The sequence below is a fragment of the Schistocerca americana genome, chromosome 7 (assembly GCF_021461395.2).
Source record: "Schistocerca americana isolate TAMUIC-IGC-003095 chromosome 7, iqSchAmer2.1, whole genome shotgun sequence".
In the NCBI taxonomy this organism is placed as follows: domain Eukaryota; kingdom Metazoa; phylum Arthropoda; class Insecta; order Orthoptera; family Acrididae; genus Schistocerca; species Schistocerca americana.
The window spans coordinates 203,557,306-203,701,484 of NC_060125.1; the positions used below are offsets into that span (position 1 = coordinate 203,557,306).

Genomic DNA, 144,179 nt, shown 5'->3' on the forward strand with positions numbered 1-144,179 from the left:
CCTCGGCATCTGAACGTGGTTTCGATACGTACTGAAGACACTCATCAGAGTACGACTTGAACATCTGGCAAGTATTTAATCTGCATAAATATGGGTCGTGTTGTTTCTGTGATTCATTCGAAATTTCTTCAATACGTTGTCTAAATGAAAATTAATTTCCTGAGTCTTGACTGGAGATATCCATAGACCATAAATCTTTTTCCGGATGGACAACTTGGCAGATGTGATGAACACTTGTGACTTCAGATCAAACTATTTTTGAGAATAAATTTATTCTGTGTACGAGTTATGCATTCGTACCTTCCTCCTACTGTGTTTTATTAACCTTTATATTCGGTTCGCACTTGTTCATCATTGTGCTGCCTAAACACACCAGTCTCATTATTAAATTATTATGTCCCAGGAACTAGTACCAGATGATATGCAAACGAATGTACGTAAGTTTTTACGGGGCCTCGATCCAGACCAAATTCGTCCACGATGTATAGCACAGCAGCGCTTTCAAAAAAAAAAAAATTAAAAAAAATGGTTCAAATGGCTCTGAGCACTATGGGACTTAGCTTCTCAGGTCATCAGTCCCCTAGAACTTAGAACTACTTAAACTCAACTAACCTATGGACATCACACACATCCAAGCCCGTGGCATGATTCGAACCTGCGAGCGTAGCGGTCGCACGGTTCCAGATTGTAGCGCCTAGAACCGTTCGGCCTCCCCGGCTGGCGCAGTGCTTTCCTTCAGCTTTTTAGTCCGTTATGCAGGGCGTTGCAGTCGGGATCAGAAAGTGGAGTTGCCTCCTAACTTCACGGGGCATTTTCAATGTTAAAAGTGTGGTTAAATTCAGTAAATTAATTCTGTTACTTTTAGATATTCATTATAGTCAGATGCATTTGCGTTTGTGATGCATAACGAAGCTGGCAACCCAACGCAGGCGCTAAGACATTAATAATTTCTATTGTATTTCTGTCTCGTTAAGCTGTTCCACTAAGTGCCCAGTCGTTCTAGGTAGCTACACGTGCTGCTGTATGCGTGCTGAATCGATGGACCAAAGTCTAAATGCAGTACTGAGCCCGGACTAACACACAGCACAGCCCAGCATCCTTATAACAATCACAAGGCGGAGGGGAGACGCCATGTGACACTCAGCAATCTTTTTACAGAGAGATACTGCTGAATCTGTGTCTGAGATCTCGCACTCGCCTGACGGCTTCATGCAGTCTGCCTCTGTGACTCTAGTATTTTGCTTTGCCACTACTGTATTGTGTTTTAGCTCTCAGAAAGAGCATTTTCTCCCATCTTTCTCTCTCGCGCGCGTTTTTGTCTGCGTATGTCTATTCTGTAACATGCATCTGCCTTTCTCTGTTCTTCGGCATTAGGGCCTGTAATGTTACGGCCCTTTCTAATATCTCAAGTTCTGGCCACCAAACCTCGTAGTGTACTCGATAGTATATAGAATAACTGTCTCCATATTAACCTGTCCAAATATATGCCCTATTCAATAATAAAAGCTGCTACTTCTTTTCCTACGTGTAACTTTCATTCCTCCCCTGATATTCACATGTCTTCCATTCCACCCACACTTGTCGTTTTGTAACGGTACATTATTTATCAGTCAGTTGCGGTTTTATATTCGACATCAGTCACATGTGCTAACATATCAGTCTTAAGCAGTTACAATAGCAGTTCAGTCTCTTAATCTTTTCAACAATTCTAATTAAAATGGCTTTCACACCGATAGTAGAAGTGTTACAAAATACATCATTTCAGACAGCCATTGCTGCAACCGTCTGCTCTCAGTCACTGTTCCGTTCTTCTTCGCAGCTGTATGCATTTGCGCTTCATAGGGTTTTAAGGGTTATTCATCGTCTCAGGAATCACAAACGTAATCAAGTTTCCACAATGTTACAATTTGAAGCAGCCATGAATCCATCTCTATGGTACAGTCCGTTTGTGGTAGTTAGCTTTGATGTAGGTCGGTGGGAATGTGTAGATTCATTTTATAGACATTACTCAGCAATTCACACACACTAGCTAGCGGCAAAGCCAAGAGAGCCGTCAAGGTGCTAATGTCACCCGGCTGCAACTTATACATATGCAACTACTCTATTACTCTGCAGTTCACACTGAAGTGTTTGACAGTGTGTTCAGAGCTCCACTTTCAGACTATATTCATGTCTCCCCACTCTCGACAAGCACACTGAGAAAATGAAAATCTAACTCCTTCCATGAGGGTTTTCATTTCTCTTCTTTCATCAGGCTCTTCTTATGAGGGTGAGGGTCAAAAAAAAGTTTTGGCATTCGCACGGGATTGTTAGTTATTTTAATGTCTTGATAAGATCTCGTTGTGACGAAAAACGGCTTTATTTTAATGAGTAGCACACAGCTTGCTTATCAATACCGTGAAAGTCTCTCCCCTATCTCGTGACAACACAAAGCGCCTGTTCTTATTTGAACTTTTTCGATGTTCCCCGAGAGCCGTACGTGGTAAGAATCCAATTCTACGAAGACGTGCTCCGGAAGAGGAAGGACAGGTGTGGTATAATAGGTTTCAATAGATGATCCGCTGCGTCTTGTACAAGCAGTATTGGGTTCTCCTTCCGAAAAACAATTCCTACGCGATGGTTCCCATTTCAGATGTTCACAACTGTAATCACTTAGTTGAAATGACAGTCTTCGAGTCTGAGTGATTTATTTTGTGAACGATTTTTAACGGAATGTTTTTTTACTGATGTGTAAATCTTCAATCCTACTGTTGTTCAGATTCAGTTGCCACCTTCGAATCAAATATGTATCTTTTATAAATCGTTTAGTAATTCGTTTTGTCTTTCTGATGGCTTCACTAGAAGGTAACTGACAGTATCATTTGTATACGATCTAAGAGTGCTGCTCAGTATGTCTTCTAAGTCATTCACATAAAATATGTACAGCAGCCTGTTTCTGCGGGGCCCCCAGACGTAATTTCGCTTTCTCGCCAAATATTGCGATGTTTAATCTTCCTGAAAGGACATCCCAAACCCAGTCACACAACAGTGAAATGATACTCCATAACCAAGAAATTTTATGAGAGGTTCTTTGTAAGGAGTTATGTCAAAAGGCTATAGAAAACATAGAAATATGGAATCAACTGTATGGCCTGTCGACAGCACCCATTATGTCGTGTGAACAAAGAATCATTTGTATGTCCCGATATCGATATTTATTGCATGCGTGTGGATTACACACTCTGAGGCAAAAGAAAAGGACGCGCCACGAAGGATATCGGCAGCTTTGATATTCCTGTACAGACAAACATATGAAAACACTTTCAGAAAAATTGGGTGATTTATTCAAGAAAAGAAGCTTCACGAACTGAACAAGTCAACAAAGCAGTAAACAACTGTGCTGCTTGGTATCGGTCGATGGAGTTGTACGACTCCGTGAAGGAATCACGCAAAATTCTGTCGAGTTTCCCCGTTAGACAGTCAAATTCAAGAAATGGTAGGAGGGACATGCCCGTAACGCTCAGCACTGTCTCAACTGCGTAGAGATCCGGCGAGCTTGCTGAAAAAAGTAGGGTTTGGCAAGCACGAAGACAAAGGTACAAACGCTTGCCGTATTTTTGGGGCATTATCTTGCTGAAATGTAAACCCAGGATGGCTTGCCTTGAAGGGCAACAAAACAGAGTGTAAAATGTCGGCGACGCACCGCTGTGCTAGAATGATGCCAAGATTTATAACCAAATGGGTCTTGCTATGAAAAGAAATAGCATCACAGACCGTCAATACTGGCTGTCGGGACGTATGGCTGGCGATAGTCAGGTTGGTATCCTACAGCTGGCCTGGGCGTCTCCAGACAGTGGCCTAGAATCTAATTGGCTGTAGTAGACTTGTCTTCAGTAATTAGTCCAGCTTGGAGTTGAGCCTCGATGACCACCGATGCGGCAGTACTGGGATGCCCACCTGATTGTTGCCCGCCACGCGGCCTGGCAAACTGGATTCATGGTCAGGGGCGTCATTCCTTTTCATAGCAGAACATGTTTGGTTGTCGCCCGTTACAGGCATGCATCACAGCTGTTCGTCGACGATATTCTACGGTTCGCTTTGTTGTCCTTCATGGCAAGCCCTTTCAGCACGATAATACTAACCCGCTCACGGCGAGAGATTGTACTGCTTTTCTTCGTGTATGCTTAACACTACGACGGCCAGCAAGCTCTCCGAATCTCTCCGCAATTGAGAACAATTGGATCATTATGGGCAGGACGCTGCAGCCCTCTCGAGATTCTGATGATCTAAAACACCAATTGGACACAATTTGGCATGATGCTCCTCAACAGGAGCTCCAACAACACTATCAATCAGCGCAAAGAAGAATACCAACTTGCATAAGGACCTGAACTGGACCAATGCGTCTCTGGCTTGCTCATTTGTGAAGGTATTTCTCTTGAAAAAAATCATTCGGCAATTTGAATTTGTAAGCATTTGTTTGTCAGTACTTGTACACTTGACAGCAAAAAAGTGGGTCGCTGCCAAATACAACCAACAACACGTAGCTGTGTTGCCGGTCCTCTAAACACCAAAACCCCGTGGGGTACAGTCGTTTGACTCACACAATGGGTACTGCAAGAGACTACCAGAGACCAAAGGTCTTTATGGCGGTCAATCTAAGCGTCAACTAATATCGTCATACAAAACATGTTAGAAAACACGCTCTTAGCGATGAGACACCCCACAGCACTCATAAACTAACCTTAATTACAACAAGTGATATTTCAAATGTTCTGAGAAAACGGATTATTTTACATATATCATACAGTAATCCTTAGTCAAAATTAGATACTTGAAACAATATATGAAGTTACAAAGCTGTACGGCTATTGGAAAAAAGTTTTTCGCTCTTGAAAAGGTTTTCCATCCACGCGCTGAACGTCGCTCAATGGCGAGTGCAGAAGTGCAGAAGTGCAAAATATAAGCGTGAAATGCTTGCAAAGTGTTGCTTACTTAGATGTGTGCCACAGTTCGTTTTATCTTAGGACCGAGAGATAAGGAAGGACTGTTTTCAGAACGAAGAATGGGTTATAGGAAAGGGGAGATCAAAGAATACGGTTTCATAGGTGTTGAGAGAAATGATAGAGAATAAAGACAGCAGCAATTAAAGAAGAAAATGTAGCGTCAACGGAAACCTCTAGATTTGTTTATAAAGTTTTGGGGGAATGGAATAGAAGGGCACTAGCGGCGATAATGTCAGAGAGAGAGTGTGTGAGAGAGAATAGAGGAAATATTAACAACGAGTGAACAAAATATGAAATCGTTTGCGTATTGTGTGGATGACGGAGGGTGTATTCACGGATGGAGGGGAAGAGAGAGATGTATTTGAAAAAATAAAAACTACTGTGACAGAGTCCATCTACGCTGATTAGTTTGTAAGTATCTAGACAGGGTATAATTGAAATCAAAATAGAATATTTAACAAACTATATATTCAAAGGAAACCCACTTGAATTAAAAAGGCAACTCAAACCAACCCATATTGTATCTTTTCTGTTGCCACGCGATCTTTCACTAGCTCCCAATGAGGAAAAATGACGAAAAAGAAGACATAACATAACATTTTAAGGACTAATATTTTATCCAGACTCCTTCATTATTTTGTACTTCTATCATGCGTCTTGGCATAGAATTATAAACCGTCGGGCGTAACAGCCTGAAGAAGCAACTTCCTCCCAGGCTTCCAGGACGCAGTCCCAAAGAGCGGCCGTAGTAGTTGGTTGGTTTCGTGGTCAGTTCTCTGTTAATGTTCTGGTGACCTCAGCCCAAATGTTTTCCACGAGGTTCATATCAGCCGCCCGTGGCGGCCAGTCCATGACGTTGACGCCAGTCGTGGAGAGCCGCTGCTGAACAAATGCAGACTTGTGAATTGGAGAATGGTCCTCTTGCAATGTGACGTCACCTTCTGCGTACAGCATTCGCACTGACGGAAGCATGACATTTTCCAATATGTGGGCATACTGCACGCTGTCCAGAGTTCATTCTATCCTGTGAAGAATTCCCGCCCCTCTCGCAGAAATCCAACCCCAGCAGGTAACAGATAGCCGGCCACTTCTTCTCGTTGTGGTTACATCCTCGTGTCGATGGCGAGTACCTTGCGGCCTGTAAACGATTCGTGGACCGTAGTTATTGATGGAAGACACCTTCTCATCAGTGAAATTGACGTTGTCCCACGACGCCCTCAGATTGAGCTCCGCAAATGCTAGCCAGTATAAAACGTTGTCTTCGCTGAGCTCTTGTTTCACGTCGGATAGTCGTGCATGTAGTCCAGCGGCCCTCAACCTTCGGCGAATCGTGTACTGGAGCCGGGGAAGTTGGTCTCCCGCCGCAACTGCTTCTTCGCGTTCAGAGGGATTTTCTCTGCTCCTAGACACTAGGTCCCTGTCTTCCTGCTGTGAGCTCAGTCTCCTCCTGCCTGATCCAGGAGCCCTGTTGGTGGTGCCTCTTTCAAGGCAGATTCTCCACCATCTCGTTGCAGTGCTATGAGGTACGCCATACCGTCTCCCAGCTTCTCTGATGGAACATCCTCCTTCTTCAATGAGAGCGACGATCTCGAATAAACCTCTCCCAGTGAGCTTTTACGGCAGACAGCCTGATGCGTATTTCTGCTTGTCGCTCTTATACTGATTCCAGGAGAGGAGGTAAACGTATTTACGTCAAACGGAGCGGCAGAGGCAGAGGCATACGGCGCAGCCGTGCTGGCTCGACCCAGGCTGTTGGCCCAACAACGCCACCGCCATCTCGCTCACTTCCGTCTTGCCTCGGCCAGCCTAGCTGGACCGTAGTTCGCAAGCCGCGACTAGTACAGACCCGGGCCGCACGACCACGATTACCCCTTGAAGGATCAAAAGTTACACCTAACTTACCCAAGTCTGTAGTATAAACTAAAGCAGCTACAGCTATTATGCTATAACATGTGCAGGCACACCTACAGTTGACGATTCATTCAAATATTTGACGAACAATACGTTCAAAAATACATTCATTTTAAACATAGATACCACAAAAAATTTCACCTATCTAGCAATAGCATGGTTCAAAAAAATATTCTATCTTGTAAGCGCTCTGCATTGGATGTAGCCTTAAGAAAACGTGTATTCAACCATGACAACTAAGCGGAATGTACAAGTTAACAGGTTTGGCGGCAGCTTCTCCAAATAATAGTATATACTTAGTATATAATGCACGTTTTGTGCACTTACAATATGTACTCAGTGTATCTGAGACAATACCTGCTGCACGACGGAAATTACTTTCTGCTGAGGCACTTCATTTACATCTCTATTATACACGACTATTAGAGAACATTGCTCTTTACGGCAGTCAACCCACTTCTAAATTAACACCAAGATATCGCAGATATTAGGCAACACGTTACTAGGGATGAGAAAGGCCTTAAGGTTAGCAACTAAGCAAGCTACTCCTAGCTACTACGGAATAAGAATTTGATTATTGACGCGTCTTCATAAGCATGTGTGCGGCGTTCGACTCTCAGTCAGCATAGACGTTTTCGTCACCTTATTTCTAGTTAAACGTGCGCACATCTCGCTAATGGTGGACCAACACTGGACATTTCTAGCCTGTTCCTGGTTAGACAACGTCAGCGGTAGGGGCCGGGTTCGAATTCCGGTCAGGCAATACAACTTCAGTTGTCATTTAAGGTTCAAACCTCACTACTGGTGACAAACTGTGATATCTACAGTCTAATTTTACGTACTGATTCAACAATCCGATTAGGTGCTGGGTTCGCATCCTTGTCTCCAGCATTAAATGATGGCATTTTAATTTCAAACATGTGCATCCTTTGTTCCTTGACAATGCAACAATACACCACGTCTTTCGAGGTTAATTACCAAGAAGGTAATTATCATGTTAGTTGTGGTGTCACCGCCAGACACCACACTTGCTAGGTGGTAGCCTTAAATCGGCCGCGGTCCGGTAGTATCCGTCGGACCCACGTGTCGCCACTATCAGTGATTGCAGACCGAGCGCCGCCTCACGGGCAGGTCTAGAGAGAAGTCCTAGCACTCGCCCCAGTTGTACAGCCGACTTTGCTAGCGATGCTACACTGACAATTACGCTCTCATTTATCGAGACGATAGTTAGCATAGCCTTCAGCTACGTCATTTGCAACGACCTAGCAAGGCGCCATTACCAGTTTATATTGAGATTGTAAATCATGTATCAACAAGAGCGATGTTCTCCAATTGTGGATTAAAGTTAAGTATTCAAGCAACTCTGTACTTTATTTATTAGACTCAACTCCTTAAATTGTTCCAGACCTCACCCCAGTCTGCGTGAGCTTAAACGCGTGCATTTCGGCCTCCTCTAGTAACACGGTGTTGGCTCTTCTGCCAACACATCATTAGTGTTCCTGGTTTCGTACAAACATTATCGTCATTTACGCTCAAGTTGAGAACTGATAACTGATACTGGTGCAAACGTTAATATTTTAAGTCTCTTTCTGCCTTGTGATCGAGTCTCGATAAGGCACAAAGCTTTGCTTGGCTAACAATGGTTTTACGTTCTGAGTTTGCATCCGGATCCACAACGAAGACGTTGGTCATGTCATTCAAAGTACAGCTTTGTGTACAAGTAACTGGTGATGAGTAATGTGAACAATGATATTACTTTTGATTCGCTGTTAATGTTGGGAGTTCCGTAGAGTGCTTTCAGCCGTTAATTACGTTTTCTTTTAACTGCTTAGTATTACATAAAGTTGATGCGAAACCACTCCCCATTGAACGTTGAACGACGTTCAGCATGTATTGGGTAAACCTTTTAGACATAGAACTGTATAAATCCATATACTGTCTCAAATATTTAATTGTGCCTAAGGATTATTAAACGATTTATGTGTCCCACAACGTTTGAATTGTCACTTATTGTAATTAAGTATAGTTTACAAACGTTAAGGACTGCCTGATCACTTCTGTACTACCGTGGTGTTACTTTACATCTGGACGGACTGTCATAAAGACCAGTGTTCTCTAGTAGTCTCTAGTGGTACAAATTGTGTATCTTACAACAACTGCGGAACCATGCTGTTTAGCGCCCGAAAACCTCAAACCACACCCACAAACTGTACTGTGGAGGTTTGCGACGATGTGCAACACAAATATGCTATGTTGGTTGCATACATTCAGGTGCAGCCTACACGATGGAATTCAGGTGTGACCCACTTTTTTTGCTGTCGAGTGTACATCTTATATACCGATTTCCGTCCCATTCGGATAATTCATTCATGGTGTGTAGCCTTATTATATTCTAGCGTATGACAACAGATAGTTTCTGTGACGAATTTCCCTTTGTTGGAACACTTTATATGTAAAAATCCTGCTGCAAGATATGTCATTGTTACGGGTCTATAGTTCCACGTAGTACTTCTTTTTACTTTGATTTGAGCTGAAGTGACATCTACATCTACATTTATACTCAGCAAGCCACCCAACGGTGTGTGGTGGAGGGTAATTTACGTGCCACTGTCATTAACTCCCTTTCCTGTTCCAGCCGCGGGAAGAACGACTGTCTGAAAGCCTCCGCGCGCGCTCTAATCTCTCTAATTTTACATTCGTGATCTCCTCTGGAGGTATAACTAGGAGGAAGCAATATATTCCATACCTCATCCAGAAACGCACCCTCTCGAAACCTGGCGAGCAAGCTACACCGCGATGCAGAGCGTCTCTCTCGCAGAGTCTGCTACTTGAGTTTGTTAAACATTTCCATAACGTTATCATGGTTACCAAATAACCCTGTGACGAAACGCGCCGCTCTTCTTTGGATCTTCTCTATTTCCTCCGTCAACCCGATCTGGTACGGATCCCACACTGACGAGCAATACTCAAGGACAGGTCGAACGAGTGTTTTGTAAGTAACCTCCTTTGTTGATGGACTACATTTTCTAAGGACTCTCTCAATGAATCTCAACCTGGTACCCGCACGCATACTCCCAGATATTTTACAGAGGTAACTGCTACCAGTGTTTGTTCCGCTATCATATAATAATACAATAAAGGATCCTTCTTTCTATGTATTCGCAATACATTACATTAGTCTACGTTAAGGGTCAGTTGCCACTCCCTGCACCAAGTGCCTATCCGCTGCAGATCTTCCTGCATTTCGCTACAATTTTCTAATGCTGCAACTTCTCTGTATACTACAGCATCATCCGTGAAAAGCCGCATGGAACTTCCGACACTGTCTGCTAGGTCATTTATATATATTGTGAAAAGCAATGGTCCAATAACACTCCCCTGCGGCACGCCAGAGGTTACTTTAACGTCTGTAGACATCTCTTCATTGATAAGAACATGCTGTGTTCTGTTTGCTCTTCAATCCAGCCACACAGCTGGTCTGGTATTCCGTAGGCTCTTACATTGTTTGTCAGGCGACAATGCGGAACTGTATCGAACGCCTTCCGGAAGTCAAGAAAAATAGCATCTACCTGGGAGCTTGTATCTAATAATTTCTGGGTCTCATGAACAAATGAAGCGAGTTGGGTTTCACACGATCCCTGTTTCCGGAATCCATGTTCATTCCTACATAGTTGATTCTGGGTTTCCAAAATCGACATGATACTCGAGCAAAAAACATGTTCTAAAATTCTACAACAGATTGACGTCAGAGATACAGGTCTATAGTTTTGCGCATCTGCTCGACGACCCTTCTTGAAGACTGGGACTACCTGTGCTCTTTTCCAATCATTTGGAACCTTCCATTCCTGTAGAGACTTGCAGTACACGACTGTTAGATGGTGGGCAAGTTCTTGCGCGTACTCTCTGTAGAATCGAATTGGTATCCCATCAGGTCCAGTGGACTTTCCTCTGTTGAGTGATTCCAGTTGCTTTTCTATTCCTTGGACACTTATTTCGATGTCAGCCATTTTTTCGTTTGTGCGAGGATTTAGAGAAGGAACTGCAGTGCGGTCTTCCTCTGTGAAACAGCTTTGGAAAAAGGTGTTTAGTATTTCAGCTTTACGCGTGTCATCCTCTGTTTCAATGCCATCATCATCCCGGATTGTCTGGATACGCTGTTTCGAGCCACTCACTGATTTAACGTAAGACCAGAACTTCCTAGGATTTTCTGTCAAGTCGGTACATAGAATTTTACTTTCGAATTCACTCAACGCTTCACGCATAGCCCTCCTTACGCTAACTTTGAGATCGTTTCGCTTCTGTTTGTCTGAGAGGTTTTGGCTGCGTTTAAACTTGGAGTGAAGCTCTCTTTGCACTCGCAGTAGTTTCCTAACTTTGTTATTGTACCACGGTGGGTTCTTCCCGTCCCTCACAGTTTTACTCGGCACGTACCTGTCTAAAACGCATTTTACGATTGCCTTGAACTTTTTCCATAAACTCTCAATATTGTCGGTGTCGGAACAGAAATTTTCGTTTTGATCTGTTAAGTAGTCTGAAATCTGCCTTCTATTACTCATGCTAAACAGATAAACCTTCCTCCCTTTTTTTATATTACTATTAACTTCCATATTCATGGATGTTGCAACGGCCTTATGATCACTGATTCCCTGTTCTGCACATACAGAGTCGAAAATTTCGGGTCTGTTTGTTATCAGTAGGTCCAAGATGTTATCTCCACGAGTCGGTTCTCTGTTTAATTGGTCGAGGTAATTTTCGGATAGTGCACTCCGTATAATGTCACTCGATGCTCTGTCCCTACCACCCGTCCTAAACATCTGAGTGTCCCAGTCTATATCTGGTAAATTGAAATCTCTACCTAAGACTATAACATGCTGAGAAAATTTATGTGAAATGTGTTCCAAATTTTCTCTCAGTTGTTCTGCCACTAATGCTGCTGAGTCGGTAGGTCGGTAAAAGTAGCCAATTATTAACCTGACTCGGTTGTTGAATGTAACCTCCACCCATAATAATTCACAGGAACTATCCACTTCTACTTCACTACAGGATAAACTACTACTAACAGCGACGAACACTCCACAACCGGTTGCATGCAATCTATCCTTTCTAAACACCGTCTGTACCTTTGTAAAATTACGGCAGAATTTATCTCTGGCTTCAGCCAGATTTCTGTACCTATAACGATTTCAGCTTCGGTGCTTTCTATCAGCGCTTGAAGTTCCGGTACCTTACCAACGCAGCTTCGACAGTTTACAATTACAATACCGATTACTGCTTGGTCCCCGCTTGCCCTGACTTTGCCCCGCACCCGTTGAGGCTGTTGCCCTTTCTGCACTTGCCCAAGGCCATCTAACCTAAAAAAAACCGCCCAGCCCACGCCACACAACCCCTGCTACCCGTGTAGCCGCTTGTTGCGTGTAGTGGACTCCTGACCTATCCAGCGGAACCCGAAACCCCACCACCCTATGGCGCAAGTCGAGAAATCTGCAGTCCACACGGTCGCAGAACCGTCTCAGCCTCTTATTCAGACCCTCCACTCAGCTCTGTACCAAAGGTCCACAGTCAGTCCTGTCGACGATGCTGCAGATGGTGAGCTCTGCTTTCATCCCGCTAGCGAGACAGAATTAATGAATCGACTTTGGGTTGTAAGAGGTGCTGACGATTAAAAGCTGCAGCTGCAGGTTCGATATCCGACGAGGATAAATGCTTCCTAATCTAAACCCATCCACCAGAGTTGGTGCCAGAGTGCAGCATGCCAGCTGGTCCATTCCAGCAGCAGTCAGACGCCTACCAGGAGGCAGCAGGTCACACCCTCTTCACAGCTGCTGTCTCCTGATACCGCATTAGGTGCGCCTCGTGCTTCTTGTCTTTGCTATTTGCATTCATTCATCAAACAGTGACTACAAGATTCCAGTACACACCGCTGACGTCAATGGTGAGGCTCACGCAGCATTGCTGCAGTCCCAGAGGAGAGGGTAGACGTCCAAAAAGCAGGATGCCAGCATGTGGTGCAGGCAGCTGGAAGGATGCTAGCTGTCAGCTGACTGACTACAGGCCTACTCCTGTGGGGCTGGAACATGACTGCCTTCCCATTATACCGCAGAACCAGTGTTTAACTTGGAAATAAAGTTTCATTTTGACTCCCACTTACTACTGTGCCATTATACTGCCTCACCCTATGGCCACCAACCCTCCTGACGATGTTGCTGCCTCACGCTACCCTTGGGGTTCGCTATTGCGCTATTGCATAGAGACTTTAAACGCAGTCGTTAAAATGAAGAATGTTCCAAATGACGCACTCCTTTGATCATTTCCTTACCACTGTCTCTGTATCTGTTACACAACGACTATAGCTTCTTAACAGCCAGTGACGTTGTAACGTGACTGCTACATAAAAGAGTGTTTCAGTTATGGTGAAGATCTTTTAAAAGGGACAATTATACTGTTCCAAAAACCACATATTATTTTAACTGAATGGTACAAGATTAGCACGAAGTATGGACGTGAAACGTAACAGATGAGTACCCAGATGACAGGGAGCAAAAGCAGTTCACCTAAAGCAAAATAACAATAAGTTATGCAGATGTTCGCAGCGAGTTCCTAAGTTGTAACACGTTACTGGACATTCAAGGCTAAGGTAATTGTCGCCCTGGTATGATTATTTTGGTATATGTAACGCAATAACGGTATTCAAGTGTCGACTGATTGATTAGTTTAGTTTTACGTTTTGTCTGGCTTTCATCCAGACGAGAAGCTTAAAAGTTTGCCATAAAAGATTAATTTTTTAACGGTTATCGTCAATGAGTTTACAAGAACTCCTCCCCTTAATCTTGAACATTTATAAGAATATACACTCCTGGAAATTGAAATAAGAACACCGTGAATTCATTGTCCCAGGAAGGGGAAACTTTATTGACACATTCCTGGGGTCAGATACATCACATGATCACACTGACAGAACCACAGGCACATAGACACAGGCAACAGAGCATGCACAATGTCGGCACTAGTACAATGTATATCCACCTTTCGCAGCAATGCAGGCTGCTATTCTCCCATGGAGACGATCGTAGATACGCTAGATGTAGTCCTGTGGAACTGCTTGCCATGCCATTTCCACCTGGCGCCTCAGTTGGACCAGCGTTCGTGCTGGACGTGCAGACCGCGTGAGACGACGCTTCATCCAGTCCCAAACATGCTCAATGGGGGACAGATCCGGAGATCTTGCTGGCCAGGGGAGTTGACTTACACCTTCTAGAGCACGTTGGATGGCACGGGATACATGCGGACGTGCATTGTCCTGTTGGAACAGCAAGTTCCCTTGCCGGTCTAGGAATGGTAGAACGATGGGTTCGATGACGGTTTGGATGTACCGTGCACTATTCAGTGTCCCCTCGACGATCACCAGTGGTGTACGGCCAGTGTAGGAGATCGCTCCCCACACCATGATGCCGGGTGTTGGCCCTGTGTGCCTCGGTCGTATGCAGTCCTGATTGTGGCGCTCACCTGAACGGTGCCAAACACGCATACGACCATCATTGGCACCAAGGCTGAAGTGACTCTCATCGCTGAAGACGACACGTCTCCATTCGTCCCTCCATTCATGCCTGTCGCGACACCACTGGAGGTGGGCTGCACGATGTTGGGGCGTGAGCGGAAGACAGCCTAACGGTGTGCGGGACCGTAGCCCAGCTTCATGGAGACGGTTGCGAATGGTCCTCGCCGATACCCCAGGAGCAACAGTGTCCCTAATTTGCTGGGAAGTGGCGGTGCGGTCCCCTACGGCACTGCGTAGGATCCTACGGTCTTGGCGTGCATCCGTGTGTTGCTGCGGTCCGGTCCCAGGTCGACGGGCACGTGCACCTTCCGCCGACCACTGGCGACAACATCGATGTACTGTGGAGACCTCACGCCCCACGTGTTGAGCAATTCGGCGGTACGTCCACCCGGCCTCCCGCATGCCCACTATACGCCCTCGCTCAAAGTCCGTCAACTGCACATACGGTTCACGTCCACGCTGTCGCGGCATGCTACCAGTGTTAAAGACTGCGATGGAGCTCCGTATGCCACGGCAAACTGGCTGACACTGACGGCGGCGGTGCACAAATGCTGCTCAGCTAGCGCCATTCGACGGCCAACACCGCGGTTCCTGGTGTGTCCGCTGTGCCGTGCGTGTGATCATTGCTTGTACAGCCCTCTCGCAGTGTCCGGAGCAAGTACGGTGGGTCTGACACGCCGGTGTCAATGTGTTCTTTTTTCCATTTCCAGGAGTGTAGTTCGCTGAGTTCAGTGTGACGCTAATTTGTTCGCTGAGTTCAGTGTGACGCGAATTTGCATCACTTCAGAAAAGACTCCGCAGAGTCACTTAGTAAACAGAATTCTTGCCTGTGGAATATCCAAAACGACATGCGATTATATTCAAGGCTTCGTAGCACGTAAGTCGCAGTGTGTCGTTTCTGTAGAGGAAACATGATCCGAAGCTCTGTCTGAGTCCGAGGTGACTGAAGGTAATGCGGTATAGCCGCAGCTTTTCACGGCACACGGTAACGACGAGGCGAATATTGCCTGCTCATGCACAACGTTCTTCCGGATCGTCGCATTTGTGTATACGCAGGTAACATTGCTATAAGGTGTTAAAAAATCTAGGGTGAGAAGCAGGCAAACAGTGCATGATGCAAAATGTTACCAGCAGACTAAACATAAACAAATGTAGCGAAAAGCCCAAAAGACACTATGGAGATTGACAAAGAGATTGGTACTCAGACAGTGGAATCAACTGAAGCCTTCCCCAACTACCTTGAGGTACCAAACACACGTTCTATCCTTGTGTTTTAAATTTGACTATGATGCAGCAATTATTTCATATATCTGAATGATGTCACGGCATCTCAATTGGCATAGCGATTCATCTATTCGTGTAACACTTTCTGGCCATCTGAGAATTCGGCGATATACTTCGAATGTGTAAAAACTACTTCTGGATTCTGATAAATTTATGTAATGTGATTTTTACACTTCACGGAGACAATGTCACTACCGGTATTGCTTATATCATCAGAACGCTAGTAAGAGTTCGGTACTTGCAACTCATCCACATAAGAAGTGTGATATATGAAAACATTAGAAATTCATCACATATCATAATAGACAATTGTAGTGAATAGTATAATGTATACAACTGAAAATTATTTTAGGAACTGATACCCCGAAATCTAGCTATATAACTGTAGTCATAACAACATGTGTGACATGTGGATGCAAGATGGATTTCCCTAGCACTTAGAGTTCGCTACTGAATGATGGCTATAATGCAAGAAATTATTGTTACAAAAGTAATAGCTGAAAAACTCTGCGTTGCCCAGGTATTTGTTTATAACCCACACCATGTAGCGTCTGGCTTTATTAAGTCATTTCTTCTCATTTGTTTATCGTACAGTAATATAACTTTCTAGATAGGACATGTGTTGATAGCGTCTGCAAAATGTGTTGCGAATGGAGTTCATAAACCGGAAGTAAAAAATTTAAAGATCGTGCTTGTGCCACAGCTTTCCACGCGGCTCATTCTTTACGACGACATATCTCTTGAACTATGTGTCGCATAATGATATCATTTTGCACTTACATTCACTGGTAGGCCTATATGTGTACACCGTATGTAAAATGCGTCGTGAATACAGTCAGTAGTAAAGAACAAATAATTTGTATCGTCATGCGTCATGCTGTACTTACACTGTGTGAACAAAGGAAAAGTAAGAAGTGACTGTCATTTGTTCCTTCATCATTTTATAGGCGCTGTTATCGAGAAAAGAATTCTGATACTAAAATCCTTTGATAGTGGAAAGCAATAAATCGCTCTGAAGCTAATTTCATAAATAATGACACAATATACTGTAATTTAGCTTACAACGAACAGTTAACCTCAGATAAACTTGCACCTAAATGGAAATAGAAATATGACTTAAGGTGGCATGTAAACAATGATTGCGAACTTTAACAGCTGTCAGATTCAAAGTTTCCTCTAATACGCTAATTGGAACCAATAGCGAATAAACTACTTCTTAGCAATGGTCAGTGTAAATAACTTCAATGGCGAATGCCTCAGCTTACATGTCTGGACACGTTTTACTATACAACACACAAATTATCCTGTCTAAATTATTGTATATACACATCGTTCACATCGAGGCACACCTTTCCAAAATAAATGATGTCAATAACTTGTGTTAGCGGGGGGGGGGGGGGTCAACAGTCTTTGCATACATTACTATTATTTACACAGAGAGACATTAAGCATTAAGAGATAGTCTGTTGCAAGGCAGAAAGAAATTAAATTTGTTACAATTGTGAGTTTCTGGAAAAGAGGAACGGTTTTGAGCCTTGTATGTTCTGAGTCGGCATGATGTAACGATGGTGGTAGAAGCAGATTGAAGTAGCTGACATGAATCTTGTACGTTCATTCAGTCGTGTCTCTGGCATTACTATATCCTCCTTTGATTACATGCTGTTTCGGTTGGCGGTGGTAATAAGTTGCGTAGAATCCGTTTGTCGTAGGCTGGAACCAAGCAATTGTTTATGCTGGACCCGAAGCTCGTATCAGTAAACTAAATTTTCACACACGATGGTTTGGCACAGACCACATGAAGTGCTTAAATTAAGATTTCATGTGCTATAATTTGCTAATTCCAAGTTAGACAGTCCATCTACCGCTGACATTCATGGTTCACGATACACTGTTTCCGCAAAAACAGACACTTGCGTAGCAACGCAGTTTTTACATTGGCTGTCAGTGTTTTAGCATACGTCTTATATCGTTGTCAGGAAAATAAGAAATATTAAATTCACAGTTTATGTAATACAGCTCAATTCTAAACTGCGACTATACTGTCTGTTTACGAGTTCATTGTCACTGTCACAGGGATCATTCTGCAAATACCAACAGCGCTCGCATAATACAACGTCCGTTTATAATGTCCATCATAAAGACAAATTTCAAATCGTGTCTGACACAGAAAAGTCGGGTATCAATATCACGTTAAACGCACATCATTACTACACTCAATACTTCCTTTCGTACCGCCACGCTCACTCGCCATCCGCGATTGTCAGCCACATTGTTCGACCTGACGACTATCGATACCTCTCTCGCCCTACAGTTCTTACAACACTTCTGCCTATTGCATTCCATTTCACACAATACATTTAATAAAACTATTTGAGAGATGTTGTTGTTGTTGTTGTTGTGGTCTTCAGTCCAGAGACTGGTTTTATGCAGCTCTCCATTCTACCCTATCCTGTGCGAGGTTCTTCATCTCCCAGTACCTACGTTTCACTTCCATACATGGCTAACTCCATAGAAATACTTTTAGAAAACACTTCCTGCCATTTAAATATATACTCGATGAAAACACATTTCTCTTCCACAGAAACGCTTTCCTTGTCATTGCTACTCCACATTTTGTATCCTCTCTACTTCGACCATCATCAGTTAGTTTGCTCCCCAAATAGCAAAACTCATGTTTTTCCTACTTGAAGCGTCTCATTTCCTAATCTAATTCCGTCAGCATCACCCGATTTAATTGGACTACATTCCATTATTTTCGTTTTGCTTTTGTTGATGTTCATCTTATATCCTGCTTTTAAGACGCGGTGCATTTCGTTCTGCTGCTCATCCAGGTCTTTTGCCGTCTCTGAGAGAATTACAATGTCGTCGGCGAACCTCAAAGTTTTTATTTCTTCTCCATGGATTTTAATTCCAACTCCGAATTTTTCTTTAGTTTCCTTTACTGCTTGCTCAATATACAGATAGAATAACATCGGGGATAGGCTACAACCCAGTCTTCCTCCCTTCCAAACCACTGCTTCTCTTTCGTGCTCCTCGACTCTGATAACTGCCACCTGGTTTCTGCACAAATTGTAAATAGCCTTTCTCTCACTGTATTTTATCACTGCCACCTTCAGAATTTGAAAGATAACCAGAAAAAACTCCATACATAAGTAATTCGTATAGAAAATAGCACAGTAAACATAGTCAAACTTCATGTTCTACACCATAAAAATGAAGAATATTCTACGACATCAGAACTACATCTATGAAGTCCAAGGTAGTAAAAGAAAGGAAAATAAGTTATATCTCTTTATTAGTCATGGCATCACAATAGACAGGTCTGTTAACTACAAATTCAAGCACTTCATAACGTTTACATATTTACAGTTCTTATAATAATATGGTTATAATCCAAAGCAACTGAAAGCGGTGATTTAACCAGTAGACGATTTTACATCATATGATATGGAAGTATGCTAGTTATTTAAATACCACATGATATGTGATGTATGAAAATATACGCTTTACAGTTTAATTAGTTCCTTCTCTCAATAATTTTCAATTTTACAAGATCTAAATTTTCCATCGCTGGCAGACACTTATTAACCTATGCGGTATTACAGACATTAAGAATGGCTTAATCAGTAAATACGTGAAGCAAATACCCCAGCAAAACCTGACCTTTATTTACGAGTACAGCAGGGTTCTTTTACTTTGTTAGTGATTAACATTTTCCTTCGTAATGTCAATCATCGCCGTTGTTTTACCTTTGTTTATCGTTACCGCAAAGTATTAGCAAAGTATGCTGTGCATTTTATCCAACATATTTCTTCAGACTCATAAACCCAGTTGCGTTCAATGCTTTACATTGATTAACATGTAACAGTTCACTTTTTCTTCCTGATTTATTATTATTTTTCCCAAATAGCATCTTAAATTCCTTCACTGCTGGTTCGGAGTAACGACAAAATAACATTGGGTACTGGTTACGCTTACATCAACTACTTGTTAAGCACTTAGAACTGGAAAATGGTTTCTGTGCTTGTTGGACGTGGGCAGGCCCTTCTCCTATTAAGTGAAAGAGACATGCTGTTTCTTTAGTAAAACTTCACCTTTCTTGCAATGTGGTTCTAACTATATGTTGTTCATTTTTTACTTGTAAGTCCTTTGTTTGTAATTTTAATAAAAGATAGTGTTACAGCTTTTTATGGAAACGCCAACGAATTTCTTCATTTTTACCGCTTTTCTGTAAACTTGTCGCCTTTTAATAACATTTGTCACTAGATTTTGTAAAGCTCTTCGTCGAATAGCGAAAAGTGGTATCGTTCACAGTCCGCCCTCCCCCCCCCCCCCCCCACCCCTACCCTGCCCATATGTGGCGAGGGGAATAAAATAACAATAAATAAGTAAAACAGATCCTGCGTGGGGTGATACCGTTTACAGCTTCCTAGTTCATCTCCGATAGCTAAATAACATTCTGTCAGTGACATTACGTTCGTATCAGCCGTAGGTGGCACATACAGTGTCATGATCCACAACACACCACACTGCGACTTTGAAACAAGCACTGAGTGGGTAAAGTGGAAGCTCTTCGGGAAATATACATAGGTGGACCCATTTAAGTGGAATCAAAAGCTTTATAGAAATGTGCATCACTGAAAACAGAGAAAAACACATTCCACATGATTGACAGTTCCTTATTACATGGGACAATCCCAACTCTACTAGTTGAGACTGTTGGTGGAACAAAGGGCGACTATATGTAATGCTCGATTTGTGTCGTACCTTTATCTCCGATGAAAAATAAATCCTAACCACATAATCTGAGAGATGTTACGACAGAACTTTTGCTGCAGCTGAAACTGTGTGAATCATACTTTCTACTCAGACTTTTGAAATGCTCAGAAAAGCGTTAAAATAACATTTTAAGAAGTCTCAATTTCCAGAACACTTCCTTGAATGTCTCAACACGAGAACATATTATTTTAAAAATCAAGCACTGTACATACATTGTGCGGGGAGGCACAGTCATCGGTTTTGAAGAAGAAACATATACTCGGATATGGGGTTCTGACAGTGTCCCCCTACGTCAACGCAGAGCCTACATCGGCGGTGCTGAGCCTCATACATGTGAGACAATACGTCCGATTGTCATTAGGTAATTCATTCACTATGTGGACTCGAGCAATAATGTTCTCTGTTGGCGTCAAAAGTGTGCCATACCCTCACTCTTCACAACAGCCCACAAGAAATAATCGAGAGGTTCCACACCTGGCGACTGAGCTGACCATCGAACTGGTCCACCCATACCAATCCATCGATTGGGATATGCGATATTTAAATGATTCTGCACATCGATATCAAAGTGTGTTGGAGTTGCGTCATGTTGAAGCCACATGACCATCCGAATATTTAGTGGCACTACATCCTAAAGGGGCAAAATATCTCGAATAAGTGTGAGGTTATTCACGATAAGGGATGACAGCCAAAAACAGTTGCAGGGTAAAAATTTATTAAAATTCTTGACCAAGGTTTCGGTACATATAAATATACCTTCATCAGAAGTAAAAAAATCCTGAACAGGAAGACACTTTCATTACAAAAGCCTTAGTATCGGAAGTAAGATTTTTTTTTTTCTTTACTGTATTTCAATTCCCCATCGGGGCGGGCTGGCAGCAGCATATGCGCTGCTCTTCAGCCGAAAGACATAGAACAAAACAATAGAAGACATTTAAAAACAGCAAAGGAGAGAAGAAGGCGAACAAAGATATAAAAAAGGGAGAACATCATGGAAGGCAATATACAAAAAAACGGGGGTGACAGTAAAACGGAGATAAAAAACTGTTTAAAAGTAGCACACACAAAAAGCCACACACTGCGACGATTAAAAGAACACAAGGCACAGTATGACTGGAGCATAAAGGTGTTGACGGATGGCATAGCCCACAACGTAACACTGACGGCGAACCTCAAGGCAGTACACAATTAAAATCACACCTCTTGACACACACGAGAAACAGCACTAAACACAACACTGACGTGGCACACTGATGATGATCAATACAGAGGATCTGCCAGGTTCAAGGAGATGAGGGAGACCTGAAGAAGGGAGGGAGGGGAAGAGATGGGGGAGGGGAATGGGGGCGCGCAGAAGAGGGCCAGGTAGGGAGGGATGTGGGAAGGAGAGAGGCAAGTATGGGGTGCAGGGTCTCAGGGGAGGGGGGGATGGAGGAAAATCCGCTCTGGGAGAAGGAGGAAAGAGGAGAAGGGGGCCCTGGGGAGGGGGGGGGAACAAGGCCGGGTTATAGTTGGAAGGAAGGGTATATGTCACGGCGAAGTTCGTCATCCGGGAGGGGGAGGCGTCAGAAATTGCCCTGATGAAGGAGATGGAGGGTGTGGAGGTGGAGAGAGGGAGGGATACAGCGATAGAGGCGCGGCAACGGGCAGGGGGTGGAGAGGAAGGAGGAAACCAGAGGGTGGGGGGGATCAACCCTGCGAACAATGTAAAGGATGCGGAGATGTTGGAGGAACAAGAGGAGGTGGGGGAAGGGGATCAGTTCATACAGGAGCCGTGTGGGGGAAGGAAGGCGGATACGGAAGGCAAGGCGGAGCGCATGGCGTTCAAGGATTTGGAGAGCCTTGTAAAAGTGGGTGGGGGCGGAGATCCAGGCGACGCTGGCATAACAGAGGATAGGACGGATGAGGGATTTGTAGGTGTGGAGGATGGTAGAAGGATGCAATCCCCATGTTCGGCCGGACAGGAGTTTCAGCAGGTGGAGGCGGGAATGGGCTTTCTGCTGGATGGTCAGGAGATGAGGGGTCCAGGTGAGGTGTCGGTCAAGGGTGAGGCCAAGGTATTTCAGGGTGGGGGTGAGTTGGATAGGACGACCATAAAGGGTGAGGTAGAAATCGTTGAGGCGAAAGGAGCGAGTGGTGCGGCCTATGATGATTGCCTGGGTTTTGGAGGGGTTGAGACGGAGGAGCCACTGGTTACACCAAGTGGTGAACTGGTTAAGGTGGGTTTGGAGGGTACATTGAGACCGTTTAAGGGTAGGATAGAGAGCCAGGAAGGCGGTGTCATCAGCATATTGGAGAAGGTGGACTGGTGGGGGTGGCTTGGGCATATCAGCTGTATACAAGAGATAAAGGAGAGGGGAGAGGACAGAACCCTGGGGGACGCCAGCCGTGGGATAAAAGATACGGGAGTTGGTGTTGTGGGGGGTGACATAGGAAAGACGGTGCGAGAGGAAGGAAGCGACCAGACGGACAAAATTGATAGGCAGGGCGTAGGTTTGGAGTTTAAAGAGGAGACCGGGATGCCATACACGGTCATAGGCATTTTGGAGGTCAAGGGAAACAAAAATGGCGGAGCGACAGGAGTTGAGCTGCAGGGACAGAAGGTGAACAAGGTTGAGGAGTTGGTCGTCAGCAGAGAAGGAGGGTCGGAAGCCACACTGGGTAAGGGGGAGGAGGTGGTGTTGAGCAAGGTGCCGATGGATACGGTGGGAGAGGATGGATTCAAAGACCTTACTGAAGACGGAGGTGAGGCAGATGGGACGATAGGAAGAGGCGGCAGAAGCGGGTTTGTTGGGTTTGAGGAATAGGAGGACGCGGGAGGTCTTCCACAGGTCAGGGTAGAAGCCAGTAGAGAGGATGACATTATAGAGATGGGCGAGGACTGTTAGGATGGAATAGGGGCTTTCTCGAAGGTGACGGTAGGTGACACAGTCGTGACCAGGGGCCGTGTTCTGTTTGGACTGGAGGAGAAGTTTAATGTCTTGTGCTGTGATGGGAGTGTTGACGTCAGAGGGGGGCAACTGCCCCAAGTACTGGAGACTAGGAGCAATTGGAGCGACTGAGGTATCAGCACGTTCCATGACGGTGGGGAAAAGAGAATAATCGAAGTGGGGATCATCGGGGATGGAGTGGACCTCGGAAAGGTGGGAAGCGAAGTGGTTGGCCTTACTGAGGTTGTCTGGAAGGGGGCGATCGTTATGGAGAAGGGGGTAGTGGGGAGCGGAAAGGGAACCAGTAAGACGAAGGAAGGCGGACCAGTACTTGGAGGAGTTGATAGGGAGGGTGGCATTGAGTCGTGTGCAGGTTTGGCGCCAGTCCCGGCGTTTCGTTGCTGTAGTAAGGTTCCGTACGTGTCGCTGTATTTGCCGGTGGCGTTGGAGTGTATCCCTGTCACGAGTGCGGAGGAAGGAGCGATAGAGGCGGCGGGATTCACGGAGGAGGAGGACAGCCCGCGGAGGGAGAGTGGGACGGTGTGGGTGGATGGTTTTAGTAGGAACATGGGCCTCCACGGCGTCAGCAATTACCGTCTGAAGGAAGGACGAGGCGCGGATGATATCGTCAGGATGGCGATAGGTAAGAGGGAGGCTTTCGACCTGGGTGGAGATGGAGTCTCGGTAGGCATCCCAGTTGGCACGGCGACAGTCATGGACGACCATGGGAGGGGGTGCAGGTTGCGGAGCCGGAGGGGGGCGGTTTGCAGACGTTATGGTGAGAAGGACAGGGAGGTGATCGCTACCTGTGGGGTCAAGGACGGCGACAGTGATACGCCCAAGGCGGTTGGCGGAGGCAATGACAACATCGGGGGTGGTGTTACTTTCGGGTCGGGTGTGCTGGGGAATGGGAACAAGGTCACCCTGGATTGTGAAGAGGAACTGATGCTACCGCCGAAGGGCAGCAGGAGTGCGGCTATGGATGTTGAGGTCGGCGGCAATCACATAGGTGGAGAAGGTGTGGTCAATGTGTGAGATGAAGTCATAAGGAAGAGGAGCAGTGGAGCGGACATAGATGGTGGCACAGGTAATGGTGAGGGAGGGTCTGAAGTTAGACACACAAAAGCTTCAGTAATAGTGAAATTACCAGAGTAATTCAGGCATAAAATCTTTAGTTACTTACTAAAATTACATCATGCAATGGAGGTTAATATAACAATTGTGCCAAAGGCGTCGTCATTAATTAAGACATCTTCTCCATTTGTACAACATGACTATAGGCACAGGGTCAAAGCGAACAGTTTAGCACCATTACTTCGCCTATGAACTATCGAGACAAGAGCGTGAATGCACTAGGGCCGATGGTTTCGCCGAGAGAGGGCACTAGTATGTGCCAGACCCTCACGCATATTAAAATCCATGAATACATACATAAGCGCATCAAATATTAGTGTTAGTTCAAACTTTCTGTCTTAATAAATAAAACATATCAGGCCATTTAAAAACATTTATGTAAAATATAAAATACAGAAATAATTTACCCGTATCCTAGTGTCAAACAGATAAAGCTTGCGCTATGGAACATCTAACGAGAGAGGGCACTAGTGTAATGCGCGAGAATCTCGCGTAAAGTAGGCGGTGAAATACATACTAGCGAAAACAACCAAAATGTTATAATAAAACGAAACCATCTGTCGTTGTGAATAAAAACATACTAGTCGATTAACCACACATACACATCGAAAATCACAAACAACAAACAACAAAAATAGATACCTAAAATCCCAACAAGACAAGAAAAGCGCATTTCGCCAGCATCAACAAGCAAGAAAACTAACTTCTAGTCAGCCAGACTATATTATATTAAGGCAAGGAGGGGTTTGAAACTATCTAAAAAATTTTTTTGTTTCTAAGAAATATTTGTTTCTAAGCTGCACCTGTTCATTAAGAACAAAACCATCTTTTGGAGACAGATGCTTGAAAATCTCTAATTCTTCGAGCAAGTCCAGTTTGTAACCTTTATTAGCTTCATGAAGCAACTCTACGTCGCCCAGTTCACGTGGCGTATGATGTAAGAGCCATAGATGTTCAGCAAACGTGGAATTATGTACGTGTTCCCCATTTTTACCTAACATGTGTTCTTTATGCCTAACCTTAATGGGTCTACCTGTCTGTCCAATGTAATAGTTTGGGCAGTCGTTGCAAGTAATTTTGTATACACCGGACTTAGTGCCGAGTTCTTCCCGTGCTCCAATGCTATGAATTACTCTTTGTTTCAGTCTATTATTTACGGGAAGAACTCGGCACTAAGTCCGGTGTATACAAAATTACTTGCAACGACTGCCCAAACTATTACATTGGACAGACAGGTAGACCCATTAAGGTTAGGTATAAAGAACACATGTTAGGTAAAAATGGGGGAAAACGTACATAATTCCACGTTTGCTGAACATCTATGGCTCTTACAGCATACGCCACGTCAACTGGGCGACGTAGAGTTGCTTCATGAAGCTAATAAAGGTTACAAACTGGACTTGCTCGAAGAATTAGAGATTTTCAAGCATCTGTCTCTAAAAGATGGTTTTGTTCTTGATGAACAGGTGCAGCTTAGAAATAAAATTTTTTTAGATAGTTTCAAACCCCTCCTTGCCTTAATATAATATAGTCTGGCTGACTAGAAGTTAGTTTTCTTGCTTTGTTGATGCTGGTGAAATGCGCTTTTCTTGTCTTGTTGGGATTTTACGTACCTATTTTTGTTGTTTGTTGTTTGTGATTTTCGATGTGTATGTGTGGTTAATCGACTAGTATGCTTTTATTCACAACGACAGATCGTTTCGTTTTATTATAACATTTTGGTTGTTTTCGCTAGTATGTATTTCACCGCCTACTTTACGCGAGATTCTCGCGCATTACACTAGTGCCCTCTCTAGTTAGATGTTCCATAGCGCAAGCTTTTTTTGTTTGACACTAGGACACAGGTAAATTGTTTCTATATATTACATAAATGTTATTAAATGGTCTGATATGTTTTATTTATGAAGACAGAAAGTTTGAATTAACACAACTTTTAATAATTTTTGATGCGCTTATGTATGTATTCATGGATTTTAATATACGTGAGTGTCTGGCACATACAAGTGCCCTCTCTCGGCGAAACCATCGGCTCTAGTGCTTTCACACTCTTGTCCCGATAGTTCATAGGCGAAGTAATGTGCTAAACTGTTCGCTTTGACCCTGTGCCTATGGTCATGTTGTACAAATGGAGAAGGTGTCTTAATTATTGTCGACGCCTTTGGCACAATTGTTTTATTAATCTCCATTGCATGATGTAATTTTAGTAAGTAACTAAAGATTTTATGCCTGTATTACTCTGGTAATTTCACTATTACTTAAGCTTTTGTGATTCTCACTTCCGATGCTAAGGCTTTTCTAATGAAAGTGTCTTCCTGTTCAGGATTTTTTACTTCTGACGAAGGTATATTTATATGTACCGAAACCTTGGTCAAGAATTTTAATAAATTTTTATCCTGCAACTGTTTTCGGCTGTCATCCTTTATCGTGAAGAATTCCAACAGTTGCTGTTGCAGCCATGTTTAAAATCTTAAATGTGAGGTTAGTCTATTTTGTATATTTGGCGGTAGACATGTCGGAATGTAATGGTAAACTGCTATCCACGCCTAGGTGTTAATACCAACGAGGTATCGGTGATTTGGAACAACCTGTGAACAAGGATTTTTGTCCGCCTAAACATGCAAATTGTCTAAATTTCATATGTTGCTTCTAGCAAACGTACATTCATCCTTGAACAGCAACAAATTCAGAAATTGTCGGGGGAGCATTCGTTGATGAAAATATCACTGAATTAACTATACCTGTCGTAGGTAATACTCCTCCCCTGAAGCCTGGAGTTTATACAGGTCGTATGTATAGAGCTGGTGTTCAGGAAAAACACGCCACACGGCACTTTTACACGTGTGCACTGCCTGTGCCACCCGCCGAGGGCTGGTGGCTGGGTTCTCTTCGAACATTGTCAGCATGTCCTCCTCCGGCTGTTCAGTTCGATCCGAGCGTAGACGACCTGCATAATGTTTCGGCACCTACCAGACGACAAGGAGTAGACCGGGGCTAGTATTCACACGTACGAAGCACAAACTGCTTCTATTTCACTATGTAATGCACACAACTCAGGCAGGCAATACCTACGTGCAACTTTCCGGCTTTTCTAATGCGATTCCCGACGGCCACAATCGTGCAGTGGCGTGGGGTAGTTCTGTTAGGAAAACGTTCCGCATACAGCCTAGCAGCAGCTCTCTCACTGAAACCGCTTTGCCGTATGCTAGCACCATGACGTTCATTTCCTCGCCTGTGAACTAGTGCATTTCGCACTGCTGTCAACAATGTATAAGCACTCGCAAATCTCACAAGGTACGAGATAGGATGCACAAGGGCTGTGTGAAGGAATGTTGCGCATCTGTAGGAATGTAATTTGGCTGAGATCTTCCATCCACAATACATAGGTGGTTAAAGGATTGCGTACCTTCCGTATTCACACAACGAAACGAATTGAAATCGTAATCATAGTGCCTCTGACTTTGACGTTCTGGGCGTCTTCTTGAAAACCGATCAGTTTGCCTTCCCGAACAACACACTAAACGTTGTCGGTGTTTCCTTTGGACACCCCGTAAATATATATACATATATATATAGGCTAATTTTAGTGGGAACCCCTAATTGATATTTAATAACAGGAACATGTGCGATGGCATGTATCAAGAACATAAGCCTTTAATGAAACGGAGCGCCCTGTCGAAGAATAAATGCTTTTCGTAGAGATTTTCCACCGTCACTGAAAATCAGCCTATAGTAATTTTTTTTATTCTGGCCGAGTTTGTGGCAACGCTGGTCCGTTATTGTGAAATTTCTTTATTTCTCTATCCCAGTAACAATCGTGTTAGCTGGTTCCTCACAATCAGTCATTTGTGACGGTAGTATTGTAAGTAGGCTGTTTATGTTTTCTTATTGGTAACGCCACGTAGTGCTCTGTGTGAGAACCACTAGCTGTGCTGGGGGCTATGTAAGTAGGCTGTTTAGGTTTTTTTATTGGTAACGCCACCTCTGTATCAAAATCACTGGCTGTGCTGTGTGCAGTCTGTGTCTAGTTTGCATTGTTGTCTGCCATTGTAGTGTTGGGCAGCGGCAGCTGGATGTGAACAGCGCGTAGCGTTGCGCAGTTGGAGGTGAGCCGCCAGCAGTGGTGGATGTGGGGAGAGAGATGGCGGAGTTTTGAAATTTGTCATGAACTGCTGTATATATATTATGACCTTTGAACACTAGTAAGGTAAATACATTGTTTGTTCTCTATTAATATCTTTCATTTGCTAACTATCCCTAACAGTAGTTAGTGCCTTCCGTAGTTTGAATCTTTTATTTAGCTGGCAGTAGTGGCGCTCGCTGTATTGCAGTAGTTCCAGTAACGAAGATTTTTGTGAGGTAAGTGATTTGTGAAAGGTATAGGTTAATGTTAGTCAGGGCAATTCTTTCGTAGGGATTTTTTGAAAGTCAGATTGCGTTGCGCTAAAAGTATAGTGTGTCAGTTTAAGCACAGTCTTGTATAATTGTTCAAAGGGGACGTTTCATATGTCGACCCTTAGCCGAGGATACCTCACTGGAATCTTCTGATTTTTTTCTTGTAGTTTGTGTAATTAGTGTAGTTAGTGTAGCTATTGTTTATTGCTAGCGCGTAATTGTAGAGAGAATCTCCTTTGTAGTTGCAGTCTTTCATTGTTGTACAGTAAAACAGTTGTGGCATGCATGTAGATTTGCAACAAGTATTTCGCAGCTGCGCTTGCAATGAACTAGATATTATTTTCAGTGCTATGTTAATGTGTTCCCTTATTTTTGCTCTTCAAATTGTGTTTTTCTGTGTTGTCGTGTGAAATATTGTGACAATAGTGGCGTGTGAAAAACGTAACACAAGGCTCCAAAGTAAACTGAGAAATGACAGCGAAGACGAAAGCAGTGTGTTAGCGCCACTGCGTAATGAATTAACTAATGTTCAACATAGTAACTTGGTAATTGTGCGTAGGGAAATGGAGCGGGCGGCCAACAATGGCGTAGGCAGTGAAACAATTAGTGAACTGGGAAGCATTATCGATCGATCGGTCGGGAACAGCTCGCCCCAGGAATCGGGAATGACAGAACACAATATTGCAAATACTGCTTGTCAAAATGTGAATGTTGCCGGTGCAACTTCACTGCCGAAAAGCACTGAGGAACATGTTTCAGACACCAGTGCATTGTTATTACAGATAATGCAACAAATGGGACAAAGGCTACAAAAATTAGACACAATGGAACAAAAGCTTCAAAAGTTAGACACATTGGAACAAAATCTTCAAAAGTTAGACACCACGCTTGAACACACACGTGAAGATTTAACTACTGAGTTACATAACATCGAATCGAAATGTCAAAAAGTCTGTAATGACGTAAAAGCACAAATTTGTGAGCATTTCCAACCTATTTTTTTCGCGTCATGAAAATGCATTGCAGAATCACGAAGCAGCCATAAAAGAACTGCAAGCTATTGTTCATGAAAGTCATGAGACCTTGCAAGCTAAAATTGACTCAGTTGCATCTACCGATTCGGTTACGCAACTTGCAAAAACTCAGGAAAACGTAAAGGACACAGTAGAAAGACACATGGAGGAAATTAGTACATTATCAGAGAAAGTAGTTGAACTTTCGGATCAGGTCACTAACTTATCTACAAAGGTAGATGATGATCTGAATGACACAAGACCTGTAGCCTTCACTGACACAGAAGAGTACGAACAAATTAGAAAATTAAAACAAAATCAAAATCAAATCAATACACAGTACAAAAGAGAAATCCGGGAAGTACAAGATCAGTTGGCACAAGTAATACAAAAATCTCATATTTCGGAGGACATTCGCGCTCCAACACGGTAGGAGGGACTTACAAATACGGAACACCCACAAGATAATAACACAGGACACTTCGGAAATTATGAAAGAAATTGGAAAGGTGCACCGAATTTTGAGATGGAACCGCCGACACGACGTAACAATGACAGATATGCTACTCGCCGACACGATGATTTTGACTATAAGCTGTTTACTACTACACGTAAATTCAAAACACTTAAGAATTCTGCCAACGACATTCATCCACAAGCGTGGCTCCATCAATTCTCTCATTGTTTTCCTCCCAACTGGTCATTGGAGCAGAGGTTAGAATTTATGTGTGGCTACTTGGAGAATGAACCATCTGTAAGAATGCGATCGGTCATTCACGATTGTCACAGTGAAGGAGATTTTTATCATGCCTTCCTCTCAGCATATTGGTCTCAAGCTACACAAGACCGAGTAAAATATAGCATCATAATGATGAAACATTTCGAACAATCTGAATTTTCCAGTCTTGTGAAATATTTTGAAGACATGTTGCACAAGAATCAGTACCTGTCAAACCCATACAGCCCCTCAGAACTCATCCGCATCTGCTTAATCAAGTTACCTGAACATTTACGCCATATTATTCTGGCAGGACGTTGCAAAGACGACATTGAAGCTTTTCAGGGACTCTTACAAGAACTAGAAATTGACACTGACAATCGCAGAAAGCGGAAACAGGAACACAACAATTACAGGTCATATCCGTCACAATTCCGTGACGACAGAAACAATTACTGGACACGACAAGTCAATTCTTACAACGCAAATCGTGACCAAAACAGACACCACCCATATGACAACCAGTGGCAGAGTAATAATAGTCACAGAGAAAGATCGCATTTCCGTAGTAATGACTATCACAGAGACAATCAGAGAAACAGACAATATGGGAACCAAAACAATTATTATCAAGGGAGGCAGAATAACTTCAGACGCTACAGTTCGGCGCACAGTTACGATTCAGGGAGAAATTCTCCACCACGTAACGGACAAGGAAGATACTACGGAATCTACCGACATGACGACAGACGATATATTCGTAGCGACAGGCCTGAATTGCATCAGAATTGGCGGGATTCAAACAGGGCAGGGCCTTCTTGTCAGAGTGAATTTGTAGAAGTTAGGTCTCCTAATCCCAATAACGGCGCGCGCCAACAACGAGACAGACAATGACTCGCACAGCAGGCAGCCGCGTGCGCCCGCTGGCCCGAGAAATATGACTGAAGACGCTAGCCATGAGAAAAATTTTAGCATTCTTTACCGATGTATACAACATGATAATTGCTTTGAAACTGACACTCTGTGCACTAGGAAGAGTAAAGGTTTACACCACATTTCAAATGCAAAACCGTTTATTGAAAGGTAATCTGCTTTTTAAGTTTGTCTTTGTTTTTGTGGCGGCGTTCGTAGCGACAAACAATTCGCTGTAGAAACGGCTTACGAAGTCACCGCCACACTTGTAATAGCGGGCCGACCGGTCCGCTGGAACAGTGAACAGAAAGATGAAAACCCAAACACTCTGATTAAATAAAAGTCGGTACTTATCTTTATTAACGAAGATACAGAAATACAGTTGTCAACTCCGTGTCTACAGAAATCTGTCTAGTTCGAGTCGGAGCGGCTAGGTCAGCGTCGGCTGACGACAAACAACAACTCTGCTGCGATGAACACACAACTGACTAGCAAGTACACAATTCGGTGGCGAGTATACAACTGAGCGGCGAATACAGAACTGTCCTAGCGCTCGCGACTCCAGCGCTTAAGAAACCAGAAGCCAGCGGTGGCGCGCGCAGACTTGCGGCGATTTCCTGTCTCGCTGGCGCTGCTTATGCGGACGGCGTCCGGACTTTGATGCTGCCAACCTTTTGGCAGCGGGCTCGGGTGGCATTACTGGCTAGGATATAACACTCCTCCCCCCCCCCCCCCCCCAAATCGCCGCACCGTCGTTGAGTAATGACGTGGCGAGCGTCGACGGCGGGGGAGGGGTCTGGCCGCAGGCGTAGCAGAAGAGACCGGGGCGGAGACTGTTGCCGGTGGCAGTCCCCGGTCCGCACCCCAGCATTAGCTGCGCGGGGCCTCGGGAAACACCGACTGAAAACCGAGGTCAGGGTGCACGCCTGTGACCACGGGCGCAGCTTCTGGTACTGGACGCGACGGGGCGTCGGGACCCACGAAGAGAGGCAGCGTCTCCTGACGCTGCGTCGACGGCTGCTGAGTGGGCGCCGGACAAGGCGCTGCGGTGTCAGACTCCTTGGGGGTGCCCAAGGAAAGCGGCTGCAGGACAGGCTGCACAGCCACCGCTTGGGAAGGCGGCCCGGCTGAGGGGTCGACGTCCATCAGCTCCGAAGGCGGTGGCGACTGAAAAGGGACCGCAGGCGCCGGAGCGACCACCTGGGGCGCTCCCGGATGAAGCTGCGCGGGAGGCATCAACGGGACGGGCTGTCGGCGTGGTAGCGGCGACGGCTGCTGCTGCTGCCCTGGGGGCGGCAGCGAAGTCGGAAGGCGCGGCTGGAACCCGCCGCGGACCAAATCTGTGGACAAAGAACGAGCGGCAGAATCCGGGCGGCCAGCGCGGCGCAACTGGTTCTGATGCCTCCTGTGCACCCCAGTAGCACCTTGAACAGTATAAAAACCGCGACCCTGGACACTTATCACGGTACCACGTTCCCAACGACGGCGACCGTGATAAACTCTGAAAAAAACGGCGTCGTTGCGCTGAAAACGGGTGCGATGCTCTGAAGCGGCGGGTCGATCCGGGGGGTGCAACAACCGTAGTAGGGTGCGATGACGACGGCCGTGGAGAAGCTCCGCAGGCGAAGGGCCGTCGCGTGGCGTGGTCCGGTACGACGACAGGAACGTGATTAGGGCCTGGTGACGAGAGTGCGTAGCACGAACGCGGTCCATATGATCCTTGAATGTGCGTACAAAACGTTCCGCTGCACCATTCGATTGAGGGTGGAACGGCGGAGTAAGAACATGGCGAATGCCATTGGCAGAACAAAAACTTTCAAATTCAGCAGAGGTAAATTGTGGACCATTGTCAGACACTAAAACTTCTGGAAGACCCTCAATACAAAAAATTGAAGTCAACGCCTGTGTAGTTTGTGCAGACGTTGTAGACTGCATGGGCACAACAAACAGAAAATTACTAAATGCATCTATCACGATGAGCCAACGAGAATTCCAATATGGACCAGCGAAATCAATATGTACTCGCTGCCAGGGACCGGCAGGGCGTGCCCACTCAAAATAGCGTTGAGGTGGAGCAGCTTGGTGTTCGGCACACGTCGAACAATCTGTAGACATCTGCGTAATCTGCTTATCAATGCCGATCCATGTACAATGACGGCGGGCAAGCTGCTTGGTGCGGACCACTCCCCAATGACCTTGATGCAACAAGGCGAGGACCTTGGATTAGAGCACCTGGGGAACCACGACACGAAGCTGGTCATTCTCGGTGCGTAACAGCAAAACTCCGTGCGAAACAGACAACAGATGACGTTGCGGATAATAGCGACGAACCACAGGATCCGATACGTCCTTTGCCTTGGACGGCCAACCACGTTGAACAAAACGTAATAGTAAACTCAGATGAGGATCCGTAGCTGTCTCACGTGCCACCTGACGATAATCAATCGGAAAATCCCGGAGGGATTGATGCTCATCGGCGTCAATCTGATGGCAAGAGTCGTCAGAGGAATCGAAGACATCATCCGCAGCAATCGGCAATCTAGAAAGCGCGTCAGCGTTTGCATGCTGAGCTGTAGGGCGATACAGTATCTCATACTGGTATTGTGATAACAAAAGAGCCCAACGTTGTAGTCTCTGAGCTGTCCGCTGAGGAACTGGTCTAGACGGATGAAACAGTGACGTCAGGGGCTTGTGATCTGTTACTAAATAGAATGGTCTACCATAGAGGTAGTGATGGAATTTTGTGACACCGAACACAATAGCCAACGCTTCCTTGTCCAATTGGCTATAATTACACTGAGCTTTGTTTAGCAATTTAGATGCGAACGCAATAGGACGTTCAGTGTTACCGACTCGGTGAGACAACACAGCACCGAGGCCGAAAGAAGAGGCATCACAAGCTAACACCAGAGGCTTGTTAGGAACGTAATGGACCAGACAACGATCATTCAATAAAACCTCTTTAAGCTGCTGAAAGGCTGATTGGCAATCAGCTGACCACACAAACGGAACATTCTTACGGCGGAGACGATGCAACGGTGCAGCAATCTGTGATGCATTAGGTATAAACCTAATATAATACGTCAATTTGCCAAGAACTGCTTGCAATTCATGCAGATTGCGAGGGGCGGGCAAATCACGAATAGCTGCTAAATGTGACTGGGAGGGATGAATGCCTTGAGCATTAATAACATGTCCCAGATACTCCATCTCCGTAAGGAAAAATGAACATTTATCGATGTTGCAACGTAGGCCTGCCTGAGACAACACTTTAAACAAACACTCCAAATTACGGAAATGTTCAGCAGGCGTCCGACCGGACACAACAATATCGTGTAAATAGTTGCAACACGATGGCACATTAGCCAGAAGTTGTGACAAAAAACGCTGAAAAACAGCTGGAGCTGACGCACAACCAAAAGGCAAACGCAGAAAACGGAACAACCCCAACGACGTGTTTATGACAAAATACTGTTGTGATTGCTCGTCGAGGGGCAATTGCAAATATGCTTCACGGAGATCAACTTTGGAAAAGAAACGAGCTTCCCCTAACTTATCCATCAGCTCGTCCGGTCTAGGCAAAGGAAAAGAATCAATGACAGTCTGAGGATTAACTGTCGACTTAAAATCAGCACACAAACGTAACTTGCCAGACGGTTTCTTTATAATAACTAAGGGAGAAGCCCACTGGCTCGCTGAAACGGGTTGAATAACACCGTTGTTTTGCCAACGACGAAGTTCATCTGCTACAGGTGCCCGGAGGGCGTGAGGCACTGGACGAGCACGAACAAATCGAGGCTGAGCATTATCTTTTAACGTAATATGAGCGGCAAAGTTCGCAGCACAACCTAGTTCGTCTTTAAATATGTCACTGTATTGTTTACACAAATCGGTTATGCTGTCTTGAGGAACAACAACAGAATTAATTTGCAACACATTGTCTTGGATAGACAGGCCAAACAAGTCAAAACAGTCTAATCCGAAAATGTTTACACTGTCTGTAGCGCGGAGCACTGTGAATGAAACTGTTTTTGTATTGCCACGGAATGTGGCTGGCACGCTACATACACCTAACACAGGAATTTGTTCTCCACTATAAGTAGCCAAAGAATGTTTTGCCGCTGAAAGTTTAGGGCGGCCGATAGCCGCATACGTAGCTTTATGAGAGTCACAGACGCACCAGTGTCTAATTGAAAATTGAAGGTCTTATCCTGGATGCGTAGCTTCACAAATAGTTTATTACACTGTCTCTGGATCGGTGCAGTGGAGGCGGAAGACACAAAATCAGCGCGTGTAGCGCGTGTTCGCTGCTTACGACAACTCGTGGGTTGGGCGGGTGGAACAACAACTCCCGCTTCACTTGCTGTCTGTACATTACTTTTTACAGCGTTTGAATTACGCTTGGGTCGCATAGCAGAGGGCTGGGTGGGTGGCTTATTGCGAACAAGTTTATTACCCTCACGAACCGTGGAAGAGTCTTTAAACGCGACCTTCTGGGCGGGCTGGCTTTGAAGAACATGAATATCCATGGGCTGGGCAGCACTAGAATTGTTCTTGCGTTTACGCAAACAAACAGTCTGGATGTGTCCTTTCCTTTGACAAAAGTGACAAACCGCTTTTCTTAACGGGCAACGTTCACGAGGATGAGCAAGAACACACTTGGGACAAGACTTAACTCTATCATTTTGCACACGCGGCTGACGAATGTGTTTAACATGACGCGGCCGGCTAGTGTTTACAGTCTGACTCTGCCGGTGGGGCCGCGGGCATGACATAACTTGCTTAGCACAGGCAATTTGAGAAATACATGGCTGATATAACTCACACTCAGCATAGTCAATAGTATCTTGGGCTTCAATGATGTTCATCACAGTCTCTAATGACGGGTCAGGCAATTTTAAGATAGCAGCACGAATACGAGAATCTGCAATGTTTTGAGTAATAGCGTCTCTTAACATGACATCACTGTAGGAAGCTCCACACACACAATTAAATCGGCACTGACTGGTGAGGCCCCGTAAATCTGTTAACCACTGTTTATTAGATTGATGTGGCAGTTTCTTTAACCTGAAGAACTTGAATCTGGCTGCTGCCACATGAACTCGCGACTCAAAATACTCAGCAAGCTTGTTAACAACTACGTCATAGTCTAAAGCTTGTGGCTGGGATTCCGGGAACAACTTACAAAGTAGTCGATAGACTTCCACGCCTGCAGTGGAAATTAAATAAAGCTGCCGCTCAGTACCTGTGATTTTGTAGACTGTCATGTGCGAGTGCAACTGAGCGAAATATTCTCGCCATTCTTCTCTTGATGCATCAAAAGCATGGAAAGGTGGTGCTGCCTGTGCTTGTTCCTCTTGTGTTGGAGGATTAGCCGCTTGTTTGGCGATTGCTTCCACCGGACTTTGTATTTGCTGACTCTGTAACAAGATCAACTGTTGTAATTCGGCAGACATAGTGAACACAAATTAAACCAGCCCCCAAAAGTTTATCGCTATAATTAGTATAACCAGAAACAAGTTGAACCAGCCCTGCACACGAGTTCGGCAGTCCTCGTCGCCAGTTTTGTGGTGGCGTTCGTAGCGACAAACAATTCGCTGTAGAAACGGCTTACGAAGTCACCGCCACACTTGTAATAGCGGGCCGACCGGTCCGCTGGAACAGTGAACAGAAAGATGAAAACCCAAACACTCTGATTAAATAAAAGTCGGTACTTATCTTTATTAACGAAGATACAGAAATACAGTTGTCAACTCCGTGTCTACAGAAATCTGTCTAGTTCGAGTCGGAGCGGCTAGGTCAGCGTCGGCTGACGACAAACAACAACTCTGCTGCGATGAACACACAACTGACTAGCAAGTACACAATTCGGTGGCGAGTATACAACTGAGCGGCGAATACAGAACTGTCCTAGCGCTCGCGACTTCAGCGCTTAAGAAACCAGAAGCCAGCGGTGGCGCGCGCAGACTTGCGGCGATTTCCTGTCTCGCTGGCGCTGCTTATGCGGACTGCGTCCGGACTTTGATGCTGCCAACCTTTTGGCAGCGGGCTCGGGTGGCATTACTGGCTAGGATATAACATTTGTCATATACCTTTCCACTTTACATTGCTAGTATGCTTTGTCAGACTTAGTATCTGTTAACATACAACAATGTTTGAAGTTAAATATCCAGTCTATAACCTAGGGAACATTTTTAAACAGAAATTACGAATGCATTGTTATAGTGAACAGACGATGCAGAGTTGTATTTGTACATTCTTGCTTGTTAGTTGCACGATTACGTAACGACTATAAGGCTTACATACTTAGAACATTCACCGTACTGCTAATGAGATTTTAATGCAACATTTTGGTTTACTTGAAAATACATTCTGTATTTAAAGTACTTTCAGTGAGATACCAGATGACACAGTGGTTAGTTTATGTGACAGCTACACGATTTTATCACGACGCTACTAATGAGTGACAATTTACAATGTTGCTTTTGCGGTGTTTCTGTTTTATGTCTGCACAGTTTTATGTATTATTCTGGAAAGTAAAACATGTTTTAGTAGTAACTTTTGTGGTATAGCTACAATGAGACAGCCTTTTCTGTAGCACAACAATACGTTACATTATAGTACTTTCTTGATTACGGTCAGGTACGTAATAAATACGATATCTATACGCAAAGATTTTCACTTTCGTTTATGATGAGGTAAGTACATTGACTTCTGCAGAACTTAGCTTTCGGAGGATGATAACTACGACACTTCCACAGAGATTATCTTACAACAAGACGCACAGTTTAGCGCTACAGTACACGTATTTGAGTGATTAATTTTGTACTTAAATCATTTATTTTTAAAGATATTTGAAGTACAATGATACAAAGATTTTCCGTAATACATTTCATTCCATTGTTGTAATCTGTAACACCTGAGGGTATAATTTCATTAATCCTCAGGGGGGTACACGCTTACTTTGTGTATCATGTGTTTGGCAAGCACAAGGAGACCTAGCCAATATGGTATTTGCTTATACAACTTTACACATCGGTACCATATTTCTCTAACACAGAATTACACAGCTATCTGATCATTTAACGGAGAAAGAAACTTTTTTTACTTCATCTGTGACACATGTTTACGCTATTACACAGTTGGGTAACTTCACACTTATGAAATTGTATTTTGTCTGTACTTTGTGAACTGTTCATATTTTATTCGGAACCATTGTGATACTATGAGAGCTTTGAATGGTGTATTTGGTAAGGGAGCATGATATTAAAGTACGTTTGAGGTAGATGACACTATTGAAATGAGCAGAGAATTTTCCTTAGGTATTGAAATTATTGCATAAATCTACGACGTTTTTGAGATTTGACTGAGGTGTTTTGAAGTTATTTTTGTGACGACGAATATGTATATGTGTAATAAGGTAAGGAATAATGAGTAGTGGTTAGGGCCTCTGGTTTGTGAAAAAGGATGTTGGAAACCAGGAACCGTACCTTAAGAGTTATGAAATGTATATAAATGCATGAATGTATCACAATGCCGACGAATATTTTTTGGACGTTGTTATATTTACAGAATTTTGTTTCTACACATTTGTAACGCAAATTTTCGACCTGTGAAATTTTTATATGAGACTGTCACTGTAGCGGAAACTGCTGTCGTAAGTATTTCAGTAAGAAAGGTAAGTGACCTTTACTTAATGCGTTTTGGGCGCCCAGCTGAGAGGTTGTCACCTGACAAAAGAAAGCCATTAGGTGGAGAGAAAAAAAAAAAAAGGTGGCCATTATCCTCGCTATTGACATTCCTTTGTAGAAAGCATCGCAAATACGACACGCTCGAACTTGAAAACATATGATTACACTGTGGAGTTCTTAATTTATTATATTTACTGAAATGAAATGATGAGAAACATTTTATGTCTATTGTCTTGCCAGTTGAGAGAATTTTTTACTACTTATGAAATGCCACATGGCTATTGAACGATGTTCTTATGCTTTTCTTTGTACATAGTTGCTTATTTCATTTGATATCTAGTTTCTAGCTGCACTGCAGCATTGGTTAAAATAAAATTTTATAGATGTACTAATATAAATATTTTCTGACTACAGTTCGAGTAATTAATAATTTTTTTTTCAAAAAAAATGAGGGAGCACAAAAAGACATTTCCCTTCACAGGAATTGCATAAATACTATTTTTAATGACTTGGTAATTTCTTTTTCTAGAATAAATTGTGATGCATCACTCTAGTGTTAAGATGTGACATAGGTATTAGACATGGTCATTTTCAGTGTAATATTTTTTCTGCTTGAGCTTTGTCATGATTAGATATAAGCTGCTGTTTGCCAGGCATAGTGCTACTGAATTTTAATTTGTGTTACTCTGCTAAGCCAGATTTATTTTTTTTGTTTGCTGCACGTTGCCTTATATTAGTTGTAATATTGCAATTGCTTTGCCAGTTTGAATTTTTTGTCATTGATGTTTGTGTTCCTTGTTTTGTGCTGCTGCCTTGCCTCGTCCCTTAGTTTAGCTTCTGAGCTCAGTAGATCTAAGTTAGCTTAAGAGGGGGTAGACTATATAAGAGAATGAGTTGCGATGAATTGGAAGAAATGCATTGAGAAAATGGTTTGGCCAAAAAAAAAAAGTAGTGTACAGTGGAGAAAAACTGCTTTGAAAGAGGATGTGAACAGAATACAGAAAGCTGGTATAGATAGCACTTTTTGAAATAATGAAGAACGCAGGGAGAACTCCAAGAAGTCAAGAAAGTTTTGTTTGCAAACTACTGCAGTAAAACACACCCTGTCCTTTCCTTTTGTATTATTCTGCTATATGTTTGTGTACCCTTGTGTATTTGTGTTCATCCTGTCTTTATGTGTTTATCTGATACGATTTATGTTGTAGAATTTTTCTAATACTCAGCTACATTCACTATGATGAATACTGTTTTCCTCAAATATAATTTGCATTAATAATATGTTATTTGCTTTGTAAAGATGTTTAGACATTATTTATCTGTTCTGTTTTGTTGCTCATGTGTGAAGATGATGTTTCAAAAGTTATTCTGATCTTTTATGTAGGTACTTATAATTCCTGTGACACTGATGTATATGTTATTTCGATTTTTTTGTAAAGCCTGTACTACAAATATTATCTGTATTGTTATGTTCTTTAATGATGTATTTTGTACCTTTCTTATTGTATTCTCATGTTATAAAATTGTAATTGACACCAGTTCACCAAATTAAGTAACTTGTAAGTTACATTTCACTGCACACGATTCTGTTGGTCATAGTACATGGACAATATGTGAGAAGTAAGGACTGTTAGTGTTTGCACGTGCGATAATCATTCAGCAAGGGACTGGACAACAGCATTGCAGGTTCTAAGGACATTTCAAACAAATTTTTTGTGAGTGGACAAGTGGTGGTTTATGGACTTGCTATATTCTCCGCAAGACTCTTCGATGGTGATTGTGCACCTGCACAGTCACAACAGATGGCTGCTGGCCATCTCTACAAGGACTACAGTGGGTCTGCATCTTTGATGACCCACCAATACCATTATTTCTACAAGGACTACAGTTGGTCTACACCCTTGCTGACTCACCAATACCATTATTTCTACAAGGACTGCAGTGGGTCTGCACCTCTGGTGGCCCAACAATACCGTAATCTCTGCCAGGACTACAATGGGTATGCTCTGTGACGACATACCTACCAATATTATTCAAAACTTTGACTGACTCTGTGGTGGGTTTGCTCTGTTGTGGCCCATTACCTGTCTGTATGTCAAGAGTCAGCACTCTCTTTCCGTTGGATGGACAACAATACTTCTTCAAGCCTGCATGCAAATCCACTACTTCCGAGTGCGGTTTCTTTTACTGCTCAGACTTTGAGAAAAACACTGCTATTTTACTGTGATGAACGATTAGGACTGTCTTTATGGACTGTGAGAAAATTTTAGCTTTTGCCCAACATTGTATCAATAAGTGTGTGCATTTGATATCTTTGTTATTGTAATTATGAAAAATTTTATCAAATCATTATTGGCCACTGCCCAAAACAATTTGTAAAATTTGATGTGGGGAGCATGGGGGCTACGTAAGTAGGCTGTTTATGTTTTCTTATTGGTAACGCCACGTAGCGCTCTGTGTTAGAATCACTGGCTGTGCTGGGGACTATGTAAGTAGGCTGTTTAGGTTTTTTTATTGGTAACGCCACCTCTGTATAAAAATCACTGGCTGTGCTGTGTGCAATCTGTGTCTAGTTTGCATTGTTGTCTGCCATTGTAGTGTTGGGCAGCGGCAGCTGGATGTGAACAGCGCGTAGCGTTGTGCTGTTGGAGGTGAGCCGCCAGCAGTGGTGGATGTGGGGAGAGAGATGGCGGAGTTTTGAAATTTGTCATGAACTGCTATATATATATATATATATATATATATATATATATATATATATATATATATATATATTATGACCTTTGAACACTAGTAAGGTAAATACATTGTTTGTTCTCTATTAATATCTTTCATTTGCTAACTATCCCTAACAGTAGTTAGTGCCTTCCGTAGTTTGAATCTTTTATTTAGCTGGCACTAGTGGCGCTCGCTGTATTGCAGTAGTTCCAGTAACGAAGATTTTTGTGAGGTAAGTGATTTGTGAAAGGTATAGGTTAATGTTGGTCAGGGCAATTCTTTCGTAGGGATTTTTTGAAAGTCAGATTGCGTTGCGCTAAAAATATTGTGTGTCAGTTTAAGCACAGTCTTGTATAATTGTTCAAAGGGGACGTTTCAGTATGAGTGGCTATTCGTTGGGAACGTTTCACGTCGTGTACACAACTACGAAAAGCACCTAGGAAACATTGACCCATTCAACGCACGTGCGACCTTCACGAATGTGTGCGGCACATGTCGTCTGACACATTTCCCGCCGTTATAAAATGAAATGAACATGCAGACTCGCGCACGTGGGGACCGCTCCTAATCAGTTAAAATTCGAAAATTCTCTCACCTCAATACAGCTTTTAACTAAATGAGAGCTGCCGAAATACCACGCCACAATAAAAGATTTTCTCACGGTGTAAAGTCTAACAACAGCTGCATACGATTTGCCACCGTCATAAACCAATGAGAGTTAATTTGTTGATGAGCCAACATGGAAGTGGTTTCTTTTTTCATTGTTACTCATCAGTCTTCTTACTCGTTTGATGGAATTCCTCTCCTGTGCTAATCTCTTCATCTCAGAGTAGCACTGGAAACCTATATCATCAATGATTCCCTGGATGTATTCCAGTCTCTTTCTTCCTCCACGGTTTATGCCCATTACAGATTCCTCTAATACAATTGAAGTCATTCCCACATGTCTCAACAGATGTCCTATCATCCTGTCTCTTCTCTTTATCAGTGTTTTCCACATATTCCTTCCCTCTCAGATTCTGTGCAGAACCTCCTCATTCCTTATCTTATCATTCCACCTAATTTTCGACATTCGTCTGTAGCACCACATCTCAAATTCTTCGATTCTCCTTTGTTCCGATTTTCCCACAGTCCAAGTTTCACTAACATACAACGCTGTACTCCAGACGTAAATTCCCAGAAATTTCCTCCTCAAATTAAGGCCGATATTTGATATTAGTAGACACTCTTGGCCAGGAACGCCTTTTTGCCTTGGCTAGTCTGCTTTTGATGTCCTCCCTGCTCCATGCGTCATTGGTTACTTTACTGCCTACGTTGCAGAATTCCTTAAGTTCATCTACTTCGTGACCATCATCCTTGATATTAAGTTTCTCGCTGTTTTCACTTCTACTACTTCTCATTACCTTTGTCTTTCGTCGATTTACTCTCAATCCATACTCGGTACTCATTAGACTGTTCATTCCGTAAAGCACATCATGAAATTCTTCTTCACTTTCACTCAGGACACCAATGTCATCAGCGAATCGCATCACTGACATCATTCCATCTTGAATTTTAATTCCACTCCTGAACCTTTCTTTTATTTCCGTCATTGCTTCCTCGATGTACAGATTCAACAGAAGAGGGCGAAAGGTTACGTCCTTGTGTTACACCCTCTTTTATATGAGCACTTCGTTCTTGGCCGTCCACTCTTATTGTTCCCTTTTGGTTGTTGTGCATACTGTATATGACCCGTCTCTCTCTACAGCTTACCCCACTTTTCTCAGAATTTCGCACATCTTGCACCATTTCACATTGTCGAACGCTTCTTCCAGGTCGACAAATCCTATGAACGTGTCTCGATTTTTCTTTAGTCTAGTTTCCATTATTAACCGCAACGTCAGAACTGCCTCCCTCGTGCCTTTATTTTTTCTAAAGCCCAACTGATCGTCTTCTAGCGCTTCCCCAATTTTCTTTTCCATTCTTCTGTATATTATTCTTGTAAGCAACTTGGACACATCAGCTTCAAGCTGATTGTGTGGTAACTCTCGCACTTGTCAGGTCTTGTGTGAATGATGCTTTTCCGAAAGTCAGATTATATGTCGCCAGACTCATAAATTCTACACACCGACGACAATAGTCGTTTTGTTGGCACTTCCCCCAATGATTTTATAAATTCTGATGGAATGTTATCCTCCCCTTCTGCCTGATCTGACCTTCAGTCTTCGAAAGCTATTTTAAATTTTCACTCTAATACTGGATCCCTTATCTCGACTCTTACTTCTTCTTCTGTCACATCAGACAAATCTTTCCCTCATAGAGGCTTTCAGTGTATTCTTTCCACCTATCCACTCTCTCTTCTGCTTTTAACAGTGGAATTCCCCTTGCATTCTAAATGTTATTACCCTTGCTTTAATTTCACCGAAGGCTGTTTTGATTTTCCTGTTTGCATGGTCTTTCCTTCGACAATCGTTTCTTTCTCGATGTCTTCACAATTTTCTGTAGACATTTCGTCCTAGCTTCCCTGCACTTACTATTTATCTCATTCCTCAGCGACTTGTATTTCTCTGTTCATGAGTTTCTCCGAACATTTTGTACTTTCTCCTTTCATCGATCAATTGAACTGTTTCTTCTGGAACCCATGGTTTCTTCGCAATTACCTTCTTTTTACCTGTTTTCCTTCCCAACTTCTGTGATGGCCCTTTTCAGTGATGTCCATTGTTCTTCAACTGTACTGCCTACTGAGCTATTCCTTATTACTGTATCTTTAGCCTTATAGAATCGTATCTCGTCATTCCTAAATACTTCCCGATCCCACTTCTTACTTCCTGAAATTTATTTCAAAACTCAATTAGTCTCTCTTCTCTCTCATTCCTTGTCCCAAGCCCATATTCTCCTGTAACCTTTTCTTCCACTTTTCCCCTATAACTGCATTGCAGTCTCCCATCACTATAAGATTATCATATCCCCTTACATACTGTGTTACCCTTTCAATATCCCTATACACTTTCTCCATCTCTTCATCTTCAGCTTGCGACGTTGGCATCTATACCTGAACCATCGTTGTCGTTGTTGATTTGCTGTCGATTCTGATAAGAATAACCCTGAAATCTTCAAAGTAACACATTCTGTCCCCTTCCTTCCTATTCATAACTAATCCTACTGCCATTAGTGCTTGTGTTGATATTATCCTATAGTCATCTGACTAGAAATGCTAATCTTCTTTATATTTCACTTCTCTGGCCCCTACTACATCTAGATTGAGCCTTTGCATTTCCCTTTCAAGATGTTCTAGCTTCCCAATACATTGAACCTTCTGACATTCCACGCCCCGACTCGTAGAACGTTATCTTTTCGTTGTTGTTCAATCGTTTCCTCGTGGTCACCTCCACCTTGGCAGTCCCCTCCAGATCCGTAGGTATGTCACGTAAAAGATCAGGTACCTTACTGCTGATTAGAGCCAGCAGAACTACCAGAACTACATATAATGAAGCTGGCCCTAGATATTCAAAAATATTCCAGAATAATATTGTGAGATATTACTGAAGTTTTCCCCAGACTGCTCCGTAATATTCTCACACTATTGTGCAACAAAATGGTATCCTGAAAGAAAAAGAATCGCAACTTCAAGAAGGAGTTCTGCAACATATACGAAAGTTGGTAAGCGTGTTTCTACATTTGAGAGTTAATGTATATTTAAATTACGTCTCGTAAGAGTGGCGCGACCAGCGCCACTATGATGAGGCAAATCAGGGTTGCCTTACATACACGCTGTAACAGTCGTGGGCGCTATTTACCTTTCAGGTTCCCCGTGGTGAGTTCACGTTAATCAAAAATGAATTTAAGGTGACAAGAGGCCATAATCAACAGCTCACTGTCCTTGAACGAGGTCGTGTAGTAAGCCTACGAGAAGTTGCATTTCATTTTACTATACTGCCTAAAGACTTGACATAACTATTGGTAGCAGTGGTTACGAAAACTTACGGTCGGAAGAAGACCGGTCCCTTACGACCACGTAGCACTAGCAAGAGGGAAGACCATCGTGTTCGGCATACGGCTGTGGCGCATCGTATTGCTTCCGCAGCAGTAATTTGGGCAGCAGTTGGTGCTATAGTGACACAGTCAAATGCTGCAAATTGGTTACTTTAAGGACAGCTCAGAGCCGGACGCCATGCAGCCTGTATTACAATGACACCAAACCTCTCCATTTGGGACTTCAGCGGTGTCAAGCGAGAGCTCATTATAAGGCAGGTTTGAGGCCAGCTGTGTTTTCTGATGAAAGCTGGTTCTGCCTCGGTGCCAGTGATTGTGTTGATCAGAAGGAGGGGAGTTGAGAGCCTGTAACCAACATGTCTGCGTGGTAGGTACACCGGACCTACACTTGGACTTATGGGAAGGGGTACAATTTTGGGAGACAACAGGAGCGCTCTACTGGTTATCCCATGCATCCAGACGGAGAATTTGTACGTCACTCTCGTTAATCGACTCGTATAGTCATTCATGAACAACATTCCCGGTGGTGGTTTCCAATAGGATAACGCCTTCCAACATATCGCTGTTGTAAGCCAACATGCTCTACACGCTGTCAAGATATTGTTTTGGCCTGCTCGGTCACCAGGTCTATCTCCAGTCGAGCACATGTGAGACATCAACGAACGACAGCTCCAGCGTCAACCACAAACAGAATTAACCATCCCTGTACTGACCGACCCCTTTGCTACAGTCATGGAACTCCATCCCAAAAACTGACATCCGGGCACCACAACGTTATTCATGTACGTTTGCATACTTGTATTCTATATTCTGGCGGCTTCACCGGTTATTAACGTACCAGTATTTCTCATGTATAATGGCTTGTCTCGCGCTTGCGTTATCTCGACTACTAAAATAAATTACCTAAACAAATGTCATCCCGTAATTTCATTTATCTACATTAAATATGTTTTTGGTGTTCCGATGTTTTTCCATCATTGTATGTCGGAATGGTGACGATAAAGATGCTGCTGCTGTGGTAATTACTCTACTCTGATGCGAGCAGAAAGAAAGGTGAATGAAAAATTGGGGCAAGGAGCGGCCGTGATCACTCACGGAAACTTATTGAGAGAAATGCGATTGATGGTCCAACATCTGACACGTTAATGGAAAGAGTTGACAACCTAAATGCGCATGTGAACCCACTCCCCCCCTTCCCCTCTCCACAACCCCCCGCCCCCGTCCGCCACCCTCCGTACCCCTTGTAATCTGGGGCATGGTGTTGTTATTCATTTCAAATATCTTATACACTTCTACAAAGGATTTCCCATGATTCCGTGGCTCGTCGCAGTGAGACAATAGTATGGCCATAACAACTTCTGTTTAACTGTTTACTTGCTATTTTAAGTATGGAAATGATATAAGTGAAACAGATCTTGAGTGGATAACCACAAATTCTTTGACTTGTAATGTTCTTTGTGTCTCCCATAAATTTAGTTCTTGAGGCATGTTATGTCTCAGAACTGACCACCTCGCTTATGTCGACAATTTCAGAGTGTTGTTCACTCCCTCAATAAATTTCTGCAAACGCCCGTAACCCCAAGATCAGAAGGCAAAATAGTAATTTGGGAAAAATAATTTCACCGAGTCAACAGTATCTGTAATGCTACAACTCCTTGTTAGTGCCAGTTCTTTAAAAGATTTTGAATTTATAAGTGTAGTGAGACAGTTATGGAAATTGTTATACAACAATATAGGCACTAAACGATTTTGTTTGGGTAGGTAAGGTATAAACACAAACTTAAATATCTATATATATTGTCATTCATGATTTTTCGTCAATTAGTTTCTCCTAAAACACCTTTCCCGGTATTTTCTGAGCAACAAGCTGTGCGATTGATTCTTAACACTTTTGTTATTCAAGAGAAACGAAGACATCGGCCGCAATTGTGCACTAAAATAAATTGAATGGCAAAATTTTTTCTCAGATCGGGACTCGAACCCGGATTTCCGACTTCCTGCGAAAGGTCGCCTTGTTTGTCTGACCCTTTTCCTTCTGTATTCGTAAGTTCTTGAATTAAATAAACACCTCCTTTGAATTCCGCAGCTCGTGGTCTACTGGTTAGCGTTGCTACCTCTGGTCACGGGGTCCCAGGTTCGATTCCCGGCCGGGTTGTGGATTTTCTCTGCCCGGGGTCTGGGTGTTTGTGTTCTCCTCATCATTCCACTCTAATTCATGAAAGTGGCTACGTTGGACTGTGTACAGTTTGGGAATGTGTACGGGCGCTGATGACCGCACACTTGAGTGCCCCACATACCAAACATCATCATCGTCGTCACCTCCTATGGAAATGATCAAAACTGTACATTTCTTATGAAATTTAACTTAACGGTGAACAGTGCTCTAAACTTTTATTTACTTATTTGGTTCACATGGCTCTGAGGACTATGGGACTTAACATCTGAGGTCATCAGTCCTCTAGAACTTAGAACTACTTAAACCTAACTAACCTAAGAACATCACACACATCCATGCCCGAGGCAGGATTCGAACCTGCGACCGTAGCGGTCGCGCGGTTCCAGACTGAAGCGCCTAGGACCGCTCGGCCACTTCGGCCGGCTATTAACTTTTTTTTTCTTTAAATAACCATAGGAGCTCTTAACGTAGTGGCTTTCAGGCGCGGAACTGGGCGGATGCGATTAAAATAATGATCGTCAACGAAACGTGGTTCTTCTTAAGAAAACTAGTGAAATAAGATATTTTGATTTTTCGTAGTAAGTCTCTTCCAATATTCCTGGAGAGACCAGGCATTACTGAAGTACAACTTTTAAGTATAAGCTTTCCCAAGTCATGGTAAGCCATTCACGTTCTTACGTCACAGTACAAAGAAGCAAGTTTTGAAAACACTGTTCGTGTTTCTGCAATTTCTTTAACTTGAAGTGTTATGCCGTAATAAAAACGTCTAACTTCGGAACATCGTTTCTAATGACACAGTTTGCCAAACATTCCAAGCAGGCGGCCATAACTGTTGTGTTTCGTGTTAGAGTATAAACTGAATTCTGGATAGAGCACCTCCTGTATGCATGTTGCCATTTCCGACGTCCTGTTGGTAATTGCTGGCTTTTTCGTGTCCAGGTCCAGATCTCAGTTCAGTCTCTGCAAGCTAACGCATGTGCTACCATGCCCACCAGATGGCAGTGGTCACAATAAGGGTCAGGATTCAGTTTAATTTTCTACAGCCTTTATCCCGTTACAATTTTACCTTTGACATTATCGTATCAAACACATTTCACGTCTGACGTGAGGGTATTTTTGTTTACGTTCTTCCAGATATTTTTCCAGTTGTAGGTGGGATATTTCATCTCTGCACGGCTTTTTATTTGTTCCCTTGTCAGTGAGACGTAAAATTTGGAAGTGACATAACTGTGTGGCCCTTCTTGTAGATAATTCAGTTCCGTATAATATTTACGAGCATGCACCTGCTGGCTAATAATTTGTCCCACGTTTTCTGACGCCCTCTGATCTTTCATGAATAAGGTAGCGAATACATATTTGGCTATGCCATTGCAGTCTCTTTGCCACATCTTACACGTTTGGTTTCTCGTACATTGCAGTACACTGTGAACAGACATCTCTAACATCTGAATCACCGCTAGTGGGAGTCAGTGTCATTGTAACAAGTGAAAATTCGAATACGATGCCTCTCCATACATACCAGCATAGAGGCTTCAAAATTTGTTGTACGATGTCTGGAGGAATTGGTACCAAAGCTGCCGTGCGGTAGGTCTTATTCAGAATGTAAGTATTGATGAACAGTGCTCTTTTCAAACTTTCCCTCTCATCGTGGCTCGTAGCACATTCAATAGTTTTTGCTCTAAGTTTAACGTAAGTATGTCTAGCGAATCCGCTGTTAAGCTCATTTCTAAGAGGTTCACCTAGTCAGTTCTTTGTAACCATAATGTTTAGATATGATCGCTTATCGGCCCTGTGGACAAAAGTTTGGATCTGTGTTTATTCTGCTCTTTATCGCAGGCCTTGGCGTAAATCGAAATAATTCCTCTTATTGTTTCGATCTCTTGGTTGGTACTGACAACAACGTTTACATTATGCGTGGGAAACGTTGAAAACTGCCTTTTAGATGACATTTAACTTATAAAACTAGTGGCTCCACAGCTACGCTGTGCAGAGTCATGGATAACGAGTAGCCTTGCCGAATTGATTGATTGATCAGGACGAAGTTCGTTCATTGACCAATGATCTTCATTCCGGAATGTGTTCGACGATGCATTTTTGTATCGAATGTGAAACGCGATAAAACCAGTTCTACACATTAACAAAAATTTTCCATTGATCCTGTCAAAACATTTTTAAACTCTAAGAATATCTGTGTAATCTGAAATTTGCATAATTTGTCATTTTTATAACTCTATGAAATATAACATATCTCTATATTCACATAAAACGTCAGTCAATGGCCGTCTTCCGCCAGCTCCGTTAGGTACGCTCCTAGTGTCTTCCCGAGGAGTGGTTTCATTCTGATATTTATCACACGGGTTCAAATTTTGAAGTCCGAGTTAAGCAGAGTAAACGGTCGAAAGTCGTCCATTGTGGTGCTTTGTACCCTTTTTGGAATGAGAAGGACAACGCCTTCAGTGAATTTTACCGGAAAGCTATCAAAAATGGTTCTAATGGCCCTGAGCGCTATGGGATTTAACATCTCAGGTCATCAGTCCCCTAGAACTTAGAACTACTTAAACCTAACTAACCTAAGGACATCACACACATCCATGCCCAAGGCGGAATTCGATCCTGCGACAGTAGCGGTCGCGCAGTTCCAGACTGAAGCGCCTAGAACCGCTCGGCCACAACGGAAAAGCTGTCGCCTGTCAGCATTTCATTACACATTATTATCTATTAGAGGCCACTAACGTTCCAATATTTTGCGCAAAACTCGACTGCTAAGCCATCTGCTCCAACTGCATTCCGTGTAGATTCCGAGGCTTTTTCTAAAAGATCTTTTTCGTCGGGATTTACTGTTGGTGGTACATTGGTGACGAAAACTTCCTCCATAGGCGGGTCTGTCGTTGATTTAATATAGAGATCTATGTAGTATCGTACAATATACTGCATAACTGCACTTCCTTGAACGTAGCTATTTCTTTGCACATCGCGGAGATGTTGAAGGATCTTTTGTTTGACATTTTTGGCTTCCCGTATCGTGTGATCTTGTGGTATATCGAAACACTTTCCTGGCTGATATTAGTCTGAGATGCGCAGGCACATTTTTGCTTTCCAAAGACTGCCGTACCAAGGCAGTAATTTCCGCTACGGTACGTTCTACTTGAAGGCTCTTTGTCACAAAATGCATTGGTTCATTGTGAACGTCCACTAGTGAAAAGAAATAGAATTCCAGCATCTGTTTCCACCAGTAGGCCTCTGTTTGGTTCAATACCGCATTTGCTTCTTTGCGGTTTTGTAGTATGAAACTCCCGGATAATAGCTTAGGGTATTTAGGTTGGTTCCGGAGGCATCGTGTCCATGTTTCAGTGATTGTCTGCTGCAATTCATCGTCGTCGAGGAGCGACAGGGTCGACGCAAAAACTCACAATATCCTCCAAAAGTTACATTTACTCCAATATCCATTAGTAGATTCGTTCTTTTGCCACGACACTAAGCGGTTCTCTCCCGTTCGCCTGTACAGCCACTTGGGGGTAAATATTTACTAACATCAAGTCGTGATTTTTGTTGCAACCCCTGTGGCAGTTTTTACTTAGCATCATACGTCCACCTTAAGCATTATTACTGTCCTGCATTCCTTTCCCTCCACATCAGTTTCATACAAATATTCCCGTAGACATTTCATCTTGAATTTCGATTCGATTCTGTTGATAATAATAGAAACTAGCTTATATGCTTGCATGAATTGCAGGCGTGTATTCTTTGCCGGTATCATGGGACCATGCAGACATGCTGTCAGGAACGTTTGTGTCTCCTGCGTTTGTTCATTCCTGTCTTTCATCTTCCTTGCTTATGTTATCATCGTCGGCACACGTGTGGTGTTGTTCTTTTCTGACATTTTCCATGTGGAAAACTTCTGTGCTCTCTTTTTTTAAGTATTCTCTTTGCGCGCTGCAGTTTACTCACTATTCCTACGTCTCATAGAGCCTCTGCTTCCGTGTCCGTTTGGATTTAGGGTCTGTTGGCTATGATGATTATTTTTCTTTATGATCACTTTGCCAGTATGTTCGGAGGCAGAGCCTATACTAAATGGGATTTCTGCCTCCGATATCGTATGAACATTCAAAGACTGAAAGGTACTGTTGCTCAGCGTGTGATCAAGGTCCGTCTCATCGGATGTCTTCGCAAAGTCTATTGAAAGAACGTCCCCTGAGTCTTGATTGTAAAGTTGCTGTTTGCGGGACTCACCGATATATCTACTTGTATTTTCACTTGAAGCATCCATTTCATGCATTCCTGCTGATTTGTTTACCTTCGCAACGAATGCGGCTGGCCCAGTTGTACGCGGCCCTGGCAGTACTGTGCCCGGAAAAACTGGAAATTTGTGGTAAGGTCCTTTGGGAGCCCTAAGCCTACACACTGCATAATATAACATAAAGTAACTTACGCCATGGACAACACACACACACACACACACACACACGCACACACACACCCATGCCGGAGGGAGGACTCGAACCTCCGACGAGGGGAGCTGCACAGACCGTGACAAGACGCCCAGACTGCGCGGCTACCCCGCGTGGCGTACTGCGCCTGGGAACGTCAAATCTAGTAGCATTAGTGTGTACGTTGCCTCTCCTGCTTCGTGAGTCGGTTATGACGTTGCCGCTGTTACTTGTATAAGGTTGTGTACAGTGACAGTGCCCGTTGAATACATCCGAATTCCTTTTCAAATGTACGATTACATACTGGAACTGGTCGGAAACCTGTTCCAGAGTGGCTGATTGCAACATTCACCACTTCACCTTTATCAGGTTTTCATACACAGAATTACCGAGAAAATGGTAAGCGTAATTGATGACTTCATCATCTGTCAGACCGATGTTATCGTACAACCAGTCAACAGTTTCGAAGACTTTTGGATGATCGTATTTATACGGAAAAGAAAATTGTAAGAAAAACTTCTTGTATTTCGTATCCAAATTATGACTGCAACATCAGTAATCACAAATACCATCTGTCAGCAAGCACCAGCTACAACATGAGGAGCGACCACGGTGATCGACCGCACACCGCCACCGTCAACAGCGTTCTGGGACCGGGACTCGAAACTGGAATTCTCGCTTTAGGCAAGCGGCCGGCACCAGCGCCTCGGCCATCCGGACGCGCTTCCAATCGGAGCCAAAATCTCAAACTGACGCACGCTAGTAGAAGCCACTGTCCGTTAACCCCTTTACTCGCAGTGTTCGAACATTGCGTGCATCCGCAATTAAATTACCGAGAGCCATCTATGGTCATCACTGTATAGGCGAGAGTACCCGAAGGTGGCCCCCCATTTTATTTTTGTTTTTTTCTATATATATAATATCTGAAATTTACGCTTTATGAGCATTATATATATACTTCATTTAGTTGTCAACTTGTTTAAGTGAATTGTTCAACAGTTAGAAATAATGCTCGTACTCTAAAACAATTACAAAGAATGCTTACCTCTTTTCTTTTTGGAAAATTGGTGCCTAATTCGGGCCCCCTTTTAAAATATTCCAAATAGCAATGAAAATGCGTCCCAGAGATGTCTCAGTGAGGTTTAGAAGTATTGCTTTAATGGAACGAAGTAAGTATTTTAAAGTAGGAAAAATTAGAAAATGAAACAAAAGTCGAACAGTTTATGAACACATTGCCTTTAGCGGCAGAGGTCACAAATGTAATTGTCTTTTTTACCCACTGCACACACTGCATGTACCTACGAGCTACACATCAGGCAAATGAACACCAACTCTCTTTTCGTGTCCTCTGAAAACTTCCCAGAACATAAGATGCACTCAGCGTCTTCATTATCATGGGGAGGCGTAACTCCTGGAATGTCTTCTAATTCAGACGTTCCACTAGGGATGCTGGCATGTTCATCTTCATTGCTGTATTTATGGTCTTCTTTCTCTTCTTTATGGAAATGAAGTCGCTTTTTTAATAGTGCTTCTTCTTTTCCTGAAGATCTGACTGATACGGAACGGTGAAGGCGACCACGCCTACCCTTTAGTTCTTGACCACGTCTCTGTTGCTTTGTAGCTTCTTTTTTTCTTTAGCTTTCAGAGTTTCAACCAGTTGTGTTTTGTAGGGCTGGGAAGTGATCGCAGTATAGCTACAATCGTTTCGTCCCCTAGTGGAGATCCGTTTTTTGATATGCGGAAACTAAAATACGTCGAATGGACTGTTTTTGGTAGACGACCTAAATTCTGGTGATGTTCCACATGGTGGTAGAGTCAACCCCTGATCTGCCAAAGATGTTGATGGATTGTTTGGATTGAATTGCTCTTGCTGAACTGCCGAAAATGTCGATGCCTTGTTTAGGTGGAATGGCTCTGCCTGGTTTGCAAAACAGGTTGATGGATTTTCTGATATCAACTGTTGTCTCTTAAAGGTTTCATAAAAAGAGGCTGTTAGCTCTTTCCTGGCTTCTTCAGTGTTTTCTGCATCTGAGAAAAGCGTCTTCTTCAAGGGTTGTATCCCTGTAACTTTAAAACCATTGATAGCAATTTCAGCTGTTAGACATTTGACATAAGGTCTGCCAAATAGCTCCATTATGTCATGAGCACAGAGAGCCCTGTGATTTTTTGTCTCAGCCACTGCCTGACCTTTTCGCTGTAGTAGACTTTCAAAGGATTCATTAACATCGTATCCTACGGCTGCAATTTATGCGAGCTATGAGGAGGCAATGACACTATGGTAACTTGGTTTCCTCTCGCCAGATCAACTAAGTCAATGTTCTGTGTATGGCTAAAGTGTCCATCCAAGATCAGTAGCAGATTTGCCCTTTTAGGATTGATGTTTTTAGTTAAGTATTGGAACAAAAATGGTTCAAATGGCTCTGAGCACTATGGGACTTAACACCAGTGGTCATCAGTCCCATAGAACATAACTACTTAAACCTAACTAACCTAAGGACATCACACACGTCCATGCCCGAGGCAGGATTAGAACCTGCGACCGTAGCGGTCACGCGGATCCAGACTGAAGCGCCTAGAACCGCACGGCCACACCGGCCGGCGAAGTATTGGAACCATTGAGCGAATAGATTGGTTTTGATCGAGCCAGAAGGACGCACTGCAGATATTGTGCCTGGCGAGGGACTTTCTGCAATTAGTCACTCAAATTTTTGGGCGGGAAAATTACCAGAGGAGGTACAAATGCACCAGCAGCATTCATACAGCAGACTAAAGTTGTAAGAGCTCCTCTTTCTGCTGATGTTAAAGTAGCTACTGGTATTTTTCCCCGATTACTTTCGCTATTTTGGATTGTACGACAGTGATTCCGCTTTCCTCCACATTATAGATTTTGTCTGGGGTGAACTTTCCTTTATTGTAAACTTCCTCTAGAAGATTATAGAACTTTTGTGTATTTTCTTTGGTGAAAGAATAGGCCCTACTGTAAGATGTACCTGTAGGTTTCCTTTCTGATAATATACCATGACGACGCTTTAAATAAAGTGTAACCCACTTTCTTACAGCGATGTCATTATTGAAAGGAAGTTCAAGGCCATTGATTTCTGTCATCTGAACAGCCATTCTCTTCGGGTCACTACGAGTAAGCCCGAAAAACGAAGCTACCAATGCAAGACAATAACTGACAAGCTCATCTTCAAGGGCACTGCCTAAAACTGTACGTCTGCCCCTTTTAAAATTCGCCACTTCCTCTGGAGTGCCGTATTTCATGTTAGATAATCATATTAGCGTAGTTTTCGGCACATTATACTGCTTACTTGCTTCTTTCCAGCCCATCATTTTACGTCTAATAGAGCATATATGGCCTCTTTCATTTTGGTTTGACTCCACCCCTTCTGCTTTGTTTCCACCATATTTTTCCCTTGGGTTCTGGAACAGAAATCCAAAAGGATACATTAAAAATAAGGAGTCAGATTTGGGAACCAAAAGGAGGCCCTCATACTATCATATTTATAATTAAAGTAACTTTTTAAATAAACTTAAAAATAGCATAAATTTTATATAAACATGATCCCCAATCCATCTCATTAAAGAATGCGTATAGATACTATTACTCACCTTCCAGTATCCTAACGAAAAGTAGTAATAAGTAACACTGTCTCAAAACTTTGATTTCACGAAAAACACGTGTTGTTATCTGAGCAAGCGGCAGATTGAGTGGATGATTCGAGCGCTCCACTACCTAGTGGCATAAGCCTCAACTAATGTTTAGGAGGATTGCCACCAGAGTTCAGCACAATACAGGCTCTGGAGCCCTATGAGTCCTCTTTGAAGCCGGGGGGGGGGGGGCCGGATTTAGATACGTCCCTCTAGTAATTTCTGTTTCTACTCTCACGTTTGTAAGTATTTAGATGTTACGATGCACTCCAGTAATAATGCTCTTTCATTTATTCTCAACTCATTTTCAACACAACAACAACGAGCAGTGAACAAAATGTTATCCACTGTCTGCAGCAAGCGAGAGACATTGATATTGTGAGTACTGTCCACAGACGGCACAGTATTTACATGCGGCGCAGTATGTTTCAAAAGATACTGATTTTCTCATTACTATTGCTGAGTCCGCTAAACGTTCGCTATTATTACGAATCGGGAAATTATTGTGCCTACCACATGCCATGTAGGTCGCGGTTTAGGAATAGTGTAACTCAGTTTCAGCGGAGTCAAGTTCATGTGATTTAGAGTGACAGTCAAGCAGCGACAGAGCGCATGAATATCTGTCAGATCAGCCTTCTCAACGCTGCTGTTGACGTCATGAAAGACGGGGTTGCCCACAAGATAACCGTCATGTAGGTGTAGAAGAAAAGCCAACAGTTTTTCACCGAGAATGCTGAAATAACCATAGTGGTTCACTTCCTCGGTAAAACGAATACCTGTGCTCAGGCCATGGAACGGAAAATAGCCCAATGAATCGGTTCCAGCTGGTACCACACACCTCACAGAAATCAGTTTTAGTGCTTCATTTGGCCATCGGTTCACTCGACTTTTATCATTTAAAAACAGGCAAAATGACGATTCAATGGATCACAGTACGGTCGTCAGCTACTGTGCATATTCTGCGTTCTTTGTCACCCTGAAGCCGTGTAGCCTTACTGTCGCTGTGAGAAATGGGCATTTGCGAACTATTTGACTCTAAATGCCCTCTGCATGAAGATGTATGAAGTTCGCTCATGAGATACTTAAAATGGGTGTGCATTCATGGAGAAAGTGGATTCCCGCCCTGTTGGTAACATTATTATTGACAGTTTGCGACCCAGTCTCCGGTCATTGCCATTCTTGCAATCTGTTACATGACTGTGACTGACAAATATTTCCTTCAGACATGCTGGGCAGGTCGCTTTGATTATGCGAAAGAACTTGCTGCCCTTCTAGCAGTAATCTATCGTAGATCACTTGAGCAACGAAAGTCATCTAACGACTGGAAAAAAGGTCATTCCCGTTTTAAAGAAAGGCCGTAAGGCAGAGCCACACAATTATGGATCTATATCGTTGACGTCAGTCGGTTTTAGAATTATGGAACATGTTTTATGCTCAAGAATTATGACGTTTTTGGAAAATGAACATCTCCTCTATAAAAACCAACATGGATTCCGCAAACAGAGATCCTAAGAAACTCAGCTCGCTCAGTTCTTCCATGAAATCCACGGCGCTCAGATCGATGCCGTGTTCCTTTATTTCAGTAAGGCATCTGACACCGTCCCGCATTGCCGTTTAATGAGAAAAATACGAGATTACGAAGTGTCGGAGCAGGTCAGCGCTTTGATTCAGAACTTTCTTGCAGACAGAACTCAACATCTCGCTCTTATATATGATCTAGCAGACCGCGTCGGATGCTCTTTAACGCTATTTGCAAGAGATGATAGAGTAGTTTATAACAAAGTAGAAACGCCAGAAGATAGTAAGAATTTGCAAAACGACAGGCAAGAAACAAATGATTGATGCAGACCCTGTCAGTTGACGATGAACGTAAATAAATGTAAAATATTGCGCATACACAGGAAAAGAAATCCAGTACTGTACAGCTACACTATTGATGACAAACAGCTGGAGACAGCCGTAAAATATCTAGGTGTAACTATCCAGAGCGACTTTAGGTGGAATGACCATATAAAACAGATTGTGGGAAAAGCAGATACCAGACTCAAATTCATCAGAAGGATCTTAATGAAATGTAACTCATGCACGGAAGAAGTGGCTTATAAGACGCTTGTTCGCCAGATTCTTGAGTATTGTTCATCTGTCTGGGATCCCTGTACAGTGGTACTGATAGAGGAGATACAGAAGATTAATGAAGAGCAGTGCGTTTCGTCACGGGATGTTTAGCTACCGAGAGAGCGTTACGAAGCTGCTAAACAAACTCCACTGGCAGGCGTTACAAGAGACACCCCAAATCGATTACGGCTTCCCGACCAGTGTTCGGTTTATACTGCGGAGCTTTACGCTGTTCTCCAGGCTGTACAATACATCCGTCGCCATCAGCGGATACAGTATGTTATTGCTCAGCTCTCTCCTCAGTCTCCAAGCCCTCTACCCTGTCCACCCTCTGGTCCACCGGATTCAGGACTGCCTCCACTTGCTCCACTTCGGGGGGCGTCTCTGTGGCCTTCCTCTGGATTCCAGTGCATGTTGGTATCTGTGGAAACGAGGCGGCCGATATAGCGGCCAAGGCGGCAGTCTCTCTTCTTCAGCTAGCTATTCGCATGCTTCTCTTTGCCGATCTACGGAGTGTTTTATGTAGTCGTGTTGCTCTTTTATGGGACGCACATTGGTCGACACTTCCCAATAATAAACTGCGGGACGTGAAAGCTCTTCCTTGTGCTTGGACCTCTTCCTCCCGAACTCCTCGTCGGGAGTAGGTAATTTTAACTAGACTCCGGATAGAGCACTGTCTTTTTAACCATCGACATCTTTTAATTGGCGATCCTCCCCCACTCCGTCCCCACTGCTCTCAACTGTGGCCGGTGAGACACCTTTTATTTGAGTGCCCCTATCTTACACCGTTACGCGCCCGTCTACAGGTGTCGCCTGATATATCTTCCATTTTAGCAGATGACACACGATCGCGTTCTCGAGTTCATTAGTGCCAGTGGGATGACGTCAGTAATTTGAAGCTCTTTTTGGGGACAAACAACAGCTCTTCTATAGTGGTTTTTTAAGCTTTCCTTCTGTTTTTAGCTCCCCCACTTTTTTGAGTTTTGCTCCCATTACTGCTGGTATCGAGTTTAGTTTTTTTAGCTTTTCCTAAGTCACAGACCGGGCACTAATGACCACAGCAGTTTTGCGCCCTAAAACCATAACACAAAAAAAGTCATGGAGAGATTAACTATTGAACTTCTGGGACAGAACTTTTCAGCAGGAGTCGGACAACACATTGCTTCTCCCCCCCCCCCCCACCCCCCTCCCCCTCCCATCACATGCATCACGCGTACTGACCACGAGGAGAAAATTCGACAAATTAGAGCCATACAGTGGCTTACTGACAGCCATTGTTCCCACACACTATTCGCAAGTGGAACAGTGTTGGAGGGATCAGATTGTGGTACCAAAAGTACCCTCCGACACACACCTTTAGGTGGCCTTCGGAGTATGATGTGGATGTAGATACGCAAAGGCTCTCCAAATGCGATATCTCCTCTCTCTTATTCTGTCATGTTTCCTAGTGGACCCATCCGACAGGCACTCACAGGAGACAGGCAGAATAATGCAAACATTTGTTCTTACTTGGGAACGGTTTATTAATGAGTGGTACCCTCATTTGCCGTAATACAGCTGCGAACCTTCTTGGAGTACTGGCATATAATATTGTATAGTCTCCAGTGAAATGTTATGCCACTCTTCGATCAGAACCTCTTCTAACTCATGTTGTAACGAGAGAGGCGGAAATCTGCACCTATCTGGTTGAGAATACTGATCAGCACAAAATATTCATTATTTCATTTCAAGCCCTAGCGTGTGCACTCTGAACTACTAGTGAAAAGTAGTTGCATTTTCAACGTCTCTTAGTGCGTTGTCAGCTGTAACGTGTTCGTCTCAACTCACAGCCACATGATGAGCTTTTTATCACAACATGTTCCCTTACATCTTTTCAAGTTCAAACATTCCTCTCCATCCTACTGGCGAAAACGGATTTGGGTTTGACGTTGTGTTCGTTATGAACACCAACGCCGATATGTTATGGATTCAACTTCTAGCCGGCAGAGTGTTTTCCATCACATCATTGAGAGTACAAACATGCCACTCCTAGCTATTACTGGAAAAGATTTTGATAGTTAGTGTCTTCATGACCACGTGTGCGGTGTTTGAATTCCATTCAGCACAGAACTTTTCGTCGCCTGATGTCTAGTTAAACATGCGCACATTTCGCTACTGGTGAACCACCAATAGCTATCTATCGTCTGTTCCTGGCTATAAAATTACGGCGCTAGATGCTGGGTTCGAATCCCAGTCAGGCAAAAACAATTCTATCATCATTTAAGGTTCAAACATCTCGCTATTGGTGAAAATATTTGATATTAAACTTCTGATTTTACGTACTTCGTTAACAAACCGATTAGGTGCTGGGTTCGGATCCCTGTCACAAGCTTTACATGATGGCATTTCAAATTTAGACATAAGCATACCTTGTTCCTTGTGAATGACGATATATTAAACGTCGTTGGAGGAAGTTCCCAGGAACGTAACTGTTATGACAGGATTTCCAGTTCAGTAGAAACATTTTCGTCATTTATTTTTCAGGATCGGAATTGATAACAGATACTGGTGCAAACGTCTATACTTCACGTCTCTTTATGCCTAGTGATCGGGTCTAAATAAGGCATAAACAAAGCTTAGCTTAGTTAGCAATGGCTATAGGTGCTGGGTTTGAATCCAGGTCCAGAACGAGGAAGTTGGTCATGTCATTTAATTTTCAAATTTATGTACACGCAGCTGTTGATGTGTTACGAGACCAATGATATTACTGGTGATTCGCTGTTAATGTTGAGATTTCCGTAGAGTGCTTATTTCTGTTAATGCGTTTTTTTAATGGTTCGTCCAATATCCAGTTTCCAGAGATACTCGGCGTTGAGTGACGTTCAGCACTTGGATGGAAAACGTTTTCGAGAGCGAAAAACTTTTCTCCAATTGCCGTACAGATTTGTAACTCCATATATTGTCTCAAGTATTTAATTTTGACTAAGGATTACTGTACGATATATGTAAAATAATCCGTTTTCTCAGAACTTTTCGAATGTCACTTGTTGTAATTAAGGTTAGTTTATGAGTGTTATGGGGTGACTCATCACTAAGAACGTGTTTTGTATGACGATATTAGTTGACGCTTAGACTGATTGCCATAAAGACCTTTCGTCTCTAGTAGTCTCTGTGTGTAGCAAAATGACCGTACCCACGGGGTTTTCGTGTTTAGAGGAACTGCAACACAGCTACGTTATGTTGGTTGCGTTCGGCAGTCACCCAAGTTTTTTCTGTCGAGTGTACAAAGTATGTGGAAAAATGGTTATCAGCAAATTGTACGGAACGTAGAATTTAGTTCAAAAATGGTTCAAATGGCTCTGAGCACTATGGGACTTAATATCTTAGGTCATCAGTCCCCTAAAACTTAGAACTACTTAAACCTAACTAACCTAAGGACATCACACACATCCATGTCCGAGGCAGGATTCGAACCTGCGACCGTAGCAGTCCCGTGGTTCCGGACTGCAGCGCCTACAACCGCGTGGCCACCGCGGCTGGCTTAGAATTTAGTAATAAGAATCAAAGACATGAAAGGGAAGCAGGCAGGGTGACGGATTTGTAGCCTACCTATCTGCGATGTTAATGGGTGTATATATTCACCAGCATTGAAGAAATGGGAGGAAAAATTTGATAAGAAAATGAGGGTTCAGCACTAAGAAAGAAAATGTTTGAGGTTTGCCAACGAGCCTGTATTTCTGCCAGTGACGGCAAAGAACATGGAACATAGTGTGAATGGAGTGGATAGTATGTGGGTAAGAGGGTATGAGATGAATGTCAACAAATGTAAAATAAGTCCTGTGATGCGGCTGGAGTGAGATTAGGAAATGAGACATCAAGCAATGTAAAGAGTTATGCTATTTGAGAACGAAAATAATGGACGATGGGCAAAGGACAGAGAATATTGTGTAAAATGAGACTGGCAACAGCATGCAAATCGTTTCTGAAAAAGAGTACTTGATAATATCCGATATAAAATCATGGATTAGGAAGCATCTCCTTTGGGTATTTGTACAAACGTAAATCTCCGACAATAAGTAGCTCTTTTTTTAAATATAGCCGCCATTTGAGTGTGAAACAGGATTTATTCCATCGCAACAGATTAAAGCACAATAAAAGTAGAAGCATCAGGAAAATAGCAGGGTAAACAATTAAATTAAGTTATCAGCAGCATGTTTCGTTCTCTTAGTTGCATATCAGAAATCATTAGACTTCAGTAGAACACGAGTGATGCAAAAAATAGGTATCTTCTTTTATATAAACCAATTTTGTCAAAAGTAAATACGAGAAAATTTGTTTAATCGGCTAATCTACTGTCAATTAACAAGACTTATTTATTGGATGTGGTTGTGGAATAAAATAGATGACAAAATCACGGGTTTTAACTGGGATACACTGCGTCTAAGCAGCCACTGACATAAACATAAGTGAAATAATCGTCGAAGGCCATCGCAAAAGAATCCCATTTGGCACCATGCGATCTGTGCTATGTCATGGGAATAGGTAGTGGGACTCTTCATTACACAAGCTGGTTGCATTATCTTTGAAGTGAGCATCTACTTAATTTACCCTATCTTTCCTCCCCTCCCACGTCAATACCCCTCCACCCCTATTCTATTTAATACCTCTGATCCATTCCTGTTAATCAAATATGCACCATTCCCCCACTTACTAAGAACCTCTTACGCTTCCCCCTCCTGCACTTTTTTCCGAATTTTTGTATCATTGCACGCTTGGTCTTTTATAACGATGACGATTTTATGTAACGGGTTTTAAATTCCAGTGATGTTTGTGACCATTTATTTCATATAACTAACCAGCTCGTGTTGAGTCGCACCATCTATTCCCATGACACGCACTGAGGAATAAAACTTGCTGAACAGCCTAATGGCGGTTATATCTTTCAAAAAATGTTGTATGACTATGTCTCAACATCAATGTAAAATCGTTATAAGTTGTTCAGCCAAGAACCGAATGTAAGTTACTGAAATAAGGCGGTACAAAAGAATTCCGATGATTACGTGTGTAGGCCGATTAATTAATGAAGAACTGGAAAGCAGAATTATTTACCGTGTGGTCTGTTGATGCCTCAAGTGGTCGCCAGTTCGGTAATGCATGGAACGGTGAGGCGTAAGAACCGCAATTCTTTTGTTGTTTTTCAATTCCACGCGTCCAAAGAAGGGTGAGTGGAGGGGGTGAAGGGAGGCGGAAAGCTGACAGCTGTACTATATCTCTCTCTTCAGCGTAGAGCTTTCACTAAAATGGATAAAGAAATGACAACACATATTTATCGACGAAAACATTAAAAGAAGTTTTAAAATACAATATAGAGGTGGTTACAAATATACAGAGTGGTACTTTTCGTTTAAAGTTGAATTACCAAATAAAAAGACTGACACATAAAGATAGAAAAAAATTAAAATGGACATTTAAAACAGCAAATGGAAATGAAGCAACAGAGTACGTTAAAATGAAGCACTGCACTTTCACTATATAGCTGAAACAACTTGACTGGTTGAAAAAGTTGGGTGTGACTTAACTTTTTAATGGCGGTGTGTATAAATTTCTAAGCCGCTGGGGAACCGTAAATGGAGTCTGAGCAGCTATGTTTAGGTTACAGTAATTATACACAAATGGTAGGGCTTTCTTAGAATAGAATGACGAAGGCAATTCCGTCAAATAATTAGTCGGACTAAAACCGACAAAAAAGTAACAAGATGAAAACATGTTACGCAGTATTAGATGTACGAAATTTCTCACGGTTAGTAAAATATTTACGAAAGCGTCCTCTCGATGCCGTTTTACGCGTGTCTATAGGAGCGCTACAGGCGGAGACGTTGACAACTAGCTGAAACTCAGCTCTGCCGTGTCGATAAGGCAGTTCGCTGTACTGTGGTTTGCCTCCGGTATGGTCTGACATCTCGTGGCGGAAACTGCCACTGCGTAGCGTCTCTCTGTGAGTTGTCTGTTACCCAGGAGATGGCACGAGTGAGGCATTCTCACGGCTACTGTTTCTACCAGACGACGTGCGGAAACATTAATTTTTGGCCTACTAACGTCTCACGAACCACATATTGAAGTAATGTCACCTTGTTGCAAGATATTTACAATTTACTGAGGAATAAACACATTTTCAGGATTACTTTTGTTTACCGACAGCTATGTTTCTGTCGGTGCCAAGTCAATTAGTAGGCCACAAGCGACTATTGACGAGAATGATGTATGTGCGACGTTTTGACAGATTTAAAGACAGTCCTTCATCTCCACTAATCGTAACTAGTAAATTTCCTTTATAATTCACTGTTACCGCAACTATAATTGGTACTATCTCTTCTATCACACAGGCCTACGATGGAAAAACGTTTTTGCTGAAAAACCTTATTCTTATGTTTTTAAGGTGGGAAATCCAAATATGTTACTTAAAAGAACTGTATTACCTACCATTTCCTCACGTTTTACAGTTAAATTTATTGAATTAACCCATTTTTAAAGAATTTAACAGCTTTTATACAGTTAAAATATTTTGAAAAGGAGATGCAATGAATGTAGAAGACGTTGGTAGCACTGCTGTAAAAACATTTGCTGGCAAAAAGAGGTCGATTCTATTTTTGCATTAACAGATGGTGTTTTGTTTACTGTCAACCTAACCTCACTTTCCCATTTCCTGTACATGTCTTCAGTACAATGTCTAATCAGGGCTGTAAAAGCTCTGCTGACTGTTGCTGTTACATTTGTGGTGAATCTGTGATTGAAAAACACCAAAGAAACATTACAGACTTTGTAAAGAAGGTTTATCTACGATAATTTGGATCTAGGCTTGGTGATCAAGATAAATCTTTGGCGCCACATAAAGTTTGTTATGTATGTGTCGAAGATCTGAGAAAATTGTCCAAAAAGGAGAAAAAATTCATTACATTAGCTATTCCTATGACGTGGAGGGAGACAAGAAATAATTCCGATGACTTCTGCTTTTGCAGTGTTGATATTACCTAATAATTCGAAAAACAAGAAGGTAATAAGCTCCCATAACATTCAGTCCGCCATCCGACCAGTATGGCGTGGTGTAGATATGCCAGTTCCTGAACCACCAAATGATTTTAATTCTATTCAAACAGAAGCATTTTCTGATGTACAACCTGATTTAGATGAACCAGATGATGATGAATTCCATTGTAATACAGAAAGTCTAGAGCCCAAATTGTTTACTCAGACCGAGCTTAACGATTTGGTTGGAGATATGGTCTTAACATAAGAAAAAGCTGAATTGCTTGGCTCTAGATTAAAAGAAAAGATCTTATTGGCAGTTGGAATAAGCATATACACTCCTGGAAATGGAAAAAAGAACACATTGACACCGGTGTGTCAGACCCACCATACTTGCTCCGGACACTGCGAGAGGGCTGTACAAGCAATGATCACACGCACGGCACATCGGACACACCAGGGACCGCGGTGTTGGCCGTCGAATGGCACTAGCTGCGCAGCATTTGTGCACCGCCCCCGTCAGTGTCTGCCAGTTTGCCGTGGCATACGGAGCTCCATCGCAGTCTTTAACACTGGTAGCATGCCGCGACAGCGTGGACGTGAACCGTATGTGCAGTTGACGGACTTTGAGCGAGGGCGTATAGTGGGCATGCGGGAGGCCGGGTGGACGTACCGCCGAATTGCTCAACACGTGGGGCGTGAGGTCTCCACAGTACATCGATGTTGTCGCCAGTGGTCGGCGGAAGGTGCACGTGCCCGTCGACCTGGGACTGGACCTCAGCGACGCACGGATGCACGCCAAGACCGTAGGATCCTACGCAGTGCCGTAGGAGACCGCACCGCCACTTCCCAGCAAATTAGGGACACTGTTGCTCCTGGGGTATCGGCGAGGACCATTCGCAACCGTCTCCATGAAGCTGGGCTACGGTCCCGCACACCATTAGGCCGTCTTCCGCTCACGCCCCAACATCGTGCAGCCCGCCTCCAGTGGTGTCGCGACAGGCGTGAATGGAGGGACGAATGGAGACGTGTCGTCTTCAGCGATGAGAGTCGCTTCTGCCTTGGTGCCAACGATGGTCGTATGCGTGTTTGGCGCCGTGCAGGTGAGCGCCGCAATCAGGACTGCATACGACCGAGGCACACAGGGCCAACACCCGACATCATGGTGTGGGGAGCGATCTCTTACACTGGCCGTACACCACTGGTGATCGTCGAGGGGACAGTGAATAGTGCACGGTACATCCAAACCGTCATCGAACCCATCGTTCTACCATTCCTAGACCGGCAAGGGAACTTGCTGTTCCAACAGGACAATGCTCGTCCGCATGTATCCCGTGCCACCCAACGGGCTCTAGAAGGTGTAAGTCAACTACCCTGGCCAGCAAGATCTCCGGATCTGTCCCCCATTGAGCATGTTTGGGACTGGATGAAGCGTCGTCTCACGCGGTCTGCACGTCCAGCACGAACGCTGGTCCAACTGAGGCGCCAGGTGGAAATGGCATGGCAAGCTGTTCCACAGGACTACATCCAGCATCTCTACGATCGTCTCCATGGGAGAATAGCAGCCTGCATTGCTGCGAAAGGTGGATATACATTGTACTAGTGCCGACATTGTGCATGCTCTGTTTCCTGTGTCTATGTGCCTGTGGTTCTGTCAGTGTGATCATGTGATGTATCTGACCCCAGGAATGTGTCAATAAAGTTTCCCCTTCCTGGTACAATGAATTCACGGTGTTCTTATTTCAATTTCCAGGAGTGTACATGTATAGTGAGAGAGAGCAGCAAGTTCCCAACTTTTTTCAACAAGAAGGTGATTTAGTGTACTGCTCAGACATTCCCAGTCTGATGAATGAGTTTCGTATTGAATACAAAAAAGAAGACTGGAGGATGTTTATGGATTCATCCAAAACTAGTGACGGAAAAACGCTACCAAGGCCGCTGGAACACCAACATAATGGGGGGTTACAGTTCGTGACCTCACCGAGAAGTTCAACAAGTGACTCATCGTAGAAAAAACTACACAAGAAGCTTCAAAGAAAAAAGAGAAAGAAAATACAAACAAATTCCAGCTGGCAAGTGAAACCTCAGTTAACACATATCATTGTTTTAAGTAGCTTACTGTAAATGCAAACCATACTTATGTTGTAACAAAGCTTTTCATTAATTTCTCCATTTACTGTATAGCGTAGGATATTTATACTATGTAGTAAAAAGCATATTGCACTGAAGCTATGGGTGATACAAAAACTGTAAGGCTAGCTTTGAATTCAGATCACAAAAATCTATAAAGATCAGCTACCAAAGTAGAAAAAAAATTGAAAAATTATATTTCACTGGCCTGTGTTATTTGTGTACCATTTTGTTAATTTATTCGCTGTAAGAAATTAGAAAAGACAGTAAGGCATCGTAGTACCATCCGTAACTATTTCTGTTTCATTAAGTAATGAATATTTAGCAGTGGTGTTATCCACTGTCTTACAGTATCAGTTCCCAATCTAGTGCATGGTCGGTATGTACCTTAAAATAATTCTCTCTGATACATACTGTAGTTCACGACCAAAGTACCTCAAACTCACCCAATTAGAAGTCGCGATACGAAAAAGAAGCTGCGTTTCATTCAGGACACTAAGTCAGATGTGAAAACTTGCTGCTTCTAGCCCATTCATAAGGCTTCGCATTTGGAGTTAGTGGAAATTTCCTTCTGCTTCGCAATAATAACAACACGTCACATCTCAGTTTCTCAGATTTTAGCTCTGCATTAACTAATTTCACATTACATATTCCTATTCTTCTTGTACATAAGCATAATTTTATTACATATAATTTCCAGATATATTTTCGGATTACCATACCACACTTAAGATCTCTAATTCTGTTACTTAATCAATAAAACACCTGTTTGGTCGGCGCATTTCAGGGAGGTATGTTGCTATGTATTCGCTACGTTGCCATCCAGATGTTATAAGCATTTAAACTTTGAAATATTGCCTCTTGACGAAATTGCAAATCTGTGGCTCTCTTTCATACCAAAGTCATTAGGAGAAGGGGAAAGGTCTCACTTAAAATTTTGTGTCTGGTGTGAATATACACTTAATCCTAGTGTAGAGTAACAAGGGAAAGTGACATCCCTATATGGCTAATTGTGACATATCACCGGCAATTGATTTTTACGCTGATGTGCTAACTATTGAAATTTTATTAAATATGTTTAGTACCTCGGAACCACAGAAACAAATGAAAACGATGAGGAATACACTAACTGATCAAAAGTATGTTGAGACGTATTAGTGGACATCAAATGGTGTTTCAATGTGTTCACCTCGGAAGTCTGGACAGGGCAGTCATCTTCAGGAATGTTACTGTCAGCAAATATTGCTTCACAGATGCCGCCTTATGACCATCTTTCTAGTAATTCACTGTTAGCATTATACACTGAAGAGCCAAAGAAACTGGTACACCTGCCTAATATCGTGTAGGGCTCCCGCGAGCACACAGAAATTCCGTAACACGACGCGGCATGGAGTCGACTAATGTCTGAAATAGTGATGGTGAAACTGACACCACGAATCCTACAGGGCTGTCTATAAATCTGTATGAGTATGAGGGGTGGAGATCTCTTTTGAACAACATAATGCAAGGCATCCGAGACGTGCTCAATAATGTTTATGTCTGGGTAGTTTGGTGGCCAGTAGAAGTGTTTACACTCAGAAGAGTGGAGTCACTGTGTAACAGTTCTGGACGTGTGGCGTGTCACTTGTAACGTACGTATCACCCGTCAGAGTCGTATTTAGACGTGTCAGGAGTCCTGTATCACTTCAACTGCAGCGCCCACGCAATTACAGAGCCTCCAACAGCTTGAACATCCCACTGCTGACATGCAGGGTCCATGGATTCACCATACCTGTAGGCGTCCATCGGCTGGATATAATCAAACGAGACTCGTCCGACCAGTCAACATATTTCCACTCATCAACAGTCCATTGCCGGTAAAGAAAGGTGAAGGCGAGACGTAAAGGTTTGTGTCGTGGAGCCGTCAATTTTACGAGGCGGCCTTCGGCGCCGGGAGCCCATATCGATGATGTTCCGTTGAATGGTTTGCACTCTGACACTTGTTGATGACCCAGCATTGAATCTGCAGCAATTTGCGGAAGGGTTGCGCTTCTGTCACGTTGAGCGATTGTGTTCAGTCGTCGTTGGTCGCTTTCCTGGAGACTTTTTTTTCGACCTCAGCGATGTCGGAGATTTGATATTTTATCGGATTCCCGATATTCACGGTACACTCATGAAATGGTCGTACGGGATGCTGTGTTCCATCGGTCGTGCGCCGACTGTAACACCACGTTCAAACTCACTTAAAACTTGACAGTCTGCCATTGTAGCAGAAGTAACCGTTCTAACAACTGCGCCAGACCCTTGTATTCTGCGTGTTAACATACCTATGTATTTCAATACGAGTGTCTATAACATTTTATTTGGCCCTTCAGTGTATATGATGATAGGTAAGGTTCTCCGGGCACTCATCAAACGCAAATGATACTATCGTGTTGCGGCTGGGTATAGCACGGTTCATCACACCAAACCACACGTTTGCTGTGATCCAGTTTCCAGTAGCGTCGCTGTTTACACTACCTCATTCCTCGCTTAGCTTTCACTGCAGAAATGTGTGTCTTATGAGGAGCTAACCTATCATTGTACTCCAATCTCTTTGAGTCACCAGGTATAGTCATTGTACTAGCTGGACTGCTGGTAGCTCTCTGAACTCACGAGTAACCCCCTTAGCATATTTCATGCGATTATTAAATCGTCCTCCGCTATACTCGATGCCATCTGTCCATCACAAATAAACATCTCCCTGATTTTGGTTTACCTTTGGTTTTTCCTTTGGGTTTTCACTTGACGATCACATCATCGACAGTCGACTTACTCAGCAGCAAACGGTCTGAAATGTCTCTGATGGATCTGTTACTCAAGTGCATTCATAGCTAATCCACCAAGTTCAAAGTTGCTGGGCATTCATATTTCACCACTAACAACACACTACTCCCCGCCTCCTCTGATAAAGGCAGTCTAGCAGTCTAGTTACGTCTAGCAGTCAAATTTCGCATTATATAGGCGTGTCCGGATATTTTTCAGTAGTCAGTATACAATAGTCTTCATTCCCGGTGTATTTGTAACCTAGAAATGATCTAACAGCATGTAATATTTCGTTACTATCTGTATTCGTGCTCTGCAGTCTTCTTAGTCTGTAGAAAAAAGTGTTTAGTGTAATTCTATCGTACAGACTACATTCTGAGCCTTTACTCTTGTCCTCTGACGTTTATCATTGTGCAGACCAATAGCAAACGTATTGCTTCACGAAAATATGAAAACACTTCAAAACTCTAGCGTTAACCGGAACGTTATGATGGACAGAAATACGGAATTACAAAAAAAAAAAAAAAAAAAAAAAAACGTCAATAGCATGCTTAATACAGCGTAGTAAACCTGTTGGTACTCAAATTAACTTAGAAGTGTCTCAGAATGGATAAAAAGAGGTCCTCTTTGGTTTGCAATGGAATCTTATACCATTCTTCCTTAAAAATAGTGGCAACTGTAGGTAACGATGACGAAGATGGACTGCGACCGCCTACCTCTCCATTCAGAGTACACCACAAAGGCTCAATATTATTGAGAACCCGTGACCAGGGGCAAAGGAGATCCGACACTGCATCCTAGTGCTCAGTCCAGGACAATGCAAACAGCGTGAACATGGTCCCTGTTGTCATGGATGACAGCAGCACCATTGGTGAAGAAACGTTGTACCATGGGGTGGACCTGATTACATAATCGTTGGCAGTAATATAACGCCTTCCGAAGTGGCCGTGGGGTTAAAGGCGCTGCAGTCTGGAACCGCAAGACCGCTACGGTCGCAGGTTCGAATCCTGCCTCGGGCATGGATGTTTGTGATGTCCTTAGGTTAGTTAGATTTAACTAGTTCGAAGTTCTAGGGGACTTATGACCTCAGCAGTTGAGTCCCATAGTGCTCAGAGAGTAATATAACCTTGCAGAGTAACGGACGGGTCCATCGAATACCACGATATGGCTGCCAAAATTGCAAGGTGGCACTCTACGTACATGGGCCGTGCACTCGGATTCAAGGCCTACATCAATTGTTACTTTGCAGTTTTAAATATCGTAAGTAATGAGGGGAGATACGAGAAGTAGCAGCATTGATGTGAACAAATTTACTGTTTCTCGCACTATGCTAACAGAGATGCCTAACGGATGAGCAATCAGAATGTACTGCATTGTGTTAAGGCAAATAATTTCGCGAACAGAGTTTCGTGCGGGATTTTACGCAGGGAGCCAGCGGTTTGTAGCCAGCCGCACGTTAGTCTGAAGGTCGATTTCTACAACCTGCAGCACCCCAGGAGGTTCTGGCCCCGCCAGGCCGGTCTCCAGCGGCAGAGCCTTGATGCGGCACGACGGGTAGGCGGCGTTCCCAACTGAACACTGCGAGGAAAGCTGAACTTCTTCCCGAATAGTGCTGGGTGGTGCTGTTTCCCTCTTGGTCGTGTCACAGGTGCCATTGTGAATCGTACTTTTATTTTTTTGAGCGCCGGACAGAGGAAAGGAATGTGGCTGTTTAGACGGTGGCTCCAAGAAAGCGTTTGGAAATTTTTCGGATGAGCGGAAGTTTTCAGAGGCGCTTGCGCTTGTTCAAATCGATGTGACTTGAGCAGTGTTCCCCGCGCACCTTCAGCCGGGCGGGAGAGTCGCTCACTGGTCAAAAATTTGTTAAAATCTTACGACTGGGTAGCTGGCAAGCTGCACTAGATTTTGGTAGAAATTAGGACACTCAAGGTTTCGGCGTCCAGCCAATAAGAACGCAGTGCTCTTCACCATGCGATACAGAATAAATGTGGAGTAGTGTCTCTTATCCAGAACTCCGGATAACATCACGGAATTGTGGCGTGTACGCTCGGCGAAGTGGACACAGCGACATCAAACCTGATGTGCATAACAGCATGAGGAGGACAGCTGTCTGCGGTCCCCGTCATTGAGCAGAAGAGCAGAATAGCTAAGACACGCTGCGCTGGCCTTAGCACTGTCTACCTTGCAGTTTACAGAAGTTAAATGGGTGGGCATTGACCCATTGAGCACCGCAGCCCATTCTCATTAATGCTGTGACTAGAATCTGATGGGAAGAACGTGACCCAAAATCCTGTGCTTTTAGCCAGTTAAAGGAAAGTGCCAATCCGCTTTGCTAGGTTTCATAGTTGTTGATTTGAGTTTTTTCTCTTTATTCAGATACTAAATAGGCCACAGTCAAGAGGCATCCTCGTTAATTCGTTTCGTTAATATATACATAAATTGTCAAATATAGTAAATCAGATTATCTTTCCTTGTATTTCAGACTACATATATTGACACTGCAGTCCTTTCATACGACCAAGACATCTATTTTTGAGGGTATACCTTTACTTTTACATCTATAACTATTTCCTATAAGGGTAGCGGCATCAACCGACCCGATTCTTCAACAGAGGCCTGAATTGCATTCTCAGACACCGGTGAGCACTTAGCAATCGCATTGAGGGAATTTATAATATAATTTCGAGTTTATTAAATCAATTGCGTATCGCCTCACGGTAGCAAGGGGAAACTCGGAGGTTGTCTCCCAAAAGCACCACTGAAGGCTCGCCTATATTTGACTCTTGGGACGTTAACACAACTATAAGTTAGAAAAAGTATAAAATAAGATTCGTCTGACAAAATAACATTTTTCCATTGCTCCAGGTTTTATGACCTTGCAACCAAGTTTATCTGTTACGGACATATGCATCACAAGTGAGAGTTTTGTTTTAATTTCCATAAGGGCCCTAGCACGATGGAACGATCATTGGCATTTAGCTCCAGCGTAATGCATTGAAAACTACACAGAAAATTGTTCTGACAAATGCCAATTTGTTGTGAACATTTCACAGCTAAAGCTCGTGATCAAATAAAACACTAAAACCTGCAGGATTAATGTGCAAGCACGCTTTTCTTGTGGTGTTTCCACATTTTGGTCTAATCCCTGTACGTTGTTCTTCGTTCACAAGGAGATGTGTTTTCCAATAATGACACTTAAATACGAGGAGTAATCGCAAATAAGTCTCATCTCGAAAAAATAACTTCAACTGGCGACTGTGAAACTAGGCAATGGTAGTTGCCGTTCAGTACAGATTCATCTTTCTATTGAAGCTTTTTCCTAACGATCGATAATTTGTTGGAGACCCTGGTTGTACAAGTCTGCATTTCAGATTTTCGAGGAACGTACCACCTCGAAACTTCCGTCTTTGTCATTCTGAAATGTCTGCTGCACAATGGTTTATTTATCTGAGGATGCACGAGAAGTAACTGGAACCCATGTTGTCATAAGGATACTTGTCACGAGGGAAATTTTTGGTGCCCAAAGAAGCAGCACTCAGGAGACCGAGATTAGGTACGTCGGTGAAAAACTTAGACGATTTCTCACGATGTTTCGACTTGACAGCACCCATAACCTAATCAGGATACATCGACAGCATGCTCCTGCGCGATTTGTCTCGTATAAACAGAATTTATTAGTACCGTGACAATACCAAAAACCATTATGCATCAGACTGCCCAATGATTGTTTGGTCTTCGCCTTTTTCGGCAGTAGTGAATCCACATGTTTCCACTGCTTGTTTGTTCTTTTGTCTCAGGATCACAGCATTCCTGCTTTGTGATCAGGTGGCTAACGGAGTCATTTGGACTGATCTGACACAGCTGAAACATTTCCTCTGCTGCCTCTGTTCGTCCTGCTTCAGAATGTTTGTGAGCGGTCATGGAGCCTAGTGGTTGGTGGACAATTTTAAAATGTCATGTAAGATGGTGGAAGTTCATTCATAACTGATTGTCATTTATCGTACTATACCCTGGATTGTTATAATAATAAGGTTTTTTGGAACCTGGCTCTACACTTATCTTGCGATGTCTTGATCTATGCAGGAGTCATGTGTGTCATATGCCGCAACTACCACCAACGCAGCATGGACTGCTGCAGCGTTGGTCTTCTGCAAATGCAAAAGGCGAATTACTGGAGGATACTCATCTTTGTGAATGGGTTGCGCCATTTCCTTTTGGCTCCTCTGCCGGTTTTCCACGGTACTGTTGGGCGGGAGTTTCAGTGTGTGTCACGACTGCAGACATGAATGAGCAAACAGACAAAATCCTAATGATGTAGATCAGTATTTTTTTTTTGAGGTCATAATTAAAACTTTATGATTAATGCTCGTTTAGCATTTGTTGCTCCTTTCGTGCATTGTGCATGATATCCGAAGATTCCATGATTAAGGAATGGAGACACAAACGCGTTCGTTTGTGTATATTAGGGTGATACTGTTTATAAAGATGTGCCTCCATAAAGGAAAGTAGACATCTCTCTACAGCTGATGTTCTTTTAGTCAATACATGGTATTTTATTGTGTGTGAAATACACTGTGATATAAGTCATGGAACAGCAATAAGCACATATACAGATGGTGCTAGTACCGCGTACACAACTAAAAAAGGGCATTGCAGTTGGGGAGCTGTCATTTGTAATCAGGTGATTATCATGCGAAAAGGAGTCCGAGGTGATTTTGGGCGCACGACAGGAGTTAACCGACTCTGAACGCGGAATGATTATCACAGTTAGACGCGTGTGACATCCCACTTTAGCTATCGCTTGGGAATTCAGTATTCCGGTATCCACATTCTCAAGAGCATGTCAAGAATACCAAATTTTATGCATTACCTCACAACACACGAAAGGCAGTGGCCGACGGCCTTCACGTAACGACAGAGAGAAGCGGTGTTGGCGTAGAGCTGTCAGTGCTGACGGACTTTATTTATGTGACAAGAAAATATTTTCTCTTAAAGACATGGCCAAGTACTGACACTCATATATCGGTGACAGTGGTTAACGTACAATATAAATGGCTAGCACCTGAGAAAGTAATATGCATTATCTGTGAGTCTGAAAGAGAAAACGGACTACTTGTCGAAAATATTGTGACTTGAGTTACTGCAATTTTTACATTCTGCATTAAATTCTAAAAAAAATTTTAAAAAATTCTCGGAAACTTTGGCTCTGATTTCCTTTTCACCGACTGTAACAAGTACTTTTCCTCCAGACGTGCCACTCTTGTGATGACGAAACCTGTGAGGATCATCGTCTAATCAACAGTTTCAATTGTGGACATTTATCTTGCTATAATACATAAAAGTTGCGTCATCAGTCTACTGCATACCTGTCATGAAGTCCAGTTTTTACTTATAAATCATTTTCTCAGGACAATTCTTGTCAGGAAATCATGTTTGCTTAATGCTTCCTTAAGAAAATGTAAAAAACTACCATTCAGATCCCCAGACGTATTTCTTCTCACATCAAATTCCCGTGCAATTATAGTGCAGAAATATCTTGATTGATACTCGTAGCAGCAAGAATATCTGCATTTGTATTATCTGCAACACGTATTTTTACTCTTATGTTACGATTGTGTGTCAGTTACACTTAGATTATACTGCCAATGCGTGCCTAATCGTCGCAAGGATTTGCCTGACGTTGATGATGTCGATACATTTCTCATAAGCCCTCACTGCTTGTAGGTAATCCTGGAAAAATTCTACCAATGGCATAGGCGTACCTGATACCTCTTGGGCGAACAATCTAGATCAGAACGAACAACATTATTAAAGTGAAGAGTATTCAATGTACCACCAAAATACTTCTAATTAGACCTCAGCAAGTGGTATAAAAGTGAAGAAACACGTATTGCAGCATCTAGGCTGAACAGTTCTCACTTATGACAGCTGAATGACATGGTATGGCGTGGTGCGTGTCTATAAATAATTTTTAAGATAGTAATATACCTGCAAATAGACACCAAAATCGTTAGACAAAAATTATTCAGTTTGGGGACCTCTTTTCCAGTGTACCACTTTCCCCACATGTTTCAAGTCTAATGTTAGTTCGTCTCACACCAACTTCCATGCAAAGTAAGGTTCACCATTTTATTTGGCCTTATTGGATAGCGCAAGGTGAAATTCACCAGAAAAATATTGTAGATTAGATTAGATAAGATTAGCACTTGTTCCATAGATCATGAATACGACACTTCGTAATGATGTGGAACGTGTCAGGTTAATAAAAGGTGTCTATACAAGATATTACATTAGACAAAATATTACAAAACACTCAATATTTTTTTTAATTTTTTTTGTTGTTGTGGAGGTTGGGAAATTACCTACCTACTATACCCAAAAAATCATCTAATGAGTAGTAGGAGTTGCCATTAATAAATTGTTTTTATTTCCTTTTAAATGCTATATGGCTATCTGTCAGACTTTTGATGCTATTAGGTAAGTGACCAAAGACTTTTGTGGCAGCATAATTTACCCATTCTGAGCCAAAGTTAGATTTAACCTTGAGTAGTGAAGATCATCCTTTCTCCTAGTGTTGTAGCCATGTACACTGCTATTACTTTTGAATTTGTTCGGATTGTTAATAACAAATATCATAAGTGAATATGTATATTGTGAGGCTGTAGTGAAGATTTCTAGCTCTTTAAATAAGTGTCTGCAGGATGATCTTGGATGAGCTCCAGCAATTATTCTGATTACACACTTTTGAGCAATGAACACCCTTTTACTCAATGATGAGTTGCCCCAGAATATGATGCCATACGAAAGCAAAGAATCAAAATAGGCGCGGTAAACTAATTCACTCAAATGTATATCGCCAAAATTTACAATGACCCTAATAGCATAAGTAGTTGAACTCAAACGTTTCAGCAGACCCTCAGTGTGTTTTTTCCAGTTCAACCCCTCATCAATGCATACAACTAGAAATTTTGAATATTATACCTTAGCTATCGATTTCTGATCGAAGTCTATATTTATTAATGGGGTCATTCCATTTACTGTGTGGAACTGTATATACTGTGTTTAGTCAAAGTTTAATGAGACAGACTGTCTCACAAAAACGTTGCAGTAGAAGAGATCGGAATAACCAAATACAATCAGTATAATACACAAATGAAACATTCTCATTTGTGAGCATTTTAGACGCTTGCATTATCTTTCCTTCGGGGTATGAGGCGTGGAATGCGTGTCGGGTGTCGCTAAGGTGGTGTCATGTCCGAGCGCACAGTTTCGTTACGTCTACTAGACGGTGAATCTGTTCAAATGTGGCACACTGAGTTTCAGTCCGTCGGGAATCGATAAACAAACACTGAGCAACCGCGTGGAAAACGGATCCACAAGTGAGACAAGACATCGTGGAATCTGGCTTCCGAATTTCTCCCTCTCCAGCGCAACTAGTGGCAGGGCTCTCATTCAACTTAAGCAGACCCTCCGCCAAGATCAGAGCTCGGCGTTGTTTGCCCTGTGTACATGAATAGCGCAGTACGCCCATGGCAGAGCGCTAGGTTGGACTTGCTGCTTATCCAGGCCACATTATAATTCTCAGTCAGTACACCCTCTTGCCAGACAATGCAGGTGAATACTCCGATAAATTCCTTGCTGAGCTGCTGGAAAAGGCTCCGTCATCACTCCGAAAACTGCAGAGTATCAGATGAACCCCTTATAGTTGTGACCAGTAAACGATTTTGTAGTTCGAGATCAGAAGTGTTAAATGTCAGATTGTACCACTGGCAGCAGCGAAATGTTGATGTATCTCGAAAGGATGATATTTTGTGCACTATAAAAAAAATCACACAAATAAAACTGATGTTGTTCGTTAGATTTGGTGGAAAAGATTTTCTAAATAACATAATCATATTGCTTCCATATAGCTGGAATGTAAACAGGCCAATTCTTTATTATGAAGATAAAACTATTATTTTCCTTACGTTATTATACCCTGAGCAGCAAGAACATGATGACCACTGACCTACTATCGATATAAACACGTCCAGACAATAGCGGCGTCACCTAGCAAGGAATGACTGCTTGTCAGACACACGCACTGTGCAAGTAGTAACAGTGAGCGTACTATGTGTGTATAGTATGGGGAAGGTGAGTTTGACCGAAGGCAGATTGTGACGGCCTGGAGGCTCGGCGCGAGCATTTCGGAAGCTGTACTGCTTGTCGGGTGTTCGAGGAATGCTGTGGTGAGTGTCTTGAACACGTGACGAAACCAAGTTCAAAACTCGTCGAGACGTCGTGCATTTGGCCGGCCACATCTCATTCCAGTTGTCTAGCGTCGTAGGCTTGGTAGACTAGCGTCGAACTGTGGCGGAACTAACATCAGACTTTAATGTTACGCCGAGTACAAGTGTTTCTGGACACACAGTGCACTGAACACTTCAAAAGATGGGCCTCCGCAGCCGACGACTCATGCATGTGACAATATTAACAGAACGAAATCGGCAACTGCGACTGAATGGGCACTTGACCACAGGCAATAGTGGCAAAACATTGAATCTGGATACTTTCTACGTCATGCTGATGGCAGAGAATGAAATCCTCGTCTTCCAGGGGAGCAGCTCCTTGACACCTGTACTGCTGGACGGAGTCAAGCTGGCGGCAGCTACATTAGGTCCTGGGGAACATTCACGTGAGCATCCATGGGTCGATTGGAGCTCGTGCAAGCCACCACGACGGACAAGGAGTGTCATACACTGGTTGCAGACCACTTACACCCTTTCATGACGACATTAGTCCCCATGACAGTGGAATTTTTCAGCAAGATAATGCTCCATGTCACAACGCCAGGACCGTGATGGAGTGCCTTGAAGAACACAGTGGAGAATTACAGTCAATCCGCTCCCTCCTCCCAGATCTGAACCCGGGGTGTGACTGAATGTGGCGTCAGAGTTCATCGCCCCTCCCCGGAAAATACGGCAATTAGGTGACTTATGTGCGCGTATGTGGTGCCAACTCCCTCGAGAGACCCACCGAGGCCTCATTGCTTCCGTGCCACGACGCGTCTCCGCGGTTATCCGTGCCAGAGATGGACATACCGGCTTGTAGGTAGGAGGTCATAATGTTCTGGCTCATCAATGTACTTCTTCGACAACTCGGATGCTTTTTTCTCTAACTGGAATGGACAGAAGCCTTCATGATTTGTAATGAAACCAAGTTAGAATATAAAACTCAAACAGAAGATAACTTTTCCTCCCTGCAACAGTTGCTGTCAACAATTAACACATGTCACGCTGGGAAGTGAAATATCAAGACCTCAACAGGCAAGTCAGAAACAAGATTAATTCAGAATAGCTGCAAATATAAGCCCAGCAGAGAGGCATAAAAAGCTGTACTTTAAATTAGGTAGAGACAGTACTCGTATTATCTGTTTATGTACAGAGTCTGATAAAGTTTTAAGTAATGAAATAATTCTGCGGAAGAAACCTAAGATAATCAGCTTGTTGCTCTTTCACTCAATATATAGAGTGATCGACTACAATTACCGTTGTCAGTTTTCACAGTCATCTCCACGTCTCATCGGAATAGAGCTTGCTGTCAGTTTCAGTTACTGTTTTACCTTACTAGTGTGCAGAACAGTTGGTTTTCTTGGTGTATTCTTTGCAGGTATTTTACTTTCTATTAATTCTAAAATGAATGGGCAATGTCTGTGTAGGTTCCAAGCTATTGGCCCATCTTTTTGTGACAGTCCTCTACTATATTCTTTTCTCTGCTCAAGAATACTTCATTGGTTATTGTCTCTGTTCACGATCTCTTCTCTAAAACTATACCCCCAACCCTGGTGCACTTTGTTACAAAGGCATCTTATTACGCTTTCCCCTGAACCATGTACTGCTACGCACCAAACAAGATGTGCTCCCAGTTTAAAAAAAGTTCTTTCAATAATAGTAACTTGTTGGTTGTGAAATTTTGTTTTAGCTTATACTGTTCCACATTTATTCTCCTGAAATCATCTTCCATCGCCTGTTGTACAAGTAATCAGACATTTATACTGGTGGCATGATTCAGGATTCCTCCATCTGCGCGTATGTTTGCTGCTATATAACATGCAACTCTAAGAAATTAATGTTTAACCCCTATACAGTTACTCCTTCAAAATATGTATCTACATATTTGTTTAATGCTTCCACGGTGTGCATGTTGAAGACTAGTGGGGAAAGGTACATCTCTGCCGAACACCTTTATTTACTCCAGAAAATTTTGCATCAGCATCTGGATTATTTTCATGTCTCGCCTATCCAGCTCAACGTGAATTTAAAGTCGCACCGTTCTAGACCGATCTACACTGTCAAACACCATTATTTATCAATAAAGTCCACAAATAGTGGTTGATTAATTTTAATTTTTTTCACGCTGTTCCAGATTTTCAACCTTCCTGAAGCCAAAATTGATTAATTTTGTTATTATTCTATTGCTAATGTCGTTTTCAGTATTTTTGAAATTTTTATGTAAATTGTCGATGTAAAATGGAAGAATGTTTCCCCTATTACATTACGGTCCTACTATAGAAATGGATTCAGACAAATTGTTGTTGGAAAGTACCGAAACCGCCAAAATAGGTTCACTTTAAAGATAGTGCTAAAATATGTTGGGAGAAGAGAGCGGTTGTGTAATTCTATCTGCTATAATCATAGTTCTTAAAGTTTCAGTACATCCAGCATTTCACTAGAGTTTTCTTCTTGTGACCACTCTGAATTATACGTAGCACACACTTCTCATTACCCTTTGTAACTTAAGGATGTAGATACTCAGTATGTTACAAAACATGATGGTTTAGTTTTGTTTACACGAAGGCAGAGATAGGAGAAACATGTATCTACTACCACAGGTGCAAAAGCTATCTTATACAGAAAATCGGCTTAAACACATTTTGTTTTCAGACAGGCACATGGATTTTAGTAGCGACTGTTCAATGATTTCAGGATAACGAAAACTTTTTACTGTGTCAGTGAAGACATTCACATACTTTTTCATACTGGTTAAATTCAAAAGGAGAATTTGTAACTAGATGCTGAAAGACATTATGTCCTGGCGGATTTCCTTCCTTTCATTTTTATTGCTATTATGAAGTTAAATGAAATGATTTGACACTGATCCCTTACAGCACGCCTAAGTATTTAGTAGCATGGGTCTTCTGTTTTGTTGACTGGGAGTTTATGATCTATTTGTGCGGCCAACGTATGAGGAAAGACGTGCTTTTCGGAGTGTTACTGCAGAATCCATTTAATGGGCCGGAATTCTGGAAAAGCTGAAGTGGATGGGTACATGTAGAGTGTCAGAAGGCGTATGGGGGCTGGTGGTCTCTTTTACTCACAGGGTGTGACTTGTGCAAGTATCCGGCTGTTAACGCAAGTTGGTAAATTGTTCTCAAGGAAGCCGTAGTGCTTTTAAGGTCGTCTTGCATAACGTTCCCACTCCCTTTAAATTATTTCCATTCAGGAGGGAACACTTTTTCAGAATCTGCTGATATTCGCAGGCCACATGGCTGAGGACCTTCCTCAGAGAACCATATGTGATGGCATTGTGTGAAAGACTCTTCTCAGAGCAAGAGGTAGCCGTGCTCTGATAGATGACCAATTTCTGTTGCCAACACAGCTATTTATTGAGACATTTTGGTTTCCACACCAAGCGATTTCCCGTGCACAGAAATGAGTGTCATGATTGGATATGCCGCGCAGGGTAGCCACACGGTCCGGGGCGTCTTGTCACGTTCTGCGCGGATCCCCCTATTGGAGGTTCTAGTCGTCCTTCGGGCACGGGTGTGTGTTTCGTCCTTAGCGCAAGATTATTTAAGTTAGATTAAGTAGTATGTAAGCTTAGGGACCGATGACCTCAGTAGTTTGTTCCCGTAAGACCATACCACGAATTTCCCTGATTGGATATCCAATGATGTCAAAATATAAACTGAGGGCATCTGTAACTTGCGGCTGCAAGCCACGCCATTGGAGAGAGGACTTTCGCCTGTCTCCTGGCGGGAAGCACTGCACAGATTTTCGATTTTGAGAATGACATGGAGAAAATCCTACTGTGTGCAACTGTCAGTTTGAGTTTTTCTTTGTGCTGCATGTTTAATGAGTAATGAGACAAAGTGTGCATCGCCCTACTCTGCACTGTCGGAAAATTTACTCAGGATGGTGGATCCATGATGGCGACCGTAGATACGGCAACATTGCAGTGAGTCATGCTGGGAGGTTCAAATTTTTGAGGGACAATAGGTCAACTGCGCTACATCCACTAACGTAACTACACTGTCCTCCCCTTCTTCCGCCCCACTCCTCTACTCACCCATCTGGAAGCTGGTGGGGAAAGGAATCAGTCTGTAACAGTTTTTAACTGAACATGAATAGCTTCAGAGTTACTAAATCTGGTGTTTAAGGATTGTGCAGAATACTGTCACATACTTGTAGATAAATTGAAGATGTCACAGGAACTAAATGCACTACTGCACAAAGATAGCGAGAGAACCTTGCAGATGACACAAGAATATTTAAACAATATGCTATGTAATTACACGTTATATTGTGGGAAATACCACCACCACTCTACACACTCTACAAAAAAATCACTGCACATTTGTGAAATCACACCACAGAGACACTTCCTGCTCTTTTGTGTGAAACACCATTGCCTTTGAGCACGAGCTGCTTCTGGAGTTGCTAAAACCAACTGAATATGTCTCTACATACACTTTCAAAATAAGTGACTACATGGTACTTCGTTTTAATTATGTAGTGTATACTGCCTCACTGGAACACAGACTCTAAAAAGACTGTAGTACACTTCTGAAACCTCTCAGTGTGCCTGCACTACTTTGGAATGTTTGTATGCATGAAGAAATCTGGTAATGTGTTTAACGCCTCAGTGCTTATGTAAATGTTGGTTTAAGCAATTTATTTCATATACACTCACACATAAAACACTGCACTGTCTTCTCAGGTACATGTGGAACGGAAATACATTACAGCAAAACACACCCGAAAAAAATCGCGCAGGAATATTGTTTATAAATTCAAACTACAATTAATGACAATCCTATATCCCGTAGAAAAATATTGATAAATACACCGCTACTTAGGCACAGTGGTAACTGGTGCCCCGAAAAGCGGCAGCGCGGCTGTCAGCGGATGCAGCTCGCCACATAGTAAACTGCCGACGGGATGCTGGGTTTTCCAACTGGATCCATGACTACGTGAAAACCGTGGCTGGGCAGACCAGCACCAACTTGTCCTGCATGCTACCGGCATTCATTGGTAGGCGGCATGGATTGCTCCACTCCTATTGGCTCCTAAAAATACTGTTCAGGACATTCCATTTACTGCCTTTCCTGATTGGTTCCCAACAAATCAGTATGTTTATATAAACCCTGTCGCCTCCACTCGCTGTCTCGTTCTACCAGCGTCAGTTCTTCGGTGTAGTCATTCCTTTAGTTGTGTGTACATCCATTTCTTGTTATATATGAAGCATTCAGCTACACCAAACACCATCTACGTCAGATGCAAATGACATATAATTGTAGATGAAGAACAGTATGAACTGTTACGTAAGTAAATAACTTGTTTCTGTCAGTATCTGGTGATGATGTTAGACTCAGGGAATAAATTTTAGTGTGTTAAAAGATTTTCCTTGCATACAGTGCAGCTACAAGATTTTATACTGGATTGCAAGCGTAGACGGGAGGAAGAAGAATAGTCTGAGCCACACCGAACACTCCCTGTCGATGTCTAGCCTCCTTTGAAAAACCTGCAACTAGAGCAGCCACGTAAGTATTAAAAATCATGATAGTAGTACTGTAATTTGTTTTTCTATCGTTGTTTTACTTCTTATTTCATACTTGTACTTGTTATAGCTCACATGTTGAAAATGCAGCTCGAGCAAGAGGCAATGCTGGAAGCTGAAACAATGCAGCAGCCGCACGCTATGGAACAGTCTACAGCAGGAAATACACAGCGCCAACAGCCGCATAAGTATAGAGGAAGAAAAGAAATATCTATTTGATAGAACGTATGTAATTAAAAAAAATGTTTTGTCCTGCAACAGCAACAATTGTACAGAGGCAAAAGCCCCAAGACAGGCAGCTGGAGGCTATTCGACAACTGCAGCAGCGGTCTCCGGTACCCAGTCAGACAGCAGAGCAGTTCTGTAAATGAAAAAAAAAAAAATTAAAATTTTTCTTGTTTGTTTGCTTGTGCCTGTAGTATAGAAAGGTTTTCCTTCGTTTTCTTGTTCTCTAACAAATCTGCACATATATCTTTCTGTTGTCGTAGACGAGATAGATCGGAGGCGCTATATCGATTCTGACGAAGATGAGATATCTGAATGGGTCAGGGAAATGGCCATAGATGAAGAGCTGCCAAGAAATGGCCAAATAGAGGATGAGATTTCTGAAGGGTTGATAGACCAGGCAATGTCGATATATATATATATATATATATATATATATATATATATATATATATATATATATATATATATATATATACATCTCAACCTCGTTTGTCCTCTTCCTCTCCTTGCTCCACACTCACTGAAGCAGGCTTTCCTTGCAGGGTCTCATTGAATCGTATTACATATCCAGCTATCTCAACCTACACAACATTATTGTGGTGTCACCGCCAGACACCACACTTGATAGGTGGTAGCGTTAAATCGGCCGCGGTCCATTAGTACCTGACGGACCCGCGTGTCGCCACTCTCAGTGATCGCAGACCGAGCGCCACCACACGGCAGGTCTCGAGAGACTTACTAGCACTCGCCCCAGTTGTACGGACGACTTAGCTAGCGATGCAACACTGACGAAGCCTCGTTTATTTGCAGAGAAGATAGTTAGAATAACCTTCAGCTAAGTCAATGGCTACGACCTAGCAAAGCGCCATAGCAATTGATAGTTATCGTATGAAGCATGTCTCAACAAGAACGATGTATACAAATGATGAATTAAAGTTAAGTATTCCAGAAGCTACGTACTTTTCTCTATAGGATTCATTACGTATCCTGTTTCAGACCTCACGCCATCCTGCGTGAGCTTATAGCGTGCATTTCGGCCTCCTCTAGCGATATAACAAGTGGCGACGAGGCTTAAAAGAGGATTTCGCGTTCGTATTGCTCTAATTTATTTGTGTCATGGCTTCGCCACTATCTCCAGATGTACTGTCCGAATTTTATCGCTTGCAGAATCAGCAGACGCAGGCGTTATTGGATACCCTTGGACAGCTCGTCCAGGGTCAACGGGCACTGCAAACCGATGCGGCGGCTGCCGCTTCACCGCCACCGCAGCCACAACATGCTGTTGCACCCCCATTTCGACCGTATGATGCGGCGATGGAAACCTGGACGGAGTGGTCACGCCAATTTGGATATCATCTCGCCGCCTACAGAATTCAAGGTAACGAGCGGCAGCCTCGTTTATTGGCGTCTGTAGGGGTGCAAACGTACCGTGTGACAGTGAAATTATTTCCCCGGCGCGACGTAGCAACTCTGTCCTACGAAGAAATTTTGTCTTCTTTAGATGCCTATTTCAAGGAATCAGTTAATGTAGTTGCAACAATGTATACGTTCTTTCGTACAAAACGTACGGCTGGTCAAACTAATCGGGAGTGGGTTGCAACTCCGCAAGGCCTTACAAGGGATTGTGCTTTTGAGTGTGAATGTGAACTCCCTTATTCCGATACTATGGTACGTGATGCAATTGCACAGAACGTTTCTGATGTTCGTATACGGGAGCAAATTTTGAAACTAGTCAATCCCTCCCTTCAACAAGTGATAGACATATTGGATAGGCAAGACACACTTGACTTTGCTCAGGAATCATTTGAAACATCGCCAGCTGTGTGTCACATTAACAGCCCTGCCGGGCGGGCTGCACGGAATGGTAAACAGCCCTCGCGCACATCCGCGCAGCAATGTGTGCCGCGCAAGCATGCAAATGCAGTGAAATCATGCCAGCGGTGTGCTACTAGACATTCGCGTGAGAATTGCCCGTCACGCCAAGCCATTTGCTTTTTCTGTAATAAAAAAGGACATGTTCAGAGTGTTTGCCAGAAAAAGCTCAGATCGGACACTCACAACCATTCCAGGCCCTTTGCTTCGCGCCGGAATAGAACCAAGAATACTCAGGCTCGTGCCTGTTGCCTGTTGCTGAGGATTGAGCATTCGATTCTTCCGAACTTGCTTGCATGTTCATTGATTCGGAAACCGATGACGTGGTCGAATCGTTTCCGATTGATTTTCGTCGTGTGGCTACCGCCGTACCTACTGACCCTGTCCTTGCTTCCGTTTTGCGTTTTGTTGCTACGCAATGGCCCTTGTCAACGTCACGGATCGCGGATCCGTTGGTTCGCCGATTTTTTGCTCACAAGGAGAGAGTTTTTGTACGACGTGGTGTTTTGTTGTTGCGTTCTGATAATGATCAGTCCAGAGTCGTGGTCCCACGTTCATTACAGTCCTCTGCCTTACGGCTTCTCCACCAAGGACATTGGGGTATAGTGCGAACGAAACAACTTGCTCGTCAGCACTCTACTTGGTTCGGAATCGATGCTGCGATTACGAATATGTGCTCTTCTTGCATGGCGTGTGCCGAACAACACTCCGCACGACCGCGGAAATTCTTTGCATGGCCGAAAGTCACTTCCCCTTGTCGATGGTTGGTTGTTGTCGATTCATTCAGTAATATTCCTTTTGTTGTACGGATGTCTTCCACGACGTCATCTGCCACCATCCAAGCGTTATCCGCTATCTTTTTCATTGAAGGTCTTCCAAAGACTATAGTTTCCGACAATGGCCCACAATTCATGTCCGCAGAATTTCAGTCATTCTGCAAGGCCAATGGTATTCAACATCTGACGTCCGCGCCGTTTTCGCCTCAGTCAAACGGTGCCGCCGAACGATTGGTCCGGACTTTCAACTCACAGATGTTGAAGTTGAAAGAGTCGCATTCTCGGGAGGACACGTTGTTGCTCTTTTTGTCTTCGTATCCCTCTCAGCCCCGAGATGGTCGTTCGCCAGCTGAGTTGCTCCACGGTCGTCCTCATCGAACCTTGATGTCTTTGCTGCATCCGCCGCATCAGGTTCCTGTGCAGCGGCAGCCACCTGCTTTTGCTCCTGGCGACGTTGTATACTATCGCAACTATCGAGGTTCACAGCGTTGGCTCCCAGGGCGCATTCTTCGCTGCCTCGGCCGCGCTATGTATCTGGTTTTGGAGGCCTCTGGTGTGGTGCGTCTGCATCTCAATCAGCTGCGCCTCTGTCGTCGCACGGGTTCTGCCACTCCCCGTCTGCTTTCAGCGACGGTGCCGTCCGGTCGGCGCCCTGGGGACCCATCTACTGGCTCGCCTCATCCCCAGGTGTTACCGACGCTGCCTTCCATTTTGCCCCATGGCGACGCGCCGCCGCCGCCGCCGCAGCCGTCGCCTGTTCTCCCGCCGGCGCCGCCCGCAGTGGACGCTTCGCTGCAGCCGCCAAGCGCCTCCCTGGGTCACGCGCCGCCGATAGCTTCCCGTGACCAGCAGTCCTCCGCCACGGAAATCTTGCCCGCTCCGGACCACATGGCGTCTTCGCGCGTCGGGTACCCCGACGCGATGGAGGTCGACCCTTCGGCCCCTCCTGTCTCTTTACGGGCGCATACACCGCATTTTGACGTGCACCCTGGACTAGGTTTTCAGGCGTTTCCTAGCTCCCCTCGCACCGAATGGCCAGGTGCGGGTGGCACAGCCTCGCCTGTTGTTAGGCTCCCCACCTCATCGCATACGCCAACATGGGGTCCTCCCCACGGCGGGCGGAAGCCTTATAACACGACCGTTCGCCGATTTGCGGGGGAGGAATGTGGTGTCACCGCCAGACACCACACTTGCTAGGTGGTTGCTTTAAATCGGCCGCGGTCCATTAGTACCTGTCGGACCCGCGTGTCGTCACTGTCAGTGATTGCAGACCGAGCGCCACCACACGGCAGGTCTCGAGAGACTTACTAGCACTCGCCCCAATTGTATGAACGACTTAGCTAGCGATGCAACACTGACGGAGCCTCGTTTATTTGCAGAGAAGATAGTTAGAATAGCCTTCAGCTAAGTCAATGGCTACGACCTAGCAAGGCGCCATAGCAATTGATAGTTATCGTATGAAGCATGTCTCATCAAGAACGATGTATACAAATGATGAATTATAGTTAAGTATTCCAGAAGCTACGTACTTTCCTTTACATCATTCATTACGTATCCTGTTTCAGACCTCACGCCATCCTGCGTGAGCTTATAGCTTGCATTTCGACCTCCTCTAGCAATATAACAATTATGAACCTGACCACATCATCCTCCTTCCAGCTGTCATAAAGCTCGTCATTCTTCCGCCTTCTCCAATTCCCATTTTCATACACACGTCTAAAAATTCTCCTCAATATACTTCTTTCGTTTGATCTCAGTCTACTTTCACCATGCTTCGTAATCGACCGTGTTTCTGATCCATATGTAAGTACTGAGCGTATTAGCGTTCTAGAGAATCGGGACTTAGTCTCTCATGATAGAAGCTTGGATTTAAAATGTCTTTGCATTCGAAAATAACGTCAGTTAGAAGCACTTATGGGGACAATAATTTCTGTCGAATTGCTACCATTTGCATCTATCTTTGTGCCCAGAGAAGTGAAACATTCCACTCGCTCAGAAATCATTCCGTGAACGGTTACTGTGGGCTGCAAAAGTTAATTTTTACCATTATAGACATACTTGGTCTTCTCTTCATTAACTTTGAGACCCATCATTTTTGCCCTCAATTTTAGAGCTGAGAACGCACTTTCTAGATCTCTTAATGATCGACGCATTAGGATCAAATCATCTGCATATCCCAACAGTTGTACAGACTAATAATAGGTACCACCTCTTGTCAGGATACCAGATTCATGCGCCAATTTTTCGAGTGCCAAATTGAAGAGTAGGCAGAAAATCTCATCCCACTGCCCTAGCCCAGTTCATATGGAGATCTGGAGTGATAACCTAGACTATACTCATACAGTACACTGGAGATGCCTTAGGGTAACCCCTCTCTGACGCACCAACTTCTCAGGCATCAGAAATTCCGGCATTGCCTCATAAAGCTTAGCCCGATTTATTGTGTCATATGCTTATATGAAATCAATGAAAAGATGGAGAACACCAATATTAAAAACCTTGTTCATTTCTACTACCTGCCAGAGAGTAAATATCCGGATCACAGTTGACTTTCACGGTATGAATCCTACTGATAGCTTCCAAAAATGTTTTCTTCCAAGGGTGAGAGTCTACTAATCAATGCATTTGACAATACTTCATATGCAATACTTAGGAATGTTATGCCTCTGTAGTTGTTACATTTAAATACATCTCCTCTCTTGTGTATCAGACACATTAACCCCACATTCCATTCTTCTGGAAACTCTTCCTTTTCCCAGATGCGGCACAAAATTGTGGTATACCATGCTATTTAACTCAGATCCTCCGGCTCTCAATAATTCTGATCTTCTGTTATCAGTGCCAGCCGCTGTAGCCGTGCGGTTCTAGGCGCTTAAGTTTGGAACTGCGTGACCGCTACGGTCGCAGGTTCGAATCCTGCCTCGGGCATGGATGTTTATGATGTCCTTAGGCAAGTTACATTTAAGTAGTTGTAAGTTCCAGGGGACTGAAGACCTCAGATGTTGAGTCCCATAGCGCTCAGAGCCATTTGAACCATTTTATGTTATCAGTCCCAGGTGCTCTATTTTTCTTCAGTCGCGCCGTTGATTTGTCTCCTTCCCCTTAAGAGAAGGATGGGGGAGTACGACCTCATCATCTTCATCTGAGTGGATTAGGATCTCCTCAGTAGAGGGCTCTGGAGCATCCAACAGTTTGCTAAATAATGTACTCAGAGTTCCAATATCTCTTGGTCGTCAGTTAGTAATTCCCCATTTTTACTTTTAATACCTGGTTAAATGTTCTTCTTTCCCCGTAAGTTTCCTGACAGAATTTTCTGATATCATTTGTTTTTCCAGTTGTTTACAATTCTTCATTTGGTTTCTTTCCCATTCCTTTTTCTTGTTCTGATGCAGTTTCTTTTCTTCTTTCCCTTTATCTTGATAATTCATTATCGCTAAACGTGTAAACGATTTTCTCTTCTGAATTATTCTCTTACAATATCCATCAAACCAGGAATTCCGTGGTTGTTTTCCTTCTTTCCCTAGCACATCTTCTGCTGCCTCAATGATTGCGTCCTTGCAGACACGCCATTCCTGATCCAGAGTTTCACGTACACTAGGAGCGTATAGTACAAGATTTTCAGTAACGTTCTCATAGTATGTTTTAGCAGTATCTTCATTTTTTTCTTTAAGATGGCCCTTTCACATTCCTTGCACTAGGTATTTGACCTTTCAATTTCGCAGTTACAAGTTAGTTGTCGGAATGACCCGCCAGGTTAGCTGAGAGCGTTTATACACTACTTCCTGAACCTGGGTATGGGCGCCAGCCCTGGATCGAATCCCCCCAGTGAATTAACGACGAGGGCCGGTGTGACGGCGAAACTGGCTGTGGGTTTTAGGAGGTTTTCCACATCCCACTAGGTGAATACTGGGCTGTCCCCACGTCCCACCTCAGTTATGTCACTTGCAGACACCTGAACACTCAACGCAGACAGCTGGGGTGCACTAATTCCATCCCAGGGAGTATGGGGTGGTGACAGGAAGGGCATCTGGCCACCCCTTATCATTAAGTGTTTTTTTTTAACATAGCTGCACAACAGCAGCGGTTCCACGTAATAAAATTATAAACAGCCGACCAGTTGCAATGGATAAGGAATTCTTTACCTAGGTTTCAACAAATTTAAATTTGTCTTCTTCAGAAGTCGGCAGTTTTACATTAGTATGGACTGATGTATTATCGCCGTTTTTACAAATGTCTGCATAGATCCATTTGCCAAAATTATAATATAGCCCCAAAAATAGGGTTTGTCACGTATATATAAATTAGTACATGGATGTTATAGAGCTCACAACCGACTAGCTCTGTAAAATCCATGTACTAATTTATATTTACGTGACAAACCCTATTTTTTGGGCTGTATTTTAATTTTGATAAATGGATCTATGCAGACATTTGTAAAAACGGCGATGATACATCAGTCCATACTAATGTAAAATTGCCACCTTCTGAAGAAGACAAATTTAAATTTGTTGAAACCTAGGTAAAGAATTCTTTATCCATTGCAACTGGTCGGCTGTTTATAATTTTATTACCTTATCACTAACTTGACCAAATCCGACCCTAACCATGCCGACCCTACGAACCCGTGGGATAAAGGCCCAAGCGAAAAAAGAAGAAGAAGAAGAAGAAAGAAGGTAGTTGTCGAATTCACAATGACTCCTCTGTAAGTACATACATCTAGTAAGTTTGAGAAACACCTGTCGTCAATAATGACGTGGTCATTTTGCTTGAAGGCATGCTGATCAAGGCTACATCATGTTGGTTTATGCATCCTTTTGTGTGGGAACATAGTGCTACCTACAGCCATGTTATGTGATAGTGATAATTAACAACTTTGCGTCCCTTATCATTTGTGTGTTCTTGGAGGCTATGCTTTCCTACATATCGCTGGACAGTAATGATTTTCTTTCCCAGTCTGTGTATTGAAGCCTCCAATAATTACTTTAACATCATTCCCAGGGCATCCGTCATAGACATTCTCGAGGTTCTCATAGAAAGTGTCTTTATCCTGGTCATCTGTTGGTGGAAGTACATTGATCAACGAAAATAGTTTGTGAATCGGATATTCAATCATTTTTGTGAGAATCTAGACGATATTCCAACAAATCCACCAACTAAATGCTTAAGTTTTTGTCTTACAGCGAAACCTGTACTAAATTCATGGTGGCTCCCTGGTTTTATCGAGCTGTTCCAGTGATCTCCAGGCTCCAGCACTGTAAAATGATCATACATCCCAAGTGCCAATAAACACTTCATTTTTCATTTTTCATTTGCTTTTCTCTTTCCCTTTAACAGTACTGTTTCGTTGTCCATGTATCAGTCCAGCCTATTTACTTACAGGTTTCTGAACATTGCTTCTTTTTATAGCAAGGGGCTGTTCGCCGCTTGCCCAACTCCCAACCTGGGGGACCAGAATTTGTACCGAATTTCCTCCTTTAGGAAAGTTGGCTTCACTACGCCGCCGGGGCCCTCCATGACCTATCTTGTGGGACACACTTTGTCTGGCTGCTGCGTCAAGACGACTCTGGCTTGGGTGACCCTGCCTGTAGTTACGCTACCGCCAGTACAGCTCTTGACTTCGATGGGACGAACAAGCCCTGCCATCCGGCACTGAAGGCGTCTCCATCAAGGTGGCATCCTCTTAGAGAATATAACAAAGTAAAAAAAAGATGTATTAAAAAGTTTAGAAAGACCATAAGAAAAAATATATTTATAACAAACAAAAAGGTATGCTGAAAAAATATTTCTATATTCATTTATTCATACGCAGTGTATGTATACATTATAATATGTATATATCCACTTACCCTGTGCGTATTGTAAATAGAATACTTTTTAAGTTTTTACCTGCCGCTCACCCTCCAAGTCAGATTAGTTTTTAAGAGTATTTATCTATAGAGCTCAATGTCCAACAGATTTATAATTGTGAAAACCTTTGCTATTGGGGCTGTATAAATTACTTTCTGAGTGTACACAGTCCACTGGAATTATTGTAAAAGCTATGCTAGGGGGACTGTGGAAATAAGTGAAAGTAGTAAAAACAGTATCTCTGTATTAGCTTCTAGCGTAGATTTATACATCTGAAAAATTAGTAAAAATTCTCATGCAGCGCTACAAAAAAAAAGAAATTGTAAAAAAAAGAAAATTCTCAACCATGTTACTGTTGTAGTAGTTTCGTTAAAAGTATTTCTACATGGGAATATCAAAGTCAAGTTATACCTCAAGAACTATATTGTACCTCAGCAAGAAAGGGATGACAATTACTGAACCATACGAAATAAAATCGCCATAACTTCTGAACTATTAGAGTTAGGACGCTCAAACAGCACGCTCAGCTGCGGGGCATGATGAGAATCAGTATGTTCCTGTATGCTTTGATTTAGCAACGAAGCCCACTTTCATTTAAATGGGCTCTTTAATAAGAAAAATCGGCTCATGTGGGGGGACTGAGAATCCACATTTAACGATCGAGAAGTCTCTTCACCTTAAGCGGGTGCCTGCGTGCTGTGCAATGTCCAGTCACGGAATAATCGGCGCGATATTCATAGATGGCACGGTGACTACCGAAGGCTAAGGGAAGTTTTGGAATATGATTTCGTCCCCATTACCCAAAGTGACCCTGATTTCGACAAGATGCAGTTCATGCAAGACGGATTTCGACCCAAGCGAAGCAAGAGAGTTTTTGATGTCGTGGAGGAGAGTTCTGGAGCCAGCAATCTGGCTCTGAGGTACCCAGAGGCCACTGACATGGACCTGTGTTGGCGGCCGTGTTCTCCGTGTCTGAACACATGCGACTTCTTTTTGTGGGACTACAGCAATAACCCCAAAACCATTGCTGAGCTGAAAACAGCCATTCTCGAGGGCATCGACGGCATGACGTTCCGACACTTCAGCGGGTCATGCAGATTTTAGTTATTCGTCTGCGCCACATCGTTGCCAGTGATGGCAGGCATACCGAACATGTCATAACCTAAATCCGAAGATATGTAGTGATGTTTAAATGTTGGAAAAAGCTTGTGCACGGCTTACTTCGTAACTAAATTACGTATTTTCGTATAGTTCAATAACTGTCACCTCGTATATTGTGCCTCAATAACTGAATTGTAACCTCAAGAACTCAATTGTAACCTCAAGAACTATAATGCATTTGTGTGACCTGCATAAACGCAAAAAGTTCGTTACCGCACTTCTATGTTATTGTTGTTATTTCTAAAAAACCTATCCCCTATTTCACTATGTAGGTATCTATAAAGGCTGTGTGGGATACCAGTGACATTAGTCTTTCAGAAGATGAGTGCTATCAAGGAGGTGAAACCTAAGACCGCGAATAACGAAATATATAGAATGGTTGTATGGAATTACTCCTACCGTGTAGCATGTATTGAGTTATGGCAGCAGGAAGTACGTGACCGCATCCGCTTGCAAAGGCGTACTGCAACATGTCTAAAACTACACTTCCTGAGCATGAAGAAAATCACAGACGTAGTATTTGTATGAGACTGTGTACTCCCTGAGAATAATCGTACACATATTATGAGGTAAAAATTCATTTATTTCTCATCCCATTTAAAAGTGCTTTTACATTTTCGTAAGCGACACAGCAATACTATTTTCACAAATACTCTCCTTCACGAGTAAATGGAGAGCAGGACACCCATAGAATATGAATCTTCTTTATTTAACTGTGTCTGTCTGTACGTAAATTGCTCATTGACTGAGAAGATGAATCAACTACGTAATTTGCTTCTGAAACAGCTGAGTAAAACTGAACGTACTGTGCCTACTTTCTCTTTGCATTTTCTTATCGTGTCAACACTGACCCACTACATTCTAGTGCAGCGCAATCTGACTGCTCAAAAAATTTCAACCTGATTTTAAATAATTAATTCAAAAGAATGGTCCTGACTAAAAAGAAATCTTAACAATAACCTGTACATTTCATTAAGCACTTACCTCACAAAAATATTCATTACGCGAACTACTGCAATGCAGGGAGCGTCAATACCACCAACTAGTTAAACGATTCTAGCTACTTAAGCTACTAACTACTAATAGGTATGTGGTTAGCAAAGGAATGATTTGCTGCAAACATAATAACGTATTTTTCACCTTAATAATGTTACACCTAGTTCAAACACGAATATAAATCGTCATTGACATCCAGTACAAAGATATATAACGATGAATAATTTTCAATTTCCAAGTCGGATACTTCCAGATCGTTAGCCTACGATAACACTTCAGACCTCTACCCTTCATCAACACTTACTTCTCACATTTAACATCCATCACTTCTGTCTGTTCACCCGTGAAACAGTACTCCAATCATTTCTGGCGACTAACTGCCAACTACTCCACACTACTGACAGTTAACTTTCAACAACGAGTCCAACCAGCCACAGAGTCTCTTACAAATAATGCGCAGTCAGATTTCCAGTGCAAATCGCTACACAGTGCTGCCAAAACAGAAGCATCCCACTTACTAATTCCAGGTCTTCAATGACAGAAAACTTGAAAATGCAACACATCATTGAGATTTTCTCCTCCCCCTTCACGTTGATGATGGTATCTGTGTGGTCGAATAATCGAAGTGACGTCACCATAGCTTCATAGAGTATCCCAGGATCAGCCTAGTGAATTCCGTGGTAGAAATGTGTTAACCACTTTGCATTCCTCCGTGATTTGGCGCACTTCACGTCCTTGAACGACATCGGTGATACAATGTTTGCACTGAGAATGTCTCTATTATTCTGTCACTGGGTGTTGTGTTGTCCTAATCATCATCATTTCATCCCCATCGACGCGCAGGTCGCCGAAGTGGCGTCAAATCGAAAGACCTGCACCAGGCGAACGGTCTACCCGACGGGAGGCCCTAGCCACACGACATTTCCATTTATTATCTTCTGTGTACGCTACGAATTAGACATGTTTAAATATGAACTGTCTACACTCATCATCATGGAAACCTTGATGGTCTGCAATGATTCTCACACCTTGAGATACCACTGTGGAATGCTTTGGCCATGACGCAGCACCTGTTCGTTTATACAACTCGTTAATCACAGGGTCATGTAGATCCTGAGCATACATTGCAGTGTGTTGTGGTATATTTGCTGAAGAATCAAATTCAATTCGTACATCTATCCGTCCAGAATTAATTATCTCGTTCAGTTTTGAGCAGTCTATCATAATGATAGGTGACAGCTCCTTGGATTTCCATGGACTGAATAGACACGGGCTTCCTTCTTCTTTAACGCTTTCATAATAAGATGCACAAAACTTCGCCTACATATCATATGCTAGACTGTACACATTTTCATCCCACTGCAGGTGTAAATTCTCATATGGGTAGAACTCTGAATTCAGGTAGGCTGACATCATTTAACTAAGAGAGTGTTCAATTACCGGTTGACTACAGCCAGACGATTTATAGAGAGTACTTTCGGAATACTGTCTAATAAATGGCGGATTTTCCATTGACCTATGACTTTTTGAAACTTTTTGTCACACTTCTCAACTTCGTTAGAGATAGTGATGGTTATTAGCTGAAAGATATACTGCCTTTGGAGTGTTTCAGTCATTCCAACAGTGAAATGATCTCGAACTGCAGATCAAGCATAGCAACAGATATAAAAAACAAGTTTATTCAATATCTCAGTTGCGACCCTCGGAAAAGTACGTAGCAATACTCACGCGTGTAAATCTTAAGGAGTACCTCATGTACTACTGTATTATCATCTGGCACAGCAGACAAGAAATTAGTATTGGACTCTCGTCACTTAATTTACAGAAATAAAGACTAATGTTTTTCCTTTTTATTTTCTTTTTAATCCAGTAGAAAAAAGTGAAGCCTCACATATTTGAAAGAATACACGTATTCTTTATATAACTAAAAATTTAAAGTGTGCTTACACATAGCTCTATTTCAGCTACACTAAAATATAAGGGGGATCGCTGCTGGCGGCTGCAGCGGGATATTAAGCGAAGTCAGCGGCAACGAGCGGAAATGTAGCGGACCGGGATTCGATGACGGCATCTCCTGCTATCTGTGTATGAGACGTTCACTAGGTAGGTACGCTGCGCCATCTGGGACGCAGCGTTACCTCAACTGCATGGACAATCTCTGTACGCAGTCTATCCTCAGTCCCTGTCAATTATACTCCCCTTTGGTACACAGAGATTCCCACAACAGTCCGGACGTCTTCCGTGCATTCGCACTGCAGAAAATGGATCCATCACCCAGCCAGACCTATCAGTTATATGCATGCATGGTGTCTGTTCATCAGAAAGAACAGACACCACGCAGATCCCGCAACTGTGAAACACGACATGTCAGTGGAACGGGGGTCTGTGCTGACAGCTGCCGAGAGACATTAATGTATTTTAGCTATTGTGAAATAAAACTCATATTAAACTGTTCTACCAAGAACCGTCGGAGGAAAACATCAAAGCAATTTAAATAACAGCGTGTTTCATGGCTTCTTAGCGGAATTTTTGTGCTTTGTAAAAAAAAAAAAAAAAAAAAAAAACACAAAGTTTAAATAAAAATGGCCAAAATGTTTGTGTGACTTTATTTAAAAAACCCTAATTAAACTTCACAGAAGGAAAGAAATTCTCCCTTATGAGAAATATTACAAAAGAGTTCAGTCGGAAAAAGCTTTGTGAGCCAGTCAAAAGAAATTCATACCTATCATTTTCTGCTCTTCCTGGGGCAGCACTCACAGTTGGCGTTATAAACCTTGCACACATCCCTCAGTGCCTCAGCTTTCCTGTTTTTATTAGACTAATCTGCTGTGGAGGAATCCGAAATTGCCGCTCTTGCCTGAATTTCATGAATTAATTGTTCAACATCAAACGCAGAAACAAATTTCGCTATTGTTTTCGGCACGACAGTAATCTGCCAGCCGAACAACACAGACTAACAGTGGACACTGAGAGTCGTCTGTTCGGCTCACGCACTCACGTCTGCATGCACACTTTAGAGCCTTTGTAATGTGAGTAGCAGGCGCTTCGCTTAGCAGCCGCCGCGTCAGGTGGCGAGAGCCGAAGCAGCCGCTCACGTGCGCTCTTCCGAACGCTCTCATTTCAACCGTGTTATGTAAACTGATTCAGCTCACTGCAGCCGACTCACAGTATCGGTTCTAAAATGGCCAGTACGCTTCTTCTGCGAGGCAGAGGCAGATGGGGACCTTGGCTCGTGTTGATACTTCATGGTTTTCCCGGCGACAGATTATGACTCGTACTGCATCCGTCTTATATCGCATGATATCATGGTGACATAAGCAGATGAAGCATTCCTGCATTCTTATTGCGCCCCCCCCCCCCCACCCTTAATTTTCTGGTGAGGTGAGGGAAGAAGCTGTTTCCTACGGGTTCCCTATGTAAGTGGTGGTGGCAGGGGTAGCGAATCCACTTCAAGCACCCTCTGGATGGCTGTATTGTGACTGTATTGAGAACTATTACCCAGTATGCAATTGGCTGCCTGCAATCACGTGTGTTGCGTGGATTACAGGCAGTGAATGGAAGCAGCACGGTGGCTGTCCGCTGCTAGTGGTGGCGATGCAGTGCAGTAACAGTGTTTCTGCTTGGAGCTGTCCGTTCTGAGTGCTCTTCCCGGTGCCCAGCTGCAACCAGATTAGGGACACGTGTGCTGATGACTCAGAATAGTGGCTAGCATATTGCACTTCATTCCATTCCTTGGTGCTCACCGTTAGCCATGGGAAGTGTGTGTGTGTGTGTAAGTGTGGGGGGGGGGGGGGGGGGGTAGACGTGAGCTCTGCCCAACTGGAGGAAGCCTGTCTCCAGCAGATTGATTAAACAGAGAACATGCTTATTGAACTGAACAGTGTATTCCTGACATTGATTTGAATTTCCTGTCGTGAGGTCCTTCCTCTCCAGATCAAAGTCTTTTTCCCATCAATTTACTGATGGGAATGAGAATTGGGAACTGGGGGAAGAGAGGTGAGGACTGAGGGTTTTCTCAGGAAGGGAAGGGGTAATAAATTGATCAATTTGATTAATTAGATATTTGATATGATGTCACAAGTCATTTCATATGGGTGAGGTAGAGGAGGGAGGGTTGAGGATATCACAGAGAAGTGGGGGAGGAGGAGGAGCGGTGTGGGTTTCTCAGAAGGATGGGTTATCTGCATGGGGGTCATAAGTCAATTAGCATAACAATAGGTTAAGGGGATGGTCATAATTTCCTCCTCAGTGCATACCAGCACCTGAATGTATGCAACCTGCACAAAAAAATGTTCCAGCATTCACTTTACACCGATACTTGCATGAGGGAGCTGTAGAGAGTAAAATTTGTTATGGAAGACAGAGGTGGGAACACGGCCAATAAATAATTGAGGACATAGGGTCCAAGTGCTACTCTGAGTTGAAGAGGTTAGCATGGGAGAGGAATTCGTGGTGGACTACATTTAAGAAAAATGCCTCAGAATGTCGAGACATAGTGTTGAAGTAGGTGGATTGCATCCATCCCAAAGTTTTCAAGCCATCTAGGAAGATCCCCTCCACTGTGGATATTGTGTAGGTTTTTATGCTGTTCTATTACAGAGAAATCTGCAGTTTTCCTTTTGGCATGGGCCAAATGTCACCGTATTATTGATGGGCGTAAGAACAGATCCACACAAAACTTGCAAAACAATTTACGTTGTACCTCAACCACAAGACTGGAGACCGCCACAAGGATTTCTGGTACTACATTTAGTCACCAAAAAACAAACTACAGCATGCTCCATTAACTTAGAGGCAAATCAGAGCAACTTTTTATAGAAATTTGTAATGAAATATGGCAGACGGACTAAAGCCGACATATTATTTTAGATCAGAGGCGAACCTGTCCCCCTGTTCGAACCACAGAAGTACCGAACATGTCCCAGTAGTTATTTAAGCGTCATATTAGCTAGGAAATAGCTTGGAGACTAAGTTAAACAGTCATCCGGCCTAGATATAACATAGCATGGACAACGTTAGCCGCTCTCAGTAACAGTTCAGGAGCTATTAACCCACATCTCGAAACCTAATCTTTACCAGGTCGCTATACAGCAGGCACTTATAAGCTATTTTATGATATAGGAAAGGTGTAAAGTGCTACTTTGAAGCACGATATTCTCATACTACTCCATCAGCAGGGCTTTCATGAAAATCATCCTCTACTCATACAGTCTTCTGTGCTCCACTTCTTTTCAGATACTGAGGTTTCAAAGCAATATACGATACATTTACAACAGGATGATGACTCCATCAGGCAGTTCTTCAACCCTTTCTGATATGAATTTTTTCCACAGGAAGGAAAATACTTCTTTGTGTAGTAAAGCTCTTAGGTGATTTTGAATGATTTTAGATGATATATATATATATATATATATATATATATATATATATATATATATATATATATATATGACTGAAATAACTAATTATAAAAAATTCGCTATTGTAATAAATAGTAACATGATGTTTCAATAACTATCATGCACGTTAACAACAACAATAGTCAATTATACAGTAGAATATAGTGGAGTAGCCAAATCTAGCGGTCACGAGTGGCTGTTCACTGCTGCTCTGACTGGATGATATCTTCGTAGTGAGGCCCCACAGTTGGCAACACTTTGGCATGAAGAATTGTCTGAACAATCTCGAATGTGTACCACAGCTTCCCATTGGGAAACAATACTTCTGTTGCGGCAGAGACACAATAAAATTCAATGTGCACAATTGTAGCCAGATGATCTGAGAGGGTTAAGTGAAACACTATTTGGCATTGCAATAATGTTATAGCGTCTACCATAAGAAGTTCTGCTCAACGATCGGCGTTCATCGTTGACTTTTCTGTTTCAGATTCCTCTTCCAGCTGTTCAACAGCACCTGGCAAATTGCACCTTACTTTAGGAGATTGGTGGACTGGGCTGCGCACACTGGTTTTAATTCTGCTACTCATAAGCCTATGAGTGTTGATTTTAACCTTTCCTGATCCATTTTTACCTCGAGTAGCCTGCAAGTGAGGGATGCTGCTTTATATTAGAAAGAGTTGATGATGCTACAGGGCCTCAAATAAAATTTCAAATTGTCGTGGCTGCTACACTTACAGGGATAATAGCAAGATCACCCAAGGAACTCATAGGCTGTGGAGGAAGAAAAAATTGAATCAGTTTCTTCAATGTGCTGTCCGCCTACATATTATATTCTTGCAGTTGAGGTGTAGGGCCACGCGTCGCTCGTAAGAAGAGGAAGGCCCGAACAACATGTTGTGCGTGGTAAACCCAATTATTCTTCCAAGTCGTACCTCCTTCTAGCAACTGAAACGCGATGAAGATCTTCTCACTCTCCCCTATACAACACACATTCTATTTCTTGTGCCTTTCACTTCAGAGGAAAATCTCTCCATTGTGTCGTGTTTATGGCGGACAGATATCAGTACTACACATATTAATCAGAAGTCCACTGCGGAAAACAGCTGTCGCGACGATTTTTTCCAAACCCCATAATCTTCTCCCATTGCAACAAGTAAGTTTTAAATTTGACTGAAAGGTGCTTACAACCTTCATCTGTAATGGTGTTTAATCGTGGCGCCCTGCGACGTCACCCTCAGCTTCGGCAGCACTTGAGACACCAAGGTGTCGACACGTGCGACAAGAGGTTAGGGTGTTTTAATGACGTCACGTTAACATCACATTTCGCCACAACCCTGCCGAAAGCCACAGTGGACATGTCACGCTGCGGGAAGTCGTCAACACCGCCCTCTTCCCTAAGCCACATCTCGTCCCCTTGTCTACAGACCGTGCGATGGACATCAGAACTGTAAGATCCAGCGTTGATATCACGCTGTTTCCTTATCAGTGGTTACGGAAAACATTTGAGATATACCCCCGTTCAGAAGCGATAAGAAAAGATCTCAGGTGGTGGCATACTCGACGTCCGTGGAACCATACCGTCCTTTGGTACGTTCATTTACACATATCTGGCGGTCGAAAACTTGACACTCCCCACTACCCCCCAGACGATTTAACTCATCTCTAAGGACGCTATGGCGCTGACTCCTTCGGAGAATAATGTGAGCGCAATTTTGATTCTGGTACATAATATGGAAGCACTAGAATCCGTACAAAACCATCCGCTGAAATTGGACGCAATCCTAAGCAGCAAAGGCTTTTTGGGCCTTATCAGCTCTCCTGTTTCTCACCCTCTTGAGGCATGATCCTGACATTGACATGTGCATAAATAAAATGACAAACAACCTTCCCTTAACCACACAGCTTGGTATCATTGTTCAGCTGAGTTACACAATGCTGCTGCTCTAACGCCTCTTCGTTGTGGGCATGCACAATCTGAATACTGACGAAGTTTGCCTGCATGTTGGTGGAGAGGAATATGTCAGGAGTTGTATTGTCTCTGCATACATAGATTTTTGAAGTGCCCAACAAATGTCCACTCATGTCACCAAGGCTGTTGCACAATAGAATTGTCTTAGAGGGCATCTATGTTTTTCGTTCAAGCGTGTGTCAGTGTTGCATCATCTCATGATCACTCGACAGGAGGGCACAAAACAGGGGAGTTTAAAAAACTGAAGACTCCTTTGCCGCTTTTGATTACGTTCACATTTTCTTGAATTATGCTGAACCGTCGCTAGTGATTCCACTCGGTACACCAGGGTATAATTTGATGTCCCACTGAGCCCCCAGAGTGTGATATCGCGTTGAATGGAGTTATAGACAACGGTGTCCTTAGAGAAGTGATAAAGCGTCCGCTGGGGATCAGCAGTGGCATAGGTTGTACAGAACGTCGCTCTTGTACACAGTGCAAATTGTCGTTTTCAGCAGTGAATTGTGTTGAAATCAACGCTACAAGGGAAGGAGTGGTTTCACTGACTCCTTTCATGAGAAGTAATGAGAGCGTTTTGTATCCATACTGACAGGTGGTGTATGTGTTTCCCTCGGTCAACGGCAAGAAAGCAGCGTGATTTCAAGGCTGGGTGTCGCAGATCTGACTTCCTTTACACAGGCATCAGGAGTCATTATAAAAAGTGAATGGAGGGCAGACGTGAATTAAAAGGTAAACACCTCTATGTCGCGCTAATAGGTTCAAAGACAGAGGAATCCACTCTTTACACGACTACTATAGCAAGACCATAAGGGACAACAGTGGGAATATGAAGAATATCTACAAAGCTGCGTGTTAAACTTATTTTCTTAAAGTACATACTGATGACAATCCTGTATATAATCTGTTCCATATATCATGATGCAAATTCAAGCAAGCTGATCATTATAGCAGCAATGATTCATATAAACACAGTTGGCCTTAGTCTGTATAACATATAATAAAACCAATACTGAGGTGATTAACAGATCCAGAACACAACGCGTCTGTACTACCTATTGTATCATTATATTATAACAGTTGAGTCTCACCCCATCCCAGATACTGGAGGCGTAATGAAGTCGCTTTTAATTTGTTGACTGTGTCATCGCAAGATGGCTGTCGTCTTTCTCGATCACACTGACTGTTAGTTTCACGTAGTGCCAGTTCGTTTTGGCGGTGCAGCTGATCATTAGGCTAGTGAATTTATTTATATTTAATTGGTCATGGCTTGTTAAATTGGGACTTCACCTGTTACGGTTGTTATTATACCACTTGTATCTCCCATTACCGAGGTATCCAGGACTGTATCTACTACTGCGTCTTCTTTTATTTAGGTTAATCGGAGTCTCTTTTCTTTGCATATCGCTAGTCACTATAGGTCCCACCATTTGTGGTACTCAGCTGTTTTGGCAATTGTATGTTCTACTTTAATGCTTGAAGTGGTTAGCTGGCAGAGTGGACTGACCAGTGCCATTGACGTTCAATTTAGAATCTTCATGTACCATGTCACTTGAATTCGTTTCATTAACTTCTACTAATTACTTAGTTGTAGTTTAACTTTAAGCATTCTCAGTACCTCTTAGTGGTTTCATCCCAGCACAGTGTTTTGTTCAATAATTTTTCTAATTATTTACATAAACTACCTTGTCGCTAAGGACAGGCTCTGTATTAAAATCTTCTTATCTGCGCTTTACCTCTATTCAAGAAGACCAATGTTTGGTCAAGAATGCTTTTCAAATTCTTCATATGTTTCATACCATCAGGCACTTTCTGTCGCCCAAAATGCTGCTTCCCCATTGATAAATACTGTAGTAAAGCGTATTTTTTGTAAATCAGTCCATGTCTTAGGTAAAATTCCATTAAATGATTTTAGTAAAACGACTGGGTTAGTCGTCTTTTTACTACGTGGAAAGTTTGGAATTGTCTATGCTTTAGGAAAAAGAACAGATGACATAGAAGGAGCTGCTCCCACATCATTGTACACAGTTAGGTGATGGCCTCCTATGTTCTACTTCGTCTACATGTATCTGAACAAACTGAGTCGGTATATTATAAGCCTCACCTGACCTAGCACCAGTATGGCGTCTCATGCAGTATTTCTTTAACAGCAGACAACTCCCTCTTCATATCATTCATTTCCGCAGCTACACTGTCGCGCAACACAGAAACGCCAATACACAGTGTGGTTTAAATTTGACGCAAGGAGACTGAATGAGTTTCCCTCAAGCATCTCATTCTAGTGGTGCTCCAGTACTTACCTGTTGTATAACAACACATGTAAAAGTATAATACTTTGACAGAAAAGCTTATAAAATCCCAAGTTTTAAAGCCATTCTAACTAAATATAGCACAATCGTAAAGGAGTGTTATAGTCAAACACAAATAACTCTTCATGCTGATGCAAAACAGTTTTAATTATCAACAAATCTACATTCTTTGGACAAGGTGAATATAAAAGTCCCGTTTTTGAAACATCTACCACATTGAAATTAATGCAATTTTGTACAACACAGAAACATAATTTTGATATTGAGTCATGTCGGTTTTGGAGCTATCGATATTCGTTCAGAGATGCTAACATTTAGGCGCTCGTGAGACGGTTGCGAGGTGGCACGACGGTGAGCGATTCGACGGGCCAGCGCGAGAGGCTCTTTGGAGGTTCAAATGGCTCTGAGCACTATGGGATTTAACATCTGAGGTCATCAGTCCCTAGAACTTGGAACTACTTAAACCTAACTAACCTAAGGATATCACACACATCCATGCCCGGGACAGGATTCGAACCAGCGATAGTAACAGTCGCGCGGTCCCAGACTGAAGCGCCTAAAACCGCTCAGTCACAATGGCCGCAAGCTCTTTGGAGGAAGTGAGGAGACAGTGAGATTGCACAAGGAGAGGAGGTAGCTCGGTCATTGAAGTGGTGTTTGGAAAAGGATTTTGTGCAGGCAGCAGTGTTAGCTGGTGCGTCTTGAGATGGTCTATGCAGCCACGTTTTTGGTGGCCGTCAACCGATTACATTTTATTGGGGGACTGTACTGGTGACCTACTTCTCTGATGCTGTCGGACGATTTTTTCGCCGACCTGATAAGGTGGCATCAGTATATTTACGTCTTTCACTTGCCATGCAGTCTCTGCCTTCCATATTGCATATGTGTCTAAACTTAGACAAACTATTAGCTTGCGCTCAGTTATGAAAATGTGTTAGTAATCCATGTTGTGGTCGGACGCTACGCAATTTATTGCAACATTCTGATCTAACTGTTGTTGCGTAGTGTCTAGTAGCGTCGGCATTCTCCCTTACCATCCAAGCCAAGGGGCTAATTGTGTATAATGTTTTAAAAGTCAGTATTTAGTTTGTTCTGGTCAACACTGTGCATTTTGAACAGTATGATATACCATGGTACGCTAACTCCATGAGACACTTAGCTGGAGGTTTGAATGGCGGCATTCGAGAAGTGAAGTCAGATGCACCTACTGTTTTTCACGCCTTCTGCTCGGCCAATAAATCGGTCCCGAGCGGCACCACCAGGCGTGGCCCGTGTAGACTGCTCCGCAGTACGTTCAAGCATGCATTTGGCTGATGTCATGAGCTGGGCACTGTTTGTAAGAGATGTGTCTGATGTATGTTATTGTCTGCGTAGTTGATAGTCCATGAGTGAGGTCACTGTTCCTTTTGAACGAATATATTTGATCAATTGAACTTACGATAGACCATTATCTGTGCAGCGCTTCCTATTTTCTGTAGAGAAGGTTTTAACTTTCTCATCTGAAAGGCTGTTACACATTCATTGCTATTTAAAACCAACCTGTAGGTCTCATGTTTAAATATCACCTCACTGAGAGTTTATTATTAAAAATGTCATTTCTTCACTATTTTGTCAAAAAAAATATACTTATTCACTTAAAAATGTACGAATTTATTTGGTCAAAGTTTTTAAAACTGTTCATAAGTAAACTTACAGCAGCCCTTTAGGCATCCAGTGCATCCAATTTTTTTAAAAAAAAGGTATTGTCTTTCTCATTTGAAAAGTTGTTTGAAATACTTTGTTATTTAAGGCCAATTAATGGGCTTCATGTACAAAAGTTGTTTCACTTGAAATTTATCATAATTGTTAATTCTGTTGATTGACCTTAAGGTAGCGGCACCACCGTTTAATATAGGAAAAAATATAGATTCGTTGCAATATTTATGAGCTCCCAAGTTACAGCTAGGCATGGGCCTGTTGCCAGTAGGTAATGCTTACCAGCAGTTGCAAATTAGAATGGAGGCCACAGGGCCATAGAACCGCTGAAAAGAGGAAATGCAGTGGTGTGCATGGCGCAAGTTACAGGCAGAAGAGGCCCATTGGCCTACCTCGTTGTTACGAGTACATGGCGTGGAGTGTGCATTAGCAAAACAGAGGCGCACAGCCGTATATAAATAAGTGCTAGTTTTGTAACGACTGGGATTCAAGTGTGGCAGCTCTCCTTTATGGTGGGGCATGTCACAACACCGGCTACATGCAGCAGCAGATGGGCGCCAGCGTACTAGTGCAAGTCAGGTCACTGCTTCGACCCTCTGAGGCCAGTGTGGGTGGTTGTAGTGTGGCAGCTCTCCTGGACGGTGGGGTGTGTCACACCACCAGCTACACGCAGCAGTAGATGGGGTGCCAGCATTTCAGTCCACGGTTGGTCGCTGCTTCGACCATCTGAGGCCTATGCACGGTCCATAGCCAGCCAGCAGCTGGAAACTCGACGGCTTCTACCGAGGGTAGTCTTATTGGATGCCAACACACACCGGACGCATCCCGAGGGTAAGGTCGCTGATTAAGCGCCGGCACATCCTGACGTCGTGAAAACACAGTGGTTGTACATGGCCGGCACGCCACAGTACGTTGCACGGTAGCCCAATTATAATACGGAGCATCCTGACAGATTCCATCCACGTCCAACATTCCTCCACCACACCAACATCTACATTTGGCAGTGACAGCTATATTAAGAGATATTCTGAACAATAAAAGGCAAATGGTCTCCTACCCTAAGGTCCAGTCCTTACACTTTGTCATTTGGCGATTTATGATACGCAGAGGTAATATCGGTAACGGATATCTTCTTTTGCTATATTTCTACCACTCTCCAAATAACTCTGATAAAAGTGCCAAATTTTAGGTATTTTGTTGTACATATATCCATTAACATTGTTGCAGAAATTGTGATATAGTCGTTATGATACTAGAATGTCACATGGAGGGTCATGAGTTCGAAACTCACCTGAACTGTTATATTTTCTGTATTCGGTTCGAGTACACTCTAGAAGTATCCACAAATGCCAAGAGTCATTGTACTGGTATGTTCTGTACCTGTATATATACCGTATGGATTCTGGGTTCATGCAGTTTGCTCTGCGCCCTTGTTTGTGCAAGTGCTGAATGAAGCTTTGTTAAGTGAAGTTCTTGTTCGTCATTCATATAATCACACCTTTCTGTACATAACAATGGTGTATTAAATGAAACTTTCTAACATTGAATGTTTCAATACAGTAATGACTGATTGCTTGCCAGTTTTAAGTAGTCTCACTACTCCAGTGGATTGTGCCAAAGAGGTACACAAAGTTTCCAAAATACTTTGTGTGAAATATGAATCGAAGTATTAGACTTTATTTGGATGAACTACTGTAAATCACAGACATGCTCCTGTTCCTCCAAGTTGTATTTTATTTGATTGTCTGCCATGGTTAACCTGATTATCGAACTGAATAGCAATCATGACAGCGGCATTGGTTTTCCTGTTATCCACTTCCTTCGATATCGAAAGTTAAAAACTACACTCCTGGAAATGGAAAAAAGAACACATTGACACCGGTGTGTCAGACCCACCATACTTGCTCCGGACACTGCGAGAGGGTTGTACAAGCAATGATCACACGCACGGCACAGCGGACACACCAGGAACCGCGGTGTTGGCCGTCGAATGGCGCTAGCTGCGCAGCATTTGTGCACCGCCGCCGTCTGTGTCAGCCAGTTTGCCGTGGCATACGGAGCTCCATCGCAGTCTTTCACACTGGTAGCATGCCGCGACAGCGTGGACGTGAACCGTATGTGCAGTTGACGGACTTTGAGCGAGGGCGTATAGTGGGCATGCGGGAGGCCGGGTGGACGTACCGCCGAATTGCTCAACACGTGGGGCGTGAGGTCTCCACAGTACATGGGGTATCGGCGAGGACCATTCACAACCGTCTCCATGAAGCTGGGCTACGGTCCCGCACACCGTTAGGCCGTCTTCCGCTCACGCCCCAACATCGTGCAGCCCGCCTCCAGTGGTGTCGCGACAGTCGTGAATGGAGGGACGAATGGAGACGTGCCGTCTTCAGCGATGAGAGTCGCTTCTGCCTTGGTGCCAATGATGGTCGTATGCGTGTTTGGCGCCGTGCAGGTGAGAGCCACAATCAGGACTGCATACGACCGAGGCACACAGGGCCAACACCCGGCATCATGGTGTGGGGAGCGATCTCCTACACTGGCCGTACACCACTGGCGATCGTCGAGGGGACACTGAATAGTGCACGGTACATCCAAACCGTCATCGAACCCGTCGTTCTACCATTCCTAGACCGGCAAGGGAACTTGCTGTTCCAACAGGACAATGCACGACCGCATGTATCCCGTGCCACCCAACGTGCTCTAGAAGGTGTAAGTCAACTACCCTGGCCAGCAAGATCTCCGGATCTGTCCCCCATTGAGCATGTTTGGGACTGGATGAGGCCTCGTCTCACGCGGTCTGCACGTCCAGCACGAACGCTGGTCCAACTGAGGCGCCAGGTGGAAATGGCATGGCAAGCCGTTCCACAGGACTACATCCAGCATCTCTACGATCGTCTCCATGGGAGAATAGCAGCCTGCATTGCTGCGAAAGGTGGATATACACTGTACTAGTGCCGACATTGTGCATGCTCTGTTGCCTGTGTCTATGTGCCTGTGGTTCTGTCAGTGTGATCATCTGATGTATCTGACCCCAGGAATGTGTCAATAAAGTTTCCCCTTCCTGGGACAATGAATTCACGGTGTTCTTATTTCAATTTCCAGGAGTGTATATAAGTATGATATATTGCAATCTGAACAGCAGCTGTGGAAACAATGATTGTCTTAGGGCATAGTTTCCATATCAGAGAGTTACAACTTTCATTTGGATTTTGAGTTTTCAACACACAGACTTTTGTAAAAGTACTGGACCTGCTAAACAGATAGTATGTTTTAGTGTGTTTAATACAGATTCAGATAAACTGCAGTTATGCGAATAATTGGGGTCATATTGCACAACTTCTTTAAACTAGCAGCACGATATGTCACACAGATTACAACTTTGATTCCATAGAGAATCAGCCTGTACATCAGTAAACTCATAGTGTGACATGTGCTGATACCAATTTGTTGGTTTCTAACTCAATCATATGCACTGAAGATAACTATATATGAATGAGATCTGGATATGCAAGAATATTAAGCAATGGAGTGTGACTGCTTTGTGTGTTAAAAAATAGTGACATGTGAATTATAAATTATTGAAATACTGCATCTGTGTTCATTATTAATATCAAATATAAAAAAGTGTAGTTGATTATGTGTAAGGCTCGCAAACAGCGATACTTTTAACAAATAGGCTTTTGTTTATAGTATCTGTCTAATGCAGATGAAGAAGAACAGCGATATGTTTTTTGGATTAGACTTTGTTTCCTAGCTTTTTTCGTCTATCGTAAGACGGCCATTGTATCACAGTCTGATAATTAATGTAAGTCTATCTGTAAGTTATCAGAATATATGTCCAATTGAAACTTCCTGGCAGATTAAAACTGTGTGCCGGACCGAGACTCGAACACAGGACCTTTACCTCTCATTCTGGAAACATCCCTTATGCTGTGACTTTCTTCCAGAAGTGCTAGTTCTGCAAGGTTCGCAGGAGAGCTTCTGCGAAGTTTGGAAAGTAGGAGACGGGGTACTGGCAGAAGTAAAGCTCTCAGGATGGGGCGTGAGTCGTGCTTGGTAGCTCAGTTGGTAGAGCACTTGCCCACGAAAGGCAAAGATCCCGAGTTGGAGTCTCGGTCTGGCACACAGATTTAATCTGACAGGAAGTTTCATACCGCTGCAGGGTAAAAATCTCATTGTATATGTGCAATTGTTATTAGAAATGGTTGGTTATTGAAGTAGTGAGCACCTCCCATAATAACCACCATTAATTGTAATTAATAACTCTATTTCAGAACTTCGTGTTGGCCGGCCGATGTGGCCGAGTGGTTCTAGGCGCTTCAGTCTGGAACCACGCGACCGCTACGGTCGCAGGTTCGAATCCTGCCTCGAGCATGGATGTGTGTGATGTCCGTAGGTTAGTTAGGTTTAAGTAGTTCTAAGTTCTAGGGGACTGATGACCTCAGATGTTAAGTCCCATAGTGCTCAGAGCCAATTGAACCATTTGAATTTCGTGTTGCAGGGAGCTCTCTTCCCAAAGCAGCATTTTGTAGGCCATTACACTGACGATATTTTTTAGTTAGAAATTCAGTCTGTAATATTAAATATAAATGGGGAGAATTCTCTATTTTGATTTTTTAACAGTTTCAAAGCTACTAAAGGCAAATTCCGTTTATTAATATTTTCTTACCGAATGAGTTCAATATGCTTAAGATTGGCCGCTTAATAGCAGATGAGATTCTCCTGAGTTTTTGCCTTACAGATAACGAATAGTAAATACAGAAAATTATTCCGTTTAATAAACATAAAAAATATCTCGGTTACTTTGTGAAAGTTGGTACGTAGATGACCAGAACCAAATTAATCATTACAGATTGTGTAAAACTACCCATATTTTCTCTCCCTAATAGCAGCGCTCACACGAACTTTATGTTAGATGGCGGTGAGTCGCGCTCTGCGTATAAAATATTTCGTGCATACTATGGAATAGCCGATGTCCGTACATATGTTATTGTGGTATTGGGTTATTTTAGAGTCTCATTCTAGCCCACAATATTTAACAGAGTAAATAATATTGCAGTAAAGAGTAAATACGTAATACACTAGTATTCAGTATTTAATATTTTGATTAATCACTGTGTGTATAGAATTCAACAAAACTCCCAATTCCGAGTACCACGATAAGCTGCGGCCACGAACGTGGTGCTCGAATTTTAATGCACCTAAGTTATAGGCATAAATATTAAGTACATAAAGAATAACTGAGATATAGTTCCGATTATGAGGAAAGTTTTCAAAGATATTAGTAAAATATATTTTTGTGTATGTGATAATGTGTCTGGTGCAAGAACTAATCCTGTATATATAATAATGTTCCACGTACCCCAACATAAACACTTCCACCTGAACGAGAACTGTACGAGACTGATGCAGTGACGATTTTGGACCTGCAGATGATTCAACATACACAATTGTCTCAACCGAGACATACGCAGCAGCACGCAGTACCTGTTATTAAAGGTAAGGGTGTGAGTGCATGTGCTTCTGGGCTGGAACCAAGAAGAGAGAAGAATTTCTGGACCATGCATTGTGCTGACTGTGTTGGCACAAATTTCTCATAGTCTTATATTTAAAGCAAAATTACATTCTTTAGCCAAAGTGAATTTTAGTCAGATTCATTTTCCATAAATAGATACTTGTGAGTGAATTAGTTTTAGAATTTGCAGGTCACCCACTCAGATGTGTGAATTTCAAACAAACTTAAGTTCAATTAGTGATAGCTTCACTTGTGTGTGTAATGCCATCAAAGTAATATTTCTGCACAGATAGATTTTAAGCTGGACTCTATAGAAGTATTGTGAAACTTCTACACTACAAAGTCAGTGCAAGATGGTAGGTTACAGCTTCATTTGAAGTCACTGATATGATTTCTTTAGGTTATTTCAATATTTTGTGTGTGTTTAGTACATTTTTGTATTTCTTGTGTGTGTGACATTTTGGAGGAACCAGATTTCATTTTTTATTTGTGTCCAGATAGTGATAGTAGATTTCTGCAATCATGGTTAACACACGCAAAGAAAAACTAGCAGAGAGCGAGAATTTGTCTGGGTATGATTTAGATGACAACTAACATGAATTTCCACTAACTAAGCAATCCGAAATGTCATGCTATCAAATTCCTGGACAGGAAAGTGAGCAGTATGTCACCGATAATGAATCTGGCAATGCTGATGAGCAGGCTCAGATGAGCAGAGAAATTCACTCAGCTGCTATGATAGGTAAATGTGATGCCACAGCATCATCCACTGATGTTGCGCAAGCACCAGCACCAACAGCTCATTTCTTGACTGCACTTATTGCACATTTAAATTTCAGAGAGAATCAACACAAATGAAAGACAAATTAGAACGCCTTGCTCGGGAAGATAAAGAAAGGTAAGAGCACTTGATTCGCGAGCAAGCTCTAATTGCACACGTTAAAGACATTTTAGCTGTACATCGAGCAGAGTGTGAGGAGAAAGATAGAGTAGAACACCTTGTTTGCGAAGTAAAAGAAAGACAGGAATGCCTGGCTCGCGAACGCAGGGAACAGGTCCATGATGCTCAGTTTCTGTAAAAATTTAACCAAATTTTAGACCGACGTAATAAGGTGATAGTGTCACATTTGTCACAGGAGATCGATGTTGTAAAACAACGAGTCGCGGAATTAGTGGAACATAATAAAGGCATTTCGCAATAGGTGTCACACTTAGATGAGCATTTAGATCAGTTGGACAATGGGCATAGCGTTTTGGAACATCAGGTAAAGGACTTCAATAGAACTGGTGATGAAATGTCGAATTTTCCAGAGCAAAAGATTAATGATTGTGTAACACAGGCTGTGATTCGGCTGAAAGTGGAAGCACAATCATCGACTAGTGCGACACCTGTTAGGAAAGTTCAGTACATAAATGTACCACTTGGCATGTACTGAGCAGGAAAATCAGACTGCGAGAGAATGGATCCGCTCTCTCTGGTGAATTATCCAGGGATTGTCGCTACAACAGATGCCGGAGTGCTACCAACAGTAACACAGGTGAAGCACGAAGAAACTTTAATTAAACACCGACAGTTTCAATCGTTTACTGATGAAAGTAAAAATGTACATCCCACGATTTTTGTCAAAAGTTTTCGACAAGTGTTACCTGTGTCGTGGACTGAACACCAGAAAATTGAGTTCGTGATTTCATTTATTTCGGGAGACAGGGCACTGTGGGCGATGGAGATTGTCGAACAGTGTCTGACGTTCTCGGGATTTGAGAAGAAATATTTTGCCAGGTACTGCTCTAGGTAAACAGGTGTACAACCCTGAACCCTTTAACTAGCGCTTTGGCAATCTGAGGAAACGCTTTCAACAGTATTTGGATAAGACGAGGTATTGGGATGGACCAATGCCTGCAAGAAACGTTTATGAATCTTAAAAGGGAAATTACCAATAGCGATTCGGGAAAAATTGGTGCACGTTCGGGATACAGACCGAGAATTGATCACTGCTATGACAGATTCTCTGGACTTAATACATGAGGATGCCCGGCAGAATGAGCAAGGGAACTCAGGTAACAGCCAAGAGAATTAAAAAACAAGAAATTAGAGGAATGATAGTCCCAGTAAAAATGGTTTTGGCAAAATCAATGAATATTCACGTTGAGCGAACTTCCATAAGAAGGCAATGAATAATAGGCTGCCTGTGAATGAGAACTGGAGTTGCAGTGGTAATAATGCAACCCGGAATGCCAAAATGAACCAGTCTCCAACAAAAAAGGGGGGGGGGGGCAATTATAAACGAAAAAGACGGAGCAAAGGGTGAGGAAACTCCATTTTTGTATATAAAAATATGTGAACAAAACGTGAGCAGTGGCAACGGACAGGGCCAGTGAATTGGCAATCACAGCAAGCCATGCCGACAGGTCACATGCCTGTCAACCACATTAACATTATTGTGATGCCACTGCCCCACCTCAGCCACAGAATAGTCAGCCACCTGTGTATGTTGCTCAGGGTACATCATAAACTGTGGCTGACGGGGTGAGAATCACAGACATGACAGTATCGGCAGAGTGCGACATAGCATCAAACTCTGGCCCTTCCCAGACGGTCAGCAAGGTTAAAGCAGGGGGTCAAGCAGAATGTGGGTGTACATTTACTCTGTTGTAATGATGGATGCTATATGAAAGGAGAGTTAACTGTTGATCCGCACTCGGCGGAACTACAGGATGTAGGTCATGTGCAGGCTACGTTTATCGCAAAAATAAATGGATAAGAACAGACAGTAATCCTTGATACAGGCGCGAGCACCTCTGTCATAGATGAGCGGTTATTCAAATGTATTGATGATGTGAAGAAGTTACACATCTTGCCAATGGAAAATTGTATGGTCGTAGGTTCTCTGCGGGGCGAAGTGCAAGTGACGAAGAATCAGATGCAGGCTGAGATCGCTACTGAAAAAGAAGTTATGTTATTATCATTCCCTGTAGTAAGTAATCTTGCAGCGCCTTGCATCCTTGGACTTGATGCGCCTTGGAAAATGAGGCGAGAACTGACCTCTCCCAAGCCACAAGCACTTTATACTATCGTAGGTGGCAAATTAACCTGGCACTGATTAGGACTCCGGACACATACAAAACTTACTACCAGAATGTCTGAGGAACTGTCAATGATCGATATACATTGTGTACCAATGACTGTACCATTACTCAAAGCAATAATGAACAGGAATCCGATTGTGAGTTGGAAGCTGTCACTATTAAAGAAAGAACTGAAGAAAAAGTAGCTGAAACCTCTTACTCAAGCCAGCCACAACAAGCTGACTTAAGACAATTGTTAAATCGATTAGTGAAAGTATTTTCAGAAAAATCAGGTATTATTAAGGGATGTGAATTCGACATTCAGATGAAGCCCCATAAAAAATTATGTTGCGCTAACTATACCATGGACTAAAAGGCAAACTGTAGGAAATGAGATACAAAGGTTGCTGCATTAGCAGATAGTGAAACCTTCAATGTCACAATATAATAGTCCGCTGTTAGCAGTTATGAAAACAGGTGGCAGTGTTCGATCAGTACTGGATTCTTGCGACATTAATAAGATAATAATACGCATTCGGAACAGGCCTGGAAATATAGAAGAACAAATACAGAAATTTACAGGCATCAAGTGTTTGACAAGACTGGATCTAGAAGCTTCTTGCTGGCAGATTTCCTTGATGTAAGCTTCAAGAACATATACTGCATGTATATTCGCTGGTAGAACTTACCAGTTCCGAGTTTTACCATATACGTTGAATGTCAGTGCAAGTGTGTTCATTATAGCACTGGACACAGTATTAGGACCAACCTGTTAGAAAAGGTAACGGATGATCTAATAGCATCAGAAACCAGGTATGAACATATGGAAATTTTGTAGCACTTGTTAACAAGGTTTACAGCAGTAGGAGTCATTGCCAACATTGCAAAATCCAAATTTGGTAGTGAGGAAAAAAGTTTTTAACACTCATAATTTCTCCTGTGGGAATAGAGGAGATGCCATACTCTCATACCGAAAATCAAGTAAATTCGTTTCTAGGAATTTCCTCCTTTTTTAGGCGATTTCTACCTGCTCAGTTATTAAATAGTGAAGTCTTATAAAGTCTACAGGAAAAATCGACCTTGGATTTTCACGGGTTAATGCTAGAGGACATTTGATCAGATCAAAGCAGCACTAGAAAACGTGGAGATATTCCACCATCCCAACATGTCACTTTTATCTTGCGACAGATGCATCTTTTTGTGGGTTGAGATTTTATCTGTTTCAAGTGGACAACAAGGTGCAACAAACTGAAATTAATATAATAGGATATGCAAGCCATGTGCTAAATTCCTGTGAGTGGACATATTCTGCAACAGAAGTTGAAGCAGTGATCTGTTCACTGAAGAAATTTCATTATCGCGACTATGCACAAAGGGTAATAATACAGGGTGATTCAAAAAGAATACCACAACTTTAGGAATTTAAAACTCTGCAACGACAAAAGGCAGAGCTATGCACTCTCTGTCGGCGAGTTAAGGGAGCTATAAAGTTTCATTTAGTTGTACATTTGTTCGCTTGAGGCGCTGTTGACTAGGCGTCAGCGTCAGTTGATGCTAAGATGGCGACCGCTCAACAGAAAGCTTTTTGTGTTATTGAGTACAGCAGAAGTGAATCGACGACAGTTGTTCAGCGCGCATTTCGAACGAAGTATGGTGTTAAACCTCCTGGTAGGTGGTGTATTAAACGTTGGTATCAACAGTTTACAGAGAATGGGTGTTTGTGCATGGGGAAAAGTTCTGGACGGCCGAGAACGAGTGATGAAAATGTAGCACACATCCAGCAAGCGTTTGTTCGCAGCCCAGGAAAATCGACTCGCAGAGCTAGCAGAGAGCTGCAAATTCCACAATCAACTGTATGGAGAGTCCTACGAAAAAGGTTAGTTATGAAACCTTATAGTCAACTACCCGAGGCGATGGATCGGCTGCCAGGCAGCCCGTGACACAGCACTTCATCACTGGCCTCCAAGAAGCCCTGATCTTACCCCCTGCGATTTTTTCTTATGGGGGTATGTTAAGGATCTGGTGTTTCGGGCACCTCTCCCAGCCACCATTGATGATTTGTAACGAGAAATAACAGCTGCTATCCAAACTGTTACGCCTGATATGCTACAGAGAGTGTGGAACGAGTTGGAGTATCGGGTTGATATTGCTCGAGTGTCTGGAGGGGGCCATATTGAACATCTCTGAACTTGTTTTTGAGTGAAAAAAGACCTTTTTAAATACTCTTTGTAATGATGTATAACAGAAGGTTATATGATGTTTCTTTCATTAAATACACATTTTTAAATTTGTGGTATTCTTTTTGAATCATCCTGTATTTTGTGACCACCAGGCGCTTAGTTATATGCTTACTGCACAAACGCCTTAAAAGGAAAAATTTTGGCTTTGGGAGATTACAGCTTCCAAATCAGACATGTAAAGGGAATGGATCATTTGGTTGCAGACAAACTGTCTAGATTGTCTAGAGGATTACCTCAGTTTGCGGGCTTAGTAGAACAGTCTACGGAGTATAAAATCTTGTTGCTTAAGGATCCCACCAGACGTAGCAAATATGTACGCATGTGTCCTGAAATCAAAAATATGCAGTGCGCTGATCCATTATGGTACAGGATAATTAACTCACAAAATACGAATCCAAATGGAGAATTTAGCAAATTATATAAGATCCAAAATGACTTTTTGTTTCACAGATTGAAAGAAACTTCAGCAAACTCATGTGTTTGAATACCGACACAGTCCGTTAACAATCTGATAAAGTACACTCACGATTGTTGGGGACATTTTGGTGGCAATAAATGTGCCAATCTGTTAATTAGGTACTGCTATTTTCCAAACTTGCACCAGAAGTCCAAAACACTGGCGAGCTCTTGCCTCATTTGCCAAGAAACTAAACCATGTACTCATAGTACTAGGAATGAACTATACCCCATAGCTCCAACAGCACCATCACAGATGGTTACTGTTGATGTAACCAGAGCCATGCCAATAACAAGAGGTGGGGTAGAATATGTGGTAGCCGTGTTTGATATATTCTCCAAACATCTGACATTGCACCCCACAAGAACCACCACCACAAAAACTGTAGTCTGGAAAGTTGTGTCATACTATATACCAGGTGTCAGGAAACCGATGATCTCGCTGACAGACATACCCATGGATGCGCAAGCAGATGCTTGAATGAACAGAAAACTCATCTAGTAATGTACAGAGATTAGGTATAAGGTGTAAATGCAGAGCTTCTTAAGATTCATTTCGTGTATGTTGAATTTTGGGTGTATGCTTGTTATATATATGTGCTAGTTCTTAAGTATATGTGTGAGTAAGTTTTTGGGAATGAGAGTCATGCATTTAAATGTGTCCATGTTAACAAAGTACTAGTAAATGAATCTGCTTAGTGGCGCCTAGCATAAAATTTAAAAAAAGGCATTGTGCATGGTTGCTGGAAACAAGTACCAGCCACAGATCATTAACAGAATGCGTGACATCTAACAATTTATCCTTTAAAGAGTATGATAATCGAAGGTATGCAGATGATTAATGTCTATATAGATTCTAGCTTGGAAGCGTTTGAAGTCACTCCCAGATAAGCAAGGTAACTGGACGTGCTACAATAATAAACGAATCGAATCAGTATTGAGTGGTTATACAATATGCTTGTAAAAACCAACTGAACTCATGGGTACAGGAAGACCAATTGGTTGAAACTTTAAATAAAATGCGATGGTTTGATCGATCACTTGATAAAGAGTGAAAAGCCATATCTAGAAGTATAATTTACCTAATGTTTGAAATATTACTATGTAATTTGAAAGCCATATTTCTTACATATATGCTAATATGTTCCAGTTTATAAATGAAACTATCTGGACGCTTAGACAGTGCAATATGAATAAGATGAATCACTAACTGGAACGTGATTTGAAAAGTGAATATTAGATCGTGTGCTACTGCAGTGAGTGTTGACTGTATTTCGCAGTATATAACTATTGTTCAAGTACAGTGAGTTAATGTAAATAAAATTAGCAGCATACATGGCGGTGCCTTCAGAAAGGTATATTATTTAATATGCAAATAGTACCGACATTCATAGTGTGAAGAAATATTTATGTGGACAAGATAAACTTCCTATGAATAGAATATCCCAAGTGGACTGTGGAAGGATGCTATGGGTAGCGCACAGCTAACTGCGGATTCCGTGGTCGACAAGCGAATGATAGAAGCGACATTGTGCCAGCATAGTGAAGTGAAAAGGTGTCACAGCAATGTACTCACATTGATAATTCCCACAATGACAGTGTGTAGTGCAGAGCAGCGAATACTTTAAAAAAAGCAGTTATTAAGTTGAAATAGTGAAATGTGTTAGTTGGAGCCATAAACTTATTTAAGGAACTGTATCTCGTGCATTCGTACATTAGATCATTGCAGACAAAAGCAGTATACATGAATGACTGAGGAGTGCTTGAAATATTAATAACATATCTTTCAGCACCTTTGATATGTGTATTTGTCCTGCTTTGCTGATGAACTGATGGTCAGCCGAATATTTTCATCTTCTCCATGAGGCGAGCAGCCGGCCGACATTCCCGACTGCCCAGCTGATGAGCGGCGCCTTGCGACTGTTCGTCAGCTGTCTGTGTGGACGTCACGGTGGCAGCAACGACCTGTCGCTACTTGGCGGGAGACTGCCGTACACGCTTCGTCGTCGCGCAGCAACGATTCGCCGACGACTCAACCACAGGACCATCATCGACGACTCTTACTTCGGTTAAACTTCGAAATGTAACTATTCCTTACGATGACATAATAATTCCTAAGTACAATGTAAACTTGTAACTATCGTACTGTGCAAAGGGCAAGGAAATTGAAAAACTGACTACATATGTAAAACCGAATGTATATAACAAATAATTTTGTAAAATATGTGAATTGTGGACCAAGACAGTTATGTTTATTGCTTGCACCGACAAATATTTCTTCATGAAGATGAACTTTAATATTTCAAATCAAACTTACTATGTACGTAATACCAATTACTACTTCTTATAGTGGTTTATATGTGCATCTTAGACAAAATGTGTGCCAAGACAGTTACAACTAATGCAGGCAAAGACAAATATTTTTTCATAAAGATGAAACTCGTTATTCTAACATAAGGGTACTGTGTACGTAATTTCATTTATTATCTACTTCTTGTTGTGATGTATATACATGTGTGTTTCTTTGTTGATTAATTCAATTGCTATACTATCAGCATAAAAATAAGTAAGAATATGAAAAGCTTGAATGTCTACAATCCATAGGCTCTGGGTGGGACTTTTGACCCTTTATTGCTCACGCCTGTAACCCAAATGGGTAAGAGTAAGCAAATTCGTATGGGGTCTGTAGGATTATGAGTTCTTCATATTATTGCTAAAAAGTAGTGTTAGACCTAATAAATTTACTGAACTGTAATAATGAAGAGAGATTGAAAAACGTCTATAACACATGAAATGTATGTGAAACATATAACTGTGAAATGAATTCAGATGTACCTACCATACTCATGTGAACATGAACACTTAACTAATGCTGTGGTATGGTAGTGAGACTGTACATAAAACGGTACACAATGTTAAGTACACCCTCACTAGGGGCCTATGTGACAAAATGTGACATAAATTGACGTTTCGAGAAAAATTAAACGGTTTCTTGTGTGTTAAAAAATAGTGACGTCTGAACTAAAAATTGTTGAAAGACTTCATCCGTGTGCGTGATGAAATCAAATATTGAAAAGTGTAGTTTATAATATGTAAAGCTCGCAAACAGTGATGTGTTTAGCAAATAGCCTTTTGTTTATAGTATCTGTGTAATTTAGGTGGAGAAGAACAGAGATAATTTTTTTGGGTTGGACTTTTTTTCGTCTAGCGGAAGGCCGCAATGTATAACAGTCTGAAATTTAATTTAAATCTATCTGTAAGTTATCAGAATATATGTCCAACTGTTATTAGAAAGTGTTGGTTAGTGGAGTAGTGAGCTCCTCCCATAATAGTTAACATTAATATCTATTTCAGAACTTCGTGTTGCGAGGACCTCTCTTTCCCTAGCAGCATTTGGTCGGCCATTACGCTGACGACATTTTTTAGTTAGAAATTCAGTATGTAATACTAAATGTAAATGAGGGAGACTTCTCTATTTTGATTTTTTAATAGTTTCAAAGTTAGTAAAGGCAAATTCTATTCATTAATGTTTTCGTACTGAATGACTTCAGTATCTTTAAGATTGGCCGCTTAATGGCAGATGAGACTCTCCCCAGTTTTTGCATTGCCGATAACGAATAGTAAATACAAAAAAATAATCCATTTAACGAGCATAAAATGTACCTCAGTTTCTTTGTGAAAGTTGGTACATAAATGACCAGAACCAAATTAATCATAACAGTCTGTGTAAAACCAAGCATATTTTCTCTCCTAATAGCATAGCTCACGCGAACTATATGTTAGAAGGCGGAGAGTGTATAAAATATTATTTCGTGCGTACTTCGGAATAGCCGATGTCCGTACGTATGTTACCGTGGTATTGAGTTATTTTAGAGTCTCATGCTAGATCACAATATTTAACAGAATAAATAACATCGCAGTACAGAGTAAATACGTAATACTGCAGTATTCAGTATTTATTCTTTCGATTAATCACTGCATATATAGAATTTAACAAAACTCCCAGTCCCGAGTATCGCGATATTTATTCCTATCCTTCCTTATAATGTCACACAAATTATGTACAGGTTTGTCATATTTCAGCATTTTCTTCACATTCCTACTGTTTCTCCGTACGACCTTGCCATACTACACTAGTAATGAATGGACGTCCCTGGCAGTGACCCTGTTAGCAATGTCTAGACGTTTTCAGACCAAGTTTTGTAACTACTAATTCAATTTTTAACCATAAAAGTCTGCCTCTCACTAGTTTTCTGAACATGATCAACACAATTTAACTTCTCAATAGTCGAACTAAAACCATAACTTTTACTTTCCAAAACAATTTCGAATGAGCCGGCAGCACCACCTAGTTATTGTATGTACCTAACACCATCCTACTCCAACTTTTCGCTTAAAGATTTTATCTATAATAGTTGTTGAGGATTCGCTTTTGATTTTATGTGTTGATACTGTAAATAAGAGGCTTCAATTTTATGTACATGTTAGTGCTCCTCACACAGGTATTGTATTGCCGGTGAACTTATTTAGATGGAAGGCGCAATTTGACATGTAAGTGAAATCCTAGCAAAGATTGCACATCAACGTTAAAAAAATTTCAAGGAAAACACGTACAGTTCTCACTACGAAAATAACTTTGACATCCAGAAGACTTAAGAAAAGTAGTCACAGCATCGAAAAATTACTGCATAATTTAGTAACCATCTTTCCAATCTCTTTTTTGTTTGTGTGGACCAGATCTCCCAGTTCATGCTAGAGGACTAGAAATGAAACCCTTGTGGGACAGAAATATTATCATTCACCATGACTTGGATGTCTCCTACCACCAGACCCCCTGGAGATCTAGCTCACAGTACCAGCATCCCAGGAGAGTGCAGTAGTTGCCACTTGCTGACATACATGTAGGAGCAGACATCGTAAATGCCCCCCTTTTTCTCGCCGAGAAGCCTTAACATAATTTTTCGTGACTACTGCTAGCGCTTATAGAGCTGTTGGGTACCTTCACTGGGTGCCGACTACGACATAGAGTGTACCATGGTAAACTGCTAGTGGTGTGGCTGGTCACTGGAAACATTCAAGCAACGTATGCAGCGCGTGTGGTCAGCAACCTTGGGTGCAGCCCCATCGCTGTAGCAGTAGAGACAGTGCAGACCTCAGCATGTACCGGGCCTGCTTCAACTTCACCTGCTCTCGTGGCAACCGGAAACCTCGGGCATGACAACACTGTATCCAAGAGCAATGAATGTTCATTCTGTTAAAAAAAGTCTTACTAACGTCTTGGGCGTCCATCAGGTTCTCACCCCACACTCCACCCCACGCCATGCAGACAACCATAAAGGCCACAGCTTCAGTGCTGTCTGTAAACACCTATCAAACAATGTTCATAGCGGACGATTTATGTATTTTAAAATGTCGAAAATATAGCTGTGGGCAAACAAATAAATTGTTATATTTTTTAATCAGTTACAACTTACATAACTACGAGACACATGGCCTCCAGGAAAGCTACTTTCCTCTTGCACCATATCACTTATTCAATTTTGTAATGGACCGATTACATCACCGTACATTCGAAATTTTATTAGTGTCCAAAGCAGTAATCTCAAATGTAGAGCTAGGACAATGTTTTGAAAGTGTTTGCTGAATCATGGGACAAGTGCTGCAAGTGGGGGAAAATCCTGATATTATTTGCCTTTGGGAAATCCGTTACACGTTGCGTCTACGAGCAACCACGCAGCATCACAAACCAGGGGACTGAGTCCGTGGACAGAGATTACGTAAGCGGTGGAGGCAAGAATATATTGAGTCAGACAGTATGGAGTCTACATTTGTTGACACCTTGCCAAAAGAAGACTTCAATAAATACACACTAGTCGCTGTATTTTCATAAATGACGGACGTAAAGTTCACGTTTACACCCGGACACGATAGATGCTAGTATTACTGAAGTTAAAATTGTTTGCTTGCTTGTTAAAGAATGTTAGATAGGTACTGCAACAAGGCGCAGAGACGGTATGTGTATTCGGAATATACGCAGGATTTATTTGTGAAAATAGTGCATCGCTTTTTCTCTATAATTTTAGGGCATATGAGTGAGTGTTACAATTTTATTGTCAATAGGATATAGTACAGTTTTCTTTTAGCTTGATGAATGGACGTGAAATAGGGAGACGAAATTGTTTTTAGTAATAACGGGGTATTAACTATTGGCTAAATCGCACTCCACGAGAGGCGGAACTCCATCGTCGTATGAAGCTAGACACCCAGAGACAATCAGACCACATACTTCACTATCCTAATATGTGTTGCACTTAACCAGGAAGTTATATTTTAGCAGTTTGATATGGTAGACAAACGAGTCTCTCACACTGAAGCTGTGCTAACTTGTCAAAACGTATTTCAGTAGGTTCTAATTCAGTTATAATTCTCATGGATAACAAAGGTGTTGATTTTACTCACGAGGTATATTTCTTAAAGCCTGTTTCGTTGCTTTTTCTAACCTCACGATATTTCTTTTAGTTAAGACTACTAGAAGAAATACCAACAAGTTAAAAAAATCTCCAGAATGGAGAATTAAGAATTGTAATTGATGGAATAAAATCAAAAAATTAGTATCTGTGAGATTTCTAACGAGATAAGTATCTACTGATATAAGTATTCGAAAGATAGCACTGCTTCACTACGAGAAGCTCATTCGTCTACTCTACCACGTTACGTGGCTAAAATACAAAGATTCATGTAACTATAGTAGTAGACAGTTAAAATCACAAATTAGCTTCATCCATGAAGTAGAACACAGAAGATCGCAATCTCATCTGCCGAAAATTTCAGCGGAAAAATTGGTTTATCTCCTTCTCCGATTGTGATTCCTCATCTGCAATGCGAGCTGGACATAATGAATAACAATAAAAAACCTGATGCAGCCGTATTAATAATGAGAGCTATAGCATTCGATACTAAGAGGTCTAAGATATCCTTTATATCCGTGGTTCCACATCTACATAGAAAGTAATGTTAGCATAGGAATACACAGGAAAATTCTGTATCATACTTTAGAACTGTACCACACATATTTTGAAGGTGAAGTTGAAACCACCAGAACTGTAATTACTCAACTAAACAGCTACTTACACCAATTCAACAAAGTGCATATCTTGTTATTCCAGAGCAGCAATATGTCTGTTATCAACACACAAGTTCCAAATACATATCAAGTTAAAGAATTCCATAAAGTGATTAAGTGGCTACAACGGAAGAAGAAGGTAACAGCAATACTGTGGATTCCATCTCATTGTGGCTCATACGGTAATGCAAAAGCGGATGTGCTGACCAAAAAGGAAACAAAATCTTAACAGACTGGAACAACTAACACGCCATATTTTGCAGTTAAATGCGTTCCTAGAAACACATTTCAAGAAAAGTTAAAACGACCCAGTACAATTTCACGCGAGGGAAAGATCTGTAAAAACGTCACGTTCTTGAAAGAGTCTGATGTAACAAGATGGGAAGCAGTAACCGTATTTCGCATGATTACAGGACATGACTGTTTGGCCGCCCTTATGCATAAGTGTTCCATCCTACAGTCCCCAATATGTGTTTTCTGTCGCAAAATTGGTTCGATCACGAACAAAGAATATGTAAAACAGTGCACACAATTAAGTGATTGTAATAAAGAAATTTCTTTTGAGAAATTTGTGGTGAGGACTATGGGACCAAACTGCTGAGGTCTTCTGTCCCTAGGCTTACGCACTACTTAATCTAACTTGAACTAACGCTAAGGACAACACACACACATCCATGCCCGATGAAGGACTCGAACCTCCGACAGCGAGAGCCTCGCGAACCGTGACAAGCCGCCGCAAACCGCACAGCTACCCCGCGCGGCTGTGTAATTCAGACCTAACAACATTATACTGGGAAGCAAGAATGTGAATGACGATAAGTCAAGTGCCAGAATATTAAATTAAGAAAAAAACAGTAATAAAAATCGGTGAGTTCTATGTTGGGCCCCATTACGGTCGGTTCACTCGAGGCAGTTAGCAGACCTGTTTTTATTACTGGCCATTAAAACTCGGGAACTGAAGTTTGGCATTCTCTCAGCTAAAACGCAGTCATTCAGCATAGATATAAGAATCGCTGCCATTTTCAGAACCCTCTTTAAGGTATTAGATTTCATCGAGCATCACAACCATCTCTTAACACATGTAATATGTTGTGGAAGATTTTAGGCATGTTGAACTCTTTAACAATACTCATAAATGCATTTTACCTGCATCGTGAGTAAATTTTCACACAGAAGTATCTGCTATCTATTTCAGTTTTCTCAATTTGAAATTTTATTTAGAAAGTCTTACCAAGGGAACATCTCTACTGTGGAAGTAAATATGCTTACCATCACTTTCGTTCTTGCCTTAGTAATCATATGAGTTTCAATACAGCCTAAGATAGACCTAAAGATACACGTTAAGAACACGCTTGTAAATATGTATTGAATAACGCAACGAACAATGAGCGTGCTGCATACAAGAATAGCTATTTGCGAATTGATTTTGCCTGCATCCTCCATTCAAGGGTTATTACTTTTGTCACGGCACGCAATCCGTATTTCTATAAACTTAATTAGAAAGTACTAATTATTTGGAATGTGGTGCCACTCTAACAGGTGCTAAAGTAATCACACATATTGTTCGGAAGCTTCCACACACTACCACGGTGCAGAATGAAACAGTGTTTCCGTTTCCTCTTTTCTCTTCACGCATTTCCATCCAATCTTATTGATGGAATCTAGTGATTTAATTCTGATGTAGTGGTTCTTATTTCAACGGAAAAATGGAAAATTCGATTACGATCGAAGAGTGTATGTTTGAAACTCAAAAGTTTTTTTTATTTTTTATTTGAAGCCATGAAATGTTAACATTATCTCGAATAAAGGTATGTTCGAAGTGTATGAGCGGTACTGATTTTGAATTCAGCTGTGACTGTAAATTCACGGATAAAAATTCTGACCTATGGAGCAAATTAATGGTTAACATATAACATTCTCTTGATACACACCATCATCAAACCTTTTCTCTTTATCTTCCATTTCCATGGTTGCACGCTGCTTAAGATACCCTTAAAAATAGAATGAAATCTGCAGCGGTTAAAATAGAAACGGAACGTTACTGACAGGCAATGATAAATGCTAGTCGTAAAAGATGCTGTAACATGATAAGGACGCAAAAAACGTTAGTAATCTAATTAAAGATATCAATGAGTACTAAAGAGAAGTGCAATGTCCTCCAGTTATGTGGCATGAATTTGAACATGCTGTATGGAGTTCCAAAGAAGGAAAAACAACTGGTGCTGGTTACATTCCTGCAGAATTGCTAAAAAATGTAGATAACAACATGAAAAGCCTTTTATTTGGAGCAGTATATACCTGCTACGGAAGAGAAATCGTGCCAGAAGACTTCACACAATGTAAATCCATTAACGTACTTAAAATAGGAAAGGCAGTTGCCTGCACCAGTTGTAGAATACTAACAGTTTCAACGCCTGCTTCCTAAATAATCATTAATATACACTCCTGGAAATGGAAAAAAGAACACATTGACACCGGTGTGTCAGACCCACCATACTTGCTCCGGACACTGCGAGAGGGCTGTACAAGCAATGATCACACGCACGGCACAGCGGACACACCAGGAACCGCGGTGTTGGCCGTCGAATGGCGCTAGCTGCGCAGCATTTGTGCACCGCCGCCGTCAGTGTCAGCCAGTTTGCCGTGGCATACGGAGCTCCATCGCAGTCTTTAACACTGGTAGCATGCCGCGACAGCGTGGTCGTGAACCGTATGTGCAGTTGACGGCCTTTGAGCGAGGGCGTATAGTGGGCATGCGGGAGGCCGGGTGGACGTACCACCGAATTGCTCAACACGTGGGGCGTGAGGTCTCCACAGTACATCGATGTTGTCGCCAGTGGTCGGGGGAAGGTGCACGTGCCCGTCGACCTGGGACCGGACCGCAGCGACGCACGGATGCACGCCAAGACTGTAGGATCCTACGCAGTGCCGTAGGGGAGCGCACCGCCACTTCCCAGCAAATTAGGGACACTGTTGCTCCAGGGGTATCGGCGAGGACCATTTGCAACCGTCTCCATGAAGCTGGGCTACGGTCCCGCACACCGTTAGGCCGTCTTCCGCTCATGCCCCAACATCGTGCAGCCCGCCTCCAGTGGTGTCGCGACAGGCGTGAATGGAGGGACGAATGGAGACGTGTCGTCTTCAGCTATGAGAGTCGCTTCTGCCTTGGTGCCAATGATGGTCGTATGCGTGTTTGGCGCCGTGCAGGTGAGCGCCACAATCAGGACTGCATACGACCGAGGCACACAGGGCCAACACCCGGCATCATGGTGTGGGGAGCGATCTCCTACACTGGCCGTACACCACTGGTGATCGTCGAGGGGACACTGAATAGTGCACGGTACATCCAAACCGTCATCGAACCCATCGTTCTACCATTCCTAGACCGGCAAGGGAACTTGCTGTTCCAACAGGACAATGCACGTCCGCATGTATCCCGTGCCACCCAACGTGCTCTAGAAGGTGTAAGTCAACTACCCTGGCCAGCAAGATCTCCGGATCTATCCCCCATTGAGCATGTTTGGGACTGGATGAAGCGTCGTCTCACGCGGTCTGCACGTCCAGCACGAACGCTGGTCCAACTGAGGCGCCAGGTGGAAATGGCATGGCAAGCCGTTCCACAGGACTACATCCAGCATCTCTACGATCGTCTCCATGGGAGAATAGCAGCCTGCATTGCTGCGAAAGGTGGATATACACTGTACTAGTGCCGACATTGTGCATGCTCTGTTGCCTGTGTCTATGTGCCTGTGGTTCTGTCAGTGTGATCATGTGATGTATCTGACCCCAGGAATGTGTCAATAAAGTTTCCCCTTCCTGGGACAATGAATTCACGGTGTTCTTATTTCAATTTCCAGGAGTGTAGTTAAAGGCAGGATAAAAGAGAAAGCAGATATAAACACTGATGCAGAGCATTTCGGATTTGGGGAATGCGGAGGAATAGGGAAAGCAATTCTGATCTTGTGCATGCTATTGAAGGGAAGGATGTGTATGAACAGAGGAACTCATCTTACCTTCACTGACTTTGAAAAAGCTTTGGATCATCTGAATTCGGAGCTACTCTTTAGAACTGTGAAAAAATGGTACTTGACTAGAAGGACAGAAGGATGATTAATCAACTGAATCAGAACCAATGCACATTAGCATACGTCAATAAGGTAGAGGAAGAAACCAGGATTAGTTAAGGAGCTAGATATAGATGTCCCATAGCCCCATATTTACGCAGTGCGTTCATTGAGAAAGCTGTTCAGATCATGCGGGTGAAAACAAAGGAAATTAATGCAAACGGTGAAAGCATTATTTGTATTAGATTTGCTGATGAGTTGTACTACCTTAAGAGACTGGAAAAGATGTGAATAGAATGTTGCAAGTCCAGTCACATACTCTCAAAGAAGGGAACTCAAAAGTAAACAAATAGATAATAAATATAATGCTAGAATTGAAATATATGGGACCAATATAAAAACTGCTGACATTAGAACTAATCAGGTAAAACTAATTTTATATCTTGCTATTACAATCACAGAGGAAAGCAGTGAAGGGAAGAGCTGCATTGCCAAAGAAGATATTTACGACTAACAGAAACTGTTTAAATCAGCGAAAATATGAGTACGGAAGTCTGTAAACCGTTTGCAAAATCTTTTGGATGGAGTATACTCCTTGCTGAAAATCAGAGCTGGAGTCTGGATAGATTGGAAAGAAACTGTAATGAAGATGCTGAAATGCGGAATGCCGGAAACTGACAAGAACGAGCTGGGTGGAAAGAAAAGCCAACCTGGAAGTCTTGAGGAAAGTCAAAAATAGAGAGGATTATTAAAGAAAATTTCTTGTAAATGTCATCGGACAACACGTTTGTGTTAACATTCTTGAATTGAAAGTGCTGAGATAAAAAGGAAGAGGATTAAGTATTTGGAAGACATCTTGAAGAGGAATAACCAGTGACGCAGAAGAGCGGTTGTATCTACGAAGCTTCAGCTTTTACGATATATATGTATTTTATATTGTCGTTTATCTGTTTTAAGACAACCTTCAATAATGTAAATATTTCTCACGTACGTAGACTAGCGAATCTGAACGTCCGTAAATAGTCATTACGTCTTCCAACTGGATATTTTGTGTCGATGATTCTTACTGAAGTGTTGCTGCGGATTTGAGGACATGACACTAGAAAAAATTCTGCCAATGGCTGCACAAAAGTTTATGACAGCAAAGTCTGCGGTTGTAAACATTTTTTCGTCTTTGTATTTCGATATTTTCACATCCGCAGCAAATGTGGTGATTCGAATTTCTATTGCTCTTTATACCGTTATATTTTCTACTGTTATCCGTTATATTTCGTATGAAACAACTGTCTCTGAAAGGTTTGTAGTACAAAACGAAGTCATGGATTTCTGGCTTTCCCCTTGTTCTTCATTCGATTAGATTGCGTTATACTTTTCCGTATGTAGAATATTAGGTTATTATTAGAGTCAGCGTTACCTTCTACGGAAATTTTACTACATTTAGGAAAATGTTTAGGACATTAACTTTCCACATGTGTGTCTGCCAAATTGTATGAAGCTTTATCAGGTAGAAGGAAAGTATAAAACGTGACTAATTCAACATTTGGCACTCAGACACGTATTTCTTTCCATTGGCTGCCAGAGAGTAAGTAAGTGCTAACTGCATTCAGTCAGCTTAGTTAAATATACACTGTGAGTCATTACCGTATAATACGTCACTTGGCCCATATAAAAGGAATTTTGAGTCTTCAGTCGATCGTGGTCAGATTCGTGGGAGAAGAGCTTTGATCTCTCAGCATACAAACTTAGTTCTTTCAGTCTCTGATGATTAGACAGCTTTGATTCTGTCCTTGACTTTCTCATTTTTTTTTCAATTTTATATACATGATACTTACGTGAGGCATCTACAATTTCGTCTGCAAATTCTAATCCTTCTCGGCCTCAATTTATTTTTTTTCTGCTCTCCTGCTCAGTGCTGCACCAAGTTATTAATTCCTGGACGTCCTAGTATATTTCTGTTGAATATTGGTATTACGTACAATTTAAAATAACATAAAGAATAAATGTCAGTGAAATTAGCACCGCCATAAATATTTGAGAAAAGGTTTATTCACTTCGATGCACTTCCTCCCCTGCTCGGAAATTCGAAATTACTACATCACTGTAAATCCGTTCAAGCCACAACAATCAGCAAAAGCTAATTTAATACAGGAAAACTTTTGTAGTCAGAAGCCAAAAGGATTTCGAATTTATCGTTGGTAATCTGGACAAACACCTGTGGCAGCCAGCGACAACTCATTCCACGCCATATTAGATTTTCCCATTAGGTGTACTTAATATGGAAAGAAAATGCTAGGTTCCCGCACACATGAATATGTATGTTTCCCTTGGAACGGTTAGTTGAGAGGCTAAGGCGGTTCTATGTCGTGTATCAAAAAAGGATTTACAAGGTACCTACCTCCATACTTAGTACCTCCATTCTCATTATTCGTTGTCTACACCATACCTCCACTCACACCTTGCAACTGCAGGTCAATATCAACCCCGCGTATTCACCTACTCAGTGACAGGTATGTCATGTATTTCATACGGTTGCTGTGAGTAGTTTTCTTGCAATTTCTTAAGCTAAAATTCTGAGTGAGACTCATACCTGTGCATTTAACTATTTGCTAAGATATGGTACCATAAAAGGACCTCAAAAGAAGTGATATTTGACTATTGAACACTCTACAGTTCACGACTATGTGTATGAGTTCAGATACTGTAGAAGCCTCAGGCAACTCGAAAGTTCCAACCTGTTATGTTATACAACATATGAAAAAACCAATATTTTTGCAAAACCTAGAAATGTGTAACAAATAATAGCTTATCAATATGCGGTTTACTTATATTCTCTATTTGACACTTTCACAAAAATCTCCTACTTCCGTCTCTTTTCCTTTAATTACTGTAAATGTTTGTCTTGTTCTATTACACCTTTCCGCATAAGAAGTTTCGCCATAAACATACTGCAAAAGGCAGATAACCAAATCCATATGGGGTAATAAAAAAAAAAAAATTGACAGCTTTGTCTCTACCATGAGTTAATGCATTTGTTTTGTGAATATAGAATGTAGTCAAATTAAACCTGGTGATGCCGAGGGAATTAGATTAGGAAATGAGACACTTTAAGTAGTAAAGGAGTTTTGCTATTTGGGGAGCAAACTTAACTGATGATGGTCGAAGTAGAGAGGATATAAAATGTAGACTGGCAATGGCAAGGAACGGGTTTCTGAAGAAGAGGAATTTGTTAACATCGAATATAGATTTAAGCGTCAGGAAGTCGTTTCCGAAAGTATCTGTTTGGAGTGTAGCCATGTATGGAAGTGAAACGTGGACGATAAATAGTTTGGACAAGAAGATAACAGAAGCTTTCAAAATGTAGTGCTACAGAAGAATGCAGAAGATTTGATGGGTAGATCACATAACTAATGAGGAGGTATTGAATAGGACTGGGGAGAAGAGGAGTTTGTGGCACAATTTGACTAGAAGAAGAGATCGGTTGGTACGACATGTTCTTAGGCATCAAGGGATCACCAATTTAGTATTGGAGAGCAGTGTGGAGTGTAAAACTCGTAGAGGGAGATCAAGAGATGAATACACTAAGCAGATTCAGAAGGATGTAGGCTGCAGTAGGTACTGGGAGATGAAGAAGCTTGCACATGATAGAGTAGCATGGAGACCTGCATCAAACCAGTCTCAGGACTGAAGACAACAACAACAACGACAATAATCTTGGGAGCTTGATTTATTCTTTCCTTTCTCAAGTGCTCTTCGGTTTCCAATTCATAAGATAATTTTGGCAAACGTTCACCTCTTATTTATTGTAATTATAGGACAGGGAGACTTTGTGCACAGTCAGCTCCATCCTGATCTAAAAGAGGGATTTTAACAGTACAAATACTCTTATTTGAATTGCGCAGAATTTTAAGGGTATTAAATGTAGATTAAAAACTGTTAACTACTGTGTTTCATGACACTTCACAAAATAATGCTTACATTTAATACATAATCTATAATATACCACACAAAGTTTCGAAGGTGTACCATTTGTATTGAAGTTCTCCAGATAACTGAAGATCCATTATTCATCGATTCAGGCTTTACTTGACAACGCAGTTATTACATGTTCCATAACATCAGGTTTATCAATGTAGCCAAGGGTCAAATTAAATCGGATCTGCTACTAATACATTTTAATTAATAACTTGTGTGTCATATGTTATCGGTCAACGAATGCTATTTTCAGCATTTATCACAAATATCGGGGTTGCCACGCCATTGAACTGTTGTCCTGTGCTTATACAAGATAGGGACGATTTCATGAGTCACGTCAAGCATTTATGGTAACGTTTACGCAACGTCGGACAAACTGCAGTTAGTTTCGACACACAACTCTATGCACTAGATACATCCACCTGTTCAGCAAAGCGCTAAATTACAACATTAGTGTGTGGTGTTGACTGCCATAAGCAGGAAATACCAAGCAGACATAATTTTATGGCCCCTGAACCAAAACTGGACAACTTATTTTAAGATACACTGTTATCAGAGTTTTCCATTGTCATATTCCCTGCGCGCACTAAGTTTTGTGGCAATGTTTTGTGAGTAACTTTAATTCTTTTTTCAGCTATTTTCCCGTTGGTCTCTGCAAAAGTAGCAAAGACATGGGAAAGGTTATCAAAGCACCCAAGTCCACAACTGTCACTTTCTTCTTCCACTTTTTTATTCCTTCCGTGATTAAAATTAAATCTCGTTCTGTATCTTTTCACATTTGCAAAGCACCGCAATTTTTATAGATGTATGTTAGCTTACATTGGGTTATACTACTTAAAGATGTATCTTCCTCTCGACTGCATTTCTGACTCAGTAACACTTCTATCTCAATTTTATTACCGGTATTTGTGGAACACAACAAACTAGTCTTTCCAAAAAGTCTTAATTCTGAATGATTAATTATTACGCAGTATAATGAACACCACAAATGGTAAGAATGTTGACTATTCTGTCACGCCTCATTGATTTTATTATAGCTAAAATTTTCGTGAACGTGACGTCTGACAGCCTATGAGAGAAATAGCTCCAATGAATGATATGGCGAGTTTCTCTCTATTTATTCTCAGCATGACGGCTCGTCGCAAAAACAAAGTTTTCTAAAGCTAGAGGCACTCTCTTGTCAGAAATAGAGGGTGACAATTATTGAATTATACGAAATAATATCGCCATAACTTCTGAATGGTTTTCGTTAGGACTTTCAAACTGCACGGTTGGCTGCGATGCCTGATGGAATTAGTACCGTTTGGTTTGGCGACTAAACCCACTTTCATTTGGATGGATTCGTCAATACGCAAAAATGGTGCATTTTGGGGGACTGAGAATCCGCAATTCGCGATCAAGAAGTCTCTTCACCCTCAACGGGTGACTGTGTGGTTTGCAAAGTCCCGTCACATAATAATCGGTGCGACAACACTTGACGTCTCGATGACAACCGAATTGTACGTGAAGGATTTGGAAGATGATTTCATCCCCGTTATCCAAAGTCAGTCTTATTTCGACAAGATGTTGTTCACCAAGACGGAGCTCGATCCCATCGAACCAGGAAAGTGTTAGATTTCCTGGAGGAGCACTCTGGGGACCGCATTCTGGCTCCGGCGTACCCACAGGCCAGTAGCATGGGCCTCGATTGGCCGCCATATTCTCCTGATCTGAACCAATGAGACTCCTTTCTGTGGAGCTATATTAAAGACAAATTGTACAGCAATAATCCCAAAACTATAGCTGAGCTAAAGATAGGCTTTCGGGTCATCGCCAGCATCGATGTTCCGACAGTTCAGCGGGTCATGCAGAATTTCGCTGTTCGTCTGCCCCACATAATCGCCAATGATGGCAGGTATACCGAACATGTCACAATATAAATCCGAATACCAGTAGTGACGTTTACATGTTAAATAAAGTGTTTGCCGGCCGTAGTTTGTAACGAATTTACGTTTCTTTTCATGTAGTTCAGTAAGCCAACTTAGGTAACTGAACGCACTTACGAGTAAAATAATATTATACTATTCCTAATTATTTCAATCCACTTATCCAGTCGGTCTTGATGCACCTAAAATTTACTCAGAATTTTCGTACATAAAACGTAAGTACTAAAGATGTTAACTGAACATAAAAACTTTGTAAAGTATCTGCGTTATGATTACATTCCTGCAGACTGAATCTAGAAATGAAAACAAATTACAATTACAGGTCAAACTATATGGTTCATGTTGTCAGATATTTCATTTAAACTGAGTTAAATTCGATCATTTCGATGGTCAGTCTCAGTGTGAATGAAGTCTCTTTGGGCATTAAGTGGCATTATTTTGAAACTTAAACTACAATTTTAAACCGACGTTTCAAGAGACTTAGAAGTAGTCCTCCTCATGGTGGCTTCTGAGGACGATTTTCCCACGCTCCATCTATCACAGGACAACAGGCGTCACTTTCCTCAATGTCGTTCGAGAGTTCAAAGTCAAGATGCCTGCTGAGATGTTATAGCTTGCATTAATTCAGCAGGAGATTCGTAGACAACAGCGTAAAGGCAACGTGTATTCATTGGATGCGCTTACTCACACCTGCAGCAAGATGTCACAGCCGCACGGCAGTTTTCTCGTGCTTGCGTATCCGAATCTCGGGGAGCTGCTGGTTGACGAACACCAGCTCCCCCACAGGGATGGCTGGCAGGCAGAGCGTTGTCAAGTTGTAGCCATGCGCTCCCATCTTGCTGTTGGGGCGTTGAATTAATTCAGTAGGACCTCTAATTTTCCGCTGCTGCATCCGTGCGCAAATACTTTGCGTTCTTGCAAACTGACAGGCCGGCCAGGAGTCCAGGTAGTGGTCGGTAATTCCCGAATTGCTGCTTTGCTGCTTAGTGAACCTGGGGTACTTTAGAATGTTACCTTATGATCTCTTTACAAGCTTGTCTAACAGCGTACTAAAATATTTTTGAAGAGAGACATAATCGCAGTTATCACCACAAATATTTTCAAGCGAACAAAATAACACGATTGTTAATCTGCTTTCCAATATGAACTTAATCTCAGGTAAAAAAGAAGAAAGAAGAAAACTTCTTCGGGCGAAAGGTAACACTAGCAATGTTGGAGCTCGGCATAGGAATTGTTCGATGACAATCTCTACGATATGAACAAAAACTGAATACCAGCTATACGTTCATATCCACTCATCTATTTCTGGTACTGGTTCTCTTTCGTTGTAATATCCACAGCTAACAGTTGTTTCGTGCTTCCGAGAAGCTTCTTCTGTTACTTTCATAGAATCTACAAGTGCATTTCCTTTTCGTTCCACTGTCTTTCAAATCCATATGTTCAATGCAAACAAATTTTCATGAATGGTTCAACGTGTCCCCATAACTCGTAGGGTTTAAAATCTGATGTGTTATTTCCTTGTTATCCTGTTCAGATTTTCCGGCTCGGCCCCTGTCTTCTTCTCACAGCACCTTTACTATATCGATGATAGGTATGACCTACATGATTTTATTATTACTTTAAATGTTATGAGTACTACTACGTAGAGCTCATCCGCTGAAATATAACCATAAAAAGATTGCCTGAGGATGTCTGGTTAGATAGAAGGCACTAGTCGCGTCAAAAAAATAAAACGCATACACAAGAAACGAAATGCAAAATCAGAGACTGTGCCTCAAATAATCAGGAGAAAACACGTCAGTCGAAGGCAAACCAAAGAACAAAAAATTTCGATATATGTTGAAAATGAAAAAAAATATTTACACCCGTTATTCACAGAGTCATGTTTTCAATTTAATATAACGCGTTACTACGTTAATCACCGAGCAGAGAATTTTTAAGAAATGTATTGAAAACCATTAGTTGAACTGAATATGAGTCACTTCTCCAGTGTACATAGCCTCATTGTCAACCATTTTCGTATTCTGCATTGAACAAAATGCTTCTGTTGGTACTGGCGCCTTACATAACTACGTCCTAAATGGGTGACGTTAAAAAATGGTATAAAGATGTCCAGTTTCCCATGATCGCACAGCGTGTTTGGACAGTCGCAACGGTCACGTATTCTCCGCCCACTATCCCAGCTGGTTGAACCTGTTTCTTGTCAACCCCTACTGAGCACGCCTCTCGTAGAATTCTCCATGAGACACCAGGTTTAACTTGGAATTTTCGGAAAAGTAGTGGGGATATATAAAATGCGGATATAAACGTGTAATAGAGGGAATGAGCCGGATAATACCCGATAACAATATTACCGGTGAACTAAAGTTAATATTCTGGGAAGACAGCTGGGAAACTGCAAGAAGCTTGTGTGGCCAATGCTTGAGTACTGCTCTGGCGTTCGGGGTCGTCACGATATGTACGTAACAGCAGACGTACAACGAATTCTGAAAGTCTGTGCCTGGAAAATGGCTTTGTAAGGGAGCGAAACGTGGACGATGGAGAGTACAAGCAAGAAGGCAACAAATGGTCTTCTAGAAGAATGTAACGAGTCTCTCTGATGACTAAGTGAATAATGAAGAAACATTGAAAGATATCCTAGCGTTTAATTGATATTTCTTTTTAACGTATTTCACTTTTTTAGAAACGCTTTCCTTGCTCGTGCAAATGCACATTTTAGATCGTCTTTACTTCTCATCTAATTGCTTGTTTGGCTACCCAGATAACAAAATATAGGTTAGCACTTCCAATTTCTGTTTGCTAGTCTCACCCTCTAAACACTACCTCAACAATTCCAGTATATTCCTTTAACCTGGATTTCCTTTTATACGGGAAAAGAACCACCGTTAAGAAGGAATCGTACGACACAGATGAAACTTGGTAGGCATGTTTCTATACCTAAAAGATGACGTCTACACATATTTCGCTGCGACTTTAAACCGCTTAATGTAGTCAAGCCTTGGCCTCCCTCTAAATAATTCTCCCACCTCCCCTCACCGTCCTGCACTCTGCTCTATTAACCGGCATTACCGAATTAGCCATTATCTTGAAGGCTTGGGGTGTGTTCTATCATTCAACATCTTCTATTGGGAAAGTAATAGCACTTACTTCCCACGTCTCCGTTGCCACAGACAAGAGCTACAATCTACCAACATCGATGCCCACAGAATGCCCAATTAATGTTAAGGATAAGACAATTGTGCAGAATTTCCCTTTAGACTGACAAGGTAAGCAGCACAACACAGATAACTTACAGCTAAACACGCTCTGGGTGAAAGCATTAACAACACTGCTGTAAAGTATCACTCTGGTGCAACACGGTACTGCTCTGTGGTAAAGAAAGTTCACTTACCAACTACTAACGGTTTCACAGTGTTTAGACACACCACCAGCTAACTTCAACACATCAGGCACACTTGCAGCAAGAAAATCTATACCCATAAATTTCATCTGTCTCCAATTAACAGACGTGAGTCGCCAAAGCACTAAACTTGGTGCTCTACACAATATTCTGCAGTAAATAATCACTGTACCGTTCCCGCCACTGGCTGTGGTCTGCTGTCTCCTTTTGGAAACCAGGGAAAGACACCCCCACACTCTCATAGTAGGCGGAGAATACGTGACCGTTGCGACTGTCCAAACACGCTGTGCGTCTCCATGGCGCTCACGTTACAGTCTCTCTTCGTCTTACTCGATAGTTTCGTGTCCGTCAATCAACTGCCCCTCGCGCTGCCTCGCTGTCAGAGGACGGAATGAGAGGCGGTAATGTCGATGTCCTTGGCACAGCAAGTGACCTGTTGTGGAGAGCTCTACCACAAACCGCCAAACATGTCCACACGTAAAAAATCTGCGGTTTTGCAAGGTACAATGTATTAAGTACCGGACATCACTAAAGAACAGCGGTATATTTTAGTAGAAAATACAACCACCATGAGCAACTGAAATATGTATCACAAAATGTATGGACTACCCGAGAACTTTTGACAAAGAAGATTACTAGAGGAAGGGAAGCTGGTGACAGGCGGTCGTATTGTGTCATGAAGGTTTCTCAATGGAGCTTTAGACATTGGTGACTCAGTGCACAACGATGTCCGAGAGCGACACTTGACTGGATGTGTGATTTACATTGTGGCAGTGGAGGTGGATATGGTAATTCCACCCTCCTCGCATAGATTGCGGAAAATCAAATATCATTCGTCCAAAATTTATGATACATGTTTTTTCTACCTGTGGATTGCAGCATGTCACACTCTAAAGTCACCATAGCAATACAGAAGAACAAAAGAGTCTTTGTTGTGAAATACGCATCGTAACTTCGTTAATCATATATTTTTTTCACCTAGGTGCTTCAGAGAAGCAGTCATCCCCTCCACAGTGTCTAGAAGCCAAGCGAATTGCCAAGACACAGGAGAAGGCACCCTTACGTATGTCTACAAGGTCGACTGCTGAGACTCCTTTCGAAGATTTTTAGACCTAAAGAAAGAAAAAAAGCGGTCGCAGACGAGTATTTTTCAGGATGCCTTAGATCGATTTCTTTTAACTGGCATCTGCCAGGTCTTTGCGTGAAAATATATTTTAATGCGTCTTTTGTCCTGCCCAAGACAGAAAAGGCTACTGAACTGAACTCACCTCTATCTTATACGTGAAATACATTCGCAATTGCGAATATGGACTAACATCAGCTGTATAATCGAATGACGACAGTGAAAATTTGTGCCAGACCTGGAAACGAACCCACCCTTCCCTCTTGAGATGAGTGAACGCCTTACCATTTGGTTATCCGATCACGACTCACAGTCAGTACCAAATGTGTATGTGTTGCATCCATGCATCTGCAACTTATACTCGTACGTCCATTACGTATACTCCGGCACAGAAGGTACTTTTTACGTGAAAGTCTCTTTCGAGATGTCGGCTGATAAATACGACGTTGCAGTGCCTAAGTTATTCTGAATTACGATGTAGAGTTCCTTCGGACATACATGACACGTTGAAATGGTTCACAGGACTCTAAGCACTATGGGACGTAACATCTGAGTTCACCAGTCCCCTAGACTTAGAACTACTTATGCCTAACTAACCTGAGGACATCACACACATCCATGCCCGAGGCAGGATTCGAACCAGCGACCGTAGCTGCAGCGCGGTTCCGGACTGAAGTGCCTGTATCCGCTCGGCCACAGCGGCCGGCGCATGACACGTCTGCAGTTGTAGCACTCTAGGCCGGAACAAGCTACTGCAGTGATGTGAAGCCCAAGTATCTCTGACCTTTCCTCCATATCGATACCTGGGCTGGGCTGGAAATACAAATCGCTTTCAGATACTAAACTGAGACACTCTAGAGCATTTTTGATCAAACCGTTTTGTGCAAGAGACCTTACTGAAACTGGAACTGCATAATTACCGAGCCTATTATTAACTGGTAACCTACATAAAGTAGTACATTACGAGCCCCAAATCGCCTAGTAAAGGCGCGATAAAATGACCACAAGGTCTCCAAGTTCTGGTCGCTAAAATATGGCACCATTTGGAAAACTACGTTATTTCAGATTGCTGCCACCCTAGGTGACGCCGAAGTTGTGACTCTGTGACTGTCAGACGGAGTGGTAATGTGTGTCAGTGGATGATTAATTGATTAATTACAATAATTGCACTTATGTATAAATGCATTATGCAATTTGAGACAGGAGTTAATGTTTCTGCTACTCATGTCATTCTATTACAATAGCCTCGATTTAATTTCATTTTCTTTGATGCAAATGCTTACCGCAGTGAAGATGACGGGCCGTTTTCGGGAATTCAGGAATCCATATTATCTATGTTCGAAGATTATACCATAGCAGCTGATCGGTATGAGTCGCGCCCGCCCATGGATGTGGAAGATGAACAATAAAGCATTCCCTCTATCACATCCTTCTCTGATGACATCTCTGCGTTTGGGATAGTACTCCAACTTTTATTGAACTCACTGAAGTCAGTTATAACCAAGCACGCCTTAAAATATTACTGCCCCTGTAAAAATTGCTGTATGTTACTCTTAAGTAGCTTCTAAAATTAGCTGACGTTTTTGGATTCGGCTCTTAGTTGTTAGATGCACATTGTTATAAAATGTAGTTGAGAACCGAGACTGAATTGGGCCTAACGAGGCCTGCGAACTGCAGTTTGACGACTATCGTCAGTTTTAAGTTACTAAGCCAATCACTGGTAAGTCTTTGAGCCATTCTTGCTGTGAATCTCAATGTGAAGTGGGTTTTCCAATGTCCATCAGACGTACCCATATGGAAACCTCATTCTTGTGCTTATTCACGAGACAATGACGAAGAGGTAGACAGCATTGTTGTAAATTAGATGCGTCGGTAATTAAACGCTAATATTCAACGTTGCTGGGTCATAAACGACATATATGTTTTGTTTTATTTAAACGTTTTCGAAAGTATTTACAATGTCTAATTTATTTATTGTACCTATACATTTCGTTTTTTGTTTGTTAAATTATTTTGCAATTGTGTCATTTAACAGATTTTCGCAGTACTGGTTCGCTTTTGTATAGCCTAATAACAAAATTATAAGATTTTCCAAATCTATGTAAAAAGAATTGCAAAATGGCAGTTTTACTTGCACAGCTCTGCCACGGGCACTGAATTATTTCAACGTCGCTCTGAATACAAGTGTTTCCCACCCAACCCTTCAAACAGTCTTCTATCGGAGCTTCTAATAAAAGTTTGATAATTTTCATTTCAAATCTGGCAATTCATCCTGCTGTATCTGTTGGCATGATGCATTTACGCAGTGGAGTTGCTCATGTGTTACTAGTTACGAAAAAGCATTGTTATGAATTATTACTTCACTTGTTTTCCTGAACCGACATCTTCCTTGTTTTTGCTACTGCTGTTGAGTATCTAAAGCTATTCCTCTTGTAACGGAAAGTTGGAGTTTGCCCTTAAAAATGTACTCTGAAATGAGTTGGTTGTAAGAACCATAAAATATTTAATATCGATCTTCATATGGCTTAGTCTCAATTTCCCAACTCAAAAAACTTCGCATTGTATCATCACATATACACAACCCATAAAATTACAATAGAAGACCAGAGACTACAGACTGCTGACCGGTATTAGCTCACAGCAAAACACCAACTCAAATACAAAACGAACAACGAACCTCTATTTCATTCATAATGAACATAAATTAAAATTAGATATCGAGTGTTAGCATCTAAAGTTAAAATTCATAAGTTATTAATAATTTATAGTATTTATATTGGAGTTCTTCCAATTACAATGTAATATTTATTGAAACAATAACAATAATACATTTGAAACACGTTTCTTTCAGAATTAATGTGAACACAGCTTCCCACATTTTGATGTATTTTCTTAGTGCACATTATAACAGCGGTCGTTAAATGGCAGCCCCTGAAAGTCATGCATCTCGAATCAAGTATTCGTGTGGGCCGCGGTTCTCATCGATATTTTTTAATAACATGAATGTATAAAGTACAGCTGAATCCAAAAATGTAAAATAACATTAAGAACTCCTTAAGGGCTCAATAATAAACAATAGTACTTACATAAACAGTAATATTTGTAGACGTGCGTGATTTTAATTGATTTTGTTGAATTCGTCCATGAGATAAGTAATTTTGGTCGCTTACCTTACAGGCAAAGCGGTATGTAGGGCGGCCACTGCTGTATTATAGGATGTAAGAGGGGGAATATCTTATTTGTCTTCCACTACCAGCAAGTCATGGGCATGCATGATTCATGCTGACTACCTGGTATGATATAAATTGTGTACACGTAGAAAACATGATTCGTCAATGCATGTTACAGAGACGGTCAATCCCAGATGCGGACATATTTTTATCAATAAATATGAAATGAAATCGATGTTGAGGTAAGACAAAGCAATAAGTAGAAAAAAACTGAAATTTACAACACATACTAGACATTTGTGATCGAGTCGCTTACAGCGAAATGATGGAAACTGAATTTCAATTACTGTTTTCAATCAATTAATCATTCAGTCACACAGCAAACAGAACAACACTTCATGAGGAAATTACAGTTTGACGACTTTGGGGTTGTCGAAACACTTCCAAATGGTGACGACTATTAACGATCGGTACTTTCCGGCCGGCAGCCATCTTATTGTGCCCTTACAATAGCTATCGTGTTTGGAGCTCAGGATATACTAAATTATATATTTATGTAGGTTATCAGTTAATAATCAGATTAGGTCCGTGGTGCCACCCCACATTGTCAGCATTGAGTCTCGAGCAAAAATGTTTGACGACCACTGCATTAGAGTATATTTATACTCAAGTTTTCTTATTACACATTTGAGTATATATGTACCTAAATATATTTAAACATGGCAAACAAAACAAATATATAGATTTCTGAGACGTTTTTGTCTAGCGAGGTTGTCCATAACTATTGAGTGCTCTATGTGTGTATCGAGTATACCGACTGTTTTTGTCACACGTTTCGAGTTGTGCTAAAAACAGGGTCACTGACCAGCTCCATTACAATAATGAGTACATGTTCCATTTAGTTATTTTCATTCATACTTCGTCTTCAACGTTTCTCAGAGAAAGAAGACTTTGCGAACTGTTTTGCAGAGGTTTGCGTGTACAGACACTGGCATATTTGCTGAATCACAATACTTCAGCGCTAATATGGAGTCTTCTGCACCTGGAGAAATGGCGTGCACTGCCTGGATTATCCTACAGGGATGTGGACACCTCAATATGACTTGAGCCACTAATCTCTCACTAGCGCTGATGAGTTACTTCCATACCTCTGTGAGTATTTATAGTGCAACGTATGTGTCTCATTGCGTGCTGTTATCCAATGGTTTCGTTTATGTGATGTAACGCATGTTACGGCCACATGATTCGCAACGCGCAAGCACGTGAGTGGACGCGTCGTAGTGCTGTCCTTCGGATAGAAAACCCATTGATTCGAGATCGAAATCAGATAACTTCGCGATCTTAATTTTAAATAAAATTTCGATCTGTTACCTACACTTCATTCTTTGCAATGTATGCGCTAAAGTCAACTATACACGAAGTTCATGCAATGCTTTTTTTTCTCTGCAAAATCTTTGAAATTCACGCAGTGTTTTACTTAATTTGATGCAGCATTGTAACTATGCCATATAATGAAAAGAAATTCATTCGTTTATGAGTCAGAGGTATCAGACAGTAATATGTGATAATATAATTCTTTACGTAATAGTTTACTTAAAAACGGGTGAAAAGTATTTCATTGCTGATGGCTAGTCAGAATGAGCGCAATTGGCCACGTCGCCCGCTACTATCCGTCGGAAATAAAACCCATTAATTCGGAAACGAGATGAGACACCGTTCTGCTCCCAATTTTATATATAGTTTAGGAAATTTATCTACATTTAATTCACTGCACTGTACGAG

General features: G+C 42.4%; 1 protein-coding gene across 1 annotated transcript; it reads right to left on the reverse strand.

Annotated features, from left to right (window-relative positions):
* Nucleotides 1-27,121: 27,121 nt before the first annotated feature.
* On the reverse strand, nt 27,122-52,443 carry LOC124622839 (vegetative cell wall protein gp1-like). Its single transcript, XM_047148631.1, has 3 exons — nt 52,398-52,443; nt 32,538-32,953; nt 27,122-27,163 (listed from the first exon to the last, which is right to left on the reverse strand). The coding sequence occupies exons 1-3, from the start codon at nt 52,441-52,443 to the stop codon at nt 27,122-27,124; spliced, it is 504 nt and encodes a 167-aa protein (XP_047004587.1).
* Between the last annotated feature and the right edge of the window lie 91,736 nt (nt 52,444-144,179).

Coding starts and splice junctions, on each gene's coding strand:
- LOC124622839 (XM_047148631.1), bottom strand. CDS start 52,443: ATGCATGAAATGGATGCTTCAAGTGAAAATACAAGTAGATATATCG. Junction 32,954..52,397: donor AAATACAAGTAGATATATCG/GTGAGTCCCGCA, acceptor CTTTGTCCACAG/ATTTGGTCCGCGGCGGGTTC. Junction 27,164..32,537: donor CTGCGCCCGTGGTCACAGGC/GTGCACCCTGAC, acceptor CCTTGTTCACAG/GTTGTTCCAAATCACCGATA.